Raw genomic sequence first — 144179 nt, forward strand, 5'->3', positions numbered from 1 at the left:
TGAACACTGTTCAGAAAACTTTTTCCTTCATGTTGGCCAGGGCAGATTCGCCACGGGCTCTGGCCAGGACAGCTCTTGCTTGTTGAGCATGTACTGTGTGCTGAGCACCTTCTGAGCACCCTACCCAGAGGCGACCATTGAACACAGCAAGCCGAAAAGTCATTACTATGGTATAGCCTGACTGCAGAAAAAGAGAGGGAGAGGGCTTAAGCAATTTGCCAGCTGATGGGCTGCTAGTGCTAGTGCGGGAGAAGACAGGGCTGCAGGATCCAGACATAAACTCAGAATCACAGCAGGTTGGTGCCCTCATGCTCTCTAATTGGATATTTTATTTGTTTTGTTGTTCAATTGGACGGTAAGCTTCTAGAGGTCAGGGACCCCTTCACAGCACTCATTCCAGGGTTGGGGGAAGCCACCTCTGTGAAAGCTGAGCCAGACAGCAGGATGTTGAGCAGGCATTGGCCAGGCATCCTGCCCTGTGGCCTCTTGGCATTGCAACATGCATGGACTCTACTTTCCTATGGAAACTTTTATGGTGCTGCTATCCCTGCCCTTCTAGAGAGTATGTTCCCCGAGAACAGGATCTATATAGCTTTCTATCTACCAGCATGCCTCTTCTCCTAACTCCCCAGGGTAGCTAACAGAGTAAGTCACTCTGCAGAGTGCTGTATGTACAACGTCCTCTTACTTGTCCTGGATTCACTTATTGACCAACGCAGGGTTCACTGGAGAGGGTGAGAAAATGAGAGATGGTGTCTGCTGAATAACTTTTTGTGTACACACATGTATACCTGTCCTGTAAGATCTCCAAACAAGACTTTATGTTTCTCTTCTTTGAATGCCCCATCAGCTAGAATAATACCTGGTCCTCAGTACCTGCTTAATACTTTTTTTTTTTTTTTGTATGAATACATCACACAAAAATGCACTTGAAATTTTTGGTCTGTTCAATGCTGATGATTCTTTTCTTTTTCTTTTCTGGTATGTTCCCTCTCCACGGGGAGTCATGAAAGCCAGTATTCTATTCAAGAAATTTTTTAAAGAATGTAATAAGAGTAAAAAGATCAAAAATGAACTCAAGACCAGTGGTTTTAATTGGGACACATTTCATAAACAACAGTAATGTCTCCCCAATGATTTTAATATTTTATCACTTATTGTTATAAATTGTAGCATTTCTTAATAGGTATGCATATATGTAGTTAGTGCTTTTATGAATGCAAAGCTTGGCCTTATAATTACATATTACTGAGTCATCATAATTAATGAAATTCATGGAAAGAACACCAAGAACAATACCATTTCATAATAGAGAATCAATCTGCTTAACTTTCTCTATGGAATTTCTGATAAATGATGTGTATAGAATTTTACCAATAAATGAAGCCGAGATTCTGGTTTGAGTCTTATTTTAAAACTCAATACACCATAATAAGTACTCATTATAGACCTTTTGTATGCTGGGCACTGAAGATCTGGTCAATAATACACATACATGCCTAAAACCCTCAGGATTCCTAGACCTGACACTTTCCAAAATTATCTATAATCAGGGTTACATAAAAGAAAAGAAGTAACTGTTTGAACGTATTGTTTGAACTGTTTGATCTTTTGAAACACAACCAGTGCAGAAGTATTTCTATGCAAATAAAAGAATCAATTTTAATTTCTTTCTGATATGCAGCTTTGTGGGAGCTGGGAGATAATTTTTCAGATGCAAGGATCTTTTCAACACCTTTTATCAGCATAGAGAAAGAAAACCAACATTTATTGAGGAACTACTAGCTCACAAATGTTAGTGATAAGGATCACATACAGACTTTTAAACAATGCAGATTCTTGGGCTCTGCCACCAGAGATTGTGACTCAGGAGGCCCAGAAAGCTGGCCTGAGATTGAGTGCCCTTAAAATATTATGAAAAACACTTTGTCCCTCTACAGCCATTAACTGAACTGACTCTGGCTTTGTCCCAAGAGACTGGCTCCTGATTCTTGAGGTGCCCTCAGCTTTTGATTTCTACTTCTCAAACTGGTGCTCCTTCCCTACTCCTGTAAGACTCCTTTTATTTCAAAACCTAGTTTCCTTATTCCCTCAGCTGCCAGCAGTTGGCATTATGTGAAACCAAGCTGTCAGGAGTGACCACAGCCTCACAGCTGGCCCTGATTCCTGACACAGATGCCCTCATTTAATGTGTCCCCTGGCCCCCTTGGGGGTCACAGTTTCGGCTCCTGGCCTACTCCCTCACCCAAAGCTCCCGACCCAGCCAGCATCTCAGGTAGTACTAAGCCACTCCATTCAGGCCATGGGGATCACACTCTCATTTCTCCTTTGGAAGGTATTTGAAGAATTCAGATCAAAAAGATTTTCACATGAACATGGGTCTCTTTAAGATAATCATCATCATCATCATCTAATACCACAAATATATAACAACATTAGTGTGAGCATTTACTGAAGATGCACTATGTGTTAGGCACTGTGACGTCACCTTGTTCCTTCTTCACACGGCCACGTGAAGTAGGTCTGTTGCTGTCCCCACATTACAGTTGAGGGCTCTGGGGTTCAGAGATTTTTGTTGCTTTGTCCAACGTCAAGGAGGGAGCCAACTGAAGAAAGTATCTCCAGCAGAGCAGTTTTAGGCACTGGAACACAAGTAGTTCTGGAACTAAGTAGTTCTGGTCACTGGAGAGTTTGGCTCTAAGCAGCCTCTCAGAGGCCCAGGCTGAGCGAGGTTCTGCTGCCCTCAACTTTCACAATTGCTCTGGTCACCTCTATCCAGTTGTGGGAAGAGGAGAGAATCTGGAGCATCACACAAGAGAAGTGTTGGGCCTGGCCAGGAAGTGGGTCCACCTCCTGTGGTCCCCTTTCATTGGCTGGAACTCAGCAAGTTGCCCTACCTAATTGTAAAGGAAACTGGCCAAGGTTGACCGAATATCCAAAAGGCAGGACAGAACCGGTTGGTGTGAAGCCAGCCGTCCCTGGCCTGGTGCCTCTTCCTACCCTCCAGAGAGCATTCATACATAGCTCATCCTTCTATAGAATGCACCAGCTCCCCTCTCTGATGGAGACAGTCTATGTCTTACGCTGCCAGTGTGTCAAGCTTAAAGTCCAAGTTCTCAGGGTGCATGCAGCCCCTCCGGCTGATCTGAATGTAGTTCCATGCGCTTCAACAAACTTAAAGACAAGTTAAAGTTGTTTTTCTACCCCTCCTCACTGCCACCACACTCATTCCTAACTCTGAAGGAGGGACAAGATAACCACAATAAAAACGTCCCATGTGGTGGGGCGCCTGGGTGGCTCAGTCGGTTAAGAGTCCGACTTCAGCTTAGGTCATGATCTCATAGCTTGTGAGTTCAAGCCCCGCGTCGGGTTCTGTGCTGACAGCTCAGAGCCTGGAGCCTGTGTCTCTTTCTCTCTCTGCCCCTCCCCCACTTGTGCTCTGCCTATTAAAAGTAAATAAATGTAATTAAAAAAAAATGTCCCATGTGGAAAAGGGAAGAATGTGACACACACAGCAATTGCTGCAATGATGAGATAAATCCTGTCGGACAGAATTTGCAAGGTCCCTCTGCCCTCACATGGGGCAAAGTTCCTTGATTCAACACCATTTCTCCTCTCCAGTCTAGAAGGAAGTGCTCTGCCCACTGAGTCCTGTGAGTCTGCCTCCGGAAGGTTCTTTCTGGTTCCTTATTTCATGTGTTCACTATGGAAGGGAACTGCAGGACATTTGACAGTGAAGGGGAGGAAAACAACCATTTCTCCTCTCCTCTCTTATCTACCAGTGACTGGAACCCACAAATTAAGCTGACAAGAGCCAGATTAACAGGAGAAAAGGTATATTATGCACGCATATGGAGGCTTTCATAGAAAAAGAGTGTAGACTCAAAGAAGCGGTTAGACCCAGGGGCTTATATGCCATTCTAACAAAGAGTGATAAATTCTGGAAAAGTGACAAGACAAAAGGAAGAGGTTTGGGCTTAAAACTGTGGGAAGGTGGATACATGGGTAAAACTAATGGAAGATGAAGATTATTTTAGGAAAGTTTGCTATGCAGATCCAACTCGGTGCCCATTTTTCTGGAATGGTGGTTATTTGCCTCCTGGTATGGGAGAGGGGAGGGGAAACCCCTTCAGGAATGAAAATTTATGCCCTGCTTTTAAGCAGACAGAAGACAGAGACGTTTTTTCTGTATAAGCTGTTTTTTTTTAAATATTTATTTATGTATTTATTTATGCATTTAAGAAAGAGAATCTGAAGCAGGCTCCACATTCAGTGCAGAGCACGACACAGGGCTTGCTGCCACCACCCTGGAATCATGACCTGAGCCAAACTCAAAAGTCAGACACTCAACTGGTCTGAGGGTCACCCAGATGCCCCTGCTTTCACTGCTTCTTAATTGCCTTCAGCTCAAACGTTTCTTATGTCACAATGGCATATCTTGGGGTGATATGTTCTGGTTCCTTTCAGTAGGGCTGTGAGCTTCCATGGCCACCTTCTACAGGTTGGAGGGCTAAGGTTTCTTTAAGATTCAAAGGCTTTTGGCTAGGGAGTTTTGTTATTCTGTCTATTCTCGTTGGCAGGGTAATTCCTCCAATTCTTATGATCTGTGTGAGCCCACTCTCTATTCCATATGTCAGGAACCCAAGCACAGTTTCTAGATTAACTCTCAAGACTGCATTGTTTCTGTTTTCTTCCTGGACTCCTTCATGTAATGGCATGCTTCCTTCATGTAATGGCAAGGCCATTGAAGCAATTGCTTGGGGCAAGGCCACATCCTTGATCTGATATTTGCCACAGGGATGGGCCACTTTATTTAACTAAGTCCTGATGAATTCTTACTGCTCAAACCTTTCCTCAGTCCTTCTTCTAAAAGTTTGGAGTCTAGATGTTATCTGCTGTTTTTAACCCTGTGAGACCCTATATTTATTCACATTTTCTGCTCTCTTTTATTTTTGCTTGCAAACTGGTCAAACTTTTCTAAATTATTCTCTTTCTTACAACACATTGCTAAATGCAGTGAAGGGCAAGCAGCATATACAAGTGTTTCTAGCTCTCTTCCACCACTTTCTATAAGGTCACAGGCTCTAGAAGTCCTCAGCCAGCTTACCAAGTCATGCTAGGCAATAATTTTACCACATGTTTTGTTTTGACCTAACAGGAGATGTATCATTGTGGAGCTGTTTTCAACATGTAGCTTCCCAAGATCACAGGCCTTCTCCATCTAGTTGTAAAGAGGGGAGGAGGCTGGGATGTGGTGAGCACTGCCACCACTCACACTGCATTGGCTATTGGTTACACTCATTCCTGTGGCCACACACAACTGCCAGGGAGGCTGGATGATGAAGGGTAGCCGAGCACTCTGTATCAAGGCCCCTGGAAAATGACTCATGGCCAGTGACTTCCCACTCACTACACTAAAGTCTGACTCTGGCCACCTTTTAGCCTCAGGAGCACATCTATGTTCTGGTGCAGAAGTCGGGCCAACGTTGCCTCTCCCTAATGGGATGTATGATGGAGTGGTGGCCACAGATGTGGGAAACTGCCTGCTGGCTCTGCCTTTCCCAGCCCTGAGTGCCTGGGTTCTGTGTATTCCCCTCTGCACTGCAGAGACGAGAGTAGCTCCTGTCTCTAGGATGCAGCACCTGACAAATGAAGACTGAAACTCATGTTTTCATCTCAGAGTACATTTCCTAAATGCCTGAAGAAGAGAAGAATGTGGCTTTTGGAGAACATCTAACGAAGTCTGCTACAACTTGGAAAAAGAAGCTTGTTCTCATAACCTTTAGACAGGCTTCAAGTCATTAGATCGACATGATTCATCTCCCTAGAGCTTTGGTGTTGTTATTGGTTTTGGTCTTGTAGGATGAGGGCTAGGAAGAGGAGTTTTTTTTTTCCCTGCCAAAAGCTCCTCAGATGCCTTTGCCCTACCTGCACCCCACCTGGGGGGACTTCATAAACTATCGACCCTCTCCATTGGGAAAGGAATGATACACTTGACATTTGGGTTCAAAAACTCTTTAAATCCCAAGTGCTGCCTTTTAGAAACTTCTTGGTCAGTTGGAATGTCACTGTCCCATTGACCTCACTGGGTGCTGTGGTAGCACACTGAACTCTTAAACTTCTCTAGAGTTCTCCACTGCCCCAAGCCAGCAAGAGATAAATCAAAATGTCAAAGTTTTATCCTGCATGCATATCCCATTAACATCTCCATCATTCTTGATAAGCATTTAATGGAGTACAATAAATGTTTTAGCACTGAATCAGGGCAGACTATGAACTCGGGGACTCCTGGAAGACATCTGGGAAGGGAAGGAACATGGACAAGGCACAGGTTGTGGTCACCAGCCTTGAAGGATTTGCAGACATTCCTCAGTGATGTGCTAGGACCACTGCCAAGAGCCTAATCTAAGGAGAGAACATCAAATCCAAATGCATGCTGGTAAAACATGTAGGCTTCTTTTAGATAGAAGAGTTACTTTTCAGTAATAAGAATTTAAATTCTGGCCTGTCCTTTAAAAGCAGAATTGCTTTCATCACCAAAGAAATGAGGTTGGGAAAATGCATATCTTGGGCAGGTGCATATACATTCATTCATGTTCCATTGATCTGAGTTGCGTGACCAAAGCCCACAGTTAATGAGATGGAAAGGGGAACCAGTATTTTGTAGTAGTTTATGAAAGTTTCCTTGACCCACGTGTGGTAGTTATGGGTCAGATATGCCATGTTGTTGTTACCTTGCTGATGCTGCCTTCTGTAGCTACAGGGAATCCAGTGAAACCAGTAGATTCTGAGCGTAAGCTGTCACCACACTTTCTGCACATAAAATTAGTTACCTGGTCAGAAGCCTTGCCCTGTGAAGTGGTATTGAGACAGGGAAACTAAAAGGACCCATGAAAAACTTTTTTTGCTCCTTTCCTTGCTTCTGTTCTTGCTAGAATCCGCATCCCTGCCTTACACACACCTTATAGAATAGATAATGTATGTCCTCCTTGTAAAGGTGGATTTAAGGATTTCTTTGGAGTCTTCCAGCACAATAGATAACATCTCAGGAGTGATCGGGTGGGGTCATCATGAATATTTTTCAAGACTGCTGACTCATCAAGACCCCTGGTTCCGCAGCAGAAGGGACTTACAGAGAACACTTAAAAACTCATCTTTGTTCGCAGATTACTGAGAAGACATGTGCACCAGACCATCATCCTCAGTAAAAACCCAGGCCCTAAAGAGGAGACTCACTCTCTTTTCCTTTCCGAGTCTTCTCATGATGCTCAGTCCATACCTACACTGTTCTCTGTATCTTTTATAAATTCTGCTTTCACTTCTTCCCCACTAGTGTTTGATTTCTATCCTGCAAGAAGCCAAGGACACTCTTGGCTTGTCCTTTGGGATACCCTTCTGGGTTCTCACACCCAGTAAGCCTATATCAGTATGACGGCAGATGAGGTCTTTAAAAGTTCACTGACAGAGGCTGTGGCAGAACTATGGCAATAGGGAATGCAAATCCATATTAAGTGTAAGTGAGGATCTCAATGAATAATTCTACATCCCTTTCTTCTACATGATGAAGGTGGGGGTCCAATGCATCCAACCAGGTGGCTAGTTGGCCACCAAGAAGACAGAAACAATGAAAACAGTTCAAAAACATATTTCTCTGTGTTTTCTCATTTTGTGAAAGAGTATTCCTGCAGAGTTTTGTTTAGATCACCTTGAAAACAAATCATCATCACAAAGACCTAGTTTTATTTTACTTTTCAAATGTAAACAGATGAAACCTCTCTGAAAAAGCATCCATCTTCAAAGTCTAGCATCCATCAGTGTTCTCTTCTATTAATTATTTAGATGTATTAGACTGAAGAGATCAAAATATGATAATAATAATACCACCACCAACAATTCATATTCACTAGGTGTTAGGCTCTGTGCTAAATAATTTACATGCACTGTCTAAATTAATAACTGCAATAATTCAATGAGTAGGTACTGTTATTAACTTTATTTTACATGTGAGGGAACTGAACTTGAAAGAGAGTAAGTAATTTACACAAGGTCATCTAGCTAGTGTAAGAGGCAGGGACTGAACCTTGCCTTTCTAATCAATAATGTGATTCCAGGTGCTTGCCATAAGGCATGGTTGTTGTTGCTGGTTACATTGCTGCAGAGCTGGGTACTATCCTAGCCTGTGTGGCTGAGGATATTTGGGGGCTCTGATTTCCATCACACTTGGATCATATAAATGAATAAGCAAAAAGCAGGATGTAGATTTTCCTCTCTGACTACCCATATCATCAAAACCTATGCTCTTTCTGCTAGAACATAGACACACAAACGCACACACACAGTGTAATATATATATATATATATATATATATATATATATATATATGTATATATATATGTATACCTATACACACGTATATACAGATATACACATAATGCATGTACAGACCCCCGGATTGAAAATTAAAGCAATTGCTTATGTTCTTGTCTCTTGCTTGTAACTTTCTTGTGCAGTTTTTCTCACACTGGGATCACAGATCTATCAGCCTCCTCAGATGTATTTTCAGGGTTTTGTGTTTGCTGTATGGGTATTTTAAGTTGTATAGTCAAGAAACAGGTGGGGTAGATAGAAAGTGGTTGCAAATCCTTTACTGTTCCTGCCTTTAAGAGGTGGTGTCTATTTCTCCTCCCCTTGAACCCGGGCTGACTTCGGTGACTTGCTTGACCAATAGAATGTAGTAGAAATGACATTATAAGGCTTCTGAAGATAGAGGATAAGAGGTCTCCACCTTCTAACCCTGCCATCTTGGTGTATTCTCGCTGGGGACTATAGGCGGCCTTTGATGAAGTCTGACAATCCTGAGCCTGCTATACTGGAGACACCTCCGGCCAATGGTCCCCGCTGTGCTAAGCCTTCTAGCCATCCCTGCAAAATGCCAGATGTGTGAATGAAGCCAGCTTGGAGCCCTTGGAGCAGCCCATCCACAAGCTGAGTACACAGGGCAGAAGAATCATCAGCCAAGTGCTGCATGAATATGTGAATGATGCAATGACAAAATTTAATAAAATGGCTGCTATTTAATTCTCTGAAAGTTAATTCTTAGGCAGTGATAGACAACTAGTCCAATAATGTACATCTATTCCAAAGCATCTCAATCTGGATCTACAAATGTTTTTGGTAAGCAACAAGATAGTAAATATTTTAGACTTTGAGAGACATAGAGACAGCATCTGACACAATTATTCAATTCTGCTGTCGTATCATTAAAGCAGCCATAGACAATGTGTAATGAATGAGCCTGGCTATTATCAATAAAACTTTATTTACAAAAATGGACAGCAAGCTGGATTTAGCTGCAGAAGATGGTTTGCTGGCCAAGCACTGTCATATTTTGGTATTTGCTTTTTTTTTTTCCTTTTAATATTCAAGTTGGCCTCATGTAGTACTACTTTAAATGTGGGTTATCGAGACAGGAATGCAAATTTAATGCTGAATGATGTAAAAACACACTCTGTAAATACATTTTACATAAGAGAAAGTGTCAGGAGACTTGGTCTATGATAGGATAGATAGATAAAGGAATTTAAAGGGAGTTGCCCTATTGCAGTCCATACTCAATTTGTGTGATTCAGCTTTAACAAAGCAATATTAGGTCACATCCGTGTTGCTAATGGAGATTTAATTTATTTGGTTGCTAATTCCTGTTTAATTCGAAAATGTTTTTGATGTATAGTTGTGTGAAAACTACAAACATATAGAACTTTTACCTAGTTTTATATTGAAACACATCACAACATTATTATACTAAAGATAAATTGAGTCGACTGTGGGGGACCAGGAGAAATTTTTTTTCTTATGAGTGCTTTGTACCTTCTCTGTGTGAAAAATGTAAGAAATACTGCCCTTAGGCCCCCACAGCCATGGTGTTGGTCACCATGACAACCATTCATTGACCTGTGTTTGGCTAGCTCATGTTGCTGCATTTTCAATGCCAGTATACAGTATCTCCACTTAAGGTGTTTCCAGAATCTTCCTTTGATTCAGAAGTTCCTATCTGGTGTCCATTTAGCTGGCTCCCATAGGTCCAATGAGTCTTCATAGTTTCTTTTCTGCCTGGTCTGGTTAGCATTTTTGGTATACATAGTTTCTCGAGTAACATTCCCCCAAATACTGATACCAATTTAAATTAACAGCTGTTGAGCCAGCAATATTACAAGGTTGCTCTCTTCCTGCTGGCCCATGGCTAGACTACATTCCCAATGGCAGTCAGGCAAGGGGTACGTGACTGATTCAGGCATGGGGACTGTGGGCAGAAGTAGTACATACCGTGTCAAGGCCCCTAAAATGTCCCATGGCATCCTACCAACCCTCTCTTCTCTCATCCTGTGGGGACGTGGAGAGAATGTGTGGAGGGCTCCAAAGCCGTCAGGGGATTGGAAGAGCCTCAAGTCAGAGGAGCCTGTGTCCCTTTCATCACAAGGAAGGGTGTCAGCCAAACACCCTATTGAACTGCCACCTAAGCAAAATTCACATCTGATATGGGATTGATTTCAGCACCAAATACAGCAGTCATCCCTAATTTACAGGGGGAAACTATCATTGTTGGTACTTTTCTGTACAAAATTGCATCATCCACATTCTTCTCTTGAATCTTTGGCATGGAGCATTGCTTATCAGCTAATGACGGCAGCAGATAAGCAAACAAATAAACAAGTAGCAAAGGAAGATACATTGTAAACTTAAGGAATACATTTTAATCTGTAGCTCAGCAATTTGTTTTATTGCTCTTCAGGTATGTCCACGGTTATAATTTTGTATTGATCACATAGGAGAGACAGATGTTTCGCAGAAAGAAAGCTATTTCTAGTATATCAGTATATACTATTTCTAGTATATAAGACGAATGCAGCATATTGATATTTGAAAGTTTCATGAACATCTTCAGGTGTTGTAGAATCATTCAGTTAAAGCACGCCATGAATAGGGACCACATCCCTGAACCATGACTGTTTCTGATTTGTGTTTCATTCAGAATTTTGCCATTTTGCAACTTTGGTATATGGTGATAATATCATGAAACAGTAATTTAAGGTTCTTTCCTGGTAATCCCTAGTACTCCTGGCTCTTTCTCCAGCTCAGGGGGTGAAGGCATGTTGCCATCAATCCTCAAATAAGGAATGTATCTGTAAAATAAAGAGAAATAAAGAGTCAGATATTTAGCTTCTGATTTTCTTTAGCTACAGTGAGTTTTAAGAGAGAAAATTTGGAAGACTGTGCCATTATGAAGAGCTAGTTTCATCTATATCCAGGCTGGCTAAAGATTCTCCAAACTGTAGGTGGGAGAAAAATCTAGAGTGGAACCAAGAGAAGTAGACACTGGTGGCCCAGAACTAGGAGCCATTTCCCCCGCTCTCCCCACCCTAGGCTGACTCCAAGGTCAGGGTATTGAAACAATCCCAGGGTGGGATTCTCTCCCCAAAAAGAGAGAACACATGACTTGCTTTTCCTGGGGAACCATGGGAGGCAGAGAGATACGTAGTACCCCACATCCAGGAAGGTGTAAAGTAACAAATGGAACTGTACAAGCCATGAACCAGAGAGACTCCAGGCTGTCCCATCACTCCAGCAAGACACAGCTGTGACTTGTGAGCCTGCCTGAAAGGTGGAAAAAAATAGCTGGCAAGAGGACCAGACTTCAGAGACTTTGAGACTGCAGGGAGGGGTGTGGTGGCAGATCTTGGATGGGCCTGTGGTTGGACATTAGACAGCAATGAGGACATTTCAGCATGCATGGATGAATGATGGCTAGAGACCAGACACTTCCTGTAGGGCCTCAGACCACGAAAGCTGCTCCCTCATGTGGTCATGAATTTTACTTCAATGAAACTTTAGTTTTATTTTAAGTACAAATACATTTGAGTATAAATAAATAAGACTTATTTATTTTTCCTTTGTTAAGATAAAATTAACATACTGCACAGTTCACCTTTTAAAGGGTGCAATTCAGTACTTTTGAGCATATTCACAGGCTCATGCAACTATCACCACTGTCTATTTCCAGAACATTCCGTCACCCCAAAAAGAAACCCCATACCCATCTGTAGTCATTCCCTATTCCCCCCCTTGCCCCAGTCTCCAGGAACCACTAATCTACTTTAGGTCTCTATGGATTTGCCTAATTTCAGACATTTCAATATAAATGGAAACATAAAATACTTGTTCTGTGACTTTGTTCACTAAATATAATGTTTTCGGGTTAATCCATATTGTAGCATATATCACTACTTCATTCTTTTTTATGGCGAAAAAAATTCCATTGAATGCATATACCACATTTTCCTTATCCATTCATCAGTATGGATGTTTGAGTTATTTCTACTTTTTGGCTGTTATGAATAGGCTTCTATGGATATTCAGGTATGAGTTTTTCTGTGGATATGTTTAGAATTATTTTGAGCATTGTATTCATTTTCCATGGTCACTGCAACAAATTACCATGAATACTGGCTTATGACAAAATTTCTTATCCTATAGTTCCGTATTTTAGAAGTCTGAAATTCATTTCACTGGACTAAAATCAAGGTGCCAGCAGAGCTTCATTCCCTTCCAGAGGCTCTCCATTCCTTGCCCTTCCCAGCTTGGAGAGGCTGCCCATAGTCTTTGGCTCATAGTTTTCTTCTTTCATCACCAAAGACAGAAACTCTGGGAAATGATCTTTACCCATTGCCACCTCTCTGGATCTCCTTATTTGTATCTTTCCCTAATTCTTTGATTACTTTAAAGATTACATTGGGCCCACCTTCATCATCCAGAATAAATCTACTTATTTTGCGATCAGCTGATTAATCTTACCTGCAATCTTACTATCCTTTGCGATGTGCGAATTCTTTGCTTTAATTAATGATTAATTAATTCATTAATTAATTAATAAGCTCTATGCCCAACGTGGGGCTTGAACTCACAACCCTGAGATTAAGAGTTACATGTTCTACTGACTGAGCCAGCCAGGCACCACAATACCTTTGTCATGTAACATATTATAATCACAGGTTCCAGAGATTAGGATGGAATTGCTGGGGCATTTGGTCATCATATCTAATTTTTTGATGAACCACCAAACTGTTTTCCTAAGCAGACATACCATTTTACATCCCAGAAGAAGAGTAAGAGTGTTCAAATTTCTCCACATTCTCAGCAATACTTGTCATGTCTGGTTTTTGATTATCGACATTCTTGTGTGTGCCAAGTGTATTATGTGATTGTGATTTACATTTCCCTAATGACTCATGATGTTGAGCATTTTTTCATGGGATGCAAGGCCATTTGTACATCTTCTGCATAGAATTATCACTTCATTTAAATTGGGCTTCTATGTTTTTTATCATACATTTGTAAACGTTCTTTGTATATTCTAGATACTAGACCTTTATAAGATGTGTGATTTGCAAATATTTTCTCCCATTTTATGACTTGCCTTTTCACTTTTTTGATGGTGTCCTTTGAAACATAAAGGTTTTTACTTTCGTGAAGTCCAGTTTATATATCTTCAAATACATTAGTTATTTCTTCTGCCTGTTAAAATCTGCTTTGGGCCTCTTTAGCTAAATTTTAATTTCAGGTATCATCTTTTACAACTCTAAAATTTCTATTTCATTACTTTTATAATATCTATATCTATATATTTATTGATATTTAATTTTGTGAATCATTGTTCTTACTCTTTTCTTTAATTATTTAGACGTGGTTATCTTTAGTTCTTTGAACATATTTATAATAGCTGATTTAAAGTCTTTGTCCAGTAAGTCCAACATCTGTCTTCCTTATAGATTTTTTTTTTCCTGTCTTTGGACTGTACTTTCTTATTTGTCTTATGTCTCATAAATTTTTTGTTAAAAACTAGGCATTTAGAATTATATGATAATTCTGGAAATCAGATCCTCCTCCCTTCTCAATGGTTATTTTTTTTTTTTTTTGCTATTTGTCTATTTAGTGATTTCTTTGAAGTACTTATGTAAATACCGTCTGTATTCCTTGTGTTTGCAGCCATTGTGGTCTCTGCCCAGTTACTTTAGTGTTCAACTAGTGATTGTTTTTTTTTTTTCAATGCCTTGAGCCATTAAGCCACCTAGCCTTTGCCTAGGGGTCTAACGTGTGTTGAAGCATGTCTTCAACATTTGAATATTGGGTCTTTTCTGGGCATGCACACATCACTGCATATGTGCATAGCCTTCCAGTTTCACAGGAAGACATCAAAGCTTTTTCAAAGCCTGCTACAGACATCTCTTTCCCAGTTTATTTTGTTCTAAGGTTTTTGGTCAGCCTCTCGTTAGCTTCAACTGGTTAGCATTCAGCTGTCAGACAGCTGTGATGTTAAAGAATTGCTGCTTGTTTTCAAAAAACATCCTAGTGATAAGGCTATTAGCTCCAGATGGCTCTGAGTTAGGTAAAAGACCTACACTCTCTGAGAAATGCTTTTTGCAGTGAGCTGCAAGAAACGTCAAACAAGGATGGTTCTCTGAGGCTTTCAGGAAGCTCAGAAGCTGTTCTGGCCCTCCAGTGGCTGCTATGGTTGATAGCTATCAAGATTCTCACAGAACTGGAGAGAACGGGAAGAGAATAAGGCAAGTTAAAAATGCTACAAAGCTCACTTGTCTTACTGTGATTTAGCCACTTTTTTTGAATACACTCTCCTTGGATTGTTTTAATCCCTTAGTTAATGTCCTAATGTCTGAAAATTTTGATTGCAACAATTTCTTCCAGTGTTCTTGTTGCTTTTATGGAGAGAGGGGATTTCTGGAAGACCTTACCCTGCCACCTCAGAAGTACTTTTTTGCAGTCCAGAATTTAAATACAACTCTGCGAAAGAATGGGATTAAATCCAAGCTAGATTAGAAATATGTTTTTTCATTAACACCAAGATTTTTTCCCCTCATATTTTAACACCCATGAAGTTGAAATGCAATTTGCCATCACTATTTGCCAGTCAGCAGTCTTAAGAATTTGTTCTTATCTCCTTGTGGACATTAAAATTTCAGACTATATCAGTAGCTCCGAAGAAAATCCTGAAGATGATAGCAGTACACCCTTTAGAAAGTGGTGTATCATCATTGCTTCTGATAGTGTAGAGGACAACTGTGGGTTGAAAAATCATGGAAAATCAATGACTCTTATCCAAAAAGTGACTCAGAAGAGAGAACCTGTGAATACAAATGTTTTAAGAATACCTTAAGTAACGTGTTCCACTTGTATTTTGCTTTTCTATATATACAAGCATGCTAATGTCATAAAAATTTGCCAATAAGCCTAAAAGTCTTTTCAGCAAATATACGAGTTCAAAGTAACTCCTGTTTCCTGGAGATATAATGTGAGTGTAGCTACTGCAGATCTTCTGGTAAACATGTTAAAAATGTAAAAAGGAACAAGTAAAATTAATTTTCATGTATTTTTATTTAACCCAAAATGTCTAAAATGCCACTTCAATGTCATCAGTATAACACAATGATTAGGATATTTTACATTCGTTTTTCATAGTCTTGGAAATTCAGGGTGTATTTTACATTTCACATCTCAAATCTGATGAGCCACACTTCAGCTGTTCAATAGACTTGTGTGGCTTGTAGCTACTGTGTTTGACAGCACACAAATTCTCACTAATTACAGCATTTTCTCCCCTAGTGGTACACAAAAGAAAGATGTATCTCATACTTAGTGATGTCTTAGACGAGATGAAATATGGTAGCTTTTACCTTCTGTTGGGAAAGGGAATTAAGATAGAAATGTTTAGTTATGAAAAAAACTAGCTACGCTTCTCGTACACTCCCGCCGTGTAGATGACAGCTGTCCAGAACGCCATTGCTTGCTCAGGATTCCTAGGTCAGCTCTGAGCCTAGGTCAGCCTCTTGGAGCGCCTATGGTGAGGCAGCCACAGTACCATGGCCGCTGGTTCTTCGTTTACTGCCACCCAATATGGCTTCCAAGGTGACTGTGTGTCTTCCCCTAGATGCTCTGTGCCAGACCTCACTCAAACAGGTTTCATAGAGGAGAAGAGCAGTTCCAAAGTACCTTCTGCAGTGACTTTAGGCCAGCATTGTTTTTAAGACAGCCAAGGGGCATGCTGTTGTTCTAATCCTCTTTTCTTCTCCCTCCTTGTGAGGATCAGGAAGTCAGTAATGACAGGAATACATTTCTCAAAGTCATTGATTTTTCTTTTATTTTTGTGATCAGTTTCTCAGCTGGCATCTCATTGTTTTCAGGTTAAGTACTGCTTGTTTCTCCAGCATGATGCAATTTAGTTAGGACAGTAGCTGGGAATACAGTTGATGGAACGCCAGGCCTCTGTGCGTGTGCTTTCTCTACTCCACATAAGAGGTACTCTACTCACTAGGTGTGACGAACATAGACACTGGCTTCTAATAACAAAATGAAAGTTATACTTGCCTGACACATGTAGTTTAGATGCATTTTAGTGTTCTGGGTATTCAGAGAACTTGAAAAGCCTGAATCCTTTGTTAATCTCCATACATTTCATAGCACGGTTTCTCAAAATATTCAAAATATAATTATCCTGAAAAGCTGAGCCCTTGGACTATTGGGGTATGGGATACTTGAATATTAAGGCAGTACCTCTAGGTACTAGAGACTGCTTTAAAAAGCCTAACATAATGGTTCCAACTGTGGGCTCTGAAGTCAGACAAGGGTTGCAAGCCAACCTCTGTCATTTCCTGGCTGTGTGATTATACACTGATGAATTAACCTCTCTGAGTCCCAGCTTTCCTGGGGCTAATATAATATCTGCCTTAGAAGGTGATTTTGTGAGATCTATGTGCAACCATCTACTACAAGTCTTGCTTAAATAGTTCTTGGTAAATTGTACAGTGCCCCCAACCCCCGACCTTATCTCTAGGGGATATATTCAAAGACCCTGATTGATTCCTGAAACCAATGATAGTACTTAGTGCTATATATATTATATATTTTTAATACATATGTACCTATGATAAAGCTTAATTTATAAATTAGGCATGGTAAGAGATGAACAATAACTAATAATAAAATAGAACAATTGTAACAATACATTGCAATAAAAGTTATATGAATGTGGTCTTAAGTATATGATTGTGCCATACTCATCCTTCTTGTGATGATGTGAAATGCTAATATGCCTACATGATGAGATGAAGTGAGGTGAACGATGTAGGCATTGTGACATAGCATTAGACTGCTGCTGACCTCCTGGTGATAGGTCAGGAAGATCATCTGATTCTGGACCACAGCTGACCTTGGGAAACTGAACCATGGTAAGCACAACCATGAATAAGGGTGGGGACCTCTGTATTTGTAATGGGAGGTGGCAAACCTTTTTGTAAAGGGCCAGATAATTAATGTTTTAGGTTTGGCAGGTGGACTGTGAGGTCTCTGTCGCAACTAAGCTCTTTGTATGCGGCAGCGTAGACAGCATGTAAACAAGTGAACAGGGCTGTGTGCCAATAAAACTTTATTTACAAAAATAGGCTGTGGGCTGCCGTTTGCCAACCCCTGTTCCAGGCAATGAGGGGCCAGTAGACGTTTAGTGCAGGAGGGCGTTTGGCCTGCAGGGCTCTGTGCTCCAGGGTCTCTCGAACACAACATTTAAGTGCACAGAGCTCAGTCAGCCTGCTGAGCTTTTAGCCAGGAGGCAGTTTTGTCTCTGACCGGATGCCTTTGCTATGCAAGTGGTGTCAAAGATCCCTGGCACTTGTAGTTCACTCCCCCTCACTTCAGCCTTCCCTTTCCTTACCCTGTTCTTCATCCCCGTCTCCTTCCCCTTGTTCCTCCCTCATCTCTGTGCAGCCTACCCAAAGTTGGTCCTGTTCTCCCCACTCAGTCCTCCCAAGAGCATCCAGACGGCAGAGACCACCAGCCAGTCCCCCAAGGAGGCACCTCCATGTCCAGGGAGGGGCCGGCTCATCACTGGCTGCTCTCTGAGCATCTTTCTAATCAGGGCCCTCAGGGCAAGGCCTGCGTTTTAATGATCTGGAAGCAGGCAGTCATGTTGTGGGAAAAGAAAAATGACAGTAACACAAAGGTAGTGGGAGCCCTCTCTGATTCAGCACAACAGTCAGAGGTGATTTATGTCTCCCGAATTCCCCAGCTGCTCATGTCAGTCCTCACATCAAACACCCCGAACGCCTCCCTTCAAGGCTCCCTTTACATTCCACCCAGAAAGCACAAAGGACTGGGAATTTCTTTCTAGGAGCCTGATTAACCGATTTTCCCTTCACACAGCAAGCACAAAAATACCAAGGCTGATCTGACATTGCAGTGGGTTAAGGTGACTTCACTGTCCCTAGGCCTTCCCTCTAATAACTTACATGTATTTTACATATATATAATAACTTACATATTTTTTTCTAAGACCCGAAACCCTGTCAAGCTAAGGAAGAGTCTCCCAAGGCGATAAATTAACCAAAATGCTGGGCTACTAACTCCACCTAAAGATACGTGAGCCTAATACGCCTTTCCTGCTTGTTTTTGCCACTGTGGTTCTTTGCATTTGACAATTACCCCTTGGATGAAGACGGCCCCTGCTTCCGGTCTGAGGCCCCAGGGGTGGCCCTACTCTCAGTTCCAGGGCATGCTGTTGTTACCTTGTGTACAAATTTCTAATGAGATTTTGGCATTGTGCCGCCCTCTCCTAGGGATGGCTTGGGATTCTGCCGGTCGCTCATTTGTATCCGCGACTTTTACAAATTAAAACACAGAAACTTCTAGACAAATGAAAACATGTTTTATTTACAAGAAAAAAGTCTGTACACTGTGTATACATAAAAATATACAAAACCAAAATAGAAAATATCAAAGGTGTTAAAATGTATACAAACACTTTTAAAATGTGACTCCTGGAAAAACCTCAGGCCTTCATTAGTTTGAAGGGTACACATTCCAGTTTAAAAATTATCATACAAAAAAATTCCCAAAGCTGTTAAAAAAGTTCACTGGTTCCCACCGGAAAAATGTCATACGTGTTTTATCTGGAGTAGAACAAGATGTGCAGCATCAGAAATGTTAGGTGTTAGCACTATCAGTGCAGTTAATTTGTGTGAAACCTACCTGGTAAGAAGACTATTTTCCACGAAGCCAATATTCACTTTTGCCCCCAACCTTGTAAAAGCCATGAGCTATATAATAAATAACCTTCTCATCAATGTTCGGCGTCACATTCTGATGAGGCCACAGTGTTCAGGGTTCTACCTGCATAGTGCCTTTTAAATATTTCTGCCATACTTTTTAACATACCCAGGATGTGTAAAATATCAGTGTGTGGGAAGACCGAATTTTTTTTTAATAGAAGGACATATAACATTTACGTTTTTCTATTAAAACACTGGTGTTTGCATAATTAAAATAAAATTGGTTGTAAAGGTTTTAGGAAAAGTTTGATGAAAAAAGACAATATAAAACCAACATGTGTGTAGATACGTATATATACAATTATATAACTATATCTACATGCACACTTTTGTAACAAAAGTAAGAACTATAGCAATGTCTTTAATTCTTTAAATTCTATCATTCCAAGCTTGTAGAGGAGTATGCTGGATTATTACGTCTTACTAAAAGGCTTCATTTATTTAAGAAAACAAGAATCAGAACTTACATTTTATCCTTGAATTCACAGAGAGATACCTTTCATTTACCAATTGTGTAAATAATGCCCAAGTGACAAGAACATGCAGAATATTTTCACAATGGAAATGTCCAGAGTATAAAAAGAAACAAGTTTGAACGCAGGCACATTTTACCTAAGCAGTTAACTTCTAAATGTAGCTGCCTTCGTCGGCTGTCACAACTGAGAAAGAGTTCTAACCTATCAGAAAGTGGGAAGTCGAATCGGATAATGTGACAGAGTATCAGAATATATTCAGAGACTATTTGGCCTGTCATGGATTTCTCGATAATTCCCTACCTCCCTCTCTGCCTCTTCCCATAGTTGAGCAGAAATGAGACCAGGTCACTCTACCTATCAGCCTTGAACATGCACTGTGTGTTGATCTCTAAGACAGGCTGGAGAGAGAACTTGAATCATGTCACTTGTGCATAAAAAATGCTTCCATCATATGCCATTACTCACGTGAGACTGATCTCACTTAATGCAGCCGAACAGGACCTAGACCTAATTAATTCAGTGGATGTACGTGTTCCTGCCCGGAAGGGTCAGCTAACAACATAAGGTATTAATCTGTTCCACTGGAAGGAACTGGCTCATAAACACGTAACAGAGCAATCCCATGGTAGTTTCAAACTGTTACTTTTATTTCCCAATTTTGAAAATGCTAACGATTATTTCAGCATTGCTTTGTCCAGACACTATGGCTACAATGACAGATTATTACTGGTGAGTTCAGGATTGATTAAATGTCTGGCTCAGAGACCTAGGGCAGGAGACACTGGAAGTGTTGTGACTGACGCAGGGCTCCTGGAGTTCTACATACAGGCAGACAAGGAAAGACCCAATAATTGGAAGATGTGCAAAAGTCCCTCACTTTTAATACATTTTATATTCATTTTAATACATGCCCTTGATGTTGCATGGTGCATATATGCAACTTTTAATTGACCACCTCTTGGCCTATGCACAAAGTTCCCGATAAAAGCAGTCTTGTTAAGGACTTGGGCTGGAGGGAAGGTCAGGTACGCAGAGCTGGCACTGGTATTCCCTGGGGACAGTGAGCTTTCAACACCTATTAAACCCCATCCTCATACCTGGTAGAGGAACTGGGGAAACTAGTCAGGGAAAATCTAGATAAAGTTGCCTTGTCATTCTTGGTCAACATTTGTTTCTTTGTGATAACAACCACCACCACCAAAGATCTCCTGAAATTATCTTCAATTGAAGATAATGGTTTCAGGTTGCACCTTAAGGATTTTATCAGTGTCCCTTCCAGAAGTGGATGGAGCATTTTAGAAGGGACAGAGCCTGGGAGAAATGTAATAGGACAGCATTTATTGTTAACTACTCCACAGAAGAGCTGTGTGTTTATTGCAGTTCAGTAAATGTAGCCTAGAAGGACTTAATCAATGTCTGGCAAAATACTACCACTTAGGACCAATTTAGCTAATACCAGATGCAGTCATCATGTTAACTGTAACTGCCTGATATTTTTGAGAGGCTAAACAATTTAAACTTTCAAACAGAAGAATGCCCAGCCATGCTATATTAATATGTGTACCACATTTTCTGAATGTTTAACAGACCCTGATTCTCAAGAGTCTTTAAGGCCATAATAAATTCAAAAATTTTAATTAAATTTCCTTTATGCTCTTCAGTCTTTCTTGTAACCTCAGTGAGACTGAAAGGACTTTTTAAAGTACACACGTTACAACAAAATGCTATTTAAAAATCTTTGAAGTGTTTTCTGAGGCTTCTGAACTTGAATATTTATATTGACCCCGATAAATTTTCCTTTAGCCAAGCTCTTATGTCACTGAAGGGGGTTGTCCTGGATAAAAAGAAGGTCAGAAGGAAATCCACCAGGAAGGCTATCAAAGGAACTTCAATGTCATGGGCATTTGAAGGCAGAGCCTGGAAGGTCCAGGGAGAACCAAGGCCACAGGAGGACTGCTCACTCACTGTGATCAGAGTTACCTCACCAGCATCCAGTCACTGAACTCCTTACTCCACATGGGGACAAAACTAAGGTCTTTCAGGAAACCAGAGAGAAAAGTGGCTTGACCATGTCTGCTCACACATAAGCTAATGTGTAGGATAAAATTATGAATCTATTTTCATAGTTCAAGAAAGAAAGTTCTAAAAATAGGCTTTTAGTGGATACCGTCATGATTAAAACTTTTCAGTTATTCCTACACTTCACTATCATAATAAGCCATAGGAGATGTCTATTACCTAACCTGATTTCTGGGGAGTTAGCCTAACCAAACAGAAGCTGTCAATTTCTATAAACCATTCTTGCTCAAGAAAGTAGTTTTGAAAGCACTCAGGAAAAAACCAATCCTGGAACAAAAAAGAAAAAAGAAAAAAAAAAACTTTCCCACAAAACTCTCTTGACATCTACACGCTTGCAAGGGAGAACAGATTTTTAATGAAAAGACGTCTTATGTGTACTGCTGAAAAATGTTTCGGTTATATAGAGAGATAGTATGTTTAATTAAAGTATTCCAAAATGTTTCTGTTTCACTACATTCATAGCAAAAAAACCTGTTTTTCAATGTATCAGTGACAAAAGCTGAGATTAAAACCAAAAGAAAACAGAACCGAATACAGTTAATGCACTGGGGTGACACCTTCCTTCCCTCTATGAGCTGTTGCCTCTCAAGCATGTAGGTATTTTCCTTCTTGTTAAAGAGCAACCTTTTCACACAATTTTACTTAATTATGTGGCTTGTGTGTTGCTGACATAAAATATATCTGTGAAAACAGGGGCAGGGTTCCTCACTGTCTGTCTGTAGGGAGAATTAGTGAAAATCCAGAACATCACTGCTAGGTTTCCAGTAGCTGATATTGACCTGAAAGAAATCCCCATGAAAGAGACAGGTGTGCATCCCCAGAAGCACAGAGTGAAGGCTCCGAAATTCTTCTAGATTGGAAGGAGCCCTTCCTCACGGAAAAGGGGGTCACAAGTGTCTTGAGTGTAACAGCGTAAGGGCTGTGAGAACTGGCAGCCGAGGAGGTACAGTGCGCAAAAGCTGGAGCTGGGAACATCCTGGTCCCGGGCCACCCTGCAGCCAGCCCAGTGATTCTGTGTCTACTTGCCAGAGTAAGAAAATACTGCAGGAAAACAAAGTGTCTCCTTTGCAGTGCTATTCCAGGAGTGGCTTTTTCTTGGACTGCTTGAGATGGATGCTTTATGGTTTTAGAAACAAAGCAAAAATTCAGTGGGCAATGGGAAATGGAACTGGGGAATATGCAACGGTTGGGGAACATGTGCATCTCTCAACATATACTGGGGATTCTGCTGTTAAACACATCTGAGTGATAATTCAGATGGTTGTCATAAACTCTAGGGTATTTAATAACGAATGAATGTACAAGGGACACATTAGGTGCTATAGATACCGTACCTTGACAAGGGTGTATAAACCATTTCATAGTATCAGGTATATCATGGAAAGAAATTTGTAGCTGAAACCAACCCTGATAAGGGGTGCCCACGGCATAAGAAAAGGCTAACATTTCTGGAGGTATAGTACCCATTCGTCACACATTTGCTTTTTCTTTCTTTTCTTTTTTTTTTTGCATCTTTCTTGAGCTTTTTCCTTTTAAACTCCATTTCTGTATTCAAAGTAGCAATAAATACTCAATGGCTTAGAAAAAGAGGAATTCTCGCGGCCACCACTAAATTACAGTCTAAAGACTGAAGACTACATTGCCTAAAATATATCTTCAAGTATTCTTCTGGGACTCAGAGTACGACAGTAGTACCTTATTGCACATGGGCTCTCAAGAGCCCCTCTTCAAGAGTGCGGACCGACGTGCCTGGGCGCAGGGCAGCGCACCGCCCGGAGCCCCGGCAAGACCACCTTCCCCTTGCGGTGCAGGTCCCCCTGGGCGCCCGTGTTCAGCCGCTGCACCAGCAGCTTCTCGTAGAGCAGCGGGTGGTACGCGCCGAGCGTGCAGGCCGCGTCGTAGTACAGCTCGTGGTAGTGGCACAGCTCTGTCTGCCGGATGGACGGGATGTATTCATACACGTGCACTTCGCTGCACATGGACATCATGATGAGGATTCCTGCCGCGGAAAGAAAGTTAGAAGCCAATGAACAACTCCCAGCAGGAGCGAGAACGTTCTGGAGTGTGGTGGACGGAATGACTGTAGCAACAGGCACTTGCCCTGGGCTCGTTTTCCTGTTACTTTTACCGTGGCAGTGTCAGAACCTCCAGCAAGTGGCCTGTTTGTGGCTCAGGGGCTGTGGGGGCCTGAGATGTGGTACTGTTATACATTCATAGGATTCATAGGATTATTGTGGGAGGCACAGTTACTGTACTTAACAAGACATAATCTAGTGAGTGAGGTTTACATTCTCCAAGTTCACGTGTTGCAGTCCACAGACAGGTTCTGTTCTCATTTGCAAGAGTGGGGCTCTTACGTTCCAAACAAACACATGTTTTAAAAAAAAAACAAGGGCTATAAAATAGCTTCTTGATTATAAAACATATGAATGGAAAGAGATGGAATTGGGAAAGAGAGTTTAAGATTCATAATATCAAAATTATCTCCCTATGTTGCAAATAGAGTGCTATCAAACCTCATCCTAGGCTAGGGGGCTTTCTTTTCCCAGCACCACCACCACCTTTGTTCACATCCTTTAAACTTCAAGCAAATATATATGCTTATGCCTTTTAGGAAAGAGGTATCCTTTATGAAAAAAAGATGGTGGTAACAGTTAGCTCCTGTTAGAGGCAATATCTATCTGCAGAGGACAGTTATATTTCTAATTAATCAACCATGAAAACCCTTACAGCCAGAGAAATTCACGCATAAGGGCCACTGGGAGAGAAGAGAGCAGGGGCCAAATGTTGTCTGGGGGTTCAGAGGAGTTGCTCAGGGAGGTGAGGCCTGCACCTATGGGGCAGCCTGGCAGACAAGGGGAGACAGGGAAGCAGGAGAAAGGGATGCTGGTCCAGAGGTGACAATGGCATCCTGTTTAGAAGCCGGTAAAGGTATGACTTGAGAGCCATGACGTAGTAGTGTGGCTGAGAGTAAAAGATATTCCTAACAGAGAGAAGGAGGTGCTTCTGTTCAAAGTCTCAAAAGCAAAACTGTTCTCAAGAGCTATGTCAAAACTTCAAGCTACTGGTCTGTTCCTCCCCTTTTCCTCCCACAACCCACTTCTTCTTCTTCCTCTTCCATGGCTGACTTGCTGCCGGGTTGTGACCCCTTCCTCGGGAAGGCCGAAGGTGACAGCGATTCAGGTGGAGCTAAGGGCAAGAACCTTCCTCCTGAAGTCACCGAGGAGAGCGGGTATCAGTACCTGAAGATACAGCACAGGCGATAATTGAGTCTCCCTCCTTCTGATAATTACTGCTCTAGGAACATTTTGTCCCCTCCTCATAAAATCATCTGTAAGGAACTCACATTGCAAATGAGAAAGCCATGTGCCCAGGGCGAACTAAATCCCCCAACTTTTTTCTGGTTACCTTACACCTGCAACAAACAATGTGTATGTTCTTCATCAGGGAGTGTCACAGGACCTGTGTCTATGGTGTTGAGAATGGCTTCAGTGTTTTCATTTTTCAAAAATATGTATTTTTTTAATGTTTACTTTTAAGAGAGAGAGAGAGAGAGAGAGAGAGAGAGAGAGAGACAGACAGGATCCGAAGTGGGCTCTACACTGAGAGCACAGAGCCAGATGTGGGGCTCAAACTCACGAACCACAAGACCGTGACCTGAGCAGAAGTTAGATGCTTAACTGACTGACCACCCAGGTGCTCCAGCTTCAGTGTTTTAATCAGGAGCTATGGAACAAGTTCTTGAACTACAACACCTGGAAGCTGGCTGCTTTCCCTCCCCTGGGCATGATACGTGGCTATGCCAGCTTTGCACAAGGAACTGCATTGAAGGGTCCTGGCATCCCTCGCATACCTAGATGCCTTTCATTAATACAATTATGACAATTACTTTCCTGCAGATGGCAGTGAAGAGCCTTTGAGGGTGTCTTGCACAAAGGCATCTCGAAAACTAGCAATGGAACTGGACCAGTCTCCGTTTACCTGGGTTGTGTTGTCAGCCAGTAAAAGAAACTCCTCCCTGAGGGCTGTAGTCAAATGTGTACGAGTTGCCACTTTTGCAACTCTGGTCATTAGAGTATTAGAGTGGATAGCTTTCAGAAGTTAATCTCATAGTTAAATATCTTAGCCACGTTATTGGCTCCTCTCCTAAAGCAGTTCTCAAACTTCAGCATGAAAAAGAATGACCAGGGCAGCATGCTAAATGTCAGTTCCTGAGACTTGTTCCCATTTCCAGAGATCTGAGTGCCACTAGTGTATGTTGGGATCCAGGAAACTGCATTTTTAAAAAAATTTCCTCATGGCACAAAAACAGACACTCAGATCAATGGAACAGAATAGCGAACCCAGAAATGGACCCACAAACTTATGGCCAACTAATCTTTGACAAAGCAGGAAAGAATATCCAATGGAATAAAGACAGTCTCTTCAGCAAGTGGTGCTGGGAAAACTGGACAGCAACATGCAGAAGAATGAACCTGGACCATTTTCTTACACCATACACAAAAATAAACTCAAAATGGATGAAAGACCTAAACATAAGACAGAAAGTCATCAAATTCCTGAGGAGAAAGCAGGCAAAAATCTCCTTGATCTTGGCTGCAGCAGCTTCTTACTCAACATGTCTCCAGAGGCAAAGGAAACAAAAGCAAAAATGAACTACTGGGACCTCATCAAAATAAAAAGCTTCTGCACAGTGAAGGAAACAATCAGCAAAACTAAAAGGCAGCCGACAGAATGGGAGAAGATATTTGCAAATGACATATCAGATAAAGGGTTAGTATCCAAAATCTATAAAGAACTTATCAAACTCAACACCCAAAAAACAAATCATCCAGTGAAGAAATGGGCAAAAGACATGAATAGACACTTCTCCAAAGAAGACATCCAGACGGCCAACTGACACATGAAAGAATGCTCAACAGCACTCAACATCAGGGAAATACAAATCAAAACCACAATGAGATACCACCTTACACCTGTCAGAATGGCTAACATTAACAACTCAGGCAACAACAGGTGTTGGCGAGGATGCGGAGAAAGAGGATCTCTTTTGCATTGTTGGTAGCTACACACACACACACACACACACACACACACACACACACACACACACACTGGAGTATACTCAGCAATCAAAAAGAATGAAATCTTGCCATTTGCAATTATGTGGATGGAACTGGAGGGTATTATGCTAAGCAAAATTAGTCAGAGGAAGACAAATATCATATGACTTTACTCATATGAGGACTTTAAGAGGCAAAACAGATGAACATAAGGGAAGGGAAAGAAAAATAATATAAAAACAGGGAGGGGGACAAAACATAAAAGACTCTTAAGTATGGAGAACAAATAGAGGGGTTGTGGGAGGGGGGAATGGGCTAAATGGGTAAGGGGCATTAAGGAATCTACTCCTGGAACCACTGTTGCACTATATGCTAACTAATTTGGATGTAAATTAAAATAAAATTAAATTAAAAAAATTTCTTTAAAGTTCATTTATTTTTGAGAGCAGGGGGGGAACACGTGGAGGGGCAGAGAGAGGGAGACAGAGGATCTGAAGCAGGCTCTGCACTGACAGTAGAGTCTGACGTGGGGCTCAAACTCATGAACTGTAAGATCATGACCTGAGATGAAGTCAGACACTTAACCAACTGAGCCACCCAGGAGCTCCAGGAAACTGAATTTTTAATAAACATTCCTAAACTATGTGTGGCAAAAGGCTGTTAAAAAAAAAGTCCAATCTATCACAGACCATTACTTCTACAAAATACAGTACAATGATTTACTAGAAAAATTATCACATATTTGGATGCCATGCTATGTCAAGTTACTACAGAAGTTTCTAAATACTGTCAATTTCTACGATGATCTACTTGTAGACCAATGACTAATGTTTCTGGACCAATGCCGGTCTGCCTACAATGCATTGATGGCCATTCTTTGAGGATTATGTTGGTCTAACACACATATTCTTTGAAAAGGTCTGCTGTCAGGGATGCCCATCCTGTCTCATTAGTAGCTAGACATTCCACATATTAGATTAAATCTAGAGTTGAGTTTGCTACCCACACCCAAGTAAGAAGATCCTTGGGTGGTTTCTCAAGTACTTCCTATTGTCTTCAGCTCAAAGAGCATCTACTAACATGTTTGAATCAGATTATTTTTTTTCTCTAGGAAGTTTCCCAGAGAAAATTTTTACTCTTGCTGCTAGTTATTACATTTTAAATCATGCATTTGCTAGGTATACAATATAGATTTTGTCAGAAGACTGGGCAAGAAGTTTTGGTTTCCCTGCAAGTAAATAGGTACGTTTTAGCACTTTCATATAAAAATACTTTATATTTAAAAATAACTTCTAGGGGTACCTGGATGGCTCAGTCAGTTAAGTGTTCAGTTTCAGCTCAGGTCATGATCTCATGGTTCATGAGTTTGAGCCCCACATAGGGTTCTCTGTTGTAAGCCCAGAGCCCACTTTGGATCCTCTGTCTCCCTCTCTTTCTGCCCGTCCCACCCCTATCAAAAATAAACTTAAAAAAAAAAATTAAAAACAATTAAATGACTTCTAGAGCTTCAGAAATGCAGAAACTTGGTTCTTCATTTTAGACAAAATGAAGGTGTGTGGAGGTTAAGAAAGTGTGGGTTCTTGCTTTGAGTTACCTGCACAATTCCTCCTGATCTTTCCTTACCTGATACAGACTTACAGGAGCAATTATCCAGCCCAATGTGTACTCATACGAACTTGTGGCTTTCTAGAACCATGAGCTGAGAGCATCGTAAAACTTAAACAATAGCAGAATCTGCCTTAAGTGTTTAAATGTCAGCCAGCTATAGCACTGACATCACAACTGGTATGGCAATACCTTCAAAAGGAAGGGGAAAAGCAATTTACAATTTGTTGGCTACACGTGAAAGGTGGACAAGATTTATGGCACCAAAGCTGGAGAATATTTTTATTATTTAAAAGTTTTTTTCAGACAGCATGGTCAATTCATTTGGCATATGCATACTCCACTTTTCGATTTATTAGGGCCATGATTACACACAGATGGGAGTTTAGATTCTGACTCTCTCATATAATAAATACTAAAAATCATTACTGTTAAATGTGGTCAAATATACACAATAGTTATGCTAACAGTTGAGTACTTAGCCATAAACAAATTCTAAAGATGAAATTTCTTCTTGTTTTGCAAAAAGGAGCTAGGTAGACATCAATATTTGGAGTTATATAATAGCCCCGGCACAGTTCTCAGTACGCGTGTTAGGGAACAGGGGATGTGGGTGTAGACACTGCAGGGAGGCAGGGCTGGGACGGGGCTAGGAAAGATCAAAGGCTTCACATTCTGCCAGAGGCCTCTTCAGTTAAATCCAACATTTATTAAACTGGGCACAGTGCTAATCATTGGGGATTAAGAGAAAGTTTCTTTAAGAAAAGAAAGTTAAAGAACTAACCTTTAAATATAAAAACAGGTAGCAAGCCCATAACTGGCAATTCTTTGGATGACTTGGAGAAAGAGTCTTACGTGATGCACTGAGAAAGAATGTTTGAGTACTACCACCAGCATTGCCTCTCAAGTGTTGTGACGCTGAGCCCTACTGTTCACAAACAATGTAAATACCAACAACACGTGGTTCTCCTCTGAATTACCACCAATAAAGTGCCACATTGAGAGCTCCCAACTCACCCCCTCCCCAGGTTTGCTGATTCACTAGGAGGACCCACAGGACCCAGTATATAGTGCTACTCTGCTATGATGTATTAAAGCAAAAGGATACAAGGTAAAAACAGCAAAAGTAGAAGTTACGTGGGCCAAACTCCAGGAAAAAACTAAGGCCAAGTTTCCACTCCCAGTGGAGTCACACAGGGTTTGCTTCATACCCCTAGCAACACATGTGAAATGCTGCCAATCAGGGAAGCTATTGAGAGAGTTGGTGCTCAAGGTTTTAACTGGGAACTGGTCATGCAGGCAGTCTCTGCCTGGCACATAGCAAAATTCCAGACTCCCAGAATGAAAGCAGGTGTTCAGCATAAACCATAGTGCTTGCGTGAACAGTCTAGGCAAGGTGAATTACTCTTATTAGTTTCGAGGTTGGGAACCTTCCCAAATCAAAGCTCCCAGATGCCAGCCAAGGGCCAGCTTTGCAGGCATGCCTTCCTAAATATCAGCAGTCAGGCCTGTCAGGTTAAATCTTTTCTGCAAAGATACCATACATGGATAAATTCACAGTATCATGTTACTTCATAATCAATTCCCCATGCCAGAATTCACATGGCAAATTCACATCTGGTTATGCTAAAAATGTTTTTAGTATTTTTTTCATTTCCTTTCTTAGGACTGCTCAGGATCACCTAAAAATCAAAAAGGATACAAATAATTTAATACTAGGCTATTCAGTAAAGAATTTTTTAAAAATCACTTAAACTTTTATGTTAAGTATTTTGTTTATGGACTACCAAAAAGTAACTGCTTTCATCACTAATAAAATTTTACTGCTTTCACCCAGCATTCAAAGAAGAATCAATACCAATCCTTCTCAAACTCTTCAAAAAACACAGAGGAGATGGGAACATTTCCAAATTCATTTTATGAGGCCAGCATTACACAGATACCAAAAACAGAAAAGGACACCACAAAAAAAGAAAATTACCAGCCAATATCCCTGATGAGCACAGATGCAAACATACTCAACAAAATATCAACAAACCAAATTCAGCAACACATTAAAAGGATCATACACCACAATCAAGTGGGATCTGTTCCAGGGATGTAAGGATGGTCCAGCTTCTGTAAATCAATCAATGTGATAGACCCACATTAACAAAATGAAGGAGAAAAATCATATGATCATATCAGTAGATGCAGAAAAGCATTTGACAAAACTCAACACTCATTTATGATAAAAGTTCTCGACAAAGTGGGTTTAGAGGAACTGTACCCCAACATAATAAAGGCCATACCTGAACAGCCCTCAGCTAACATCATACCCAATGATGAAAAGCTGAAAGTTTTCCCTCTCAGATCAAGAACAAGACAAGGATATCCACTTGTGCCACTTTATCCAACATAGTATTGAAATTCCTAGCCAGAACAATTAGGCAAGACAAAGAAAAAAAAAGCATTCAAAGTTAGAAGGATAGAAGGAGAGAAAAGGAAGAAGTAAAACTGTCACTCTACAGATGACATGACACTATATATAGAAAACTCTGAAAACTAGCCCAAAAGCTGTTAGAACTAATAAATGGATTCAGCAAAGCTGAAGGATAGAAAATCAATGTACAAAAATCTGTTTTGCTTTTCTACACTAATAACAGACTATCAGAAAGAAAAATTAAGGTAACAATCCCATTTACAATTGCACTATAAAGAATAAAATATCTGGGAATAAACTTAACTAAGGAGGTGAAAGATCTGCACACTGAAAACTGTAGGATACTGATGAAAGAAACTGAAGAAAACACAAAAAAATGGAAAGATATTCCATGCTCATGGACTGGAAGAATTAATATTGTTAAAATATCCATATTATCCACAGCAATCTACAAATTCATTGCAGTCCCTATCAGAATCCCAATGGCATTTTTCCCCTACAGAAATAGAACAAACAATTTTAAAATCTGTATGGAACCACAAAAAAACCCCAAATAGTCAAAGCAATCTTGAAAAAGAACAAAGCTGAAGGCATTACCATCCCTGATTTCAAACTATGTTACAAAGGTACAGTAATCAGGACAGTATGGTACTGGCATAAAAACAGACACATAGCTCAATGGAACAGAATACAGAGCCCAGAAATAAACCCACACACATATATGGTCAATTAATTTCCAACAAAAGAGCCAAGAGCGTACAATGGGGAAAGGACAGTCTCTTCAATAAATGGCACTGGGAAAACTGGACAGCAACACACAAAAAATGAAATCGGACTGCTATCTTATACCATACACAAAAAATAACTCATAATAGATATAATACTTGAACTGTAACCATGAAACTCCTAGAAGAACACATAGATATTAAGCTCCTAAACATGGATCTTGGCAATGAGTTTTTGGATTTGCCACAAACACAAAGGCAAAAAGAAAAACGAAAAGAAGAAAAAAACAAACAAAAAGAAACAAGTAGGACTATGTCAAACTAAAAACTTCAAAGCAAAGGAAACCATCAACAAAATGAAAAGATAGCCTACTGAATAGAAAATATTTGCAAATCATATATCTGAAAAAGGGTGAATATCCAAAACATATAAAGAACACAGGCAAAAAAAAAACCCCAAAACAAAACAACAACAACAAAAAACCCAACAATCCATTTAAAAAATGGGTGGAAGACTGAATGGATAGATTTCCAAAGAAAACATAAAGATGACCAACAGGTAAATGAAAAGATGCACAAAATCACTAATTATCAGGGAAATGGAAATCAAAACCACAAGGAGATATTACATCACACCTCTCAGAATGGCTATCATGAAAACAATAAGAAATAACAAGTTTTGGCAAGGATGTGGAGGAAAAGAAACCCTAGTGCAGTGTTGGCGGTATTGTAAATTGGTACAGCCACTGTGGAAAACAGTATGGAGGTTCCTCAGAAAATTAAAAATAGAAATTACCGTATCACTCAGTAATACCACTTCTCAGTATTTATCCAAAGAAAACAAAGCCACCTGGAAAGATATCTGCACCCTTATGTTACTGAAGCACAATGTTCACAATAGCTAAGATACAGAAACAACCTGAGTCCATTGCTGGACTCTGTTTCTCCTAACAAAGAATTCTTGAAGGCATTGATAAGTGAAGTAAGTTAGAAGGTGTTATGCTAAGTGAAGTAAGTTAGACAGAGAAAGACAAATGCCTTATGATATCATTTATATGTGGGATAAAAAAAAGCCCAAGGAACAAAAAAATACCCTTATAGATACAGAAAGCAGATTGGTGGCTGCCAGTGGTGAGGGGTGGGCAAAACAGGTGAAGGGGGTCAAAAGGTACAAACTTCCAGCTATAAAATAAGTATGTCATGGGATATAACATATGGCATTGAGACTATAGTTAACAACACTGTATTGCATATTGGAAAGTTGCTAAGAGAGTCCATCTTAAAAGTTCTCATCACAAGAAAGAAAACTCTGTAAACCACATATGGTGACAGATGTTAATTAAACTTATTGTGGTGATCATTTGGCAACAGACACAAATATCAAATCATCATGCTGTACATCTGAAACTAATATAATATTGTACATCAATTAAGCCTCAATGAAAATTTCCTGCTCCTGACACGAAGCCAGACTTTTAGATAGGCAGATCAATATTTAGACACATTTTAATGTATTTTCCTAAGCCAATCAGATGGGCACGTGGCCAGCTTTTTAAAATCTGTAAATATAATTCAATTAACATTCAGTTTCTTTGGCCAGTTTTTACAAACGAGTCCATACTAGGGATTCATTTAAAGGGGAAAAAAAAAGTGCACATTTTTCTGGGCAATCATGACTCAAGAAGCATTCATTTGCCAAATTACATGTCTTTAAGTACTGTATAATGCAATGTAATTATCAAACCAATTAAAAAGCATTTCAACTGGTCTTAATAAAATGTCACATTATCTGACTCAGCATACTAACAGTAGATACACTTATTTATTTGCTCCAAAGCCAGGATACAAAGCAAAGTACAACCCATGTTCAGAGTACCACAAATTCTAAATCAGTGAGGCTTCCTCTGTAAAATTCTACTTTGAGTGTCTAGCTGTAGTTGATGTGTTTTCAGATCAGGTATAGTGTATTCATGTATTTTAATTGTGATTAAAATTATCTTGCTTTCACCTGAAGTATTCAAAGTAACGTCCAAAATTGTTCAGAATGACAGAATTTTCTCCTTGATGAATGGATCCTTTTAACACATGGCAAAATAAACTATGGATATAAACAACACAATGCAAGTGACAGAAAAAAACGCTGGCTTACATCAATTCCAGTTAACACTTGAACATAATTCATATGTGAGGTAAATTAGGAATTTCTGAGCATGACCAACACCACACTGCAAACCAGATTTCTGAATACATGGTCCGAGTGCAAGAAAATCCGAGTGTATGGAATAGGCCAGTCTCATAGGAATCTAGCACCCCTGTCTGGTTTCCCCATAAATTCATCATAAAATAGAAAATTATGAAAATTATACTTAAGATTATTTAAAAAAATTAATGTTTATTTATTCTTGAGAGGGGGGAGGGGGCACGCAAGCAGGGAAGGTGCAGAGAGAGAGGATGACACAGAATCCGAAGCAGGTTCCAGCCTCTGAGCTATCAACACAGGGCCCAACATGGGGCTTGAACTCACAAACCATGAGATTATGATCTGAGCTGAAGTTGGATGCTTAACCGACTGAGCCATCCAGGTGCCCCTATGCTTAAGATTATTTGGGAGCAAAAGTGAGTCTTCAAGTAAGACTTCCAGAAAATATTTGTAATTAAAAGGTGGTTTGGAGATCTGAACTTGATGTAGCAAAATAATAGTTTAAGAAGCATCCACCTCATTAGATAAAATCATATAATGCAAGAATGATACCGGAAAGGCCAATTATTAGCTGATTTGTATTTATTTCATGGTAACACACATTCAGAATTCATTATTTACAGGGAAATGCAAAGGTATTCCTAATCAATATAATTCTGACATGTTTTACATAATCATAAATATGGATGCTAAGTGGCTTCTTATTTTGTGTTAAACATCTGAGTTTGGATGATGTATTGGAAAATTAGAATCCTCCCCCCTCAAAAGCAATACAACATGGAAAAGAAAGTTATGACTTGTTTTTAAGCCTATTATTCTTGTGCATAGTTAAAGTGCCTGAAATTATAGTGTCTGCATTTATGAATTCCAGAAATATTAGTTATAATACAATCAGTACTGGCTACTGCCTCTTAAAAAGTGGCAGGAGGTGTTGCTGGTTTCTACAATAAAAATACCGTCAGTTGCTCAATTCCGGATTAAAGTAGAGAGTCTTATCTCTGTGCTGCTGGTTGGGATGTGTGCTACCAGGCCTGTCTGCCTGCTGGTACTTAGGCTATGCGCCATGGATGGCGAAGCTATTGCCTCCCGGCCTGGCTGGATGCCCTACTGCATGTAGATGACAAACCAATCCAGACATGCTTTATGACCCCAGGTGAGTTCACTGACCTTGTATAAAAATATCGGTCTTTATGAGAACAAAATGGAAGCCGTGAGACTCCAAGTAAATTATTCCTTATCCTCAGTCAGGCTATGGTACAGTCAAAACGACTTCAAAGTACCAAATAACAAGATAAATCTCTAGTATCCAACTAGTGATGAAAGAGAAATGCTACTCATATGCGCACAAATCACTCCCCAGTGGGTTCAGGGTAAGGAACCTAATAAAATAAAAAAGTTGCTCCAAAGAAACAAGTCTTTATGGATCATCAAAATTACCTTGATCCACATTACTTTCTTTTAATTTAAAAAATGCATGTGCCATCCAAGAGGTATAGGAATCCCTTTACTGCTTCTCTGGAGAAGGGGATGGTACATGTAATACATTTCCAGTGTATCTACTAGTGTGCCTCTTTCTGGGAACTGTAAGGACAAATATGGTCTGATCAGAAATTCAAAGAAAAAGCATTATGTCAACACTTACCAACAGTCACCTACATGACATGTCATACACAGCTTTTGCCTGGCACTAATACCCTTGGGAATTTATCTTAAGGAAATGGTTTACAAGAAAGAAAAGTTTATGTATGCACATACAGAATAAACTATAGTACTATTCATACAGAGATAGTAATGACGCATCAATAAATTGATGATATCAAATACTTTGAAACAACTTAAATACTCAACAGCTAAAGAAAGGCCTAATTTATGATATTCCTATTTGATGGACTGATATGGCCTCTGTAATATCAAAGGGAACAAGTCTATTTTTTATTATGTTTTTATATTTGCCAATATGGTCTTATTTGACTAAGCATAAAGTTTTAGATGGAAACATCACAATAATAGTAAAGAGCAAATATTGGCTATTGTGCTAAGCATATGATGATTCAAACATTATGGTAGTACTGGTATCTTCAGTTTCCAGTTTAAAGAACTGAGGTTTGGAGGTTTAGAGTAACTTGCTCTCAAGATCATATATCTAGTTGACAGGTAGAACCAAAGTTTGATTCTGGTCTCTGCAAAACCCAAGGTCTTAACCACAGCACATGCATATAGTGTGTTATGGGAGGAAGTGGGCATCCTTCTAGATGTGAGAGAAGCTCTATCAGAGGGGAGAGTCTATAAGGAGACAAGAATCAGAACTTCCAATTCATTTTTTCATGCCTTCACTCATTCAGCAAACATTTACCATGCACCTGTTGTGTGGTGCCATACATTGAGGGAAGCCCCTTCATTACAACCACATTAAGAAAACCCAACCCTAGATGTGGTTGCCATTTGGAAGAGCATAGACTAAAACAATCAGATGGCAGTATGCGAGGTGGTGGTGGGGTTACTGGGTGCTTCAAAAAAAATGTTTAAAGGGGCGCCTGGGTGGCTTGGTCGGTTAAGCGTCCGACTTCGGCTCGGGTCATGATCTCACGGTCCGTGAGTTCGAGCCCCGCGTCGGGCTCTGTGCTGGCAGCTCGGAGCCTGGAGCCTGTTTCGGATTCTGTGTCTCCCTCTCTCTCTGCCCCTCCCCTGTTCATGCTCTGTCTCTCTCTGTCTCAAAAATAAATAAAAACATTTAAAAAATTTTAAAAAAAAGTTTAAATATTTAGTTACAATGCTATTTTCCCCTTTGCAAAGGAGACTCTTCAAAAATGTTACAAGGAGCCCTCAACAAATACAAAAAGATCGAGATCCTATTGTGCATATTTTCAATGCCATGAAACTTGAAATCAACCACAAGAAAACATTTGGAAAGGTAACAAATACTTTGAGACTAAAGAACATCCTACTAAAGAATGAATGGGCTAACCAAGAAGTTGAAGAGGAAATTAAAAAGTTCATGGAAGCCAATGAAAGTGGTAACACCATAACCCAAAACCTCTGGGACATAGGAAAGGCAGTCATAAGAGGAAAGTAAATAGAAATCTAAGCCTTCCTAAAGAAGGAAGAAAGATCTCAGATACACAACCTAACCTTACACCTTAAAGAGCTGGAAAAAGAACAGCAAATAAAATTCCAAACCAGCAGAAGACAAGAAACAATAAAGATTAGAGCTGAAATTAATGCTATCGGAACCAAAACAAAAAACAAAAAACAAAACAAAACAAAACAAAAAAACAGTAGAACAGATCAATGAAACCAGAAGCTGTTTCTTCGAAAGAATTAACAAAATTGATAAACCACTAGCCAGATTGATCAAAAAGAAAAAAAAGGACCCAAATAAAGAAAATCAAGAATGAAAGAGGAGAGACCACAACCAACACAGCAGAAATAAAAACAATAATAAGAGAATATTATGAGCAATTGTATGTCAATAAAATGGGCAATCTGGAAGAAATGGACTAATTCCTAGACACATATACACTACCAAAACTGAAACAAGAAGAAATAGAAGATTTGAACAGACCCATAACCAATAAAGATATCGAATAAGTAATCAAAAATCTCCCCCAAAACAAGAGTCCAGGGCCAGATGGCTTTCCAGAGGAATTGTACCAAACATTTAAGGAGAGTTACCACCTCTTCTCTTGAAGCTGTTCCAAAAAATAGAAATGGAAGGAAAAATTCCAAACCCTTTCTATGAAGCCAGCATTACCTTGATTCCAAAACCAGACAGAGACCCCACTAAAAAGGAGAACTATAGACCAATTTCCCTGATAAACATGGATGCAAAAATCCTCAACAAGATATTAACCAACTGGCTCCAGCAATACATTAAAAAAAATATTCACCATGACCAAGTGGGATTTATACCTGGGATGCAGGGCTGCTTCAATATCCAGAAAACAATCAATGTGATTCATCACATCAATAAAGAAAGGACAAGAACCATATGATCCTCTCAATAGATGCAGAGAAAGCATTTAACAAAATACAGCATCCTTTCTTGATAAAAACCCTCAAGAAAGTCAGGATAAAAGGATCATACCTCAAGATCATAAAAGCCATATATGAAAGACCCAACACTAATATCATCCTCAGTGGGGAAAAACTGAGAGCTTTCCCCCTAAGGTCAGGAATAAGGCAGGGATGTCCACTCTCGCCACTGTTATTCAACATAGTACTGGAAGTCTTAGCCTCTGCAATCAGACAAAGAAATAAAAGGCATCCAAATTGGCCAGGAGGAGGTCAAACTTTCACTCTTCGCAGATGACATGATACTCTATATGGAAAACCCAAAAGATTCCACCAAAAAACAGCTAGAACTGATTCATGAATTCAGCAGAGTCACAGGATGTAAAATCAATGCACAGAAATCAGTTGCATTCCTATACACCAACAATGAAGCAACAGAAAGAGAAATCAAGGAATCGATCCCATTTACAATTGCACCAAAATCCATAAAATACCTAGGAATAAATCTAACTAAAGAGGTGAAAAATCTATACGCTGAAAACTATAGAAAGCTTATGAAAGAAATTGAAGAATACACAAAAAATGGAAAAAGATTCCATGCTCCTGGATAGGAAGAACAAATATTGTTAAAATGTCGATACTACCCAAAGCAATCTACATATTCAATGCAATCCCTATCAAAATAACACCAGCATTCTTCACAGAGCTAGAACAAATAATCCTAAAATTTGTATGGAGCCAGAAAAGACCCCGAATAGCCAAAGCAATTTTGAAAAAGAAAACCAAAGCAGGAGGCATTACAATCCCAGACTTCAAGCTATACTACAAAGCTCTGATCATCAAGACTGATCATCAAGACAGTATGGTACTGGCACAAGAACAGACACTCAGATCAATGGAACAGAATAGCGAACCCAGAAATGGACCCACAAACTTATGGCCAACTAATCTTTGACAAAGCAGGAAAGAATATCCAATGGAATAAAGACAGTCTCTTCAGCAAGTGGTGCTGGGAAAACTGGACAGTGACATTCAGAAGAATGAACCTGGACCATTTTCTTACACCATACACAAAAATAAACTCAAAATGGATGAAAGACCTAAACATAAGACAGAAAGTCATCAAATTCCTGAGGAGAAAGCAAGCAAAAATCTCCTTGATCTTGGCTGCAGCAGCTTCTTACTCAACATGTCTCCGGAGGCAAAGGAAACAGAAGCAAAAATGAACTACTGGGACCTCATCAAAATAAAAAGCTTATGCACAGCGAAGGAAACAATCAGCAAAACTAAAAGGCAACCGACAGTATGGGAGAAGATATTTGCAAATGACATATCAGATAAAGGGTTAGTATCCAAAATCTATAAAGAACTTATCAAACTCAACACCCAAAAAACAAATCATCCAGTGAAGAAATGGGCAAAAGACATGAATAGACACTTCTCCAAAGAAGACATCCAGACGGCCAACTGACACATGAAAGAATGCTCAACAGCACTCATCATCAGGGAAATACAAATCAAAACCACAATGAGATACCACCTTACACCTGTCAGAATGGCTAACATTAACAACTCAGGCAACAACAGGTGTTGGCGAGGATGCGGAGAAAGAGGATCTCTTTTGCATTGTTGGTGGCAATGCAAGCTGGTGTAGCCACTCTGGAAAACGGTGTGGAGGTTCCTCAAAAAACTAAAAATAGAACTACCCTATGACCCAGCAACTGCACTACTAGGCATTTATCCAAGGGATACAGGTGTGCTGTTTCGAAGGGACACATGCACCCCCATGTTTATAGCAGCACTATCAACAATAGCCAAAGTATGGAAAGAGCCCAAATGTCCATCGATAGATGAATGGATAAAGAAGATGTGGTATATATGTATATATGTATACACACACACACACACATATACACACAATGGAATATTACTTGGCAATCAAAAAGAACGAAATCTTGCCCTTTGCAACTATGTGGATGGAACTGGAGGGTATTACGCTAAGCGAAGTTAATCAGTCAGAAAAAGACAAATATCATATGACTTCACTCATATGAGGACTTTAAGAGACAAAACAGATGAACATAAGGGAAGGGAAGCAAAAATAATATAAAAACAGGGAAGGGGACAAAACATAAGAGATTCTTAAATATGGAGAACAAACAGAGGGTTACCGGAGGGGTTGTGGGAGTGGAGATGGGCTAAATGGGTAAGGGGCATTAAGGAATCTACTCCTGAAACCACCATTGCACTATATGCTAACTAATTTGGATGTAAGTTAAAAAAATAATTAAAAAAAAAAAAGAAACCAAGAAGTTAAAAAAAAATAATGAAATAGACATTATTCTTATTCTTGAAAAATCTTATTTTTATTATTTATTATTTGAAGTTAATTTTTAGAAATATTCTCCTGACTTTTTCTGAATGTACTTATTTACTTTATTAATACAACTAGCTATTCTAATAACAATTAAACCATGTTTTAATTATTTAAACTAAAAAAAAAATGTTACAAAGAAAAATCTTATAAAGCAACAGAATCAGTCTCTCCCTTAAGGTTTGGTCAAAGCTTTGGACCAGTATCTATGTTGGGATAAATAATCTCTAAATCTCCTTCGACTTACATATGTTAATAATGAGCTCTCTTAAAAAGTCAGGTTTTCATTAATTTTCACATAATGACCTTGTTAACAAAAGTCAGAATATATTCACACAGTTATATTACAATATTTTGAAAGATAGGGGCACCTGGATGGCTCAGTCGGTTGAGCGTCTGGCTTCGGCTCAGGTCATGACCTCATGGTTTGTGAGTTCTAGCCCCACATCGGGCTCTGTGCTGACAGCTCAGAGCCTGGAGCCTGTTTCGGATTCTGTGTCTCCCTCTCTCTCTGCCCTTCCCCCGCTTGCACTCTGTCTCTCTCTCTCTCTCTCAAAAATAAATAAAAAATTAAAAAAAATTTTAAAAATATTTTGAGAGACAATTATCACTAATCAACATACAACTTTGAATTAGGTTTCATGTTTAATTGCAGTGAATATTCATCTCTTTAGGAGTGATTCTTCAAAATATTTTGTTTGGTAGAGTAGTTTGGTAATAACATGGGTTCGATTGTTTTAAAAAAAAGGGGGAAAACATAGTTCAAAAATGTTCATTTAGAAATCTGAGAGGACCACCTTCAGTACACATTATAGATATTAAATCTTTAATAAGTATCTTAGTAATATTAAAGCTTGTAATGAAAGTATAGTTTAATTCACTTGATATTAGTATGCATTTACATTTTGTCAATATTATAAAAATTGTTCACATATGTTCTTTAAGTCAGTTTTATTACAAAGAAAGCAAACTGAAGTTATTAGCTTTGATAAGTCCTTTATGTATGTGAATTAGAAACTTCTGGAATGTTTTGGGGGCGCCTGGGTGGCTCAGTTGGTTAAGCGTCCAACCTTGGCTCAGGTAGTGATGTCATGTTTCATGGGTTCGAGCCCTGATTCAGGCCCTGTGCTGACAGTTCAGACCTGTGTCTCCTTCTCCACCCCTCCCCTGCTCGTGCTCCGTCTCTCAAAAATAAATAAATATAAAAAAAAAAAATTAAAGAGAAACTTCTGGAATGTTTTTCCAGTGAAGAGGCTCTCAGAGTTTGTTTTCTTCAATGGTAGGTCAATGTGTTCCTTAAATCCTACAACTCCCTGCTCTTTCTTTATAATCAGAAAAGGCAGTTCCTATTACTGTAAACAGAACAAGAAGAATTTATTCAGATGCAAGTTAAATATTTGTGCCTGAATCTGATGTTACTAGGACATCTTGCCCAAAAGGAAACTTCTCCATAGGAGCTGATAATACGCAGATCCCACAGAACCCAGGAAAAAGTACAGTGCCTATTTGGGTATTGTGATCAGACATTGATGCAGCAATATTTCCAACCCTGTTCTAAGGAACATTCAGAATGGTGCAGTGGACAGAAGTTACTTCTAGACCCTTCTTCCCTTCAACATGGTAGTTTTCCCCTTATCTGTAGGTTCAGTTACCCACGGTCACCTGCAGTCAGAAAGCAGATGCTTCTCCTTCTGATAGGTCATCAGAAGCTCAGTGGTGGCCAAATGCCACATCCCAATGCGCATGTCATTCACCTTATGTCATCTCATCAAATGGGCATTTTATCACCTCACACCATCAGAAGAAGGGTAAGCACATTGCAATAGCAGTTTGAGAGAAAGACTGTATTCATATAACTTTTATCATAATATATTGTTATAACCCAGAAGAACACTCATATACCTACCACAGCTCCTATCTACCAGGCAAGCCCACATGATTTGTGTGCCATCAAGGAGACTGCTGGTGCAGGACTAGGGGTTGCTAATGAAGGTACAAATGCTTCTGGAATGGGAGATGTTGGCTGAACTATCTGCCTGAATATTACTGAGGGCGGTTTCCTGAAATCAATGAGAGTTGGGACGTTGCTTATTGGTGCCCGAACTTATACCTGACTAATCAGTACATCCGAGAATCTGGGTCCCAAGATGATAAACCAACCAACTAAACGAACAAAAATCTACTTTTAAGAAGGACATTGACAGGTAGCTGTTACGTATATCATTTCACAAGTTTTCAAGGCATGAAAGAAGTCCATCAGTAATGATAAGAGTAAATTTTTTAGCTATGTCTTCAAAGAAACAAAGGAATAATGTATTATTGGTAGGATCCTGTGTTCTCCTGCTGAGCTAAATGCTTATCACCTTGATGGCATGTCTATCAATACAGGACCCACAGACTTGATAGCTGAATTTCCTTCTAACTTCAGGATTCTAAAATGCCAGAAGGATGGTTCTCAAAGTACAGAACAAGGACTACAGCAGAAGCATCACTTAAAAACCTGTTAGAAATGCAAATTCTTGCCCCTTCCACCTTCCCAGAAACTCTAGGGGTGGGCCCACTTGTCTGTGTTTTAGAAAGGTATGGTAGCCAGCCTCCAGCATGGCCCCCAATGATCCCTACCTGGTATCCCCATCTTTGGGTAGTTCCATCCCACAACAATGGGACTGACTTGTGTAACAAATAGAATGTAGCCAAGGGGATAGATAGTTTATGACACCATAAAAAGTACTGAGACCTCCTTCTTGCTCTCTCCCTTGGATTGCCTGCTATAGGGAAGCCGGCTGCCATGTTGTGAGAGCATTCAAGTAGACCTATAGAGAGGTGTGGTAAGGAACTGAGGCCTCCAGTCAACAGCCATCTTGTGAGTGAACCATCCAGAAAACAGATCAGCCAAGCCAAGTCCAGACAGCTCAATGCAATCTCATGAAAGATACCAAGGTGAGCCGGCCAGCCAATCTGCTCCTACAATACTGACCACAGAAACTGTACAAGATAACAAATGCTTATTGTTCTGTCCAGTAGCTAAGTTTTGGGGTAATTTGCCTCACATCATTAGATATCTAATACATAAGCCCTCTCTGGGTGATTCTGACACATGTTAAACTTGAGAACTTCTCAAGTTCTAAGCTAAAACATTCATTCTCCAAATAATTACTTCTTGTACCTCCTATGCGCTAGGCTAAGAGCAGGAACACAATGGGAAAAGCACACACTTCCCAGCCCTTGATGCATCCTGCTCTCTTCCTTCATTGCCCAGTTTGTAATTTTATTTTATTTAGGGAAGGCACACCTATGTAATGTCTGTCACTCGGTGCACCATGAGTTCTTTGCCTGGTTTCCTCACCACTGGGCTGAGCCTGGGCTCAGCATCATGCTTGGCACATAGAGGGGCTTAATTAATACCTACTTATTGGATGACTTTCCCCTTCCATTTTCTCCACCTTCCTCCTGTATGATGAATTCAGGCACCAGGAACAAGTCTCCTAATACCACCAATGACATGACATTTAAAGGGTTCAAGGTGTGTTCCCCTGGGAATCTAACTACCATTTATTTCCATAGAAAGACATGTCTTTTGTGTTCAAAACAGTCAACTTTTAGAGTCCCTCTATTTCACACGTGCAGATTCATAAACACATATAAGGAAAACGTATGCAGCGGGTTTAGAAACATCAGTAATTAAATGTGACACCATTTTCCTTTCCAGAAGAGCACATCCATAAAGCAAAGGGCCTCATCTTGCTTCACCTGCAATATGTTCCCCACAGGTGGAGCCCTGCGCTAATGAGGAAAACCAGGGCGTCAGAATATTGCTCTCCTCTGATAGAAAGCATCCTGCTGACCGCTGTACCTGGGCAGAGCCCAGCGCTGTGCACACAGAAACATCCTGATCTCACCGACCAGGTCTGCAATGGGTTCTTTTTGTCCAGTAATGAACATGAGAGGTTAGTGTCTGGACATGATGAGGTGGTGAGACAAGAAGTCAATAGTTTTTTTTTTTTTTTTTCTACGTGACCTTAGAACACGTATTTGGAGAACACTTCTCAATAACAGAAAATAACTCATTGATTTTTAGAAATTCTTATGGCCGACAGATTGAGATGTGAGCGACATCATTCTGCTAATATTTAGGAACATCAGATAAGTTATAAGACAGACTCTGGCTCTCAGCATATTTCTGAGCAGGATCAAAGAGGAGGCAGACAGATAGCAAAATCAGCAGAGTATTCAGAGGGCGACTGGGGCTCTGCTGGGCACAGCCCACCCAGACTGCATCTCCCGTCCATCCTTAGTGAGAGCTCACTCTTAAATCTGGCCAGGGAAGGCAGGCCATGTCTTCTGTGACATCTGTATCCCCAGTCACAGAGCACAGCCCGCCCACTGGGAACTTAAGGCTTCCTTATCTGCTTGCTCTTTTTTCATTCTTCTGTGATTAGCAAAACTTAACAGCACTGTCCTATGCAACTTTGTGTGATGATGGAGATGTTCTCCTGCACTGTCAAGACAGTGGCCGGCAGTGCACGTGGATACTAAGAACCTGAAATAAGGCAAGTGCAAGAGGAACTGAAGCTTTTCTCTCCTTTAATCCTAATTAATTTAAATTTGCATGGCCACATGTGGCTAATAGTTGTCACTCTGGGCAGGACAGTGGTAGAAAACAGGAACCATTGCCCATTGGCACACCAACTCATCTTTAGAAAGATTTTATGAGTCTCATTTCTCATATGAGCATATTTAAGGCTCACGGGGGTAAGTGACATGCCCATGATCAAAAAGCTGGTAAAGGGCAGAGAAGAATTTACACTTAACCTGCCAGACCCAGCCTCCACTCCTGCAATGACGTCAAACTGCATTCCTCCATATTCGTGTAAAAGCAGCCTCTAAGGCAAGTATCAGCCTCTGAAAACTCCAAATTCTCAGTAAATAGCTATGAAAGGAAGCTGGCCATGTGTGGCAGGATTCCTTCCAACAAAAACACATGGGAAAATATTTCTCTCCAGCTATGACTATGTGAGTCTTTCAACTGCACATTGCTGTAAGTATATCTGACAGCCCCCACTGTGCTCTAAAACTTCTGCTCCAAGCAAGTAGAAGCCCCATGAATTCGTGAGAAGGCAACAATATGAAAATGATTTTATTAAACTTCCGCCACATCCCGTTACGCTGTCTAAGCATTATGCTCTCCTACTTACCCTTTGCTGACAAACTGGATTATACTTTCTTTCCTAAAGCAACAGGATCCCACGAAACTGTGCAAAAGATAAAGACACTACGATTTCAAAAAACTGATTTGGACACAGAGTGTCAAAGGTATGACTTTAAAAGGGGGTTAGCTATACTTAAGGCAGCTAATCTACAGAGTCATATCGTAAATTCTGTCTTGAACTCTAGGTAAAATAGTTCACATTATTGCAATACCAGAAACTCACTCCAAAATCCACAGGCCTCCATTCAGATACTTGTGTGTCCTGTATCCATAACGAAAACAGTGCTATCTCTCCTTTATTCAGAGGGACCCAATCTGCAGCCCAAATTAAGAAACAGGGTGGCTAATTCCTTGAAATTAGGCGGGGAGAACATCACAGTTTTTTGTGGACACAACTAACATCCTTTGGTTCCACTACAGCTTTCATATTGCCAAGGGGATCGAGGATATTCCTTAATACTACCCTACTCGGGTAAAATCAAAGAGATAATGGGATGATTAGCTGAATCATGGGTAAAGAAGTAGAGTAAAACCACAAATTTTGGAGGATCAAAGCCTGGCTGCAATATATATATATATAAAATAAGCTAAGTGTGATGATCCTGTTATATGAAAAAAATTCATTTTTTAGATTAGAGCTAGTGGACTCTGGCAGCAAGAGCTGTACAAGGTCTTAGAATTAGTCTCAACAAAGCCTGCACTTGCTATCTTGCAGCACATGACACTATCCTACGGTCACAAATTCAGCTCCTCAATCTGGTATCACGTAAACAATGTGAATGGGTGAGTGGCTAGTGGATCACAGATGACCCAGGTGGGGTCTGTGTGTCTTCCCCCTTGAATCCAGTGGGGCCTTGACTACTCTGACCCGCAGAAGAGTGCAAGTGACATTGTGCAGGTCTCTAGGCCTCAACCTTAAGAAACAGGCAGCTTCTATTTCCTGCCTTTTGGCACACTTGCCAGGGGCCATGAGCTCCCATGTAAGAAGCCCGAGTACCCTGAGACCACCATGCAAGAGACCACGTGCAGGCACAAAGTCAATAGTCCTGGCTGAGCCCGCCCTCCCAGCCATCCGCGCCACAGGGGCCAACCACGGGAGTGTAGCCATCCCATGAAGCAGGTGAATACCATGAAGTTATTCCCACTGAAGCCTGTGGAACAGAAGAATAACCCAGCCAAGCCTGTCCTGACCCACAAAACCGACAGAAAATAAAACAGTTTTTGCTGTACACCTTGCAATTCTGGGGGCAGTTATCACGTACCAATAGAAAACTGGAAAAAACAGAGTGTTTCTACTATCTTCAGCTTATCTATGCTTCCTCTAAAACCAACTTTTAATTGTTCTGATTAAATAACATAACTGTACATTTGCTAAATACTAAGCCTAACCCTAACCCTGAGTGCCTGCCTGATTATCCATTTTTATATATACCTACCAATGAAGCCAGAAGATGGTGGGTTGGGCTGAATCTTCTCCTTGGTGTTCTCCTGAATAATGTCCCAAAGCTGCCATATAAATTTAGGATGAAGAATGTAAAATGGCTGATTTGGGTTTCTCTGCCGGTGCTGAACATATGGAGTGAACAGGTTGTAATCTGGTTTCTTGTACCACTAAGAAAAAAAAAAAATCAACAAAATCAAGTACAGAGAACCACACTGTGAAAAGGAAACAGGTCAGCACGGGGGTGGGGTTGGAGACTATTTAGAGGCTAAGGGCCGGGGAGAAGGAGGTGAAGTACAGGCACTGCCTCATGGATGAGGGAACCAGAACAAAAAGAGATAGGGTCCCAGCCCTGAGGGACAAGGATTTGTTCTTTAGTGAAATATGGGAGATGAGCTAGGGCAGGGGCCCCAGACTTCTCTGTAAAGGGCCAGGTAGTAAACCCTTGAGGCTTTGTGGGCCAGACAGTCTCTTTTGCAACTAGTCGATGCTTCTATTGTACTGAGAAAGTCACAGAAGATACATCATGAATGAGCATGGCTGTGTTCCAATACAACTTTATTTACAAAATGGGGCCAGATTTGGTCCACGGCTATAATGTGCTGACCCTGGGGCTTCAATCAGTGTATTTCAAAACATATTTTTCATATGTAATACACAGTGACAGAAAGCATATCAGTTATTGCCTAGGTCTGGGGCAGTGCTGGGAAGACCGATAGGTAGGGCACAAGGAACTCCTGGGAGTGCTGAAAATATTCCATTTCTTACCTGCGGTGGTGGATACATGACTATATATATTTGCTAATACTCATCAACATGTATCCTTCCACTGACTGTACATGTTACTGTATGAAAAAATGTACAATAAGGTTGATTTACTTAAAAAAATTTTTTTAATGTTTATTTTTGAAGGAGAGAGACAGAACGTGAGCGGGAGAGGGGCAGAGAGAGAGGGAGACACAGAATCCGAAACAGGCTCCAGGCTCAGAGCCAGACATGGGGCTCTGAGGGAGGAGGGCACAGAGCCAGACATGGGGCTCGAACTCACAATCTGTGAGATCATGACCTGAGTGAAGTTAGTCGCCCAACCAACTGAGCCACCCAGGCGCCCCTAGGTTTACTTTTAAATGTCTTCAGAACATCTGAGGTGCCACCATGAAAAAATGGGATTTGGAGGTATGTGGGGGAGAGACTTAGTTCATAAGGCTCTGAGGGCCCTGTTATCTCTTCAAACAGACACCTTCGGGAAACAGTAGATACGCACTGAGATCCCAAGTAATATTCCATGGTTGAATGGGTTCTGTGGCTTTAACAATTTTGAAAAGGACTGGGGCCAATCATCTTTTGTAAACTTTGCCCCCAAGCCAAGAGGCAGCAGAAGGGAAGCAAGAGGGGTATGGGCCTCAGTTTCTTCACCCCTCCTCCTGCTCCCCAGAACACAGGCCACCCAGAAAGCAGCCCGGTTGCCTGGGTTTCAGCACTGTTGCTGTCCCCTCCATCGGGTTGGACAGCTCTGTGCCCTGGGCTTGGATGCTTCCCAAGGAGGAAGAAACAAGGTCCAATAGCTAGAGCTCTCAGTCTGTCCACAGATAGTGAGAAAGCTGTCAGAACTTAAAACCAGAGAACTTCAGACCGGAAAGGAAGCTGGAGTTCCAACATGCATTTCGTCCCAGATTCTCAGTAGACGGTACCTGTGAAAATCAGCCAGAGAGCTTTCTCAGAAACTACACACTGGGGCTGTAAGTGGTATGTCAGGAAATGGGGCTCTGACAGATACATTTGAAAAAATACTCTCCAGGTGATTCTGGTTTGCGCTCCTGGTTAAGAACCAGTTAGGATTAAAAGAGAGAGGGAAGCAAACCATAAAAGACTCAAATGTAGAGAACAAACTGAGGGTTGCCAGAGGGGTGATGGTGCGGGGAGGGGCTAAGTGGGTGAGGGGCATTAAGGAGGGCACTTGTTGGGTCTTTTACTCCTGAAATCATTACTACACTATATGTTAACTAACTTGGATTTAAGTACAATTTAAAAAAATTTTTTTAAAAAGAACCAGTTAGGAATCATGCTAGTTAAATGTCCAGCCTTGGTCTCAAGATGAACAGTGACACAACAGCCCCAGAAGGACCCATCTGACCTTGGGCCGCTGCTCTCTTGGGAAGTCCTCTTGGTAAAGCCAAGGCCTGTTCCCTCATTTCCATCATCTTAAGAAGGATGCATTCTTTTGGGTCATGATAGAACAAGTTGAAAGACGCTCAGTGGCACAACAGACATTATCTTTCATGAGGCTAAAACTATCACACTTCTTTCCCAGCCTTCCTTAAAAGACAAGTGCATCGGCTTTTCATCCAAGTTCTCACCAGAAGTAACTAGCTGCTTGTTTAGATAGGCAATGATTTGCCAGAATGCCATGAATGTAACTTGCTTATATTTTGATGGCTAGCAGTAATCTTGTTTACACTATATCACATAAGGTAAGAAAGGTTTAGAGGAAAAAGCCAGAGTTGCACACTCAAGAAAAGTCTGTAACAGGTTCCACTTAAAGGGCAGTGAGCTGTTGATTCACAAAGTTTAGATTCTCTTATCAAGCACTTTGAATTTATTTCAGAAGGTCTCGTAACTACGTGGAAAGTGATGTAACCCTATCACAATGGAAAACTCTGAGTTTACTTGGCTCAACTTCCAGTGTAACTAGGAATTTCTGAACATTTAGGGCACTGTGATTTGTTTTTGTTTTTAAATCTTCCAGAGCAAAAGCCCTTTTTTCATTAGATAGGTCACGTTCACCAAGTACGCTACCGGAACTGGGTATCAAAATGGTATGAACGCCCATGTATTTCAGTAGTGCCCATGATTGGTTTCATTCTGTGAAAGCTTAATCCTTGACTTGCTCCCATTATTAATCAGTCAAAGGCACTGTCTGATCAGTAGGGTAAGGGCACCAAAGGGAACACTTACCAGGTTAAGATTTGCAGAGTAAGGAGCAGGGTCCCAGGCCACCAAAATGACGTTTTTATACAATGAACTGTCAATGAAGTGATGATTGGGGTTGGTCAGAATCTGCAAATACATACAGAAATCATTTCAAAGCGAGTGGCTCTTCAAAATTATATTTTTAAAAAGAGGAAAGTTTAAAAAAATGAATCAGAGCAAGAAAAACAAAGTTACTCAGACTTTACTATTTTCCTCTGGGGGAGTGAGAGAGGCAGGCATTGCACGCTAGTGAACCTGAAGAAATGTCTGGGGAAACTAGGGTTAAAAATAAAATTTAGGAGGGGTGCGTGGGTGGCTCTGTCAGTTACCCGTCTTGACTTCAGCTCAGGGCATGATCTCATGGTTCATGAGTTCCAGTCCCCAGTCAGGCTCTGTGTTCACAGCCCAAAGCCTGGAGTCTCCCTGGGATTCTGTGTCTCCCTCTGTCTCTCTGCCCCTCCCCCATTCTTGTTCTGTCTCTCTCTCTCTCTCAAATATAAATAAACATTAAAAAAATTTAAAAAACAAAATAAAATAAAATTTACGAGTTCTTACATTTTCATCAGCATTATACCCATAGCCAGTGGTATTGAATCAGCTCCTGAAAGATGTGATGCCTTAGCTAATTTGCCACCCCCGACCTCCTCTCTAATTGCCTTCACAGACAACTGGAGAAGGAGGCACAGATATGAATGACCCACGTTATTAAGGCGCCTTCAGAGTGCCAGCCTCAGGACAAATGGAACAGGGACAGCCAGCAGACTGGTGACAGCCCACATGTGACTTCCTCCCTCTGTGGTCCTAGAGGAGTCCTTCGATCTCACCTGCCAATCGTCTTTTTTAAACTACAGCTTTGGAGGAGAAAAAAAAAATTGGTTTTCCTCAGTGTTGAGGTGCAACTTTTCACAGTTTTTAAGATGCACTCTCTTTCTTCATACAGATTTCTCAAGTCAGGACATATTTTACAGGTGGCATGTATTTTAATTTGTGGGGATGATTAGCTAAAAAGCTGGAAGTGTTAATAAATGAATGGCGACTCTTACAATCCATGCTGTCTATGAAGCAAGGAAACATGGCGATTGTTTTTTCCCTTGCTGCAGGCTGCCTGGCTCAGGGTCCCAGGCAGAAAGCTAATCTTTTCTTCTGCAAGCAACTTGTCATAAATCATCCATCACCTCATGTTCTTTCTATATAGTTTGAAACTCTAGAAACTGCCATGGTTTTGAGAATAATTTTGCTTTGAATTTGGAAAATATTTGTATGAAGAACACCAAAAAGAGAAATACTTCCATTTTCAACAATTTCATTTTTAAAATTTTCAGATAATGGACTAAAGTTTCCAAGCCACCCTACTGACCCTTGGATTTTGTAGCCTTTGCTTTTTCTCCCCTTCATCCCTTACCTTTCACACCACCATGATTTTTTTCTAAATTTAACTGTCCTTTGCTCCATCTGTAATATACAACACACTAAGACTATGATTATATATATATATACACATACATATGCAAATATGGATATCCATACACGTTTCTTTTTTTTTTTTTCAACGTTTTATTTTATTTTTGAGATGGAGAGACACAGCATGAATGGGGGAGGGGCAGAGAGAGAGGGAACACAGAATCGGAAGCAGGCTCCAGGCTCTGAGCCATCAGCCCAGAGCCCAACGCGGGGCTCAAACTCGCGGACCGCGAGATAGTGACCTGAGCCGAAGTCGGACGCTCAACCGACTGAGCCACCCAGGCGCCCCAATACATGTTTCTATATCTTCTCTGATTTTTCCTTTTAATCTTATTTACTCATTTCTTCCTAGTCATGTCACACATAAATGCCTATTTATCTGCATTTTTTCTCATCAATTCTTTTATGATTACAAGAACCTACAAATAAGCAAGATCATGGTCATGTACAACTGGGTAATTTCTCTTCATTCACCCAGTTAAACTATTTACCAATAAAATGTACATGCATGAAAACACTCCATCCATCTTACCTGGGAATTAATGATGCGCACGGTGGTTTTATTTCCAACATCTTTCTCATAGCCACGTGTAGGTGCCGAGTTAAATCTCAAAACTGCATCATGAGAATCTAAGAACACATGAGTGACAAAGTTACTTTATTTTTTGCTGTAGAATCAACATAATTTAGAAAAAGTTTTTTTTTCAACGTTTTTTTTTGTTGTTTTTTTTTTTTTTTTTTTTTTTTTTTTTTGGGACAGAGAGAGACAGAGCATGAACGGGGGAGGGTCAGAGAGAGAGGGAGACACAGAATCGGAAACAGGCTCCGAGCCATCAGCCCAGAGCCCGACGCGGGGCTCGAACTCACGGACCGCGAGATCGCGACCTGGCTGAAGTCGGACGCTTAACCGACTGCGCCACCCAGGCGCCCCTAGAAAAAGTTTTAAAGCAAATTTTTTAATACCTGAAGCTAACTGGAAACAACCAATATAGTTAAGATACCCATACATGTCATTTTCAGTGTCTGTAGTGTTTATTTCGAATGAGGTCTTCGCTAGGGGACAAATCAGCATGGGAATATATGAATCCATTACATGTGGTCTAATGTCATCTCAGATATATGTAGATACTTGTTATGTGTTCATATTCTTTAAAGGGGGCATGCTTTATGCGGGCATTCTCTTAGAGATTCCAGTGTATTTCGAAGATGGAATCTATGGGAGCAGACAAAGGCTGCAGACAGAGGCTGCTTGTTTGTGGCCTCTTATTGCTTTAGAGCACGAAGGCTGCTCATGGTGTCGCTAAAGAGGCCACTTGTGCCAGGACAAGGACATCTCCCACACAGTGAGAGCCACAGCCTTCAGTGCAACTTTTATACCTTGGGGTACTGGTTTGTGCTTAAAAAGAACACCAGCCCTATAGAACACTGTACTTTAACTATACTGGAATTGAAATTTAAAAGTTGAAAAAGAAAGAAGGAAAGAAAGAAAGAAAGAAAGAAAGAAAGAAAGAAAGCCAGCTGATTTCTGTGCTTTACAAATTTCTGCTGATTCCCAGAAGGCCCACGTGAGAGCAATCGAGAGCATTCTGCATTTCCAGCAATGGTATGACCAACTGCCACAGGACTGGAGGACGGGAGACACCACCAGTGGTACTGGCTGCCGAGGCTCTTTACACTCTTTAAGGGCACACCTTGGTTCACCGAACCTCGACTACAACATAAATCTGTGTCTCTCTTCATTCAACTTGACAGACTTCCTCAAGTTCTCAGGGGTCCCGGGTGAAAACACACCTCCCACATCCTGGAGGCTGACGAGGACACGAAGAGCTAGAGGTAGGCTAGATGGGAATGGGGACACGTTCCCTTTCCACAAAGCAGTCTAGATGCATGCATATGTCTTGAAATCTCCCAAGCCAGCTACTGTGTTGCCCAGAAACTAGAGTTAATCAGCAATAAGGGAATCGCTACGGACTATCTTTAGCTTCAAAAATTCTATGCACATTTCAAGCTTACCTTGGAGCAACAACAATGCCTCTGTCTGCGTGAGAGAGAGGTAAGGTTATGTATTTCTGATTCACCAAAGAGCCTGTAGACGTGCCCTATGTTTACCGTGACCATACCCCACACAAGTCCTTAAAGCAGGCCACCTCCTTGAGTGTGCTGCTCCCTCCTGAGCAGTCTTCCTAGGAGAGACTTTCCTACTCCCTAAGTAGCAGAGACTGGGCACACATGCCACCATTGAAACAACGTTACCTTACGGGGCGCCTGGGTGTCTCAGTCAGTTAAGCATCTGACTTCAGCTCAGGTCATGATCTCACATGGATTTGAACCCTGTGGATTTGAACCCTGTGTCCGGCTCTGTACTGACAGCTCAGAGCCTGGAGCCTGCTTCAGATTCTGTGTCTCCCTCCCTCTCTCTGCCCCTCCCCTGCTCGCACTCTGTCTCTCTCTCAAAAATAAACAAACATTAAAAAGAAAAACAAGCAAAACACAGTTATCTTAGGTGCCTTTCTTGACGGGCCCTGAACTCAGAAGAATTTGTATTCCAGTTTTGAGCACCAAAATTAAACAGAACACAAAGAATGAATAACGGGTACTTGACTACGTAATTGAAAAAATTCTAAAGGGGAGCCTTGGGTGGCTCAGGGGGTTAATCTGACTTCAACTCAGCTCATGATCTCGAGGTTTGTGAGTTCGAGCCACATGCCAAGCTCTCTGCTGTTATCACAGAGCCCACTTCAGATCCTCTGTTCCCCTCTTTCTCTGCCTCTCCCCAGCTCGTTCTCTCTCTCTCAAAAATAAACAAATAAGCATTAAAAAAATTCTACAGTGTTCTTTTAGGGGAAATGGTGCAGGGGGGAGCAAGCTGTGACCACCTGTTTTAGTAAATAAAGCTGGACCACAACACAGACATAGTCATTTGTTTATCTATTGTCTGTAATGGCAGAGGTGAGTTGTGACAGTGACTCCTATGGCTCACAAAAACTAAAATATTTACTACTTGGTTCTTAAAGAAATAAATAAAGAGGTTTGCCAATGTTTACATTCTAGGTGATCCATGCTTTGAATAAATGATGCCTCACAACCTGAACACTTTCTATTTTCTTTACAATATAAGCACTTGTTCATATATATATATATATATATATATATATATATATATATATATATTTTGTAATGAGCTGTTTGGTTATTTATTTTTATTGGATAGTATTTTCTCACACAAATTCAAATGCTATTGGAGTCAGAAAAATTTGATTACCCAAAGCAGTGGTTCTCACGTTTTGGTCTTAGAACCCTCTTACACTCTTGAAAATTATTGACAACACAAAGTTCTTTTGTTTATTTGGATTATATCTGTCAATATATGCCTACTTCGGAAGCAAAATAGAAAATAAAGATGTTTTGGGGCGCCTGGGTGGCTCAGTCGGTTAAGCGTCCGACTTCGGCTCAGGTCACGATCTCACGGTCCGTGAGTTCAAGCCCCGTGTCGGGCTCTGTGCTGACTGCTCAGAACCTGGAGCCTGTTTCAGATTCTGTGTCTCCCTCTCTCTCTGACCCTCCCCTGTTCATTCTCTGTCTCTCTCTGTCTCAAAAATAAATAAATGTTAAAAAAAATTAAAAAAAAAAGAAAACTTAAAGATGTTTATTAATTAACTGATTATTATTTTCTTAAAGTAGGCTTCATGCCCAGCATGGAGCCCAAGGTGGGCCTTGAACTGACCACTCTGAGACCAACACCTGAGCTGAGATCCAGAGTCAGATGCTTAACCGACCAAGCCACCCAGGCACCCTTACTTACTCATTTATTTTAAAATAAAATATTTTTATGAAAAATAACCATATTCAAAAAATAGAGGACTTGCACTGGTTTAAATGTCTGCAAATCTCTTTAACGCCTGGCTTTTCAGAAGACAGTTGGTTTCTCTTAACTGCTTCTGCATTCTGTTGCAACATATTGCTTTAGTTGAAGTATATGAACCCTCCGATATATCTTTGAAAATGTAAGGAGTACTTAAAGTCTTTCCACATTACTGAGAATATTCTTCTTTGATACTTCATCAAAACTTGACAAGTGCTACTTTCTTAAAAAAGCTTTCCTAATGTGGAATGTGAAACCGTATCAATGAACTTGCCATGCTCTGTTACATTAAAATCCATTCAAATAGTTCATCTTGCTCTTAAAATGGATGATTCACCCACGCATGATTTTGCAGCATTGTGCAACGGTCATTTGGAACTACCAATTTAATAAGTTATGCAGATCTTCCAAATATTGATGCACATCATTATAAGGTATCCCCCCAAGTCACAGCAGTTAATATTACCATGCATCTCATCAGTTTTTAAGGCTGGGACACTTCTAAGTTTGAAAGAGTGCCTCATGGGGTTAATGAGGTTGAAACTAGCAGAAAGTTTAAAGCTTGTTTTTCTGAGAACTGTTCCCCCCTAATCAGCTGCTGTGTCTTTTCAGACCCCACTAACAAACTCACTTAGCTATTTCTGCAGAAGCCTGGACTCAAGGTCAACTGATATGGTTCCAGCCTAGGAACAAGCAAAGCCCGGCATTCCTTACTCGAGATTACAAGCCCAAGACCCCCTCCAGTTTATACTGGCTCTCAGAGCAAGCCCATAACCCCTCTCCTCATCTGAAGATAACCTCCTGACATCAGGGGCTGAATTCTGCCTCCTTCCAGAGTTAAGTCTCCACCTCAAGGGAACATGGGGTATATGTTACAATAAATGTTTGCTCAATGAACATGCTATCTTTCCTTATGAGTAGTTGTTAAGTTTCCTTGCACTTTGCATCAATATGTATGCATTCTCAACCCCTATGATTGTAAAAAACTCATTCCCTCCCCCTTGGAGGAAGCAGATTTGAAGCTTATCCTCCCTTCTTCAGGTTTGGCTGCATAAATGAACCCTTTCCTTGCTGCATACCTGATGTCTCGGTGATTGGCTTTGCTGCTGCACATAGGGCAGACGAACTTGGGTTCAGTTACAAGTTCCTGGTTGAAAGCTGGAATTTTATTACTGGCAAAAAAAAAAAAAAAAAAAAAATACTGTCCGCTATTTTCCTAAAAGGGACAGGCTCACTCAATTCCTCTTTGAGAAAATATCTACCAAATATCCAGTGACTGAATGAAGTATGTCTATCAGTCATTTGTTTCAAGTAAACATGGTGTCGCATGATACAAGTGGCTAGTTCTGCTCACTACTCAGCCACACAAGGGCTTTTCCACTATGTGCTGGTGTGCAGAAGCGTTTTCACGTCATTGCCTTCTTGGTCTTGAAAACGCGTGTACTCAAAGGCTGATATTTAATAAAGCCAACATTTTAAAATGTTTTCCTGCTTCATCAAGGACACCCATAAGTGAAACTGCCACTCTATTCTTCTCCTGCAGAGCTTGGCTGCAGAAATCACAACTATTAATTGGGCACCACTGCCTTCATTTACACTAAGCAGCAGTTTTACCTACCGCTGCCTCTGCACCACCAGTGCAAATGTCAATGGTTAAAAAGACCCCTGTGTGTTTTCATAAAAAGTTTTCCCCTCATGAGCCCCTGAAGGGGTCTTGGGACCCCAAATGTAAGCGCATCACAATGATGTGAACGGCTGATCTGGGGCAACCCACTCCCAAGGCAGAGTGAGAGCAGGCTCCAGGCAGTGGGGTGACCTTTAGGAACAGACGTAATCAGGGCACTATGAGGGCAAGAAGTGTGAGGCCAGTGCTGCTGAACCTTAGTTCTCCTGCTAAACCATGCTGCCCTTGGACGCAGCCTCTGTCTAAAGGAGAGGTGAATAAGCCAAGGCTTCCAAGCAGTGGGTGCTTTTCAAATTAATTAGGTAGAAATTCCAAATTAACTGTATCACCCTTGAAAATGTCACAGCTTTTAAATGCCAGTATCCTACACTGAGGTGTGTGTTAAGCCTTCAAGCGACCACACAAGGCACAGGGCACAAAAACATAAACTAGCTTAATTCCTTTGGAAGTGGTAGGAGTCTAAAGAGTTAAAAGGCCAATTTTTGTGCAGGAGGCTGCTATGGATGGACTAGGAACCTCCTTAAAGCTGTCAGTGGGATCAGGATGGGAGGGGGGAGCGTTTTGGGGAGGATGAGCTGAGAGCGTGTCTATCACGCAGACATGTTTTGTAAACATATGCCTGGCTGTGCATCTCCTTGATAACGCTCTTGAAAAACTAAGCTGTCCATTCATATTTAGAAAAGAAGGAATGGATCAGACAGCAAGCACATGGGGAATAAAGTAAAGCCTCATTTCTGGAGAAGGCATTTCCAGGGTAGAGCCATTTCGTGTTGACCTTGAGAACAGGGCCAGGCTACATGCATTCACTAAGGAAGATTAAAAAACCCTTCAAGAAGCAGCCAGCCAGGAGGTGTACCAGCACTAAGTCAGTGCCCTGCCTTGGGCACTGGGCCCCACATCCCCCTCCTCCCTTCCCGCACTCCTCCAGAAAACAAAATCTGAAACAGCAAGGGAGCAAAAGCCTCCAGTCTATAGGGAATGGCCTGCCAAAAAGATGATTCATCCCTCTCAAGACTCCGCCACCCCTGTGTGCCTCGCCTCTCCCTGGGACTGCTGCAGTGTGACTTCCTTTGTGCCCTCCACTCCAGGCTCTGGAACTCTCTCTGAAATGCGAAGCTGACCCATCACTTCCCTGCTTCAAAGATCGTAATTCCTCTCTGGGCCCCATGGACCCAGGGGTCAGAGCTAGACTTTCTGGAGACCCAGAGTGGGGTTTAATGGAGTCCAGGCTCCACCCACTGTGCCTGTAGGTGCCCCCATAAAACAGGAAGATTCCTTTTCTTGGCTTTGCAACAGTTTACACAAGAGCATTTAGAACAGGACTTTGCAGTAGACACCCTATAAGTGGCACCTTTTATTACAATTATTAAGTGAAATCTAATTTCTGGAGAATGATGTGCAAGCGGCCTGCCTGCCTATCAGTGTAAGTCTCTCCCCACTCCCAGCCCCTCGTGCTCCCTGTAGATCTCATGCCACCCACCTCCCCCATCTCCCCTACCCCTGTGCCCTTCTGTGTGCCCCCCACTCCCCGCCCCGCCAAGCACTTCTCATGCTGTGTCTCACCTACCTCTTACCCTAGACTTCAGCCTGGATTTCCCTCTTTGGGCAGTCCTTGCTAACCTCTCTCTACCCAGTCATCAGCCCTCACGGTGGGTTAGGATTCTGCTGTCATTTCTTCCCCATCAGTAAGCATATCTCTCTGTCCTTCTAACCACAATACTGAAAATGTCTGTTCCAGTTGGTCTTCTCCAATAGACTGCATAGGACTTGAGGTTTATCTCTCAGCCTTATTTATCTTTGCATCGCTAGTGCCTAGCATAGCATCAGGCCTCGGTGGGTTGGGGACTCAATAAATAATCAATTCCTGTTAAATAACTACAGGATCTTCTTTCTCCCCTTATGAGGCATCAGGATCTGCCAAATCCTAAGCTATTACCACCAAGTACCATATGCCCTGCTTCCTACACACAGCCCTCCACACCCTCCCACTTCCCCAGACCCTTCCCAGAATTTGAGTTTCAAGCACACAGACCCTGATTTCCCACATCAGGGCTAGGACTGTTAAGACATTTCTCCTCTGTAGTGTGTTTGCACAGGACTGCTGGGAGCTGATTTCACTACTAAATTATTATTGTTTATATGTATGGCTGAAAAAAAAATCATCTCTTAGTTCTAGGAAAGAATGTTCCATGTTTCCAAAACAGTTCAGTTTGCTTTGCAATAACACATTCAAAGTGGAGGTGTTTACAACTGCTATACTGTTCTCAAAAACAATTACATGGCATGACTCAAGCCTAACAGAAGAGGGAGAAGCAAGACTGCATTGTCAGCAGAGCAACCAGCAGAGGGAGCTACAGGGTGGCCGATAAGCAAACCTGAGGCGCATGGGGTCTCTCACTCAGAGAGGGGAGATTGATGGAGCATTCTGGGCCAGTACAGCCTGGAGGGGCCTCCTGGCAGGGGTGACATGGAGGTAGGTACTTTCTTAGCTTCTTCCTCAGTCTTTCATGAGACCATGACCTTCTGTAAGTTCTTTGATCTTCATTTGGCCAATTACACAAGTAGAAATGTAGGGGCCAAGATGATTTTAGCTAACCAGCATGGCACGCCCCAGCATTCCAAGTTGCCTGAAGGAATCTGCTGAGTGAATCTGTTTTTATCAAGAGAGACATTAACAAATATGTGTTATAAGCACATATACGTTAGGGGAGCAGGAAGGAGACATAGAAGCACCTGGCATGCACAAGTGCTGAGACTAAGACACACCCTCGCTTATAAAAATGAAACTTTTTGCTTTTACACACGGAACTGTGCTGATTCCACATTCTTAAAATGGTAGTAAAAAATTGGGTTCAAAGGAACCTGGGCAATACAATAAAGAGAATTTCTTAAAATTTCTGAGTTGCGTTCTTCAATATCATAATTGGAAGTCTATAGTTCTAATCATGAAGCTTCACCTAAGGGCAGACAATAGAAGTTAAATTTGGATGCTAGCAACTAACAAAGATGTAACTGACATTTCACGTTCCCCAGAAATGTGTAATTCCCAGTGTCTTTCACACTCTCTTCCAAACTCTGAATCAAGCAGAATTTATAAGACTCTGGTCAAGGATATTTTTGCCAGAATAAAGAGCAAGAGAAATCTCCCTGACACGCAAGAGCAATCCATATATGCAGCTACTATGCAGAGGTGTTTAAAATAAAGCAAAACAAAACTGGAAGCAAGTTACTGCCTGCTTTAAAGCATAATACTTAAATTCCTTCTTACATTATTAATAATGGTCCTCGGGAATGAGAAGGAACTTCACCCCAGGGAGCTTTAAACCACTGTTCTTCCATAATCAATTGCAGACTACTCTGCTCTGGCTTTGGCTGCACATGACACATGGACAGTGTTATTATGAGCCTGCTGTAATGTCAGCACTGGGACACTGGGACCCTACACCTCAAGCCCGTGCTCGTGCTTACTTTTTTTAACTTTTTAAAAATTCACATTCAGCTCCATTCCCAAGAATGTCTGATAGGAGGTCTGGGTGGTGGGACCCGATTACAATGGCATCGCCCCATTTCAAGGCAGCTCTGGCATGTCAGCCCCTCCTCAGGAATACAGAACACTGACAGACCCAAGAAACAATGGTTATTCCTTTCTACCAAGTGAGCAAAAGCCCCTTGACTGAAACTTCCAGATTAGCTATGAGCTACAACACTGTCTACTGTGAGAATGTATTAGACACAGTTGTTTTACAACTTGACTTCAGGCCAAGGCTGTGTCCGATTCACATTTTTTTCTTGGCACCTAGTACAGAAGTCTGAACATAGTAAGGACTAAACACATGTTTACTAAATGAATGAATGATTCTATAGACTCAAACTGCTTGTTTGCCCGTGTGGCAATGGAATGAGCATGGGCACAGAGGGAAGGCTAAGGCCTTACAGCTAAGCCTGAAGTTTGCTGAGAAAGAAGGAATTCTGCCTCCAGATGCAAAAGAGAAACCCTGCCTCAACTTCCCACCTGCTGGCCTGCCCTGCAGACTCCAGCCTCCAGACAGCAGTCTCAACTCTTATCCAAACTTCCAGCCTATTCACCTGCCCTACAAATTTCAGACTTGTCCGTCCCCACAACTGCAGGAGCAAGTGCTTAAAAAAATCTCCTCTCTCTCTACATCAATCTGTTTTTCTGGACAAGCCTAATACAGGAACTATGACCCAGATGTGCTCTTGGGCTCCTGACAGGGCTCTGAAGGCAGAGTTCAGAAGGAAAGACGGATACCCAAGGTGTGGTCATGTTATTTACCATCTTGGAGAAGGTCCCTGATGGGTGTCCTGGCCACGACTCAAAGGTTGGACATGCACTAGCTGGCGTGAGGTCAGAGCTCATTGTGCAGACAAGAAGGGCTCTTCTCAGAGCCACAACATCCATTTAGTCCCTGGGCTAACTAAAATCACCACCATGCATACTTCTCTTTGCCGTTGCACCCTCTCTAACTGTCGCTGCCCTGCAGACAGTTCTGCTTTTTTTTTCTGGCCCTTGCTCCTCTCCCATGAGCCTACAACTTAGGGGTTCATCAGGTCTCTGCAGGCTAGGCCAGGAGCCTGGCCACGTAGAACACAGTCTCTTTGGGAGAAGAACTCAGAGCGGCTGCCAGGGGCAGGACACAGACCTTCCACTCCCCTGCCAGCCAGGAGAGGGGGAACACCTCTGCTTTCAAATCGTCCCCCAAAAAGACCTCTGCTGCTACCTCCAACAGGTTCGTTCTGCGCCAGTGAGGGAGAAGCACGGGAGACTCTCCCGCTGGCGTCAGAGACATCCAGCGCAGAACCCCCGTTCTGCCCAGCCAGCCAGATGCAAAGAACAAGGCCGAGTGCGCACCGTGGGCAACCGTGCGGGACCCACCTATCTCCTCGCCCAGGGAGGAGTTGAGGATGGCGCCGGCAGACATGACCACGGCGCAGCTCCGCAGGCCGCGCGGGTGCAGCTGGCTCAACGGCACGGCGGGGACCAGCTTCTGCCAACCAAGCGCGGAGAAGGGCGCCTCCTTGCCGTCCAGCGTGCGCACCCGCACCCGGCTCCGCAGCGCACACAGCAGCTCGGCGCGGCTCAGCCCGGCCGCCCGCCGCCCGCGGAAGCGCACGCCGTGCTTGTTGGCGCTCAGGTAGTCCTGCATGGCCTTCTGCAGCCGCGGGTTGAGCATCTTGGACGAGACGTTTCCCTTCCAGAGCCGGTGGAGGAAGGCCCTGGACATGGACGAGTATAGCCTGTCCCCGTCGTCGCCGTCCTCCAGCGCTGGGCTCCCGCCGGGTTTCCGCTGCCGCTTCCTCGACCGCCTTCTCTGAGCCAGGCGAGCCGGTGCAGCCCCCTCCCGCCGGCCTGGGTCCCCGGGGGAGAGGGCCCCCGGCGTGCCCAGAGTGTGGCTGTGCAACCCCGGCTGCCCGGCGGCAAAGAAGTAGTCGTCGTCCTCCGGGTAGAAAGCACTTTGCGATTTTCTCCCGATCTGGGATGAAAAGAACTCTTCGTCATTTTCAAACCCATCCTGCACCTGGGTCCATTGCGGCAGGTCGCCTGCACCAGCGCGGAAGGGGACAGACGGGCGTCCGCCCAGCAGCCGCTTGTTCGCACCCACGCTCTCGGGCAAGGAGGGCTCCTGCATGGCACCCATGATGGCTCTCTGCTTCCCCTGCATGGGCAGGAGCCTCCTGGTCTCCAGGAAGGAGAAGGAGCTGGGCGCAGGCTCAGCTGGGTTGCTGTCGGTGAAGTAAATGAAAATCACTACGAAGAGGAGCCCCCAGGCGAAGATCCCGCAAAGCATTCGTTGTCTCCATTGCTTCAAATGTGGTTTCATGGCAGGTCTCTGGGGTCAGCACCTTGTGTCGGTAGGAGGCCGAATGAACCTGAAAAACAGCCAGGTCTGCAGTTAGCCACCGGAAGACACCTGCTCCGAGGGGACAATCTGGCTTGAGCAGTGTTTCTGCAGGGGAGGGTTAGAAGGGGCATCAGAAACCAGGATCATTTGGGAAGTTTGACTAAATTTAAGCGTCATATCCCCCCAGCCCCACCCCACTTTCCTCCACTGGATCCGTGCCAGACAAGAGGTCCTGCCTAGAGTCTTCGGAGAGAGGTGGAGGAGTGGCTGTATATATGGAAAACCTCTGGAGGTATAACCACTTCCCCAACCCTGACAGCTACTGAATTGGGGCCCATCCCAAAAGCCTCTCCCTGAAACTGGGTTTACAGAATTCCATTGGAAAAGCAAAGCAGCTGAGTTAAGAAGCAGAGTCCGTCCGCCCTCTCTTCCCTGCTTTATCAGACAACAAAGGCTCCTATATTGTACAGATGTAGTACTGTGTGCTTTTAATGGGTGACAACCATGTCAGATTCTTCCTGGTCTCCCCCAGGCCCTGGGGGCTGCCTGAAATATACCAGAAGTCCACTAGGGTCCTGAATAACCAATGCTTCAGCCAGGTCTGCAGTTAGCCACTGTGGGCGAATGTGATGCCAGGGTATCTGTGGACTTCAAAAATACACTCAAATAAGTAGCCTCCGACTTCACCCCCATCATGAGTCTCTCGTGGAACAGGAAGGTAGTATGTTCACATGTCAAACACGAGAGGAGATGAAGGAAAAGCTGCCTGATTCTAGATGAGCCTCCAACAGAGAAAGGGTGACGAAGAAGGCAGAGATGAAATGGACAAGATAAAAGGTAAGGGAGAAAGAACCTCTCCTTCACACAGTACTCAAGCCCCTGTTTACTACTACATTGCTGTGTAGGTACAGTGCCTGGTACTAATAAAACAGTAACAAGAAATGCCCTTAATGTTCGGGAATGTAAGCAAAGCCCCCAAAAGGGAAAAAATACAAGGCACGTGTAATAATACTGGAGCTTTCTGGAGCCTACCAATGAGCACAGTGCCCAACACAGGCAGACACTGAATACATATTGGCTGAAAGAATGGCGTGAGCCTGCGTGTGCGTGTTGGGGGTGGGGGTTGTGTGTTTGCGTGACGGGGTTGGAAGAAGTAGGGAAAACTGAACTGGAAAGTGACTCCCATCCAGCTATGAGGGACCCGGAGGGTGTATTTGCATGTGTGAGCCACAGGCTCTGTGAGAAACGGGGAGAAGTGAAGTTCTCTGAGTGAGGGTATCATGCTGGTTGCTTTCAGATTTCTCTATAGCAGGTAGGGGGGACAGGGAGGAGGGGTGTAAGGAGGCAATACAGGGCTCGAGGGGGTCTACCTACCACCACAGTGATGATGACAGGTTGTGGGTATAAGCCACACAGGTTTTGAGGACTTTGTTACCTCAGAGTAGATCACTGGGGCCGGTGCTAATAGAAATGTGAAATGAGAAGTGCCCCAAACGCTTCCAACATCATGGCATCCTTAAAAGGAGAGCCCAGCCTCTCAGAGATTATATGAAAAGCAATATTCATTTCAATGGAGGAGTTGTGGCTTTTAAAAACGTGTTTGCTTTACCTTGTATTCACCTAAAGGCAAGGCTGCAGGTTTCATTTATGGTCATAATTCAAACACACGCGTACAGAACATGCTTTCACCAAGCTGGGAACGCTGATGCCAATAAATTAACACAGAAGAAACAATACTAACGGTTAACCTATGTGCCAGACCCTAGGCTTAGCTCTTTCCCCCGGATTAGCTCATCTGGTCTTCCCAGCACCTCATAAGGTAGGAAATACACTTTATAAATGAAGAAACTAAAGCCCGGAGGGGTTAAGTAGCTTGCCCAAAGCCAGGGAGATAGCAAGCAGCAGCGACTGCATACAAAACCCATCTGCGTGACTCCAGGGCTCACACGTTTAACAGTAAGTTCTGACTCCATTTGATCATACAGACTGAAGCTATATCTTCTAAAGAAGGCTATTTAAGCTCTCTCTGGTGAAGGATCACTTTTTTTCTCCAAACTGTCACAATCTGATGCTCTTATATTTCCACTCCTGCACGTCTTGGCAATGCCCAATTGCCGTAAAAGACTCTAAATGCTTACTGTCAAGTTTTGTACACATCTCATCAGGAGCTGGTAACGGACAGTTTGCAGATGTGCACACGCAGTCTGGGGACCCGCTTTGAGTAGCGTCTACCACATGATCTCTCTAAACTTGTTTTCTCGGGAGCCTGTGCTTCAAGCTGTGCTGCCCAAGCTGAGGATCTAGATGCTATTTCCAGTATTTCAACATTTCTATTAGGAAATCGGAAAATCACCCTTAATGCCGGTTACTCTGCCCTTACCCCAGATGAGTACACTGCAATACCATTCTGACACCAAGCTCTGGAGTTAGCACTCAGTCCCACAAGACTGCCTCCACCTCGGACACCAGCCTGAAGTGGGAACCCCAGGCCACATGCACTTAGGACCCTTTCTTTGGCTAGCAATCTGGGAGGTTCCCATGGCACCCCCTCGGGTTCCATAATTTGCCAGAATGAACTACAAGAGCCCTGTACTAACGATTACCGAGGTTTTGTAAGGTATACACATGGCTCGAGGTCTTGCAGGGTGGATCCCTCTCTCTGTGGTGTCAGAGAACATCACTCTCCAGACACCACTATGTTCATGAACCATGAACTTCCACCAAGCCCTGGCATCCAGAGATTTCCCCCTACCGTCTGAACACACAGTTCGTCTTTCTGGTGACCAGCCTCCATCCTGAAGCTCGGCAGGAACCCACCAAGAGTCACCTCATGAACATAACAAAGATATTCCTGCCACTCAGGAAATTGCAAGGCTTTTGGCAGCCCCATGCCAGGAACCCCTGGACAAAGACCAGAGAGATTATTCTGCCACAGCAAGGCTGTAGTTGCTAATTTAAAAGGCAGTCTTTCTGCTTCAGGTAGAAGTCCTCATTACGTGGTTGCCTCTCGTTGAGCAACAGCTCTGGGCACACAGTCGGTGGCTTGCTGAAGAATGGGGAAGTGGAGATGTCTTTGTCCAACATTTGCTTGAGAGACTGTTTTTAAAACAGTAAGTCAGAAGGGGAGGGCTGTGCACAGGGTTGCTGTGTGTAAAATGATGAGGAGGAAGCCTTGATCCTTTGGGGAGGGCCTAGAAACCTCTGGCCGTGGGGTTTGGAGCTGAGGGCCCCACCCCCATGCCAGGTGACCCTGAGCTGCTTCAGAGCAGCAGAGCTGGGGTATTAGGCATACAGACTTCCTTATTTAGAAAACGCCTCGTTCCCAACCGAAGCAGGCCAAGACATTTTGTTTTTAACTTTGGGGAGCTGACAGACATGGAAGGGAGGCAGAATCATGACAGGAGCTCTCTGGTCAGAAGGCAAAAGCAGAGGAGAAGGCACTGCCATGGGGCCAGGACCCTGGGGCAGCTCTTGTTGTCTCTGCCCACTTTGTCAGGAAGCAGAAAGGTGGGATTTGTGAAGCCCTCTGGGCACCATGCAAGCACTGGGAAGCCCAATGCAATAATGATGATTTTTCATTAGGTAAGATTTCGTGGCTTCGGATGCACAGTAATAATAGAAAGGAGGGGATCACGGTCTCAACTCATGATTAGGCTGAACTTTTAATAATCCAAAAGCTTCCCCGCAACCTCTGTCACTGCAAACCTTCTGCTGCCAATTAAGGGAACCTTCTCCAAAATGATTAAATCTCAAGGCAACAGCAAATCCTCCACCAGCAAAACGCTACACACATCATTTTACGGATCATGGGGCCCAGTCCCCAGCATCTTTATAAAAATCCAGTCAAAGACAGGCGGAGGACATCACCAATGTTCTGTCCATTGCTCATTCTCCTCAAAATGACCATTCAGCCAGAGGAAGAAATGTTCAGCTAAGCAACAGAAAAAGAAAAAAAACATTTTTTTCCTCTAACGTGGTATATTTAAAATATAATAAAGTAGCTTAAACAAAGTAACGTATACTCATTGCTATTTCCCATCATTAGCTGGTGTGATATAAATCACATCGGGGAGATTTAAGAGCTACATCAGGCAAATCATCCGTTCCCAGGTGCCAATGACAAAGTGCTACCTAATCCTACGTTCACGTGTGCTTTGTCGGGGGTGATTTTAGTGACTGCGGCAGTTCAGTCCCTGCCAGTTTTCCCCTGGGAAGAGAACTGGCAAGATTATAAGCATCGTTTGTGTGGCGTGGCCCTCTCTCCATAGCGAGAGACAGAGACAGTGCAAGTGGGGGAGGGGCAGAGAGAGATGGAGAGTCAGAGAGAATCTCAAACAGGCTCTGCACTGTCAGCACAGAGCCCGATGTGGGGCTCAAACCCACAAAGCGGCGAGATCATGATCTGAGCTGAAATCAAGGGTCAGAAGGTTAACCAACTGGGCCACCCAGGTGCCCCCTCTCCAAAGCGATTGTAATAACATTATGACCTACTACCTTAGCCGCGCTAAGGTCTACATGCCAAGTAGACATTCTCTGCCCACTTGAACTACTTTTCTCTCTTCCCACTTTTTTCCCAATTCCTATTGCCTTTCTAGCCAGGCCTCTAGGAAACTTAACAGGGTAACACTAAAGCAATGATCATAGACAAACAAAACACAATGACCGGCTGCTAGAAATTATTTTGATTATTCCACTTGTTCAGGAATTTCGGTGCCCCTCAGATACTAATTCTCAAAGAAATGAGCCACGTTTCTGCACGGAGGATGTTGAAAATAATACAAAAGAGTGTTAATAATCCTCCTTCAAATTGTTGAGGGAGAAATCACATTTTCCAAAAGGCACAATTCATTACAAGTGGTCAGATGACGTGAGGAAACGCAAGCTGCAGATGAACATTACAGTGCAGCTAAGTGTTAAGAGGGCTAGCTTCCCATTTTGTTTAAGGGTAGAGAGAAGTTAATTCTGGCCTTTGCCACTTCAACGATGTCCCTCTCATAAGCCCTCAGGTTGACAGGCTTGATCACCCGTTTCCTTGAATGGAGAGTATTCTGTAACACACTTTGATGGATGGGTCTCTGTTACAACTGCCATCTGGCCGGGTTTTCTGTTGGTCGGAGAAACACTCGTGTCTTTTTTGTGTGTCGAAGTTGTCTGAAGAATCTTAAATCTAAGTATTTATTTTAACATTGAAATAATAAAGAAGATTTAGGATGTGAGCTATAGTGAGTTACTCATGTATCTTAGTAGCCGTCAGGAGACATTTGCTTTCAAGATTCGTTTTTCCAAAATTAGCTCTTGTCACATACCCAAGAAAACACTCAAGTCTGCAGAAAAGAGGGAGGTACCACCCCCAGCTGGAATCCTTCTCTCTCTTCACAACCCCATTGGCTCCTTTCACAAATAACCCCTTTTCTTTCTTTTCATTTTCTATAAATGTAAGAAAGCCTCCAGACTGCTACATGCATGACACGGAGGGCCCGCTCTTTCATTCTTTCTCACTCCGGTCTCAGCCCATTCTGAAGCTAATGCCCAGGAGAGCAGAAAGAAGGAGGTCAGCCTGGTCAGTGGGGCCTGGTGGTGGGAGGGCCGGCCCCCTTTCTAATGGTCCCGGCCGAACTGCTGATTCATTGTCCTACAAGGGCAGCCCTGCAGGTGCACTGGGCGCCCTGAGGGTGAGGCAGCTTGGCTCAGGCCAAGTATCCTTGTGACCAGGAGCCGCTGGACTCCACGATAGATGTCGCCATCTCCTGTGGGAGGAAGGACGCAGTTATGCTAGGGCCAGCCGACCCAAATGAGCTCGCTTGGCAAAGGCCTGAGTTTAAAAAACCAGTGCCATGGCTTCTGGTTGATTTAAAATGTGGTATCTTGGGTAATCTCAGAGGGGGACAGTGGGAGCTGCCTGAGGGTGGGACCGTATCAGATTCAGTCTTATATTCCCAGGAAACCAGTGTAGGTGGCCCCATGGAAGGTTCCCGATTAATGTTTTAAATAAATGAAGTGAATGACTGCAATTCATAAAATAAAATAAGCAGGACCGCCCGGAGGCGGACTCCTGGGTGGGACAGGCGGGAGGGGCCCCACCGCTTGCTGTCCTTCCCAGGCCAGCGGGAGTGTGTGGGTGGCTCTCTACACATTTAACCAGTTGTCGTATGGTTGGCTTAAGAACAGCATGTAAGGAACAGAATGTAAGGAACAGCAGTCACAGGAGTGGTCAGGGAGATGTAATGAACGAGCAGCGACGGTATCAGATGCTGCCATGCAGCAGACGCCTACCACGTGCTGGGCCCTGTGCAAAGCCCCTCATCTGTACTGTCTCATTTAAATGCTTCATTCCTGGTGTAATCCTTGTATCAAACTCTACAGTCAACATTGTTATTCTCATTCGGCATATGGAGAAACCGAAGCTCTAAGTGGTCCCCATCATGTACACTGTTCCAAACCCCTTTTTGTACCAACTGTACAATGAAACCAGGGGATGTCGCACCATGCCTGAAAATGTATTGTATTTTTTTTTTAATTTTTTAATGTGTATTTATTTTTGAGAGAGAGATAGTGTGTGACCACGCGTCAGGGAGGGGCAGAGAAGGAGACACAGAATCTGAAGCAGGATCCAGGCTCTGAGCTGTCAGCACAGAGCCTGACTCGGGACTCAAGCCCACGAGGTGTGAGATTATGACCTGAGCCGAAGTCGGACACTCAACCAACTGAGCCACCCAGGCGCCCCCACCATGCTTGAAATTTTAATGAGATTTTTTTTTCTCTCTGCCAGAAAGTATTATGCCAAATTTCAGGTTAGCTCCCTACACTGACCAGACCACCTGACATCCCGTCTTCCCTAACACGCTTTTGTCTGCTGGAGAAACTGATCTTCCCAGGTATAGGCCTTGGAATCAACACCTCCCCAGAATCCACCTGCTTGGCCATTACTAGAGACAGCTTAGCCTGGGCACGCCAACCATGTGGATTTCGCCCAGTCAAAACAGGCTGCCAGTTCACTAACATTTCCAGCTACAGGTGGGAAGGTCTAAGATCTCAAGGAATTTGTTATCTAGGTAGGAAGACCACAATTCTGACTGCTTGGGTCTCTGTCCCAGGATAAGTGAATGTAGAGAGGAACGAAATGGACTAAAGATGCGGGGGAGTAGGTTTGGACACTGAAGCACACATTGGTTTGGAAGGGAGTCAGTCACCTCCAGCCAGTGGAACAACTGGGCTAAGTGCACCTGGGATGAGAATTTGCATGGTGCAAAAACAGGTGACCAGGAATGTTGGGCTCCGGCTGAACAAGGGTGGCCAATCTTATTAAGACGATGGTATTCTCTTTCTGAGCAAATAATTTCAGCAATACAAGATTTTTCCTCAAGTGGCAGGGCAGATGGGAAATAGTTTAAAAGGCAAGGACTCCCATATGTGAGCCACTCTGGGCAGCTTTTAGCTTTCAGAACTTTCTGCTATGAGGTGGCAGGTGCTGTTGGGGCAGAGGGAGGTGGAAATGATTCCAGACGTCTATTATTGGTTGTGCAGAGACAACACAAGCTGCCTACCGCTAGGGTCTGCTGGCTTCCTGAAACAGCATTCATCTGCTTTGGACACAGTGGCCTGTTTGTTTTACGATAATTAGCATTCAAATATTTACACTTTATACCAATAATATGCCAAGGCTCATGATTTGAAGCTGTAAATTAGCTTCAGCACTGATGTTTAGTAGTCAAGAAGATGAAATGTTGCATACCTGCCACTGAGACTTGAAGGTTACACTCTGCTTCCTCCAATGTAACTGGGCTTCTGGGTCAAAGTGTAGGTGGTCAGCAGGTGGCTCTCCCAAGGAGGCCTCTGGACCAGTGGAAGCCACTCTTTCATAGGAAAAGCATGCCTTCCTGTCCCCACAGGGGTCAGAGCATCAATATGGACTGGCAGTGGATGCATGTGTGATGGCAAGAGGGTGCCGGCACCAATCAGGGGCACATCAGGGCCACCATCTCTGGTCTACACAGTGTTGCACAGTGACATTGATGATTCCACACTGAGAAGGAAAGGCAACGTATGATTGACTGGAAAGCCCTTTGGTCAGACAGCCTGTTCAGATCCTTGCCGGCTCTGTTATTTTGGATAAATCCTTTGAGCCTCAGTTTCTTCATCCAGTGTGAGTCATAACACTGCCTTGATCACCACTGCTCTGTGAGATGAATGAGTCAGGCGCTGCGTGTGACTTGACTGGCACAGTGCCTGGCCCAAAGGGAAAGCTACATAAATATGATTTCAGTCCAGGTTTTGAAATCCTGTAAAAGCAAAAAAGTGGTATAACCAGCATGGATTTCACTGTATGAATATTGGTCCCATGCGTAAACACATAAAGGCTCACCAGTAGGCATCCCTCTCTTTCAGTGGCCCCAAAAGGACATGCCCTCGTTGAGATCAGCACAAGCAGGGGACTCCAGCTAATAAGCATGGCCCAGACCCTGCCTAAATAAAGCCCTGTCTCTGGTGTCTCCGTCACAAAAAGCAGAACCCATCAGGGGCTGAATGCCCAAGAAGTATCTTCTTTGGGGCTCACCGTGTTAGCTTATTGTAATTCATGTTACTCAACAAATAGTTATTAAACTTAATGTCAGGCTGAATATGTATCCCAGGAGACTCTGCCTTTGGGGGAATTGAATGAAGTTCTTGGGGAAATTAAGATTTAAAATCTTGAACACCAAGAGTGCAAATTCCAACATGTCTCTTCAGTCCAGACACTGGGGCTCTCACCAGAGCCCAGGAAGAGAGTGTGCTTAGAAGAATTCCCTTTCAGAAAACTTCAAACCAGGGCACTGGTTTTGCCTATCAGGGGAAAAAGAGTGTTTTCTGTGGCAAGAGCCACATCTTAACAAATACGGATCATAAAAAAAAAAGCTAACGGCTTTAGATCCGTCTCCATAGATCAGCACAGGTGGATCTCAAGAATAATGCTGGGGGGGGAAACAGAAGCTGCAGAAGCAAACTCACAAGAGTCTTAATCATTTCTGGAGGGTTATAAAATGCCAGTACAAACCTCAGCAGTGACCACCGAGGAAGGAGGACTGAGATTTTGAGTGGGAGGGAGGGTGCTTGCATCATTGCTCAAAAATGTCCTTTCTTGAGGCACCTGGGTGGCTCAGTTGGTTAAGCGTCCGACTTAGGCTCAGGTCATGGTCTCACCGTTCGTGGGTTCAAGCCCCACGTCAGGCTCTGGGCTGACAGCTCGTAGCCTGGAGCCTGCTTCAGATTCTGTGTGTGTGTCTCTCTCTCTCTGCCCTTCCCCCACTCAACTCTCTGTCTGTCTGTCTCTCTCTCAAAAATAAGTAAACAATGGGGGCGCCTGGGTGGCTCAGTCGGTTAAGAGTCTGACTTCAGCTCAGGTCATGATCTTGCAGTTTGTGGGTTCGAGCCTCGCGTTGGGCTCTGTGCTGACAGCTCAGAGCCTGGAACCTGTTTCGGATTCTGTGTCTCTCTCTTTCTGACCCTCCCCCATCCATGCTCTGTTTCTCTCTGTCTAAAAAATAAATAAACGTTAAAAAAAATTAAAAAAAATAAACAAAAAAAAACTTTAAAAAATGTCCTTTCTTATAAAGAAAAGATTCAAAGTAGTAAGGCAGAATATTAATAGGTATTAAATCTGAGTATATAAACTAACTTATGTATTTTGTGTTTTGAACATATTTAAACATAACAATTTTACACATAACAAAAGTTATAAAAATAAAAGTTGTAATAAGAGTTGGAAAAATAAGAGAAATCACTAATTGTGTTCATATTTACATCTCTACTTCCTAATCTCTTTGGCTAATAACCCCTGCTTCCTGTGTTAGCACAAAGTATAAATCTAACGTTTAGATTCCAGCCTGGATTCCAGCTTTGGTTAAGACTCTCATGTGACAACATCATCAATCCAGCAATGAATAACTTACAGCTGTAATGATTTATGAAAGCATACAAAAGCAATGAGATTTTGGCCCTCACTCCTTCTAGCTATGTGATTTGGGGCAAGTTACTTTAGCTCTTGGAGCCTCAGCTTCATCATATGAAGATGAAAATAATCCTGACTTTAACTGACTGATACAGAATAACAGATTTTAATGAGAATATGCAAATAAAGTTTCTATTGTTGCTACCATAGGTTGTAAGTATCTAAAAACAGCTATGCCCTGTGGCCCCAGGCTCTGCCTTAAGCACTTAGGGCTGACATCTTGTTTACTCCTAACTACCTGAGAAGATGGAGTCTCTGAGTCCTGTGTTCTCTACTCCACCTCTTAATTCTCCTATAGAGGAGTTCCCAGTCCACTGAGGGACAAGGATAATGGCATGAATCTTGGTAGAACCAAACTAAGCTGGCCCAAAGTCTAGATTTGACAGTTGGGGGAAGCAATGTGGGGGACTGGCAATCCAATTTGTTCCCCACACCCAGGCCACAAGTTATGCATGACTATCTGTAACGCATATAATTTAATCTCCATCTGTCTGACATTTGTGGTATCTTGTAAAATGCTGAACAGTTATGTCAGTGTCTCTCAAATCCTACCATCTGGGAACTATGGTGAAGCCCATTTTATGGATGAGAAACATGAGTCCCAGGGAGGTGACTTAAAAGTCCCATTGTTAACCCGTGTGGGAGCCAGGACAGTACCTGGTAAAACTGCAAGCAGTCAAAATGAGGACAATGATGATGTGCATTTTCCTTACCTCCTAGGGTTGTTGAAAATGCCCAAGAAAAATGTGTTAGTAGGAACATTTAAAACTCAATGTCCTACAAATTCATTCAGTGTCCATGATATAAGGAATCATAAATACTTAGATTTCATTATTATGTCAAAGTTATCCTAGTTGATTTTTTTGTCCCATATTATATGTGTAAATAAAAAGATAAAAATCACCTTGGCAGATGAAGAATTGCCAGTGAAAATCGTAGACTGGTGAACACTTTTCTGGGCAAGTAAAAATGACAACAGTTTGCCTTGTAAGGCTACTTAGTGGCTTTAGTAATGTAGCCTTAACACTCCTAAAGTTTGGTTTTAAGAATGAAACTATTAAAACATTAAGAGAAAATACAAGTTGTGAATGCCCTAACACCAAGTTCTTATGATAGGAAATATTTTCCACAGAAGTAGCAGAAGAAGGCAGCATATCTTCGAAATGCATTAACTTTTATATTAAAACACATATACATATTATGTTGTCAAATATAAATGAACTTGAATTTAACATAAAATATGAGACTTGAAAGAAACTACTCGGTACAGAGCTTTCAACTCTGCCCTCTGACCTTCCAGAGCTCAGTGTTCTTCTCCCTAATGGAAAAGTCTGAGAAGCTGGGATGAGACTCCAGAGTAGGGACCCCAGGGGCACCTGGGTGGCTCAGGAAGTGAAGTGTCTGACTCTTGGTCTCAGCTCCTGTCTTGATCTCAAGGTCCTGAGTTTGGGCCCCATGTTGGGCTCCATGCTGGGTTAAGCCTACTTAAAAACAAACAAACAAACAAAAAAACAGACAGACAAACAAACAAAGAAGGTCCCCAGTGCACTTAAGAATAACTTGCGTGGGGCCCCTGGGTTGCTCACTGGGTTAAGCATCCAACTTCAGCTCAGGTCACCATCTCCAGGTTTGTGAGTTCGAGCCCTGCATCGTGCTATCTGCTGTCAGCACAGAGTCCACTTCGGATCCTCTGTTTCTCTCTCTCTCTGCCCCTTCTCCGCTTGCTTGCTCTCAATCTAAAATTAATAAACTTAAAGAAAAAATAACCTAGGTATGATTCAAATGTTTCCTCTCTAGTATGCTTCTCCAGGTTCCATTTCCAAAGCCAGTGAAAAAATTCCAGATTATGGAATAATTTCTGAAGTTTCTAATTCTAAGGATTAGCCCACCCTTATAACATCTTCTAAATGCCAATACACCCCAGGCATGGCCAGTCAACTGAGTTATGGTTCCCCTGGGAACAGCAGCACAAATGTTTTTTTGTATCTGAGCCCACGTGTACCTACGAACACAGTGTTGGTCTTAACATTACTTCACTCATTCATTCGTTCTACAGGTAACTGGGCACCTACTACACACTGGGTCCTGTGTCTACCATGTGGAGCAAATCAAATATAATCTGTCCCCTCCCCTGAGCTTATAGGACAGGAAAGGCAGAAATCAGGTATACAAATCTTGCAAGATACTGTGTAGTCTTAACTGTTTTTTGTTTTTTGTTTTTTTTTTTTTTTTTTACCACATTCCTTTTTACCCTGTGACCTTCCTGGTGACCTCAGCAGCAACCGCTAAAGGAGGAGATTTTAAGTGGGAGGGAGGATGCTAAACATAAAACAGGGGTGCTTGGGTGGCTCAGTTGGTTAAGTGTCCAACTTCAACTCAGGTCATGATCTCGAGGTCTGTGGGTTCAAGCCCCGCATCAAGCTCTGTGCTGACAGCTCAGAGCCTGGAGCCTGCTTTGGATTTTGTGTTTCCCTCTCTCTCTGCCCCATCCCCACTTGTGCTCTGCCTCTGTCTCTCTCTAAAATAAATAACATTTAAAAAAAATTTTTAACATAAGACCTCTAGTGCCCAAAGGAAAATTGTCACAAAGGAACCAGAAGGCAGTGATGTCAATTCTTGCCTTTAAAGTCCAAAAGCTAAATGACTTATTTTGATTAGATGGAGAGAGGTGGGTGGGGGATGGGACAGATGGGTGAGGTGTACTAAGGAGGGCACTTGTTGGGATGAGCCTGCATGTTATATGTAAGTAATGAATCAATGAATTCTACTCCTGAAGCCAAAATTGCACTGTATGTTAACTAAAGTTCTTAAAAATTAATTTATTTTAGTATTTATTATTTTAAAATTAATAAATTAATTAAATAAATTCAATGTATTTATTTTGCGTGATCAGGGGAGGGGCAGAGAGAGGGAAAGAGAGAGAATCCCAAGCAGGCTCCACACTGTCAGCACAAGAGCCCAATGTGGGGGTCAAACCCAGAAACCATGAGATCATGACCTGAGCCAAAACCAAGAAGTGGATGCTTAACCAACTGAGCCACCCCCTAACTAAAATTTAAATTAAAAAATAAATAAATAGCGGCACGTGGGTGGCTCAGTTGGTTAAGCATCCAACTTCAGCTCAGGTCATGATCTCACTCACGGTTCATGAGTCTGAGCTCTGCATCAGGCTCTGTGCTGACAGCTCTGAGCCTGGAGCCTGCTTCGGATTCTCTCTCTGCTTCCCCTCCCCATCCCTGACTCACACTCTGTTTGTCTCTCTTTCAAAAAGAAATAAACACTAAAAAATATTAAAGAAATAAATAAAGTTCAAAAGCTGTATTTCAAGGGGTGGGAAAGGGCAGGACAAAAACTGGGAAGAATACTTGCTGAGCCCGTTATCTCTTGTCCAAAGGGAGACTGGAAAGATCTCTGAACTGATGGAAAAGGAGAGTGGGAATTGAAACAGAACAACTGGGCACTGGCCAGGGCCCCCGAAGATGGTTTCTAATGTCAACCAACTGTGGCCTCCAAAGTAGACAGAATCCACAGACCCAGAGGGGATGCGCGGCACAGGCACGGGATGGAAGGGGGACAGTAGAGGGCGCTGTACTATAATGTACTGCAAGGCAGAAGGCCAGGCAGGTAGTTCAAGCCCAGCCAGCCCAAATGCATGCACCTGCATGCTAAGGACTAGACAATTTCCCTGAAGTCATGAAGCTATCTAAGTCAGAAGAGGGAAAAAAAAGAACCTAAATCACCCACGTTAATGTCAACTTTGGTTAATTTACTCAACTAGAAAAGGTTGGCTGAATTGGTAGTTTGATTTTCCAACACTGGGTGGAATGGGGTCTCAAAATACAGCTTAAGTTGCATTGAGATAAATTTCCATTTCTTGAACACTTCTGGATGTGGACTCAACATACACACCTGCTACATAAGTGTACGGATACAACTGTGCTACGTTTTCTATCTCCTGGTGCCACCCACATTTATATCCATCGTGTTGGTTTCTCCTCTGAACCGCAAGCCTATATATAACCAACTACCCCCCTTCTGTGCTTCCTAGCAATCTTGAACTTCATGTGTCCATACCAAACACCTGTTACTCTCTACTCCTCCCTTAGCCTTTCCCCATCCAGTAACCAGCATGGCCATTCGCCGGGCTGCCTGGGTCAAAGACTTTGGTGTTACTCTTGCTTCTTCTTTCCACTTAAACCTATGTCCAATCCCAACCACCAGCCCTGACCTGACCTAGACAGACCCAATCCTAAAACATACCTGCACTCGCACAACTGGTTGCCTTCTCTGCCTCCCCAAAGTGGTCCACACCACCTCTCGCCTGCACCAGTGCAACAGCCCTGGAACCGGTGTCCCTGCTGGCACCCTGCCTTCCCTCTGTGCGTGCTCCAGGCCACAGAAAGAAACTCTTATGATGGGAATTTAATGTAGCCAGTTACCTGCTGTCAATCGCCCCTCCCCCCTTACTTCCCGTATGTGGTATGCCTCCACTTCTTTTGCTGACCTCATTTTTAAAATTTTTTAAAAATATTTATTTATTTTTGAGAGAGAGAGAGAGAGAGAGAGAGAGACAGAGTGTGAGCAGGGGAGGGGCAGAGAGAGGAGACACAGAATCCGAAGCAGGCTCCAGGCTCTGAGCTGTCAGCACAGAACCCGATGTGGGGCTCGAACCCATGAGCTGTGAGATCATGACCTGAGCTGAAGTCGGACACCCAACCGACAGAGCCACCCAGGCACCCCGACCTCACTTTTTTTTAAGTTTACTTATTTTTGGGAGAGAAAGAGCACAACCACAAGTGGGGGAAGGGCAGAGAGAGAGGGAGAGAGAGAGAACCCCAGGCAGGCTGCACACTGTCAGCATGGGACCTGATGCGGGACTCGAACTCACAAACCATGAGATCATCACCTGAGCCGAAATCAAGAGTCAGAGGCTTAACTGACACAGGTGCCCCTTGCTGTCCTCATTTCACACCACTGCTCCCTTTGCCTTCCTCCGTCCTCCTGGCCCCTACAGCTTCCTGCACACTCAGCTCCCACCTGTTGCAGGGCTGGGGCCCTGCCTGGGCCCTTCCTTCTGCCTGGGGCCATCCTCTAGAAGCTGACCTGCCTTCCTCCCAGTTTTTATGTAAGTCTCTGCTCTACTCAGAAGGGCTTTCCCTGAAATACTCCTCCTCCTGACCTCTCTCAGCTGGCTCTGTCTTCACTTTTGGTACTGCTCTCCACCTACTATGTTGTTTGTTTAATGCTATCCTTCTCCAACAGGCTGTAAGCTCTACGAGGGGGACCTGTCTTTCCTCACTCCCTAGACAGTGCCTGGCACATAGGAAGTTCTCAGCCACTCCAGGAACAAGGTGGGGAAATGAAGGAGGGACTGTAAGACAAAAGACTTTGGGGCCTAACTTAGGTTGGGGAGCCTGGGCAGATCATACGGTGGCAGTAAAATTTAAACTGAGAACAAATGGGTGGCAAGAATTAGGTAGTTGGGGGCCGGGTGCATTTCAAGTGGAAAAATAGGAGCTGTGAGGGGTAGGGCAGCTGGGAATCTGCGCGCCTGTATTGTGGTTTGGGTAAGGGCAGAGATACACAATATCTCCTCTTCACAAAGATCAAACCCCTTGTTACTTAATCCCCAAACACACCATGATACAGAAACGCTGGCCTCTATGAAATATACTATCAAGAACTTGGGAGAAACACTATAATTTTAATATCTTTATCACATCTAATGACATAAATAAATGCAGTGGGTTTCAGCCTCCCCATCAGAGTCAGTAGACAATTTTAGCTAAAACTCAACCACACACAGTTGGCAAATGGGAACTTAGCACTATGACTTCTGGAAGTTTATTTGGTCATAGATGGAATGAGGAAAAAGGGAGAGATGTGAAAATAATATTGTGTCCACATGCACCCAGCCTTGACGGATGGCACAAAACTTCTGCAGGGCTCCAGCAGGACCAGAAGTTTACAAACAAGGCATCGCTGCCAGATGCCAGAAACCCAGATCTGCCCTGGAGAGGGACCGACCAGCCCCACTCCTGACATGGCAGGGACAGAAAAGTACAGAGGGAGGGAAGGGTGAGACCGGAGTCATGGCAAAATTATCAGAATAGGAGTTTAAAGCAACCAGGATGACACCGGAAAATAGCACCTCAAAGGAGATGAAAGATGCTGTCTGAAGACTGTGTCTCTGGGACGACAACAGGCATCATAAATCGTTCTGATGAATTCTGGTCCAGTATCTATGCTAAACAAATGCTCTGGTCATCTAACCCCACTCACCCCAGCCCCTCTTCCTTCCAGCTGTAACTTTTCTCTGGGCTGCAAAAAGCTCTTTTATCTAATTTGTTAATAAGCCATGGCATGTAAGCTGCCCACCTACCCTTGATGGAGACACACACACGCACGTGCACACACACACACACCACATCATATACACACAATGCACGCATTACGCCTTTATTATATGCCAGGCACTGTGCTACGTGGTAGGGATCAAAAGGACAATACAACACTGTCTTATCCTTCACGAGTCTATAATTTAGTGAACTTTTTTTTTTTTTTTTTTTTTACTAAATACAATTTATTATCAAACTGGTTTCCATACAACACCCAGTGCTCATCCCAACAGGTGCCCTCCTCAATGCCCATCACCCACTTTCCCCTCTCCCCCACCCCCCATCAACCCTCAGTTTGTTCTCCGTATTTAAGAGTCTCTTAAGGTTTGCCTCCTTCCCTCTCTGTAACTTTTTTTGTTCCCCCTTCCCCTCCCCCATGGTCTTTTGTTCAGTTTCTCAGGATCCACACATGAGTGAAAACATACGGTATCTGTCTTTCTCTGCCTGACTTACGGTGAAAATAACTTCTAAAGTTGTCTTCATGGTACCTGCGTCAGCCACGAACATTTCACTATTAAAGAGAATTTATGTTCATTTATTTTTATTTCTTAGTCTTATGGAAATTTACAAGTAGTACTACATTTAGGCTATCTGTACCTAATTTCCATGCTGGGTAAGTGAAAGTTCTGTTAATAGAAAAAGACAGCACTGATCCAACATTGATTCACTCAACAAACATCTCTTGTGAGGCCCACACTCAGACATAAAATTATCAGCAACAGCACCATATATTCCATGCAGCTTAAAGGAGATGCTACCACCAGGGCACCACGGTAATAAAACCGTATGGATATTTATGTTTTCTCTCACTCCACTGTGCATTTGCTCACTTTATTTCTGCTCTTGGCAAGATTTAAATAAAGGCTTTTTCTCCTCTGCTCTACAAATGTTTGCAGCAGCTACATTACACTGACTTAACACAGCATTAACTACAGTACAAATATACAGTCCTCATATTGCTTTTGGAACAAGGAAAACGTTTATGATCTCTGTCACAGAAACACTGAATTCACCAATCTAAAATTTATTTAAAATGTCAGATGACTTTGATAAAAATCTATAGCTCAAATTCAGCTCTCAACAGTGTGGAGTTATTACTTTGAATTTAAAAAAGAATGCACCCTCAAGTATGTTCTGGCTGTCTTCAGAATGTAAAGTTCAAGGCAAGCCATGTGGGCTACTGTGTGTTTACACTGCATTAGGTGCTAGAAAAGCATTCTGACTTGGATGCCCCCCTCGTTTTAGTAAAAACTTCAGTCCCCATTTTATAAGAAAACAAAATATCAGCTCTCAGTGGAAACCACTGAGAATTGTGCACCCGGAGGAACGTAATTTCACTGTGCTTTATGATGTGGACGCTAAACGGAGGCAGGTCATATAAGAAAACCACATTTTCTAGATGGAGACAGGGTAATTGAGAAAACTGGCTTCACACTAAAGAAAACAAGTAAGTGAGCTATTTTAAGTCTAATTAATACAACACATAAAATACATTTTGGTTTTCCCTCAACCCCAAAATAAGTGAATACAGTAATAGAATCATGAGTTCATGGCTTACAATGTCAATGCCATTTGTCTTAGAAAAGCCAAAGAACATGAAATCAGTGGTTGTATTTTCTCCCTCCATCCTGGAGACTAGGGAGTTTTCACAAAAGCCAGGACAGACCTTACAAGGACTCAAGGACTCCAACTTTTTTTTTTTTTCACCAAAGAGGAACCCACGGTGTGCGAAAATGAAGCGCGTTACCTGTGTTGCAAGGGTAACTGGAGGCAGATACTCACAATGCATTCCCTGTCATCTAATGATACCAAATAGATCGGATCACAGATTTTACTTCCAGAGTATTTTAAAGTTCTGTAACCCAAGAGAATCCTGCAGAAACTGGGAAGGAGAAATCTGAAGAATAAAATTACTACATTGTAGCATCTGTAGAATCATTCCAATGGAGTCCCAAATATTCTGGGGAGCACAGGTGGTCCCCTCTTTAAGGCACAGTATTTCTGAAGCTGACTGCAGAGCATATCACCACAAGGTGGCATCCCAGGCACTGGGGCAGCATCCCTTAAGGGCACCATGCACCTGAGGGAAATATACTGGCAAGTATTTGGAAGTCTGGGTCCTCAGTTTGCCAATGGTGGAGCCTGGTGGTACTGGATTAAACCTCTGCCAAAGCTAGGAAGAGCTATTATCATTATTAGGTGCCGGTGCTTTCTTCTTGCTGGTGGAGACAGCACAGAAGTTATAGAACAAGGGCCTGGTACCATCCCAGAATCTCTAGAGCTGCGTATTAAAAAGGAAACTTCCTGGGTCCCACTGTGACTTCCTGAATCAAAATCAGAGGAGGAGGGCCGCTGAGCCTGCATTGCAGACACTCCCCCTTGGGCCATTTACCCTTGCCCTTGGCCTTGCCAGGGTCAGTGAATGAGCCTGAAGCCAGGGAGGCCGGTAAGAATGGGCCACTGCATTCCAAATGCTCCTCCAAGGCGGTTGGGCAGGAATCTGCCCCAGACTACCCGCTGACGCCTGTCTGACCACAATCTCCTAATCCTGTCACCGCTAACAAAACCAACCTGCACCACAACATGTTAATCCCTGGGGTCACCCCTGGGCCACATGTGACTGATGCCAGGCACACATCTGCATGTCTTTGAAATGATCTGTCACCTTTTAAGAGCCAGCTTCAGCATCCCTCTCAGACATTCCTTAGCATTTCCTGCACTGCCCCAGGACTTCGTACACACTACTCCTCCTGGGGGCAGAACCTCTGCATGACCATTGGGCACCTGCCTTCCAATGCTTGTATGCACATGAATGAAAGGGGAAAAAAAAGCATTCATTACACTTGCAAAAACCTTACCACAGCATTAATGACAGTATTTCCACTAGACATTCAAATTTCCATTCTATAGGGAAAAGACAATGAGTTGAGTTACAAACACCTACATTCAAATACTTTTCCATGTAAGTTTCTTCCCTTATTAACCATACCAACGTGGGTAAGTTATTAAACCAAAGACCAGTTTCTTCAACTTCAAGACTGAGGTAACATCACACAGCTTAGCCAGCCTTTAAGAGGATTTTAACTGACCTCTATATGAAAGTCAATTAATGCACTGCCAGGCACGGATGCTTCAAGAATGTTCGTTCCCTTCCCCTTTTCCTTTTGTACACTTTCTAATTGGCTCTGTAATGGTCTACAGGAGCCTATAGAGCTTGTAACAAATCTTCCAAAAGAAACTTCTATGCCAATTTCATTCCTCCTTAGTAATGTGCTGATAAATGTTTGACAACTGGCTCTTGGGAAAGAGAAGTGGGAAGTGGAGGGCTGATTTTGGCATTTTCCCATTTCCTTGGAGTACATCCTTCAGTCATGGCCAGTTTTAAACTACTAAGGTGAGGCCACTGAACACAGAGAAGAGATCCACAGAAGCTTATTGTCATACAGTATTTGCACCATCAGCCACGGCAGATGTGAACACCTTCGAGAGCATAGATGATAGTAAAATGTAACTGAAATAATTAGGAAATGATGAATGTTGAGAAAGGACTGTTTTAAAGTAGTTTAACAACTGGCTCACAAAATTCCCAAGCGAGTATTCACCGGCCGGCTCTAAGCACACCACTGTATCTCACCTCATCAAGAAAATGCTGACTACAGAGTATTAATTCTGGGGTGTTCTGATTTGCAGACTATATAGGGGGCTTTATTTATGCAGGACCCTTTAAGCAGATGCAGAAAGTATATGCTTCGAGTTTCTACAAGGGTGAAATATGGCTAAGAACAGTACACGTCTGTGCAGTATGGGGATAGTGCTCCCTGTGCATTAGCTCTGCCGGGCAAAGCCCTTGCTGTAGAGGAGGAAGCTTCTACAGTGCAGAGCTCACGGCCAGCACCCAGTCAACATGATGGCAATAATAAAACTGATTTATTGCCACTCTTCTTTCCATCAGGTCCTCATAACATACGTTTGTTAAGCCTTTGCTTTTTATCTTAGGCCCCTTCCAGTTGCTAGATGCTATGTCATGATGCAACGAGTTTTAGTATCCATGTCAGACATCTGACACTCTCCTGGACACAAGGAAGCAAGCTGCCCACAGGTAAAAAGAGGTGTGGAACTGGAAGCCATGTTTCATATTTTTATAAAACCAGTTGGCTCTTCAAAGCCCTCAAGGCACTACATTTTATTTGCTTATGCATCTGAACAGGCACTGAATTGTTTCAACAGAGATAATAAAATGCATTTGTGGCTTATAATTTTTTTTTTCCACCCTGCTCAATTCTAGAAGTTGCATTTCATGACTCTGGCTTGCCTCCACATTTGGTAGTTTTTCCAACAACAAAACCATCTTATTTGAAGACTCACCCTGTAGTCCGAAGTGGTTTCAGAATATATGGGGTGCTTGGGTGGTTCAGTTGGTTAAGTGTCCAACTCTTGATTACGGCTCGGGTCATGATCTTACAGTTAGCGAGTTTGAGCCCCGTGTCAAGCTCCACACTGACAGTGTGGAGCTTGCTTGGGATTCTTTCTCTCCCTCTCTGTATCCCTCCCCCAGTCACACGTGCATGCACGCTCTCTAAATAAATAAATAAATAAATAAACAAAGAAACAAACAAACAAACTTTAAAAAAGAAAAGAGTGAACTTTAAGTAAAGGCACGCTATGTACCAAGTGTGGTACTTCATACACCACAAACAGGGCTTCATTTGAACTTAAAACAACCAATGGGTTCGGTCATATTATTGCTCAATTTTATGATGAGGAAAGAGGGTCCTTGAAGTTAAGAATCCATTGGATGTCAGCAGGGCCACCTTCATGGGATGTGACTTGTGTCGTGTCACAGGACCCCACATTCAGAAGGACCATGCTTGCTTTGATTTTCTCCTGCCACTGTCTTAAAGTTATTAATAATTTCACCTTTGAGTTTGTGTTTTCCAAGTAAAATCCAATGGGAAAATGGGGCAATGGGACAATGAAGCATTCCCATGAGACCAGACATGTATAATGTGTGTGCAGTATGTGTGTCCACCTTTCCTTGCCAGCCCCTTCACAGACAGCATGCCTGACGCCCTGTGGATCCGGTGCATTGGAAGTTTAGCAAGACTCAAAGTGAGGACACAGTAAGCATGTTACCTCTGTGACTGAGTGGGGGGATCTGACAGCCCCGAGGGGCCATGCTTTGTTAGAGCCAGAACTGTCTTCAAAAGCAAAAAGAAGCAATGGTGTTCTAAGAAACACAATAGGCCAAGGGCTCTCATCGTGTCCTTTCTCATTGCCCTGGATGAACTGTCCACATATGCTGAAAATAATGATGCGGAAGAAAAGCCTGGAATTCCTTCCTTATGGGAAAGCTGAGGTTGGTAGAATCGCATGTGTCACGAGGTGAAATAAAAAGAGCTGAGTTAGTTTTGAGTTATGTCTCCACTGTTCTGGTAAGAATGAAATATGTAAGCCTGTGCCCGCCAGGAAGTACACATTGTGTAATCTCAGTGATTGTGCACAGGAGTTAAATGATCCTACATGCGGATTTAAAAGTGGCATTGCACAACAAAAATGACCAGTAAAATTGATGTTAATAATTAAATTTTAATTTTTCTTTCCTTAGAACATTAAAAACACCATGACACGCAAAAAAAAAAAAAAAAAAAAAAAAAAGGAAGGAAAGGGAAGGAAAACGTGTTTTGTTTGGGTGCTGTTAAGGGCATTATCCCCCCCTGCTTTTTGAACAAGGGTTCCCCCTGCCCCCTCGCATTGTGCATGGAGTTCTTCAGCCAGCCCTGGGTGTCACGCAGCCTGTAAGCGGCAGTCAGGATCCAAACCCAGGCTGACTGCAGAGCTTCCTCTACTTTCACACCATCTTAGTCGGCCTCCGGTTAAAAGCAACAGTGCTCCCAGCTTCAGAACATTTTTGTCATTATTCCACTGTTAGCAATCTGGACAGCACACAACTAATTGTTTATTCCCTTTGGCTTTTCTTGTTTTCTTCTTGTTTTCTCTGGATCATTTAAGGCTGTATTTTCTCTATTCACTGAGTAAGTATTCACTCTGAGCCAGGAACATATAAGAGTCTCAGCAAAGTGTAGAATGTTAGAGTCGAAGATGGCAAAGTCATTTCTAAGAACCTTAATAAAAACAAATAAATGAGGAGTTTTATGTAACTTCAAAGTCTTTCTGCTTATTTTCCCCAATACTTAATTACTTTCATAACCAGAGGCTGCATTTTACAGCAGGTGTAATCCTTCCGGGGACTGGGCTGGTTAAGACGGAGGAGGGAGGGACTGAAATGAGCATTTGGTTGCTAAATGGGTGTGTTTGGTTGAACACCAAATGTGGGTGAGAAGCAGCAGATGAAAATTCTGTGTGCTTGAGTCCCACAGCGAACTCAAAGTCAGGGAATTTCCACCCTAGGAACTGTCTGCATCTTTAAGTCCCCGAAATCATTTATTGTGTTGTAAGTCACATCAGCCAAAACTCACTTTAAAGAATAAGGTATTCTATAAAAAGGCAATGCAATAGCAAAACCACCACCACCAAAACAAAACCCCAAAACTTTTATGAGGGCTGATGAGGCAAAGGCCAAAAAAATGTGCTAGACCTGTAGCCAAGTTCATTGCCTTTGACTACTGTGTTGTGGTTCTACTAATATCAGCCACAAATGACCACCCTTGAGCCCGGGATAGGAGTGCTGGTTGATACTTAAGCATAAAAAAGACGCAGAGGATTTACTCTCATTTTACAAAGGAGAAACTTAAGAACAAGTAGAAGAAACCACAGACCTAAACCCCAAACAGAAAACTATAAAATGCCTCAAAGATAATATAGGGGGGAATCTTGACGACCTTCAGTATGGCAGAACTTGTTAAATACAACACCAAAGGCACTATCTATAAAAGGATGAGTTGATAAGCAGAACTTCCTTGAAATAAACAACCTCTGCTCTCTGAAATACAATCGCAAGAGTGTAAGAAGACCAGTTACAGACTGGGAGAAAATACTTGCAAAAGACACACCTGATAAAGAACTGTGAGCAAAATTATACAAAGAACTCTTAAAACTCAACAGTGAGAAAATAAACATGATTATAAAATGGGTTAAAGACCTTAACAGACAACGTGTCAAAGAAGATATACCAATGGCAAGTAAGTGTATGAAAAGATGCTCCACATCATAAGTCCTCAAGGAAATGCAAGTTAAAACAACCACGAGATACCCCTACATACCTGCTAGAGTAGCTGAAATCCAGAACACTGACACCAGCAAGGATGTGGGCCAAAAGGAGCACTCACTCATAGCTGGTGGGAATGAGAAAATGGTACAGCCACTTTGTCGGCTTCTCAGAAAGCTAAACATCCTCTTGTCCTATGATCTGGCATCATGTTCCAGTCATGTTAAAAGGAACTGAAAACTTACATCCACATAAAAACCTGCACATGGATGTTGACAGCAGCTTTATTCACAAGTGCCAAAACCTGGAAGCCACCAAGATATCCCTCAACTGGCTAAATGGATACATAATCCATTGGATAAATATGAACGGATAAATAAGCTGTGGCAACCAGATAATGGAAAGTTATTTGGCACTAAAAAGAAACGAGCTGTCAAGCCATGAAAACACACGGAGGAATCTTAAAATGTACTAAGTGAAAGAAGCCAATCTGAAAAGCCAATCACGAACTTTGTGATTCCAATTATATGACATTCTGGAAAAGGCAAAATATAGAAACAAGAGTTCAGTGGTTGTGGGAGCTGGTGGTGGGGGGAGGAGGTAGTGGTGAACAGACTGAGCACAGAGGATCTTTAAGGCAGTGAAAATACTCTGTATGACACTCTAGTGGTGGATACATGTGAACATTTGTCCAAACCCACAGCACGTACAACCCCAGGAGTGCACCCCAATGTGAACTGCGGACTCCAGGTGACTGTGATGTGTCAGGATAGGTTCAATGGCTGTAACAAATGTACCGCTCTGGGGGGAGGGGGGGGCGGTGCTGATGGTGGGGGAGGCCGTGCACCTGTGAGGGCAGGGGCCTGTGGGTAATCTCTGTGCTCTGCTCAATTTTTGCTGCAATCCTAAAGCTACTCTGAAAGTCTTAATGCTAAAAGATGTAGAAATAAAAGGAGAAGAGAAAAACTCACACACAAATCACCCCGAAGTGGAGGCCCTGGAATCTGAGACTGGGTCTGTTGAGTCCAGGCCTCTCTCCTCAGGCAGCCCCTCCATGGCTTACAAAGCGCTTTCATACACTGTGCGACTCAGTGCCATATGGATTTTGGATTAAATGTTCAATTCTGACCTCAGTTACACCGAAAATAAACTTTTCACAGGTCATAAATTTTTAGAACCTGCCATAATAAACGAAATATCTGTGTACAAGTCCCAAAGCAAAGATAACGGTCCTGAAAACCTCCAGCAGTGGTTCAATAGTGCTTGCTGTTAATGCTGAAGTCCTGACATCATGTGTCACACCAAAGAGATGGGAGACCAGAAACTGAAGAAAGGTGGGGGTTGACAAAACACTGTCAACCATCTACCATCGGTGTTGGGGCCGGGGAGCTTAAGAGACAATACAAGCCTACGTGTTCCTCTTTTTAAGAAGGAAATTTCTAATCTCAGAAGGTACCTTCTACAAATTTCTGTTCCCACTTCTGTTTATTATGGCTGAAGAGCACGAATCAGAAAGTGCAATAGAAAAAAAAAATGATTAAATACGTTATTTGTGGAAGGAGTGCCATCACATTCCATGCTAAGTTAGTAGTAAGATCGCTGTGTCCAGCATGAAAGCAGCTTCTTTTATTCAACAACTGTCTATGGAAGGTGAGAGAAGATCCCATATTTAAGAATTCTGGGGGTGGCAAAGGGTGGCGAAGATCTGTGGGTGGTGACCAGAATTCCCAGGAGTCCAGGACAGCCAGGCCAGGAGATACCAGCCACGCTGAGAAAGTCCTAGGGAGGGAGTCATGACTCACTAGAATCAGGGACTGCAAGGGCTCCCCTCAGGCAGGTGCAGCCAGGGAGTGAGGGGAAGCCATCTGGGTCTCTGGCAGCTTCCCTTGCATACAGAGCTTACCTCTTCCATGCAGATATTCCAGGAAATACCAAAGCCAGGCAACTCTGTTAATTTCCTTCAGCAAACAGAAAACATATTTCGCCTCATCTTTTCACCTTGTCCTCTAGAAGCCCCAAAACAACAGCTGCCCTTTGAACTCAATGGGAACTGCTCCTGTCCTAGGAAGCCTGCCTGAGATGGGGCCCAAGGGACCCCTTTCCTGCCTGTTTTCTAGGTCAGGGAGGGGAAAGGCTGACAGTTTACACAGTACAGAAGCCCCCTCTGGCCGCTTAAGCTCTCTGGGCAGGAGCAAGGCCTTCAAAGCTGTCAGTCAGACCCTTCCAGAAAGCTGAAGAACCCTGGGGAGGGAAGAAAGGATTTGTTTGCTTTTAAGCCTTTCTCATTAATTTGACTGATAGCTGAGGCCTCACTTGCATGCCCAGCCATGTGGGGATTTGGGGCTGAAGCCCCCTCTCCCAGCTCCAAGGGGGTCCCAGCTCCCCCTTAAACCTGCGCCTCACCCCTTCCTGATTCAAAGCAGGACTGAACAGAGGGCCCATCCCGGAAGGCACCTGACCTTTGAGCCTGGGAGAAAGATTATCCTTTAGTTATTTATTTGTGAAGACTATAATCGAGCTGACCCCCTCTGTGTTGAGCCACGTTCCACTTCACCTGGTGTGGCCGATGTGATGTGTCTGTGGTGACTGCTAGGGAGCCCATCCGCAAAACGGCCAGGGAGGGGAGCACAGGGAGAGCCAGCTCTGTACAGACAGTCACCTGGGAGATCCCTGCATTCAGCCACTGTTTGGACAAGGAATTCTCCCAATCATTGCATGGCCACATCTCCATCTTTGCCTTGGCAGGGAGGGTGGCAGGCATAATTCACATCACCCTGCAGGATGCTAGTCTTCCTGGGAGAAGGCTTTGCCTCCAAAAAAAAAAAAAAAAAAAAAAAAAAGAATAAATAAATTATTTGGGGGCGTCTGGGTGGCTCAGTCAGTTAAGCATCTGACTTTGGCTCAGGTCATGATCTCGCGGTTCGTGGGTTCTAGCCCCATGTCAGGCTCTGTGCTGACAGCTCAGAGCCTGGAGCCTATTTCAGACTCTGTGCCTCCCCCTCTGTCTGCCCCTCCCCTGCTCGCACTCTGTCTCTCTTCCTCTCTCAAAAATAAACGTCCAAAAAAATTTTTTTAAAATACATTTTTTTGCTGTTCAAACTGAATGTTTAATAGTAATTCACTAAGAGGGCCTTCAAAGTTACAACTTTGAATTACTTCAGATATTCATGAAAGGTAAATGCAGGACTTCCTGTTAGATCTATATTATTCATCACTAGTTTCTAGGAAGCCACAAAATTGTGTTTAATTTGAGGCTTACTGCCTGAGAGTAAATCTTCTCAAGGAGTCTAAAGCATTTGGGGGCGGAGGGGGTAGAACAAAGGAAAGAAAACCAAACCAATAAATAAGCAAAACACCAAACCCATTACTAAAAGCACAGGCCAAATTTGGTGCCTCCCCACACAGCCTGGAATCCATCTGAGACGAATTCCAATATCCAACGATTTTGAGTTTCCTGAAAGGTTCAACAATTGTTGGTGGGTTGGTTTGTCGCAGGGGTAGGCCTTTCTGGCTGGCACCAGATTTCCAAAACACAGTAACAGAATCTTTTAACCACATCCAGTTATCAAAAGCCATGTCTGGGACAACAACATAATTAAAAAGCGCCAAGAAACCCACTGGCATAGAAAGCCTTATTAAGCTGGCATAGCATGACTCATAAGGAAAATTAAAAGGGCTTGGGGGTGTGTAGGGATCTAAGGTCATTAAGAAAAATGAAATAATTTAAACAGATATTCAAATTTGAATACATCACTTTAAATAACAGCCATGCCCTGATGCTCTGGTGCCTAACCCTGACTTCTACCCGTAGTTTTCTTACTTTAAAAGCTTCCTTTGCTTGGTGTGTGAATCCAGGGACAGATGTGAGTCTGTGCTGATGATGTGGAGATGTACCCATAGCCTCCGGCGGAGGAGGGGTCACCAGAAGGAACTGTCTGAGTGCCACAGTCAGCAGCATGACAACTGCTAATAGCCAGCACACATGAAATCATTAAAATCCACTTAACTTGACTATGAAAGCGATTTAAAGCTATTTCTGTGGGTGAGAGGAAATCCACACTTAGGTTCTTCTTTCTTTACTCCCAAGTGGTTCCTTGATCTTAAGCATATGTAAATGGAGCACGGAAATAGTTTATTCAAACGCTCCAAGCATTTTTTAAAATTCCTCCAGCTTTTGTTAAATTCCTGCAATGTTCTATTTACTGCTGGGGACCGCCAAAGGTCCCTAACTTCAACCACGGGTAACATTTTTTATTTTAATTCTAGAATGGGTTCAGAGTAAGGGAAAGTGTCCCCTTAATTAAACAACTCATCCCAGGCATTCCCTAGCTCTAACCCAGTGTTTTGGGAGACTGCAAACTTTAAAACAAAACTCATTTAAATAGTGGGGAGACAAATGCACAGCATTTGGCACTCTAGAGGATGTGCATCTGGGAAGATACTTTGAAAATACACTAAATTCCACATAAATTTTTGTGGAATGAGTGACCCCAGACACGCACTGACCCCCCTGTCGGGGAAGGCACCTCAGCCCTGGGGGCTGTCTCCTCCAGGAAACACTGGCAGAATGAGGTCAAGGCCACACCATTAGACACACAGGAAGAAGGCACAGCACAGTGCCTTCTCCAGGCTTTCAGCTAAAGGTGTGCACCTTTCCGCTTGCACCTGGTTGGACTGATCTCAGGATAAAGGGATTGCACTTATAATTCCTCACAGACAGCTCATATTTCATACTGTCCCCGGGCTAGCAGCACCTTTCCCAGTTTTAATACCTATTCATAGATGATTTGTGGGCAGCCAGAAAAAATGCAACCCCACAACAAAATGCTGCTGAGCCCATTCGCTCTGGAGCAGCCTTTATTATCACACCAGGTGCTGATAATGTATGTAGCTCTAATTGTTAGGATGTGATACATTTATGAATCCTAGACAAAGTGCTTTTATAAAACCTCCCTGGGCAGATCCTCCCCAATTTATTTACTAATCACTTACCAATTACACGTGTCCCTTACTTGGGAATGCTTTGTTAAAGGAGGAACAAAGACGCCCAGCCACATTTCTACCACTTATGAAAAGAAATGTGAATTTCCAGTGTTCTCGGTGAGATTCACAAGAGGCATAAAGATTACAAGGTTGAACAGTTTAACTCTGATTTCCTAATATCACTAGTAAATGTGTTTCTCCAAAGTGATTAACTGCAACTCTAAAGATAATGTATGTACAGAATGGTCCATTCAGTCCATAGTCCCTTGTCTTTAGAATAGCCTGTTTATAAATGGATGGCTAGAAATGGAGGAGCTATATATGTGGGGATTTGCCTTGAAAAAAAAGGCAGAAAGGATGTCACCCTCTCCCCTTCATTTGTAGAAGTCATGTTTATGGAGTGGACAGTAGTCCTTTCAAATCTGAAATACTTTCAGCTCCGTTCATTCAGTTGACATTGATCAAGCCATCTACTGAGCTCAGTATCTTGAGATGTACTAAGGAGCTGGGGACACAGCCTCACAGGGCTGCCTGCAAGCACCTTACAGTCAAGCAGGGGAGAAAAAAAAGTAAAAGGTTAATTACAATACAGACTGGGAGGTGCAACAAAGACAAATGGTGCTATAGCACAGGAGGGGACCACACATCGTGTGTGTGTGTGTGTGTGTGTGTGTGTGTGTGTGTGTGTGTGAAAGAGACAGAGACAAAGAGACAGCAGGAGGAAGAAGCAGGTCCATCCTTAAACTCAGCCTAATATAGTCAGAGACACCCTTAAAGTAGTAAAGAGGAGACAAAACTGGGGCCCAATTCAGAAGCACATGATATTCTAAAAATTCCAGGCTGGGTCCTGTATGCCATGGGGTGGGGGGGTGGGGTGGGGGAGGGCATGGCACTAAGGAGAGGAGAAGGTCACATGATCAAGCTTAGGGTTTGGAAAGATGACTCTTTGCCAATATGGACAACATACGGGGGATCGGGAGGTGAGCAAGAGTGGACAGAGGCATCTGTAAAGTGAATTCCTCATTTAAATGCTCCTTCTGCTAATAGAGCAGGGCTTCCCTCCATTTTTTCTGTAAAGAATATGATAAACAATAGAAGCTGAAGCCCAAAAAACATTTTGCCTTCCAGAAACAGTAAATGTCAGGAAAGAAACTCTGGACAATCACATGAAGTATAATCACATATTTCTGAACCACTTAAGTAGAACACGCCCAAGGGCATGCTGTACAAAAGCCAGCATTTTCAGAGGCAGGTGAGAGATACAGCTTCCTCTTTAGGAGACAGAAACCAAATCATTAGACTCTTAATGCCATGTGAGCTTCGGCTGCCAAATGCCCTGCTCTCTACCAACTGGGTTCCAATGGCATCTAGCTTTGGGTTTAAGCCAATCTCTTTGACTTTAGGCAAATCCTGAATTTATACAATACAATCCAAGTACATCAGACTATTATTAAGCAGTCTGCCTGTTAACCTTTTTACTTTTTTAAATCATATTTCCAATTTTTAATTCTTTTCTAGTAAACGTTAAGATATCATTCTATCTTTTCTTTATATCCCTTTGAACTTTACTTTCTTTGGTACGGTGAAAACCTTTTTTCAAGTTGGTCAGTGTACCAAGTACAGGCCAGGCAACTGATGACCTGGAACTGAGTTTTTAGGTTTTTTTTTTTAGTTTTTTCAGTTTATGGATTTTTATTTATTTCCAAATAGCAATGTAGACTATCTCTAGGCAGACAAAAACTCTAAAGAATCTATATGATTTTAATCTTCCATGTCCTGCTGAATTTTTCTGAGCTAGTCCCTTAAAAAATCTAAAAAAGTCGTATTATGTAAAATATCTCATAGAACTATCCATCTATCAGTGTCCACTTACAGTATGAAAGTATGCCAAATTCACAAATCAAAGGCTAAAAGTTGCCAAATGAAACTAAATTCAGTTAGTAAAGAAAGCTTCATTTTGAAGTTTTTTTCCATAGAACTGTCCTATGTTCAATTTTATTTTTTTAAGTTTGTTTGTTTGCTTATTTATTTATTTATTTATTTAGGCAGGGGAGGGGCAAAGAGAGAGGGAGAGAGAGAATCTCAAGCAGGCTCCACACCATCAGCACAGAGCCCAATGCAAGGCTTGAACCCACTAACTGTGAGATCATGACCTGAGCCGAAACCATGAATCAGATGCTTAACTGGCTGAGCCACCTAGGTGCTCCAGTTTTATTTTTAATAAGGGGAAATATATTAAAATATATCTTCAAGATTTAGAACATAATGTTACTAGCTTTTAATACACTTAAAAAATATTTTGATTCTGTTGTGTAGCGAATGGAAAGGAAGATCTGTAGCATCCAAGAAACAGCAAAATTAAGCGACATTTATGTTACTAACGACCTACAATTGTTAATAACAAAATGCACTTTTGTTCCATGCACAGCATGGAAGTTTCTGAACCAAGAGCAAACTTCTCAACTTTAACAGCACAACCTATATTTCATTGCTGGTTAACGCTGCTTTAACTCTAAAAAATATACATACCATACTGTTAAAACGTCATTTTGTTTAAAACTGAATGCAAGCAGGTGACACAAAACTCCTCTGTTCTGTGAGAAATCAGGATAATGGTTACCTTCTGCTGGACAGTGACCAGAAGGGTCAGGCTTCAGGGATTGTTGGCAATATTTTACTCTTTTTTTTTTTTTTTTTAAGTTTATTTATTTGAGAGAAAGAGAGAGAGAGCATGCGTGTGCATGTAAGGGAGAGGCAGAGAGAGAAAGAGAGACATAGAGAGAGAATCCCAAGCAGACTCCATGCCATCAGCATAGAGCTCAATCTCATGAACCATGAGATCATGACCTGAGCCCAAACCAAGAGTTGGATACTAAAAGGACTGAGCCACCCAGGTGTCCTGGTAATATCTCATTCTTGATCTAGCTGGTTATATGGGTGTATCTGGTTTATGAAAATCCATCAAACTTTTCACTTATGATCTGTGCACAGTTGGCACTGGCTAAAGATTTAATAATTACCTTTTCTATGCAACACTTCTCTGGTTAGGAACACAGCTGAAGAAAACAAGACAGGTAAGGCAGTTGCCCAAAATCCAGAAAAAACTAAACTGTGGGGATGTGATACAGCTTCCCTCCCACGTCCCACGGACACAAGAAGCACATGACACACACAGACACATTTCGAGGGGGAGGAAGAAAATAAAAGCTCTGAAGTCTCTGGAGGAAAAAACAAGGGGCAAGTGGGGATATGGGGTACAGGTTTCTATGTACTTCATTTCTCCCCCCAGACTGCATCTGATGCCATCCATTTCCAGTTTCATACTGATTAGTGTCTGACAACCCTGAATGTTTTAGCAAATCTCTGATGGCCTATTTGATCTTCAAGGGATAGCTAAGCTGGATTCTCTGTATCTTCCTGAGACCCCAGAAGGTGGTTTAGGGGCACTGCTCCACCTCTGTCTTTTGTATTTGAGGTTAATGTCATCTGCTTCTTGGGCATACAGGTAGCTGACAAGAAGAATGTCACATGAAAATAACTGTAGTAGTGGGGCGCCTGGGTGGCTCAGTCGGTTAAGCGGCCGACTTCGGCTCAGGTCATGATCTCACGGTCCGTGAGTTCGAGCCCCGCTTCAGGCTCTGTGCTGACAGCTCAGAGCCTGAAGCCTGTTTCAGATTCTGTGTCTCCCTCTCTCTGACCCTCCCCCATTCATGCTCTGTCTCTCTCTGTCTCAAAAATAAATTAAAAAAACGTTAAAAAAATTAAAAAAAAAAAAAAGAAAATAACTGTAGTCTTGTGAACTTAAAAAAAAAAAGTAAAAAAAGAAGAAAAGACATGCTCTAGACCTGTTTTGTTCAATGATGTCACTCTTCCAAGCTCCCATTCTACCAATGTATCTACACGTATCTCCCATTCTACCAATGCAAGCAGTCCATGACTCAGTCACTGCTTTTTCTCTCTCTACAAACTGTCAGCACCAAATGAAGGATGCTTCATTAAAAAAAAAAATAATAATAATGTTTATTTATTTTTGAGAGAGAGACAGAGCATGAGTGGAGAGGAGCAGGGAGAGAGGAAGACACAGAACCCGAAGCGGGGCTCGAACCCATGAGATCATAACCTGAGCTGAAGTCAGACGCTTAATGGACTGAGCCACCCAGATGCCCCAAGGAATTTCATTTTGAAATTTCACACAGATGAAAGAACAGTCCAAGGGACTTCACCTTGAAAAAAGATTTGCTTAGCAACTATGCAAAACAAACAAGGGGAAGATTTAATTACCTCACTGCAATCATCAATCCTTGTTTTCTTCCCTCTCTCTCTCTCTCTCTCTCTCTCTCTATATATATATATATATATATATATGGCAAACAAAAGGCACATGACCTTCCTCCTATAATTTTGTTCTATGTCTACCTTTCCCCACATACAGAATTTGAATTTTTTTCTTGAGAAAAACTATGTGGGTTCATAGAAAATATGTACCCTGGAAAGTGAATTAATTGCTCTGTGGATGCCTTTCAGTTCAACAAGGAATGATTCTAAGGAATGGCCCTCCTTCCAACCTGTAACTGGTGAGGTTGAGCACGGACCTGATGGACGACAAGCCCGGGCACCTGGCTGTGCACTGCACCAATCACACTAAGCATTTAGGGTCACCACTATGCACCACAGTCATTCCCAGACCAAATGTGTGGGCCATAATGCAGGGTCACTCAGTATATTATAAACTCATATTCATTTTCAATATGGTGTAATGAATTCAAGATAGATCTAAGTTGGGCAACTGAGAGGCAGGGACCCACTGGGGGAGATTTGGGGCAGGTGAGTTTAGTTTTGCCAGTAAAACATGCACGTCATGTATGTGATTATACTCCTGGAGTTCCATGCTATAATTGGGTTTTATATATCATCTACAAAAAACAAAGCTTCCTTGTTCCAGGAGTCTTTTGACTCTCCTTTGTGAAGCACATTGTTTAATGCAATTTAAAGCTTTTCTTTTACCCACTTCTGGTTTTACATCTAATACTATGCCTACCAGTCATGAAAATACTGGAAAACCCCCAAACCAAAAATTAATTCTGCTCTTTCAGCATATGTATCAAACAGTAATATGAGGGGTATTACTGGGGTATGATTATAATACATTAATGGTATGTTTTAATTATGTGAAAATTACAGAGTGTGGCCAGTAGAGACATGTTTGGGTTTAACTTACGGAAGCAATCGCATTATTTTCAAGTCACATTATAGACTTTTTCCTGTTACTATCAAGTCAGTTTCTGAAACCCTCCCACCTCAAATAGTTAATGAAGCAATCTATTTAATGGCTCTCTCTGAATGTTATTATAAAGTATCAAGTATTTAGTCAGACAAATTACTTAATTATTTCAACTCTCCCGGCTACTAATTTTGAACATAAGGCAGAGGAATACTGTTTGTACTGTTATTGTAAGGAGGAAAACTGCCCTTTGAAAAATGTCAATCAAATACCTACGTATACATTACATACATACAGATACACAAATACTAATATAAAGTAAACCATGTTGCACTTGTCAGCTTCCTGGTATTCATTAATTGCTCCAAAAAGTACCTTATGAACCAGAGGGTATCAAAAAAATTTTTTTGAACACTTGAGCTTGCTGCTGTTTTAATTATTTTACCTAAAGTTTAAAGTGATGAGATGACATCGGGGCAACTTCAAATGGTTATCAGAGAAAGACTAACTCACACTCACTATTGGGCCAACACCAGGTTGACCCCGAACCCTCTAAAATGGCTCCACTTCTTTCACCCAGCAAGTAGCTAACTAATGTATACGACCCCAGCATTGGTTTTCCAGGCTGCCCTGCCAGAGAGGCCTCCCTCGTGAACGTCAACAGTCAAAAACATTCTGCAAACCACCAAAGGGACCTTGAAGACGCTACTGTTGTTAAAGAATATTTACAGATACACACACTCTCACACATATACACATAGAAGTAAAAGTGTGTTTTCCCATACCTATCCTATTAATAATAAATCCAAGTAAAGCTTAAACGACCTTAAACATTTCTATCTTCACACAAGCCACTGGCAATCTGGAACATGCAATTCTCTCAGAGAGAAGTAATACAGGAAAAAGAATGTTCTTCTCTCCGTCAGAAGGCCAAGGCTCTAGGTCCTGATTTTCTCACTCAACAGTTGTGAATCCCAACAATTCATGCATAAGTATCCGAATTCAGGTTCCCACTCCAAATTACTAATGGTAAACCATATTAATGCAGGGATGCAGTCCCCCTGTATTTGCAAGTTTATGTGTGCACACATGTCTGTGCACGTGTGTGTGCGCGTGTTCTTGTTATATTTTTATTTTTTACTTATTTTTTTAAGTTTATTTATTTTTGGAGAGAGAGAGAGCAAAGGCAAAGGGCAGAGAGAGAGGGAGAGAGAAAGAGAATCCCAAGCAGGCTCCATGTTGTCAGCACACAGCCTGACACAGGGCTTGAACTCACAAACCCTGAGATCATGTCCTGAGCCCAAACCAAGAGTTGGATATGTAACCGAATGAGCCTCCCAGGCATGTTCTTTTTAATGACAGTGGGAAGGAAGGAAGGAAGGAAGGAAGGAAGGAAGGAAGGAAGGAAAGAAGGGAGGGAGGAAGGAAGGGAGGGAGGAAGGAAGTCCTCTTTTCTGTATGCGGGATATAGTTTTACTAGTTTTAAAATAGAATTTACAGAGCAAGATCCCTCTTCTCACAGTAAACCCAAATCCATTCATTCAGTCACGCACTTACAGTTCCACAGCATGACTGGGTTAACTGTATCATTCAGAAAATATGCCAATCTTACCAGTACCTTTTCTACCTGTTTGTGGTCAGAGGTACAAAGACAGGTTTTAAGCACCTAGTAATATACTTATCTTTCAGAAAAAAAAAATCATTGCTACACTTTCAAGGAAGCTACTTTTCAAATTTCTTTCTGAATAATGAAAGCTACCGGATTATCTAAGAGATTTACCCTCTTCCAAATTTAATTTAAAGCTAAGTCATTTTAGAAACCACAATTACCAAGATGCAAGAACTTCTACTTGAAAAATTTGTATAATTTGAACATGGAAAACCAATTGTTTTAAATTTAATAATGCGTTTCCCTCTCGGGCTCAAAGACTAGGAGCAGCCAAGAGCAGAACATAACGTGTGAATTATAAACTTCTGAAAGCAGAAGGTTATAATCAAGATATCGCAGGATTTTTCTTTACAGTGTCTTCTCTCATGCTTTAGCCAATATATTTCTCAATGTCCCAAGAGACTACTTTCTGAGCTTCCTCTCCTCACTGACCCAATAACTTAGAGAGTAGGGATCATTTTCTCAAGTCTTTGCTTAAATTTTTCCTTGGAAATTTCACTTGATGAGAAACCCTTCATATGAGCCTGATTTTCATTAGAATACTGACTGCCTGGGATATTCTCAACTGCAGGGGTCATTTTTAGGTTGCATTTCCTGCCTTTTTCTGCTTCCAGGTTCCAGTGAATCTGCTGGCTTTGTCTAATGAGTGCCCCACCAGCCCCTTCCATCCTGTTATAAAAATCTTTCTGATCCAGCAAGCTCAGCCATGGTTTGAGACAAGCAAGCTCAAGGTCACAGCCCTTGTCTGACCCCAACATAGAGACCACGAGAGGAATCATGCCTTTTCCTCCACAGAGTCTGAGCATAGTCTCAACAGCATGGACTTTGGAACACACAAACCCAGGGCTGCTTTCTCACTGTGGGACTTTTGAGGAAGGCCCTTCATCTTTCCGAGGCTCAGTCTCCTCACCTATGAAATGGGGATAACAATACACCCCAGGGTTGTGGCTAAGGTATACTGGGATAACCTATGCAGAGCAGGTGGCAGGGTATAATCCATAATAAGTCTGAAGCAATTGCTGTTATTATTCTTTGAGTTACTACTCCCTCCTGGGCTACATGGTGTTTGAAGGGATATGAAGCACAGTAACTAAAGGTGAATTCTCCTCTGAGCATGGGAATTCACTTTTAAGTATGTCAGAATATACAATTCTCAGTTTCACGGAATCTCAGCATGAGGAGACACCTTGGAGAGGATTTAAGCTAAGCCTCCATTTCCCAGCCCTGGAAACCAGGCCCTGGGAAGGCTCAGACTTGCTCCAGTGACCTGTGGTGCAGGGACAGCACTCCCGAGGACTCAGGTTTGAGGGCGCCGGCCAAGAATTTCCTTTGAGGCTTCTTCACTGAGAAAGTCCAGTGCAAACTGCAAACCCAACCCTCACACCCTTCTAGCTTGTTAGAGCTGATGTCTGCCTGGAATTCAGAATTTTTTCCTAGAGAAGACCACAGGGGGCAGCAGAACCTGGAAGGGGGCACAGAGCACGTCTGTGCAGACCAAAATCCCTGAGAGAGTGGGTAGTATTTCTCTGATGCCACTTCCATCCAGAGAGCAATTCTTCCCCAAATCAGAAGGGTCTTGGCACAGTGGGATGGCCAAGAAGAACCTGCAAGTGGCCAAGTGAAGACACTGGCCAAGCAGCTGCTGGTACCCTGTTTTTACCAAAGCAGCAGGTCTAGGACCCATGCTAGTGCTGGACCAAACCACTGATAAGGACAAAGCCTCAGGAGTGCCAGTTCATATATCACATCCTTTAAACGCACGGCCGCTATTTCACCCACAGCTTGGGTGGGTTCCAAGCATTACAACTGTTCCCCATCCATCCCGGGGGGTGGGGGGGGCATGGAATTTCGGATCAGGATGGGATTTGATAAGGGGCATAATAAATCCATATTTCTCTGATGCTTCTTTTTCCCCCCCCCCCTGATTCTTCTGTCTGTGCTCTGTGTACTAAATAATGCTTCCAAACGAATCTCTCCAAAGTAGGAAGGAGCGCTTTCAGAAAAATGACAGATAATGCTAAACAGAAAGTGTGAAGTTTATCCACTAACAGCAAGCAGCTGGGCAACTTCTAGAGCACACTCAGTTCTTGCCCTTGACCTCAACCTGTTGAGAATACTGAAAATTGCTATGTAAATGTACACCTGCACTTTCTGGATTCCAAAATTAGCATCTGATTCTATGTAATTATTTCTCTGTCAGTTGTGAACTTCATCCCATAGTTCTTTTTTGAGGAGGCTCAAAAACTTAAAACTTAACATACACCTAGCATGAGGGCACTATTTTTTGCTTAGACATGTAAACAAGTCAAATTAAGTATTTCATTTAATCTAAGCAATTAAAATTTAAGATCATATAACAGAAGACCCAGGTGGGTAAAACACATTACAATGAAAGAGAAGGTGAATATTTAAAAGACTGTCCCTATTATCAACACATAAGATATTTTTATTCAAAAGTATCAGGAATGAGGCATGAAATCTGAAAATCAACTAAGTTTCTCAAAGGGCAAATATTTCTAAGTTTTTTGGAATGCAAACCATCGTGTATCTATCTAAGCAGCAGATGCAGGAAACTGAGAATTAGTTTGTCATTTTAGGGAAGATTTAAGCGCTTGGCAAATGCTTGGATACATTCTGGACCCACAGTACACAATTGCAGTTAGTATAAGCAATAGATAGAGACTCACACAGGTAAATCATCTCAGAAAGAGAAATCTCAGGGGAAAAAAAGCTCTAGAGAAACAAGCACCTAGAGGAATTTCTCAGCAACCCCTTCGCTATTTAACCTATCTCACTGGCTGACCAGAAATCCTTCCCGACACCAACTTAATTGTCCACCCCCTTCTTACGTGTCCTCATCAGAAACTGAGCCTAGTTGATTGACTCCCCTTCCCTGCCTAATAAATCTATTCACATATTTTGAAACATTAAGTTATCTCAGGCTTGAATCCTCCTGCCTGCATATCCTCACTTTATCTTTACTTCCTAGATGGCGTGCACAACATAAGCAACCCCCCAAATGCTGGTCTCTGCTCTGAACACTCTCCAACAGTCTCTACCTTCTGTCTGAACTCTGGGGCTCAGAATTCCACAAAGAGCTGAGGCTCCTACTACACGTTCGTCAAGAGACTTACCTCAAAACTAAGCGTCAGCTGCATTTTACAAAAAGGTAAAAAGCTAAAATTCATATCAATCACAATAAAAACTGGATCAAGAATTCCAACATGTTTGAGTGCCCCCATTTTTCACTGTGGCTGTAAAATTCAAGGCGACTGCCCTATTTTAGGTTGTTCTCCATTTTCATCATAATATTCATTCACCATTGTCATCAGCTTTTCTAAACCTTTAGTAGGAAATGCAAACCCTGGAGGGTTGCAAAAGTCTGGCGGTCAAGTTCAGAAAAATAATGGAGGAGGAAAGTGGGTAAAAATAAGTTCAAGGCCATTTAAAGGAAGTGTTAGCCCTAAGTTTGCAACAACGGGATCACACACAGCATTTCAGGTTTTGAAATTCGTCGTTAGTCACAATTATTTCAAAATGGCAAAAATATGTTGAGCAAAATTTCAAAAAGAAAAAAAAAACTGTAAATATCAAGTAACCCGCATGAAGCTTTTTAAATACGTACAAAGCACTTCGCTCACAATGTGTTGCAGGCGCTCCAACAATACCCTCACCCAAGCAGCCAGTCCCCGTGGGAGATCAGCAAGCCCCTTCGCTGTTAGAACGCAAACGGTACAGAAAACAAAGATTGCTACCAAATATGGTTTGCGTCTCCTCCAATTTTCAATATGACCCTGCAAAAATAAGTTCACAAAAAACCAGCCAAGCATTACTTTTCTCCCAAAGTGCTTCTCGGATTATAAAACAGCTTTGAAAGTTCAGCCTGACAAAACAAATATGGTACTAGGAGGAGAGACCTGGAAGGCAACCACAAAAAGTCTCATTTAAATTCCTGGAAAGCAGGGCTTCTCCAAACACAGCTATTCAGCTCGCTTTGGAAGGCATCACTCGCTGCGAGCCACAAGTTGAACTTCACTCCCCGCCCCAGCAGCACCGTCACATCCGAAAGAGACGGGTGTTAACGTTGCTTACTCAAAAGAATTCATCAAATATCTTCTCCCTACACGGTGAAAAGTGTAACAACTTAAAAGCAAGAGTTTTCCCCCAGCAAGCGCGTAAGAATTAACACCCGGGTATTTGGGATTCTAAGGATCCCTTCTGTCCCTAAACATTATACCTACAGCAAACTAGAAACCAATAGAACACACTTTAAGCCTTAAGAAGCGCAGTCTTGCATGGGGGTGGGGTCAAGAAAGGCAATTAAAAATCTCGATTTCCTCCCAGAGCCAAATTAAATAAAATAAAAGATCGCCGTTTTATTGATTGAACCGCAGGAGCACAGCCGTGTCTGCCCGTCCCCAAAGCTCAAGCCCGCCGGTTCACTCACCCTCTCGAAGAATGTCCTGCTTCTCCCCCAAAACCCTCAGCGTCCCCTCACCCCCCTACACAGGTCTGGCTCCCGGCCACCGAGTCTAACTCCGTGCCGAGCAGCGCACAGGCTGCGGCGACCCGAAGGCAGACGTCGCCCCACCGCCCGAGCCCCGCGCCCTCCCCTACCAACCTTCTCCGGACGCCGCGCCTCGCACCGTCCGACCCCGCGGTGCTCCGCGCTCCCCCGTCCGCGCGGCGCTGGAGACGGAGACGTGCGTGTCACATTTTATTCTCCGGCAGCCGCTCGGGCGCGCGCGCCACGCGCTCCCACACTCACACGGCCGCCCGCGGGAGCCGGGACCCGGGGCCGGGGGCGCCCGACGCGCGCCGCGGAACTTGGGGACTGCGAACGCCGAGCGCGCGGCTCAGATCCTGCTGCCGGTGGCCGCCCCCGCCTCCGCCGCGCAGCCTCCCCGCGCCACCTCGGGAGCCCCGAGCGACCCGCGCTCGCGTCCCGGGCGGCCTGCGGGATCACCTCCCCCGGGCCAGAGCTGCTCGGAGGCGGGCGGCAGCTGCGGGCGCGGCGGGTGATCGGGCTCGGGCCGGCGCGGCGCTGCGCTTAGCCCCGCGCCGCGCGCCTCATTGTTCCCGGCAGCGCGGCGGCGGCGGCGGCGGCGCGGACGGCGGGAGGGACCGCGGCCCCGAGCCCCGGGGCTAGGCGGAGGCTCCCGGCCCCCGCGCAGAGCTTGCGCCGCGCCCCGCCCCCGAGCTCCGCGCGTCCCCCCCGCCCGCCCAGGGCCCTCCCCCGCTCCCTCCGCCCGTCCCCCCGTCCTCCCCCTTCCCGGCCTCGGCTCACCTAGCGGCCGGGCGCCGGGAAGTTGCACCGTCCGCTCCCCGCGCCCCTGGCCCGCCAGGCGGGGTGCACGGCGGGACCCTCCCCGGCTGCGCGCCGAGCCCTGCCTCTGGCAAAGGAGCGACTGCAGACTTGGGCTGCGTGGGGCGGTGCGGGCGGCGCGGCTGCCTAAAAAGGCATGCCTCTCCCCGGCCACCGCCTGCAGCCAGCCCTAGTTCCTCCGAGGGTTACTTGCACCCGCACCGCGCTGGGCGCCCGGCGGGCACGCAGGTCCCGCAGGCGTCAGGGATGCAGGAATGTGAACGGGCTGCGAGTGGCCCCGCGGAAGTGAGTCTTTGTGTTCCCGGCTTGAACACACCTTCCCGCCGCGCCGCAGGCCGGGCTACCTGCGCAGGAGGCAGCGCCCGAGAGCCGGCCGGGTGGGGCGCGGGGGAGCGCAGCATCCTCCCCGGCCCGCTGACTCCCTTTGTTCCGCCCGCGCGGCCGCCGGCTCCTCGCTCCGGGGAGCTTCTCCGGGGCGCCCTAGGGTCGGGGTTGGACTTGGGGACGAGCCACTTTCCACTTGCGAAGGGCCGCCCGCCAAGTCCCGGGAAGGAATTTCGTCGAGGCCCCCACCTAGCCGCCTCCTCCCCACCGCCCGCCCCTAGCCCCGAGAGGATTGGAAAGTTCTCGGGACGGTGGCGCCAGAGGCTGCTAGCTGGGCGCGTGGAGAACCCGCCGAGGAAGCGGGCGGCGACTGTGGGCCAGGCAGCTGGAGGCGGTGGGTGGGGCCGCCGGGAGCCTCAGATCAGGTGTCCGTCTGCTCGCGTGCGGAATGTCCATTTGTCACCGCGGCCCTCCTGCCCCTCCCGGGAGGCCGCAGCTGGTCCCGGGACCAGAGACCGCGCCGCCCTTTGTTTGCTGGTTAAACACGCTCCTTTGAACTTCAACGTGGCTCGCAGCGTGCGTGCGTGTGGCTTTGGGCCTCCGTCTTTCCCCGGGGGTCCTCACGCTGACCGTGAGCTGTACCGGTGTGGGGGAGCCTCCAGCTGGAGTTAGGTTGAGTCGGATGATATTACCAGATAGCGCCCATCCACCTCAGAGGGACAGGTTGCCCACTGTCCTCTCCATCCCAGGGCCCTGCAGGGGCTCACATTTTGGAGACACAAATCCCTCACTAAATATATCATTTTAAAATTTGCGTGTACGTTCGTTTAACTGAGGCTTTTTAGAGTAAAACAATTACCTGGATACCCAATTCAGTCAGTGTTACCGAGTGGCTACTGTGGGCTGGGGACTGGGTTCAACAGTAGACCTGTTAAGGAGAATAATATCTCTTTCCTACCCTCAAAAGGCTTGCAGAAATGTAAAACATCACGAGGGTTCGACTAAAACTGACTGGGCAAAATGCGTTGCACTCAATCAAAAGCGTGGGCCGAAAAAGCTTACTCAGTATTTCCCCAGTTACGTTAATGGTTTCTGACACTTGGAATTCTGCAGAACTGCACGAAGCAGTAATGTGTCACACGGATTTAACAGCAACAACGACTCTGTTTCACAAATGTGAAATATTATAGTGTGGCTAAAAGTAACTTTTAAAACAAGAGAGACATGATAGAGGCCATTGGCTGGTGGGGGAAGGAAAATAATGCAGAAAAATCTAATCCTTATCAGCTGAGAGGCCTTGAGCCAGTCACTGTCTTGTTTTCTCCTTTGTCTAACACATATAATAGTGCCTACCTTCAAGTTTGTTGTAAGAAGTAGAGATTACGTGTTGAAAGTGTCTCCCCTAGTGCCTGGAATCTGATACTTAATAGTAGTAATTCATAAACAATAGTGTTAAATACTTTGGTGAAGTAAAGGAATAATTTTTATACACTTCTTGTGGTGTATTTGTATTTTTTACACTTCCATTTCTTTGCATTCTTGCTGCAAAAGTTGATGTTGACTACCTTAAAGAAGTCTTAATGAGAAGTTAAATAAGAGTAGTCATGGGGGCTCCTGGGTGGCTCAGGTGGTTAAGCCTCCGACTCTTGATTTCAGCTCCGGTCACGATCTCACTGTTCAGGGGAAGGAGGTTGCTTCCACTGCTTTGGGCTCTGTGCTGACAGCATGAAGCTTGCTTGGGATTCTCTCTCTCCTTTCTTTGCCCCTCCACTGCTCTCTGTCTGTCTCTCTCTCTCTCTCAAAATAAATAAACTTAAAAAAAAAAAAGAGTGGCCCAATAACAATTAACTTGATGCTTGTAGAAAAATTACCACCTGAAGGCAAATATGCAAATCATTGTTGTAAAATTTTAAGTGGATTGTATTTATTATTTATGATTGGGGGTAGTAAATGAAATGATGCTAAACTAACTTAATCTGTTGCTTCCTGAAGAAATCAGAAAGCCAGTTGATGTACATAAAACTATCAATTGATGATTATTTCTGTTAAAGTGTAACGATAAATAACATATTTTGACATCTTTTAGTTTCATTGCCTAGAAGGTACGCCAAATAGGAACAAATGATTTAACTTTTGTGTTAGTCTACTGACTTGTAAGAAATTCCAGGGCTCATCTGACACTTTAATATCCCTTTCCTCAAACAAAACAAAACCCAACAAAGAGCCAGAATAAACTTACTCCTGCAAATAAGAAAATCCGTGCATCAGAAGCCTGCTTGCTAGTATCCACTTACTTATAAAAACTTCAATTTCTTTTTCTGTTTTTAAACTCCGGGCTCCTCCCCTGAGCTTTTTTTCACATCCACTCTTGACCGATGGTGGGCTGTGTTTCACAGGAAACATTCCTTCTGTTTTCAGAAACTTGTTATTGGTAAGCAGTCAAATCGGGAGGCTAGGTGAATCTCTCAGCTGAGAAGTATTTGAGCTTGGGTAGGAACTGAAGAGTCAATATTTCCTAACTGTACCATTGCTGAATCTGGGGGTTTGTTTCCACTTAAAGTACTGTTCATAGAAAATATTTCTCTCCTATTTATTTTGCCATTCTGCTGTTACAGTAAACCCAGGGATTCTTTTACAGATGAGGAAACTGAGGCTGGCAAGTTTTCTTTTTTGTTTTTTTTTTTTTTTTCCACTTCTCCAAGCATGACATCTTCTGGTTCTGATTTACTTGTGATTGCTATCCTATAAATGCATTTAGTACCTCAGGGAGGGGAATCACCTATAGATGTGTTCATACTTCATCAGCGAAACAATTCGGTATGTGGTCGGTGTAAAAAATGAATTTCAGATACTCATTTGTTTGGATCCCATATACAATGCAAAGATCAGGAAGAAACATTTGTTTTCCAGCCAACCTATAGATATTTAAAAATAAGATTAATTAATTTACTCTTTAGAAATGTTAGTAAGGAAACAGACCAGTATTAAGAAGAAATAGCCTTGAGTGTGTGGATGTGTGTAGAAGCTGGAATCCTGGCCATACAGGAGTTCCCTGCCCCCATTCCTTCAATATTTGCAGGTGGAGAAAAAAAATCTTTGCTAGCATAAGAAAGATAGCTTTTCAGCATGTGATATGGAGGACAGGACAAAGAAATGCAATTGGTTGCCCTTAGGCTTGCCCCGTCCACAGTTTGCACCCCTTCTAGCCTGCCCTTGGACCCCAGGCAAGGTCACTGAGCTGGCCTCAAGGTGGGGTCAGGAGGTCACAACCTGACCTCCCATAGGCCATCCCTACCTTTCATACAGAGCAAGATGAGAACAGGTCAGGTGTGAACATTTTCTTTTCCTAAATTTTTCCTTCCTATCTGAAGGAGTGGATGGAAAGCTGGGAGCTCTGGGCTTTGCTTCTGACCTTGTCACGCTTAGTGAATTTGTTTGAATTTTCTGTACCTCAATGACCTCACCAACACTACAGATTAACCCACTTCACAGTTATCTACAAGAATCTGACCTCACGTTGCAAGCTTAGAAACATTCGCCAGGGTACACAGTTTATGTAAAGGCTTTCCTGTGAATTGTTTTCCTGGATTTTCCACAACTCTGAATGAGGAAGTGAAGGTATGCGGGGGCAGAGTGAGGTGTCCCCATCACTTCTTAATTGTGTGGTAATAAGAATACCTAGTCACTAAAATTTTAGGGCCTGTGTTCTAAGTCCTTTATAAGCATGAACTCACTCAATCCTTACAGTAAGCGTTTTAAAACCCCTTTTCCATCTTTAACCTTTTCTTTTGAAATAACCTCAGACTTAGAGAAAAATGGGGTAAGTAATACCTCCCCCCACCACTCCCCACATATTGACACTTTGCTGTGTTTGCTTTCCCATTCCTTTACCTTCTCTTCATGTCCCTGCCCTCCCCCCCAGCAGTCGAAGCCTGCATTGCATACATCATGCCTCTTTTACGCCTAAACACTTCGCTTTAGTTTTCTGAAAACAGGGACATTTTCTTACATAACCAAGGTACAACTATCATACTTAGGAAAATAAAATTGGTTATACTGTTGTCTAATCTCTGACTGTATGCACATGTCAATTGTCCACTAATGTCCTTTATATCAGGTGAAGGGGTTCAGGACAGCCCCACCCCCCCAAGAATGTGCCCCTTTGGCATGTGGATTATTTGGAGCTCAAGATAATTGAGACCCGGTGGGCTCAAGAGAAACTTTTGCCCCTCCCTTAAGTATCCAGAAGAATCTAAATTGGAGGATCTTACCAGAATAAGGGTTATTAACAAAGATACATTTTATCTGAGTGACCCATCTGTATGGCAGGGCAAACATCTAATTACCAAACATCTGCTGTCTTATCACTTGTGAAGTGCCTTTATTTCCCCTGAACCCCCAGACCCCTGCCTCCTTCTGCTTGGTTCTGGATGACATAGATCCATCATTTTACCCCCCGTCTTTGGAATTTCTGTGTGTATGTGATTCCCCATACATACATCTATTACATTTTATTTTCTCCTGTTAATCTGTCTCTCCTTGATTTGATTCTTAGTCCAGCTAGAAGGACCTTGAAGGGGACAGGAAATTCTTACTCCCTGTGAAGGGGGTGAGGCAGTCTTGCTCCCTGACACAGGTCATTAAGGAATAATAATAATAATAATAATGCCCAGAATCCGATCCAGGATCATCTGTTATATACTTGGTGTCTTTTTGGTTTCTTTAATCTGGAACATTTTCTTACAGTTTCTTTAACCTCAACACTTTTGCAGAGTTCAGACTATTTATATCATTAGATGCCCTCAATTTAGGCTTGTCTGCTGTTTCCTCACGATTAAATTCAGATTAGATTCAGGTTATGCTTTTTTCCTTTTTGGCCGGGAATACCAAAGTGTTATGTATCACTCAGAGCATCATTTCAAAGTCAGGCTTTCTGTGCCTTTGTTCCAATAGCAGTGGGCTTAACTTCTGTTCTTGGCGAAGGTGGTGCCTGCCACCTTGCTCCACAGTGAAGTTACTATTCCTTCCTTTATAATTAAAAAGTAACTTGTGTGGAAATAAGTTGAGGACATGTGCATATTCTGTTCCCTTCAAATTTGTATTCGCTAGCTTTAATCTCCACTCATGACTCCTACAAGCAATGGTGGCACCTTTTTCCTTTACACTTAGTTGTTGGCATGTTGCCACAGAAAGAGCTTTCCCTTTCCCCCATTTATTGATTTTATAGCAGGATTTTGATGCGAGCATTTTTTGTTGCCCTCTTTCTAAAGATGATGAAATGAAGGGTCACAGAGAGGGGACGCAGATTGTCCTGGATCACACATCTATTAACTGTCACTTGGGCAAGGTAGTGCCTCTGATTTCTTTCAGTTTATTTATTTAATTGAAACCATTTTTTAATGTTTATTTATTTTTTTGGGGGGGGGTGCGTGAGCAGGGGAGGGACAGAGAGAGAGAGAATCTGAAGCAGGGTCCAGGATCTGAGCTGTCAGCACCACACAGCCTGATGCGGAGCTTGAACCCGTGAACTCTGAGATCATGACCTGAGCCGAAGTCAGACACTTAACCGACTGAGCCACCCAGGCATCCCAGTTTATTTATTTTTGTGAGAGACAGAGTGGGGCAGGGGAAGAGAGAGAGAGGGAGAGAGGGAATCCCAAGCAGGCTCTACGCTGTCAGCACAGAGCCCAATGCCAGGCTTGGACTCACAAAACTGTGAGATCATGACCTGAGCCAATGCTTAATGCCACTTTCCTCATCTTTCCTCATCTATAAAATTAAAACAATAATCCATGTTTTGAGTCTGTTTGGAGAATTAAATGAGATAGTGACTCCGAAGTGTCTACCCCTATTGAACATATAGTAATGGTCATTAAGATGATGGGAATATGCCCATTTTGTAGAAGAGAAAATCTGGTTATAGAGGGTAAGAGAAGTGTGTAAGACTTGTTACCAAGGGACACTGTGACCTTGAAATCTTTCCTTCAGCAACTATTTTTTGAGTGCTAGCTGTCTACCAGGTTCGGTTCTAGGAGCTGTGGCTGTAGAAGTCAACGACACAACATGCACTTGCTCTCGCTGCCTCTTTTTCCCAGGTGAGACTAAATATACAAACCCACAACAGCCAGATTGTATGTGATGATGAAACTGTGACTCACAATCTGCAGCAACCAAACCAGGAAGCCAGACCTTTGTGTGATCCACCGCAAACAGTCAGGGCTTAATAACTGCCGGCTTCTCCAATTTTTGTCCCCACTTTCAATTTAAGACCATGTGTACCAAGGCAAATATGCTCCTCTAACCAATCACATGGGATGCCCCATGTCTAGTTACTCCATGGTTATAGATTATGTCCCACCAAGATTCATGTGTTGAAGCCCTAACACCCTGTACCTCAGAATATGACTGTTTGGAGACAGGGCCTTTCAAGAGGTGATTGATTAAAATAAAGTCATTAAGCTGGCTCCTAATCCAGTCTGACTGGGGTCCCTATGAGAAAGAGAGGGTAGGATACACAGAGAGACATGAGGGTTCCCTCTCACGGAGGAAAGACCATATGACACAGCCAGAAGCTGGCCATCTGCAGGCCAGGAAGAGAGGCCTCAAGGGACGCACCCCTGCCACTCCTCAATCTGGGATTTCCTGCCCTCAGAACTGGGAGAAAATGGATTTCTGTTGTTTAAACCACCCCCTCTGTGGTATCTTGTTCTGGTGGCCCTGGCAGGACCACATACCACCTACAGCTTCCTCTGGCTGGCAGTGTCACTCAGGGCACCCCTGAAGCCACCTCTTTTTTTTTCCATTTGAAAGCTTTCCCCCTCCTCAGCCTGCCTTTGAGTCCTTGCCAAATGCCTATGATGGTGGCTGACTCCCTCCCTTGAGCCAGCTCCCAGCAAATAGCCTTTGTCGGTTCTCATGTGGTTGGGCTTCATTTATTTCCACACAGGAAGGGGGAAGACCCATCAGCGCGTTGCCTGAAAAATACCTAATCCCACCCCCAATCCTTGGCAGGCTATGGAGGCCGACCAAGGCTAGTCAAGAAACTTCCTTTCTAAACACAGTGATTCAGGAACAAACAGCCCATATGTGCTGATTCTTTGATTACCTGTTCAAAGGCCTCTCTTCTAACAAACTAGCAATATAATTAATTAAAACCCTACCTCAACTACTGGGTAATTTTCCCATTGATTGGCCTTGCAATTTGTTATACATCCCTCACAAAACACTAATCATTTTAAGGTGAAGCAGCCTATCCCGGCATATAATTACAACAGAGGTGAAAACACCGTTCCATTTCAGTGTCTAAATCCTACAGCAATTTACGCTTTTCTCAGTCAATACTAGAAATGGTACAAAATAGCTTTAGCTATAGAAACTAATGGATAATAATGGCACTAATTTAAGTTCCACCAGAAGCATGAATGCAAAGTAGAAACTTTGCACCAAAGTTTTCTTTAAAAAAAAAAAAAAAAGAAAGAAAACCTACCAACCTGTTAGTTTTTCAAAAGAAGTGCTAAGTCGTCTTGATATTTCTCTTGTTCAGTTCAAATTATTCTCCCCAACGTGTTTCTTATCTAACACAGTTTAAAATCAATTCTTGCATGACTGAGGTTGATTGTAAGGTATATATTAAATACTACAATTTTTATTTATTTATTTATTTATTTTTAAAGTTTATTTATTTATTACTTTTCTGGGAGAGAAAGAGACTGCATGAGTGGGGCAGGGGCAGAGAGAGGGGCGGAGAGAGAATCCCAAGCAGGTTCCACATTGTCAGCAAAGAGTGCAATGCAGGGCTTAAACTCACGAAACCTGTGAGATCGTGACCTGAGCCAAAACCAAGAGTCAGACGCTTAACCTACTGAACCATGCAGGCGCCCCTAAATAGCACGCTTTTAGACAGCTATACTTCTCTCAATTCAAAAATCAACAAAAGTGAAAAAGAATCACCAAAGCAAACCGTATCCTATTACAGGCAGGAAATAATTTGTAGATTTTTGACTGACTTGGCTAAGGGGAACCAATTACCTCATGGCATGTAAAAATATTAGAAGGACACAATCAAAGTCCGTTGCCCTATTTGTTCAGCTGGATCTTATGGTGCAAGTATTGATGAGACACAGTGAATAATTGATTCTTCTGAAAATGTTAGCACTTTTAAAATCTCACCTCTTTTTCTCTTTGTTTCTTTCTCCCTTCCTTCCTTCCTCCTTCCCTCCATCCCTCCCTTCCTCCCTTCCTTTCTTCCTAGTTTACATGGATTCTGGAAGATGCTGTTATCTATGGAATCATTGAGATATGGTAAAAGAAAAATACACATATTCATGATTTTACTCTTTTTTTTTTTGAGAATAACTTAACACTCTTGAAGGACACCTGGGTGGCTTAGTTGGTTAAGGGCCTGACTCTTGGTTTTGTCTCAGTCATGATGTCACAGTCATGGGTTCGAGCGCATCGGGCTCTGCGCTGACAGTGTGGAGCCTGCTTGAGATTCTCTGTCTCCCTTTCTCTCTTCCTCCCCCTTGCTTGCACATGCCCTTTCTCTGTCTTTCAAAATAAATAAATAAAATAAACTTAAAAAAAAAAAAAAAAGAACGCTTTTGAAGGAAGAGTCCAAGATGGGTTGCATTCCACAGGCATCTTCCTGAACGAGAGAGCAGCCTCCTCTATGTGTGGCCAGGGTTTGGGGGCCTCAAGACCGTCTCCAAAAGAGCTCTTGAAGTCAAAAACTATTTTCCTAATAATACTGGATATTATTTTCCTTTTTCATTCTCATTCTGTCATGAGTGTGCACTGGTTTTCTAGTTGCAGGGTGACATGTGACGTGATATTGCAGCAGATTGATGGCAGAAGCAGCTGTGAATTCACCTGTATTTTCAATCAGACATTAAAGCAGTTTGCAAAAGTGTCGAGCAATGTGGTTCTTCTTCGTAGATTTTGTTTTGCTTTGTTTTGAAAACTAGTTACTTTGTCACAAAAACATGTGATTTATGTTAACATACAATAGCTTTATATTATTGTTACTTTTTTAACTTTCAAAAAAATTCCATTATAAACACACAGTGTTATATTAGTTTCAGGTGTACAATGTAGCAATTCAACACTTCCAGACAACACCCCATACTCATCATCACAAGTGCACTCCTTCATCCCCATCACCTATTTCTCCCATTCCCCCACCCACCTCCCCTCTGGTAACCATCAGTTTGTTTTCCATAGTTAAGAGTCTGGTTTTGTTGTTGTTGTTGTTGTTGTTGTTGTTGTTGTTATTGTTTGTCTCTTTGTGTGTTTTGGTTCTTAAATTCCACATACGAGTGAAATCACATGGTACTTGTCTTTCTTTGACTTATTTTGCTTAGCATTATACTCTCTACACCCATCCATGTTGTTGCAAATGGCAAGATTTCATCCTTTTTTATGGCCAAGTAATATTCCACTATGTATATATACCAGATGGTATCCATTCCTCTATCAATGGATCCTTGAGGTGCTTCGATACTTTGGCTATTGTAAATAATGCTGCAATAAACATAGGCGTGCATATACTTTTTCACATCAGTATTTTCATATTCTTTGGGTGAATACCTGGCAGTACAATTGCTAGATGGTAGGGTAGTTCTATATTTAGCTTTCTGAGAAATGTCCTTACCGTTTTCCACAGTGGCTGTACCAGTTTGCATTCCATTCAACAGTGCACGAGCGTTCCTTTTCATCCACACCCTCACCAGCACTTGTTATTTCTTGTGTTTTATCAGTTATTGTTATTTTTAAATTAATTAAATATTAAAAATATTTTGGCTTAATTTTGGTAAATATGCAATAAAGTTCGAGAACCACTAAGCTACAGCATTAGAGCACATTTGATCATGAAAATGTCCTGAAATGTGGTGAGGTCCTGGATTAGTGGACTCGGCTTGTCCCCCAGGGCTTGTGTGAACCGGTTCTCCTGCCGCTTCCCTCTTCCTAGCACAGCACTTCTTTGGCTCCCTCCACTTAGGGGTCTTCTGGTCACTGGGCCTTTGCTTGCTCACTTCCTAACCTTTACATCTCAGTTTCAATCTAAATTTTTCCTGAAAAAAAAAAAAATGACGCCAGACCATGTTAAGTACTTTTGAGATATAACTTCATGCGGCATCTGGGTCGCTCAGCCGGCTAAACGTTGGACTTTGGCTCAGGTCATGATCTCACGGTTTGTGAGTTCAAGCCCCAAGCCCTACCTTGACTTGCTGCTATCAGCATAGGCCTTGCTTGGGATACTCTGTCTCCTTCTCTCTCTGCCCCTCCCCTGCTCACGTGTGTGCACACACTCTCTCTCCCTCTCAAAAATAAAGAAACATTAAAAAAGTAAAATGCAATCCATGGCACATGGTACTTTTCTTCTGTTGCGTGTAACAAAACTATATTCACGTTCAAAATACTCGTCAAGTAATATTTTTTGAGTGTCTTCTATATGCTGGGGCCTGTTCTAGGGGCTGAGAAACATGAGTGAAAAACATAAAAATAATCCCAGGCCTTGTGGAGCTAATGTTCTGGTGCAGGGTATTAATCTAGAGATTAATAAAACAGGGAAGGAATATAGAGGGTCCTATCAATGGGAGAGTTGCTATTTTTGACAGGTTGATAAGGGAAAGCCTCACAGAGAAGGCGAAGGAGCAAACCTACCTGGAGAGGGCCCCAGAACAGTAGAAGAGGGAACAGCAAATAGCAATGATAATGGATGCTATTTATTCGTTAAATATTATAAGGAGGTATGTATTTTTAAAGCACAAGTATCTAATTTCTGTGGCATCCCATTTCCCTGTTTGAATCAATAAAAACAAGGATGACATCTCTTGCATTCAGTGCTCTGCGAATGTCTGCTAGGTGCAATCAACAGGGCTGGCTGCGTCCAGCTCTCTTCCGTCCACCCTTCAGCCCCGCCCTAAGGCACGGATTCACCCTTGGTCCTGAAACCGGCTCTTCCTGGAATCTCTGTGGGTCCTTCTCTCCACCCGTGTCATTTAACATTGACAGAGAAATAAACCAGTGAGGGATACCAGCAGAAGTACTAAAGATTACTGGCATCTGGAGTAAAACTGAACTTTAATTCATCCTTCTCATCTAACACCGGTGAAGAGAATTCTAAACTCGAGTCTGAAGATAGCTTGGTTAATGGCATTACCGTCCACCCAGGAAGCTGAAAGTGAAACAACACCTCTCCCTCTCTATCCTTAATAACTAGTTAGCTTCTTGAGCTCCTGTATTTGCTTTGCCTTTTAAAATGTTCCTTTCCTTTTCCATTGCTTTGGGTCAGATTCTTAGCATCTTGTGCTGAAATTAGCTTACAGTCTGGTCTTTCCACCTCCAGTTCTCCCTGATTCAATCCATCCTTCATAGCCACCATATTGTGTGTATATATATATATATATATATATATATATATATATATATAAATAATTACATATAAATATACATATTATATATGTATTACATATTACATATACATATGTATATTTTATTACATATAAATATATCTACTCATTTATATTTATAATTTTATATATTATATAAAATCATATATGATATATTTATTCATTCATTTATATCATATACATTTTTATAACTATAATTTTAGATTTACTTATATGTATAATATATATTTTTCAGATATATTAAGTATAATACATATCTGAATTCATCTATCTCTATGATAGCTATGTCTACATATCATTGAAACATATCTACATACAGATTTGCCAGTCTGCCCTTCCTCCTTTAAAATCTTCTTTGGCTCTCTAATGTTTTGAGAATAAAAGCACTTTTAAAGTGATGTTCAGAGTCTTTCTCTGCTAGTTCAAACCTCATCTTCTGGCCTCATTTTCTACCACTTTTCTCATAAATATGCAATTTTTCTCCATATTGGAAAAATAACCAAATTGGTTATTCCTGAAAAGAATATTCAATTTCAGTGTGTCTTTCTTTTTTCTTTAATTAGATCCATGGTTCTCAAAATGTGTGCAGAGGGGTTGTTGGTGCCAGAGCAAACTAAGCAAGATGCTGCAGAAATATTTTAGATTTTCAAGGGAAACACAGTGGTACCTGATACCTGTAGGATAATGCAGTTCAGGCAATCTCAATGCTAGCTTGTGCTACATTGTTACTGGTGATATCTCATCTCTTTGAAGTTGTGTTTCCAGCAGTGGTTGTGATTGAATGAAGTATCATGTACAAGCTAAAGTGGAACCAGAAATGAAAGCAGCGGTGTTTGATCTGATTTCATGTGTGAGAAGTTGTGCAGTGCCCAACTGAAACACACATTATTGAATAATTTTGGATATTTAAGAAGGAAGAGAAAACATGTTGTTTCTTCAATTTATATGAATTGTTTTCCAAATAGCTAGAGTGGATTTGGGTTGTTTGTAGTAGTAATGTTCCAGAATGTTCCCACAAACAGTGAATTCGCAAATACTGAATCATTGCTCTGAGAGGAAATACAGGGTCGGTTCCTGGGAGGTCCTGACCACAACATTTTCATCAACTGATCAATTTATAAGCGTGTTTATTAGTGGTTTTGTTTAAAGGTATCTTATGTAGTATATATTGTTGCGTCTTTAACATTCATTGAACTCACAGCTCCTGGCAATAACACATTGCTGGAGGAAGTTTATCTAACACACGTATTTTCTCTGTAGGGCACCTCAGAATCTTCCTGCCCTTAGGAACTTCAGTGCTATACTTGGGGTGTTTTAAACGGCAACGTCACCAGCGAAAAAGCACAGAAATGTGAGAAATATGGCACTTAATAAACACTTAAGGACCTTGTTTACAGTAGGAGAGCTGAAACAAGAAGGCAGAGCATCATCTTGTTTGACCTCAACTGGAAACATGTTCTCAAAATCTGACTCAAGATTTTCAGTGCTCCGTGTATGTCTGCAAATGACCATGGAAGTGCCGTGAGTATTGATTTGGGGATCAGTGATATATGGAGCAAGTAGGTGAATTTGCAAATATATAGACGCCATGAATAGTGAGGATCAGCTGTGTGAAGATGTCAGACTGCATATACTTTTAAAGTTGTTTGTCCTAATTAATTAATACATGAATCAAAACTATTAGACATTCCTTCTGGCCTAGAGGCATCTTGAAAAATTTCTGAGACACTGAGGGCACTGTAAACTACCAAAGTTTGAGAACCTTTGGTTTCTATTTTTCTTTTCTCCTCCCCAAGTCGTTGACATTTGGTCTTCTTTCTTAAACCAACTTGGTGCTCCACCCGCCCCCCCTTTAAATTTTTTTTTTTTTTAAGAAACTGAAAGAGAAAGAGAGAGAGAAGGGGGGTGGGGGGAGAGAAAGTGCGTTCAGGGGAGATGAGCAGAAGGAGAGAAAGAGAGACTCTCAAGCAGGTTCTGGTGCAGGGCTTGATCCCATGACCCTGGGATCATGACCTGAGCTGAAAATCAAGAGTCTGATGCTCCACCCACTGAGCCACCCAGGTGCCCCTGGTGCTTCCTTCTTCTTCTTCTTCTTTTTTTTTTTTTTTATTTTTTAAAATGTTTATTTATTTTTGACGGAGAGAGAGAGGGAGACACAGAATCCGAAGCAGGCTCCAGGCTCTGAGCTGTCAGCACAGAGCCTGAGGCAGGGCTCAAACTCATGAACAATGAGATCATGACCTGAGCCGAAGTGGGATGCTCAACCGACTTAGCCACCCAGGCGCCCCCCACTGGTGCTTCCTTCTTATCTGGCCCCTTCTCCCTCTCTTCAGTTAACATCAGCCACTTTCTCTTTGGCGCTGATGTCTCAAGTGGTAAGTGGTACCATGGTACCACTTATCACAATACAAAGGATGCATCTCTGTCATGAGATTGGAAACTCTGAAATCTGGAAAAGTATTTCATTCTTTGCCCGCTTCCCCCTGCCCCCCTCAGGCTACAATGTCCTGGTTCTGCCACCAGTAACAAAAAGAATTTCAGCAGATCTAGTTCCCTGTTGCTGGACACTGTGAATTGTCTCACGGTCTTTCCTATTTTATTTTCAGTTTCCCTAGATTTGAAGGAACGGAGAGAGGAAGGAATAGGATCTGACTGGTGCTCAAAAATCAGTCTTTTCTGTGTTTCAGCCCTCGCTGAGCACTATCTACCTCTCAAGCAGCCAGTGCCAAAGTTGCACCACGGAAGCACCCTTACTTATCTTACAGATTTCATCCTCCTTCCCAGATGGTGCCATTGTCATGGGAACAGCAAGCATATTGGCCTCTCTGTCACCTTGGGATAGGAAATTTCTCTGTACTGTCTGAAAAGAGGTTCATCCAAAGATATTGTTAAGAGAATGAAAGGTAAATTCACAAAATGGGAGAAGACACTTGCAACACTTATAAATTAGCAAGAGATAGATAGGCACCCTGTAGAAAATAAATAAGAGAACTGAACAGGTGCTTCATAAAACAGGATATATAAATGGCCAATGAATCTCAAAACGTGTTCAGCTTTCTCAGTAATCAGAGAAATGCAGATTAAATCTTTAATTATTCTCTACAACAGAAAAACTAAAATTAACAAAAGACTGACAATACCAATAAGAAAAAAAAATTTGTAGCAGTGTCATTTCTATTCTTCCAATCTGGAAGCATCCCAAAGTCCTTCAACCATAAAACATACATAAATTATGGTATATTCATCATGAAGTATTATACAATAATGGAATTGAACAAACTGTAGCTACGTGCGACGACGTGGCTGAGTTCCACAAACACACCGGCTTGAGTGAAACGGTTCAGAAACAAAAGGACATATGGTTTTTGAGAGTTGCTCTACCATGTTACATTCCCACCAGCAATATATGAGTGATTCAGTTTCTCTATATCCTTTCCAGCATTTGCTATTGTCACCATTTTCTAATGTTTAATTTCAGTTGCTCTAATAAATACTTATAATTCGTTACCCTAATAATATGTGTGTAGGGATATCACACCTTGGTCTTAATTTGCATTTTTCTAGTGGCTAATACTGAACATCTTTTTGTGTGCTTATTCGCCACCCATATTTCCCTTCATGTCTTTAGCCATTTTCTACCCAGATTGTTTGTGTTTTCAGTGTTGATTTTTGAGAGTTTTTGCATAGTGTATATGAGTCCTTCGTCATGCGTGTGATTTGCAAATATTACCTTTTCTTTCCATTACCTTAACAGGGTCCTTTGCAGAGCAAAAATTTGAAGTTTTGATTTATTTAAATTTATTATTTTTCTCTTTTGTGGATCATATTTTTAGGGCCACATATTGGAACTCTTTATTGAGCCCTAGGTCCTGAAGATTCCTGCCTACATTTCTTCTAAAAGTTTAATAATCTTATGTTTTACATTTAAATCTATTTTGATTTTTGTATAAAGTATGAGGCAGGTCTAGGTTTATGTTTTTGTCTGTATATACCCAATCACTCCAGCACCATTTGTTGAAAAGACTACCCCCTTCCTCTATCAATTTGTTTTCCCATCTCTGTCAAATACTAGTTGGTCCTCATTATAGGGCTATTTCTGGGCTGTCAAAGCTGAACCATTGACCTATGTATCCAAATCAACTCCAGTACCACTTGATTTTGCTTACTGTATTATGTAATAAGTCTTGAACTTGGGCTGAGTGATTCCTCCAAGTTCATTCTTCATTTTCAGAATTATTTTAGTTAATCTCATTACTTTACCCTTCCACATAAATTTTAGAATAATCTTGCTTATATCGTAAAAATTCTTTCTGAAATTTTGATAGGAATTTTGTTAAATCTGCGCATCAGTTTGGGAGGAATTGACTTCTCTAATATGTTGAGACTTCCATGACTATATGACTCTGGTATGTCTCTCCATTTATTTTTATCTTCTTTTGATTTCTTTAATAAACATTTTGTAGTTTTCAGTACAAGTTTTGTTAGATTTATTCCTCAGAAAATTATTTTTTAAATATCAGTTTCCATGTGTTCATTGCTAGTATATAGAAACATAACAGATTTTTGGATGTCGATCTTATCTATGCTAATGTATATATTCAGGGCTATAAATCTCATTCTTGCCACTGTATTAGCTGCATGTCATAAATTTTGGTATGCTGAGGATTCATTTTCATTCAGTTCCACACATTTTTTATTTCTCTTGAGACTTTCTCTTTGACTAATGGATTATTTAGAAAGGTTCTGTTTAGTTTTTATGTTTTGATGATATCTCTTTTATCTTTCCATTATTGGCTTCTGGTTTGATCCCATTGCAGTCAGAGAACCTGGTCTTTATGATTTTTATTCTTGTAAGTTTGTTGCAGTTGGTTTTATTCCAGGATGTGGTCTAGGTTGGTATATGTTCCTTGGGTATTTGAAAATATTGTTTTCTGCTATTGCTAGGTAAATTGTTCTTAAGTATCAATCAGGTTCTGTTTGTTGATGAAGTAGTCAGGTTCTTCAGTGTCCTTGCTGACTTTCTCTTTAGCTGTTCTATTAATTCAAGAGAAAGGAGTATTGAAGTTTCCAACTGTGTGGATTTCTCTGTTTCTTCTTTCAGTTATGCACACACACATTTTGTAGCTCTGGTTTTGTTGTTGTTGTTGTTGTTTGTTTGTTGTTTTTTGTTTTTGTTTTTGTTTTTTTTGGTTCACACACATTTAGGATTGTTGTATCTACTTGATGGATTGACCTTGTTATTATTTTGTGTATTCCTCTGTGTCTCTGATAGATTACTTTGCTCTGAAAGCTACCTTATCTGATATTAATATAGCCGTCCTTCCTTTCTTTTGATGAATATTTGCATGGTATATGCTATTTCATCTTTTTACTTTCAAATTATGTATGTCATTATACTTGAAGTGAATTTCTTGAAGAAAACATATTCTTGGGTCATGTTTTAATCCATTCTGATAGTCTCTTTTAAAAGTCCTTTATATTTAATGTAATTATTATACACTAAAATGTTTTATATTTTGTTTTCTGGTTATCTCTGTTTTTCACTTCTGGTTCTCTTTTCCTACTTTCTGTGAACTAACAACATTTTTTTTTTAGAATTCTATTCTCTTTTGTGTATAGAGTTTTTGAGTGTATCTCATTTATAACTTTTTTAGTGGTTGCTTTGGATATTATATTACAGGTACATACTTATCAAATTCTACTGGTATTCGTATTTCATTAGTTTAAGTGAAGTGTAGAAACCGTACTTCCCTTTGCATCCATATATTTCTCCCATTTATAATTGTCTAAATATTTCCTCTACATCCATTGCAAACCACACTAGACAGTGTCACAATTTTTACTTCCACTACTGAACATAGTTTAGAAAACTCAAGAGAAGAGAGAAATTCTTTTGTAATTACACACATGTTTGCTTTTACCAGTTTCTTCTGTGTCCTGATGTTCAAGATAATAATTTCCTTTCCATTTGAAGAACTTCTGTTAGCCTTCTCTATTTTATTTATTTATTTATTTATTTATTTATTTATTTAACGTTTATTTATTTTTGAGACAGAGAGAGACAGAGCATGAACGGGGGAGGGGCAGAGAGAGAGGGAGACACAGAATCGGAAGCAGGCTCCAGGCTCTGAGCCATCAGCCCAGAGCCCAACGCGGGGCTCAAACTCACGGACCGAGAGATCGTGACCTGAGCTGAAGTCGGACGCTTAACCGAATGAGCCACCCAGACGCCCCTAGCCTTCTCTATTTTAAGGAAAATATGTTGGTGACAAACTTTCTTAACCTTCCTTTATCTGAGAATGTCTGGATTTCCCTTTCATCCCTGAAAAGTAGTTTCCCTAGATATAGAATTATAGGTTGTCAGTTCTTTTTTTTTTAAGCATTTGAAAACTGTTGTGCTATGTCCTTTTGACCTTCATGGTTTCTGATCAGAAATTCTGTCATTGGAAAAAAAAATTTCTGTCATTTGAATTGTTTTTCCTCTGTTGGTATGTGTTATTTCTCTCTGACTGCTTTTGAGGTTTGTTTGTTTTTTTCTCTGTTTTTAGTTTTCAAAAGTTTGCCTATGTATCTTAGCATGGATTTCTTTGGTTTTATTCTGTTTGGAGATTGCTCACCTCTTGATTTGTAGGTTATGCTTTTGTCAGGCTTAGCAAGTTTTCAGTCATTATTTCTTCAAATATTTTTTCATTCCCATCCCCTTTCTGATCTCCTTCTGGGATTTTAATGACATAAATGTTTGATCTTTTGTTATAATCCCACGTGGCTCTGGGACTCTGTTCAATTTTTATTTTTTTAATTTTTTGCTCTATTTTTTCTCTGTGTTGCAGATTTGACCATCTTTATCGTTCTGTCTTGAAGTTCACTTATTTTTTCTTCTTTCCTCTCCACTTTACTATCGATCCCATCACTGAACTTTTCATTTTGTCTATTGTTGTTTTTAGCTCTAAATTCTTTCTTTGGTTCTTCTTATATCTTCCATATATTTGCCAAGATTTTCTATGTCTTCGATGTGTTTCAAGTTTCTGTATTTGATCACTGAAGTATTTTTATGATGGCTGCTTTAAATCCTTGTCAGATAATTCCAAGATCTGTGTCATCTTGGTGTTGATGTCTGTTGATTATATTCTCTCATTTAGTTTAAGATATCCCTAATGTTTTATATGACAAATGATTTTATTTTTCAGACCCAGATATTTGGATATTATAAGAGTCAAGATCTTGTTTAAAGCTTGTGTTTGGGAAGGGCCTCTCTGACACTACTCCAGTAGGGGAAAGGGGGTGCGGCTTTGTTACTCCTGAGTGGCCATAAAAGTCTCAGTTCTCCACTTGACCTCTCTGGGGACAGGTGGGACTCCTTTGTATTGCTGCATGGGTAGGGTGGGGGTTTAGTTGCCCCCTAGGCCTCTGATGATACCACCTTGGCACCCTGGCATACTTTCTTTTCTTCACATATTTAAAATGATAGATCTAAAAGTATTTCTCCATCAACAATCAAATCATAAGCCAACAAGGAAACTACGTATTTAGATCTGGTAACTGTTCTGGCTGGTTCCTTTTGAGAGGATAAGATAGCACTCCTGGCAGGAAAGGCCTTTGTGAATGCAAAGCCAGCAGTCATTTAGGCAGAGGAAATTTCTGGTTACGGCTAACCCTGCCAATTGTTTTAGTTTGGTTTCCCCAGAAGCAAACCTTGAGGTAAGTAAGAGTTTGTTTGAAGGTGCTCCCAGGAAACAGCAAAGGAGGGGGAGCCGGGAAGGAAGGAGTGTAAGTGGAGGCAGCCAAGAAAGAGTGCCTTGTGAAGCAAATAACCAGTGTGGGCACTCAGAGCTCAATCCTGCTGTGGTACTGTGGGCACGGGCATAATACACACAGCTCAGGGTATGATGGAGCTGGGGTTTTATACATTAGTTCCTGTCTGTTTCTGCTCAAGGGCTGCCTGGAATGTGGGGGTGGGTGCGAGGGGGTGTTCATTTTTTGATGCTGGCTAAGAGGATTCCAGCTGTCACAGAAAGTCCCCAGCGCAGAGCTTAAATGATCAGCTGGAAGTCAGCCTGGTGCACTACTGTGACAAGGCCTGATGGAGAATGGAAGAGCACCAACAGTATTAGCAACACTAACCGAGTAGTTAACTAGAAGCTACCTGCAATGCTTTACTAGCATATCTTGGTACCTGGATGAAAAAAAATGTGGTCGTTAGCTGGATCTGTCCCTCCATGATTGTTTCTTTATAGGTTGCAGGAACACTGTTCACTGGGGGAGCTTATCTGCCCTGTGTCTTGCTTTACCATATTCACTGTCTTTTTTTTAAGATTATTTATTTTGAGAAAGAGAGAGAGAGCAGGCACATGAGCAGGGAGCGGGCAGAGAGAGAGGAGAGAGAGAATCCCAAACAGGCTCCGCCCTGTCAGCGCAAGCCCCATGCAGGGCTCGAACTCTTGAAGCATGAAATTATGACTTGAGTGGAAATCAAGAGTTGGTCGCTTAACTGACCCAGCCACCCAGCCGCCCCCTCCCATCTTCACTGTCTTTTTAAAGAACTTTCCCTATTCCAGCCTTCTTCAAAGCCATCCTCAGTGTTCACCAACAACCCCGAGTCTCCTCTCTCTAAGGTGGTTTTGGGCAAATCAAGGATGAGAGGCTAAAAACTGAGTGTGCTACCATTGCAGGTGGAGCTACATTCTAACAGGGGAATGAGTGAACTCCTTGCGGGCAGGTTCGGGCCTCTGAGCCTCTAAGAGAGGCTGCCTGCTGTAAAGTGGGAAGGGAATGCCAGCCTCGCTCTTCTCAGGCTTTGATAACATACAATAGCAACTGCAGATGGGTGGCCACCTACTGCTCTTCTGGATCCAGTCCACCTCTGGTTTCAGCTTAAGAACAGAGCCCGCCCCTCTAAACGTTCCATCGGGCAAGTGAGCCCCGTGAACCAGTAAATTAATAGTAGGCCCAGTGTTGTAATGCAGATGCCTGGGAGGAAGAGGTCTGTCATTTCCTGAGCCACTCAATGCTTTGGGGGAAAGTAATTTAGTATTTTGGTTCTTCACCTGTCAAGGGATTAGAAATAATATCGAACTGTCTCACTGAGGCAGATTGTAAGAATTGATTGCATGAATCAATTGAATGTACAGTTGTTTCATTTTCCCTGTAACCACATAGGATGCTTTCCTTGCTGGGACCCTAAGACACTATAAGAAGGAAGTGTTGCTTCTGTGCCTTGGTTGCATCAAGCCTCAGAAAAATGTAAAAATGTGAAGACACCAATTTACATGTATGGAGACCATGTCTCTTATTTCCTAAAGGCTAAATAGGAATATTATCCATTCTTTATGTTTTGTCTAGGCTCAGAATGGAAGAATATGGAATCAAACAATGAAAACCCTTTTAAATGCCTTAAATGTACCTGTAAAATACTCACATGGTTAGAAATATCCCACCCGCTGTAAGAAATGTGAAATTTAGTGAAGATAAAGATTCCCTCTGAATGATCTTTCTCTGCCATCTCCAGTGGCAGCCAAAAATGACATTGCTTTTGACTTAAGAAATAGGACTCAAAACCAGTCTGTGGAATCAGTCCAGGACTTTCCCCAAATCTGGCTTCGGTTGAAAGACAATCTTTTTGGATAAACCCCAAACCCCCCCAATTAATATTCTTTTAATGTCAGACCAAGAATTAACATGAACAAGAAATTGGTTTTAGGTATACACCTCATATAGCCAAAGTTTTGAATGATTGGATGATTCAGCAAACTATTCTTTTATTTAGTGTTTGTATTAGTTTCTTAGGGTAATAGATGAAGATAAGCATGGTGGGTTACAACAAAAGAAATGTATTCTTTCATGGTTTTGTAGGCTGGAAGTCAAGAATCAAGGTTTGGGTAGGGTTGTCTTCCCCCTGAAGGCTCTAGGGGAGAATCTTTCCTCACCTCTTTGGGCTTCTGGTGGCTCCAGGCCATTCATGATTTGTGGCTCCATCACCCCAATCTCTGCTTCTGTCTTTACATGGCCTGATCCCCTGTATGTCTCCTCTATCACACTGGTAATTGGATTTAAATTTCACCCAGAGAAGCCAGGATGACCTTATCTGGAGATCCTTAACTTAGTTACATCTGCAGAGACCTTTCTCCTAAATAAAGTCATATTTTATTTTATTAGGGGCCACTATTTAATCCATTACAGTATTTATTTTTAAAATTTTTTTACTTATTTATTTTTTGAAAGTAAACTCTATGCTCAATGTGGGACTTGAACTCAGGACCCCGAGATCAATAGTCACATGTTCTACTGACTGAGCCAGACAGGTGCCCTAGTATCTTTTTTTTTAAATATGTTTTTCATGGGATTAAAATTGTAGTAAAATTATGGCTGTCTCAGAAAAGCAAATTCCTTTTCATTCTTTATTCATATTTTCTCTCTCTAGCATTTTAGCTCTTTGAGAAGACAAAATTACTTAAAGGTTTACAAATCCACTTAAAGTTTTAAAAATCCCTCTAAAGGTCTCCAAATGCCTGCCATTCTCTGTTAGTTCAAGAAGGATTCTCTACAAGGTGATAGGGCTTCATGAATTGAACCATTTCTGGGGTGCCTGGGTGGCTCAGTTGGCTAAGTGTCCGACTCTTGGTTTCAGCTCAGGTCATCATCTCATGGTTCGTGAGTTCGAGCCCCCAGCAGGGCTCTGCTCTGACAGCTCCAAGCCTGTTTTGGATTCTCTCTCTCCCTCTCTCTCTGCCTCTCCCAGCTAGTGCTCTCTCTCTCTCTCTCTCTCAAATAGATAAACAGTAAAGAAAAAGAAGAATTGAACCATTTCACTTTCAGTCATCTCCTTTATCTCAAAAGTTAGAAACCAGTGAGGAGGAAGGACTCTGATTAGCAAGGCCAAGGTCATGTGTGCTCCCCTCTCTCAACCTCTGCATGGGGGTATGGAGTGAGCAAGAATGCTGAGCAGGGGAAAGCATGGCGTTCCCACAATTTCTGAAAATAGTTCTCAGTGAGGTATTCTAGTGGAAAGGGGGTACTTCCAGAGAAAGAGAGAAAATTTCCATAGCTGATCCAAAACCTAACTTTCAAAATTGATCTTCTCCCCATTTCCATGTGTTTCCTTGGTGTGTCTAGACAGCCTGACAAGTAATTCCTTTTTTTATGACCATAGACATCTCAGGCCACCCGTGGTTGCTACCACGTCATGCTCAAATGGACTAATGCTGATGATATGCACACAAACAAACTTGTGATGATCAGGCCTCCCGTGTGGCTTGCCTACTGGGAGAGAATTCAACAGCAGGCCTGAAATCATTTTCTGGCCTGCTTGACTGTAAATGTAAGAGCTGGCCTTCTGGTTGCATACTTTCATGACTTGTGAGCTTTCCCAGGGAGAACGAACAACCCCAGTTCTTGTCAGATTTCAGGAGTCATGCATGTCTCTCCTTCCATTTACAATTCTTGAGGATCAATTTAATTTGAGTCCTTCCTGGTTCTATCAAAGAAGGCTAAGAGTTTAGGGTCAGACTTTATAGACACAGCTGCTCCGGGTCAACTCCTATACCTGGTAACACTGACGGTAGGGGGATAACTTTCTGTGGGGTGGGAAAGTATCTTAAAAGGTGTCTATTTTACCCAATATCCCTCTTTCCTATGCTTCTAAACGTTTCTTTTTCAAAAGAAGTATATGAAAATACTGTTTTAATAACCTAAAAAGAGAAATGGGCCTGAAATATTTCTTAAAAAGGGTTATTAAAAAAATTCAGTGGCTCATGATACCTTTTACTCTGAAATATTTGTGCAATGAATAGGTTATGATTGTTAATATAACATTTTATTACAATCCTATATTCATGTAAATGCTTCTTCAGCTTCAAAGCAAATTGTTTGAGGGCAGGATTGTGCCTTAATAATCTCTGTTTTAGTTTCTGCACACAGAAAGCTCAACTAAGTTTGCTAAGTTTGTTATTCTAGGTAAGTGCTGCCCAACAGAACTCTCCGTGAAGATGGAAATACCCTTTATCTATGCTGCCTGCTACAGTAGATACCAAACATTGTTGGCTGCTGAATATTTGGACAATGGCTGCTGTGATTACAGAACCAAGCTTTTTATTTTATTTATTCTTAATTAATGTGAATATAAATTGAAATGGCCACATATAAACAAGGAGGAAACCAAGTATTACCTGTAATTGCAGCTACTGTATCAGATGTGATCTCCTTGCTTGAGCAAATTAACGCATCGCCTGGTACCTGGTATGCAGCTATTGACCATGCTGATGCTTTTTTCTCCATACCTGTCCTTGGAGACCACCAGAAGTGTTTGCTTTCACCTGGAGTCTAGAGCAAGAGAAGGCTCTGCAATCGGTTGAAGCTAACTTCCAGTTGCTCTGCCCCGTGGGCCATCTGATCCAGCTGATCCACTGGTGCTGGATGTGTCAGTGGCAGAAAAGGGTACATTTGGAGTCTTTGGCAGTCACTATAGGTGAATTGAAGAGTGGCCCGTTAGGGTCTAGGGGCAAAGTCCTGTCACTTTCTGCGCATAATTACTTTTCTTTTGAGAAAAAAGCTCTTGGCCTGCTGCTGGGCCTTAGCAGAGACTGAACGCTTAACCCTGGGTCCCCAAGTTACCATGTGGCCTGAGCTGCCCAATAGGAAGTGGGTGTTACCTGAACCACAAAACTATAACGTTGGGTGGGCACCGCAGCACTCCATCATCAAACAGACGTGGTATATACATGATCAAGCCCAAGTAGGTCCTAAGGCCCAAGTAAGTTACATGAAGAAGTGGCCCAAATGCCCATGACACCCACTTTTGCCTTTCCTCACACACTGCCTTCTCTTTCCCAGCCTGTGTCTATGATCTCATGGGGAGTTCCTTATGATCAGTTAACAAAGACAAGATTACTCAGACCTGGTTTATGGGTGGCTCTGCCTGATATACAGGCACTGTTTAAAAATGGACAGCTACTTCAGCCCCTTTCTGGGGTCTCCCAATAGGACAGTGGTGAAGGAAAATCCTCTCAGTGTGCAGAACTTTGAGCAGTGCACCTGGTGGTTCACTGTGCTTGGAAGAAATGGCCAGGCATGTGATTATATACTGATGCATGGTCTGTAGCCAATGGTTTGACTGATGGTCAGGGACTTAAAAAGAACATGATTTAAACATTGATTACAAAGAAATTTGGGGATGACGTATATGGATAGACCTCTCTGAATGGGGAAAAAAATGACAATATTTGGAGAATGCTCACCAAAAGGTGACTTCAACAGACAAGGTTGTTAATAATGGGATGGACAGGATGACCCATTCTGTGGCTAATATTCAGCCCCTTTCCCCAGCTACCCCTGTTATTGCTTGATGGACACATGAGCAAAGTGGCCATGGTAGTAGAGTGGAGGTTATAAATGGGATCAGCAACATGGACTTCCATTCACCAAGTCCAACCTGGCTATGGCCACTGCCCAGTGCCCTGTCTGCCAGCAGCAGAGACCAGTCCTGAGTCCCAGATATGGCGACATTTCCCAGAGTGACTAGCCAACTATCTGATTACATTGGACTACTTCCATCATGGAAGGGGCAGCACATTGTTCTTACTTGAACTGACATTTACTCTGGGTATGGATTTTTCTTTCCCATGTGCAGTGCTTCTGCTAAAACTATTATCTGTGGACTTACAGAATACCCTATCCATCATCATGCTTTTCCACATGGCATCACTTCTGATCAAGGACATCATTGCACAGCAAATGAAGTGTGGTGATGGTCCCATGCTCATGAAATTCACTGGTCTTACCATGATTCTCACCACCCTGAAACAGCTGGATAAATATAATGGTGGAATGGCCTTTCGAAAATTTGTTTACAGCATCAACTAGGTGGAAACTCCTTGCAAAGCTAGGACGAGGTTCTCTCAGAAGCTATGTGTGTTCTAAATCAGCATCTAATAGATGGTGTTGTTTCTTCCATAGCCAGGCTTCCTGGATCCAGGAATCAAGGGGTGGAAATGGGAGCAGTATCACTCACTGTTACTTTTATTGACCCACTAACAACTTATTTGCCTCCTATCCCTGTGATCTTATGTTCTGCTGGCCTGGAGGACTTCTTTCTAAAGGGAGGAATGTTTCCTCCAGGAGACACAGTAATGATTACATTGAACTAGAAGTTAAGACTGCTACCCAGCCATTTGGAAACCCTCATACCTCTGAATTAACAGGGAAATAAGGGAGCTGGCTGTGGTGACTGAGTGTGTTTGGGAAATTGGACTGCTATGCCACAATCAAGGTAAGGAAGAATATGTCTGGAATATAGGAGATCCTTTAGGCGTCTCTAAGTATCACCGTGCTCTGCAATTAAAGTTATGGACAACTACAACAACACAATTCAGGCAGGACTAATATTGGCCCAGACTCTTCAGGGATGAAAGTTTGGGTCATCCCACCATGTAAAGAACCACAACTGGCTGAAGTTCTTGATGAAGGTAAAGAGAATACCGAATGAGTAGTAAGATGGTAATTATAAATACCAACTAAGACCATGTGACCAGTTACAGAAATGAGAGATGTAATTGTCATGAGTTTCTTACTTCTTATTTTGTTATAAATGTGTGTTTGTGTGAGTGTGAGTGTCCAACAAGTACCTTTGTTTTCTTCCTTCTCTTACTCCTTTATTATATAACCATGTTATATTGATTTTATATCATGTTATTGAAGTATTATTAACTTTGTATCATAATATTTAAGTTATAGCATATCAGAGAGAAGAGTAAACATCACTCAAGAACTTTGTGTCCTCTCTGGGGAAAGAATTTAGTGAGTTTTTGGTTGTTGCAGGAAAGTCAAGTGGAAGTGTGACCTTGTTAGTGTCTCTCTTTGGAGACTAACAATGGTATAAGGAGAACCAAATTGACAGGGGGTTAGCTTGTGTTGGTTAATTTTATGTGTCAACTTGGAGGGTGTTTTGGATGAGATTAACTTTTAAATCAGTGAACTTTGGATAAGCAGATTGCTCCCCATAATGTGGACGGGCCTCATCCAATCCGCTGAAGGCCTGAATAGACAAAAAGAACTGCCTCTCCAAGCAAGGGGAAATTCTCCATCAGAAGACCTTTTGACTGGAACTGTACCACCTTGGGTCTCCAGCCTGCTGACCCATACTGCAGATTTTGCACTCACCTATCTCCATAAATGTGTGACCCAATTCCTTATTACACACACACACACACACACACACACACACACACACACACCTTATTGATTTTGTTTCTTTGGAGAATCCTGGTGTGACAAATACAGGTGATTCCAATGGTGGAAAAAGATTGAAAATCAATAGTCAAAACCAATTATGGTTATTCTATTCCTCTTAGCACAGATTGCTGTAAGAATGCAAATGTGTTTCTGCCTATTGCTACAACAATCACTTGTAAGAGGAATGGAATAACAGTAATTTTAAAATGCAAAATCATAAAATTTCTCAAGGATAACACTGCAGAAATTCTAGATGGCTATGGGTTTGATAATCTACTTTGTAGATACAACACCAAAAGCATGATCTATGAAAGAAAAAAAATAATGAGTTAGACTACATTAAAATGAAAACCTTTAGCTCTGTGAAAGATACTGCAGAGAGAGGGGTGCCTGGGAGGCTTAGTCAGTTAAGTGTCCAACTCTTGATTTCGGCTCAGGTTATGATCTCACAGTTCGTGAGATCAAGCCCCACATCAGGCTCTGTACTGACAGTACAGAGACTGCTTGAGATTTCTCTCTCTCTCTCTCTGCTCCTCCCGGCCCCCTTCCTCTCAAAATAAATAAAGAAACATGAAAAGAAAGATACTGCAAAGAGAATATAAAGTTATCCACTACCTAAGAGGAAGCCTCTGCAAAAACATGTCTGATAAAGGATTGGTATCTAAAATGTTCAAAAACCTTTAAAAATTCAATAATAAGACAACAGAGAATCCAATTAAAAAATGGGTCAAAGGTTTGAACAGAATTCATCATTGTGGTAGTGGGATGTGGAGGAGGGAGGGGTTCTCATCTCTAAAAAGGTTTTCTTCTTTATTAAAAAGTGATGCAAATAAGGACCATTCTTTCCCCAGGCCTTGGATGTTGCCATATGAAGATGAGATGCTCAGACCTTCTCCAGCTGCCCTGCAGCCACGAGGAGACAAAGTGTTTTTAATTTTAAATTCCAATCATTTATTGTTTGTATATAAGCAATTGACTTTTGTATATTAACTTTATATCCTGAAATTTCACTATACTAACTTATTCATTCCAAGAATTTTTTTGTTGGTGGTGGTTCTCGGGGATTTTCTACAAAAATAATCATGTTGTCTCTGAACAAAGCTTAATTCTTCTCAATTTATATATTTTTTTCTTTTCTTATCTGATTGCATTAGCTAGGACTTTCAATAGGAAGTGGTAGAAGGGGATATCCTTGCCTTATTCCTGATCTTTGGGAGAAAGTTTATCACCACTAAATTGCTACCAGTACACTTTTCATTGATATACCTTGTCAAGTTGTGAAAATTCACTTCTATTCCTGGTTTGCTGAGGGTTTTTATCATAAATGTGTGCTGGATTTTGTCAACTGCCTTTCTATTTGTATAATTATGTTTTTTCTCTTTTAATGTATTGATATGACAGATTACATTAATTGATTTTTAAATGCCAAGCCAGCTTCCATACCTGGAATAAATTATATTTATGGGGCATAATTGGTTTTATACATTGTTGACTTCAATTTTCTCTTGTTTCATTTCTCATGTTTCATTGAGGATTTTTGCATCCATGTTCATGATCTGTAGATTTCCTTTCTTGTAACTTCTTTGGTTTTGGTATGAGGATAATGATGGCCACATAGAATGAGTTAGGAAGATTTCTCTGTCTAATTATGAGCAACAGATTGATATCATTTTCTTTCCTTAATGTTTCCTAGAATTCATCAGTGAACCCATCTTGGCCCGGCATTTGTTGTTATTAATTATTGATTTAATTTCTTTAACAAATACAGGCCTCTTTAGATGATTTATTTTCCCTTGGATTCATTTGGTATATTTTGTCTTTCAAAGAATTGCTTCTTTTCTTCTGTCTTAAACTGTTTCCCTGCCCTGTCTGATTTTTAAATGAGCATTTTATTTGACTCCATTTTCTCTGTTCTCTTTGCATTTCAAGTATAGTTCTTTTTTTAAATTGTTAGTGGTTGTCTAGAGTGGGCTATATACATTTACAACTAAATCCACTTTCAAATAACAATATACCACTTCACAGTTAGGACAAGTACTTTATTACTGAGTCTTCTCAATTGCTGTCTCCTATCCTGTATGACAATTGTGTCATTCATTTCATTCATCTATAACCTATAATCACTTGATACATTGTTGCTATTATTATTTTGAACAAATCACTACACTTGTTAGATTAATTAAAGCCAAGAAAATAGAAGCCTTCATTTAATCCTTCTCTAATTCTCTTTCTGTATATATGTATATCTAAGTTTCTGACCCTTATAATTTTCCTTCTCTCTGAAAAACTTTAGCTTTTCTTGCAAGTTGGCTCTACTGGTGGCAAATTTCTTCCTTCTATTTTTGTTTGTTTGTGAAAGTCTTTATTTTTCTTTCATTTTTGAAGGATAATATTTTTGAAGACACAACTCTGAGTTGATGGAGTTTTATTCCAACACCTTGAATATTTAACTTCCATCTCTTCTTGCTTGCATGGTTTCTGAATGAAGTCTAATGTAATTCTCATCTTTGTTTCTTTAGCATTTGGAATTATCCCCCCCTCTAGATTCATTTAAGATTTTCTTTTTGTCCTTGATTTTTTGAAAGTTTGAAGATGATATTTCCAGGTGTAAATCCTGCCTGGTGCTCTCCAAATGTCCTAGATCTGTGGTGTAATGCCTGTCATTGCTCTTGGATGATTTTCAGCCATTATTAATTCAAATATTTCCTACATTTTTTTCTTTCTCCTCCTTCTGATATTTCTATTATACATATGCTACTCCTCTTGTAATTGTTCCTCAGTTTGTAGGTATTTTGTTTTCTTGATTTCATTCTTTTTTTCTCTTTAATTTTCAGTTTGCAAATTTTCTACTGATATAGCTTTAAGGTCACTGATTCTCAGCTGTATCTGATCTACTGATGAGCTTATTAAAGACATTTTCTATTTCTCTTCTAGTGTTATCAATTTCCTTTTGATTCTGAAGTTTTCATCTGTTATAGGTAGCAGATATATTACTTACCTGTTCTCACATGTTGTCCACTTTTTTCCATTTGATTCTTAGAGTATCAATCATAGTTACTTTAAATTCTTAAGCTGATAATTCCAAAATTTCTGTCATACTGGTTCTGATGTCTTCTCTGTCTCTGCAAACTCTAGTTTTGCCTGATAACATGCTTTGTAACTTTTTGTTAAATGTGAGAAACAACGTATTGGGTGAAAGGAACTGAGATGATAGGCCTTTAGTGTGAAGGTTTGTGATTCATGGCTAGGGGTTTGATTGTGTTTGCTTTGTGCTCTAGCTGTGGTGTCAGTGACTAAAAAGTCCTCAAGTGTCCTTGTTTTTGTCTTCTCTGTTGTCTTTGTTTTCCTAGAAACTTTCTTAAATAGGATCTGAGGCTTGCAATTCTTTTAGCTGTGATCACTATTATACTATTGTTATGACTTTGTTAAATTAACATTTGTTAAGTGGAGCACCGGGTGCTGGTGGACTGCAGCTCAACAACAAACTCCAAGAAACATTGAAATAGAGCAGTTTATTACTCATGGGTTCTGGTGGAAATATGGGGAATGATTCAAGGGGCTACAGGGGATGACAAGGTGGAGTGCAGACAAAGGAATATGACCTGGAGTGCACACCTTCATTAGGATTCATGGGCTGAGTGCTTTCGGGTTCCCAGACTAGGGCTGGACTAGTCAATTCACACCAAGAATAGGGTTTTGGTAGGCCCCTTGGGGGCTTATCTAAGGGGTATACAAGAGGAAGGCCCCGTGAGGTGGGGGAGACTTTTGATAACAAGGGCTGTTGGGAAAATCACATCAAAGACTTGTTTTTGTTGGAGACTCTGTGGGCTACTGTCTGGGACATGCATTTGCATGAAGAGCTGGTGTCAGTTTAAGGTCCCTGCAGGCCACTTTGCCAAACTAAATGGAATATGAACTCTCAATACCTATAGATATAGTGCAGGTATCCAGAGAAGAGGAAGTGTTCTATAGACCTATGATCAGGTCTTAGTATTATTTTAGTGAGTCTGTGTGTGCCCATGGGTTGTGGCATTCATGATGAGTGCTTTTCAGAATCCTTTCCCTGTTAGGGGGAGAGAAAGTCTACAGGGGACTGGATTTGGATATTTTCCTTCCCTTAAATTCTAGTAAAACTGAAATCACTTAGGCTCTGGTAAAATAGTTCCTCTTGAGGCCAGTCTTAAGGATTGCAATGCTCTCGGTGTACTTTGAAAAGATTCCATTTTTCCTTTCCCCTGCCAGAAGAAGGAGGGGATTTTTCTTTAATCTTCACTGTATGAGTCTGATGAGGTTCCTGGAAGGGAAACTAACAAATGTATGCAGATCCTTCCCATTTATCTCTCAAGCTTGTCAGCACTGAGCCTCTAACAATTCATCAATTACAATTTAGGTTTTCCTATCAGTTTGTGGTTCCAGGAGCTGTGAGTCTCTATTTCCTTGTCTATTTCTTCATTTTTCAGGAGGCTGATCTAAAAGCAGTTGTTGATTTTCAGTTCATATCTCTTTGTTGTGTGAATGGGAGGGATAACTTTCAAGCTCTTTACATGTTGGACCAGAACCTGGAAGCTCCTTTTCCTTCTCTGGCGCTGAGATCTTAGGTCGCCTCTGTAGGGATTTTAAGAGGGAGAAGAGCTTTGCTAGCTTAGGAAAAGACTAGCCAAGGCTAATGTAGAAGGTGGAGGCTTGAAGGCATAGTCAAGTGTGAGGATCTGGCATGGATCTTTGGTTTCTGGGGCAGTCACTCATATAATGCCTTGATTTCCATCACCAAGCTGGTTCTTAGTTTGATCACTAATAATGTCACCACTTCCCTCACGTCTCCACATCATGCCACCACAACTGTCATTTTGATATATAACCTTAACTTTTTGCCAAGAAATTCTTGCTGATTTTCTGTGAAGATTATTACATCTGTACTCAAAAGACTCGAGCAGGAGTTTGAATTCTTCAACTTATTAGCTCTGTATTCATGGGTCAGCAGTTAAGCAGTCTCTGCTTGATTTGGGGGCAGGATGTTGCAATGAAGAGAAAGCTAAGCCAGAGAGCTAAGGACCTAAATCCTAGCCCTGACTCTTACTAGTTAAATGTTTTGGGGCAAGTTTAATTCTCTGAGCATGAAGGAAGATGGACTCCATTCCAAACCAAATTTTCCCCTGGAATGAGGGAGAGCTAGGGACTTCGGCAATGAAAATACGAGTGTACAATCCAGTGAAGGAGATAGAGAAGGAAGGAAACAATTATAACAGAGTGGCATGAGCCCTGCCTGAAAGGAAATGTGACTTAAATCTGCCCAGGAATACTGAGTATTAAAGCTATGTAGAGATTGAGGGTGGGTGGGATGAAAGGTGCAGGGATTGAGGAAGGGACATTCCAGATCCTGATGTGATGCAAGTCCATGCAAAGGATTCTGGCTGTATAGTGAAATATCATTTGCATGTTAAGTAACTCTCTCACAGCTATGATGTCATTAGAAGCTCCATGCAGCAAGGTGCATCCTCAGGTTCGACCAGAGTCCTTTTAGTATGTAGCCCAGTATCATTCTGCTAGTTAACTTCTCATGTATCCCTTGATTGACAGGTCAAGTGCCATGTCCTATATAAGGTACTTTCTGGTGTATTTCCATTTAATTGAAACAACTTTTTAAATATATTTTGATTATTGGTTTATGTATGTCTTCTTCAATTGACCTTTAGCTTGTCTCTGACAAGGACTCTGGCCTTTTATCAGAGCATAGCCAACCTCTGATACAGGCATTGCCATGGCACGTGGCCAAAAAAGCTCACATGGGTGAGGCTCACTGCAGTATTTAACACAGAACTTCAGTCTCAGAGTATGGCTCTGATCTCCTCTTTTTAGTATCTGTTGAACTGGGGAGATTAGTTAACTCTCTGGATTTCAGATTTCTAAGACAAAAAGATAATAAAATATAGAGATGGAATGGAGGTACAGCACTTAGAACAGTGTCTTACACAGTGAGCATTCCACAAAGGACAGCTATTCATAATAATCATTTATTGAGTGGATGAGAAGGGATTTCTCAATAAAACGCTGTAGACTGAGACAGTCCCAGCTTTGCAGAGGCATGAGGAAATGTTGCACACTGTAGTCCTCTCTAGGACCACCCCCTTCACACAGATTGTGGCTTCCCTAGGCACATTGATTAGGTAAGTCGACCTCCGAGGTTCTCAATTACCTCATCTATGAAAAGGGACTGATTTAATACGTTGTTGTGAGTTTCAAGTTAGTAAATGTAAATATGAAGTGCTTAGCACAGTTCTTGATATATAATGATCGATCACTCAGTAAGTCATAACTAGGATTATTAGTTGCATTAGTAGCAGAATAGTGGCAGCACAGATGATATCCTGGGGTTGTTTTGAGGCTTACATGAGGTCATGTGTACATGCCTGGTAGAGCGAGCCCTCAATCAAGCTCAGCTGTGAGTCTCTCTGGCCATGTACCGTATCCCATTTCTTTTTTTTTTTTTAATGTTTATTTTAATTTTGAGAGAAAGGGTACACGTGAGTAGGGGAGGGGCAGAGAGAGAAAGGAAGAGGATCTGAAGCAGACTCCACGCTGTCAGTGCAGAGCCTGACACGGGGGCTGAACTCACGACTGTGAGATCATGACCTGAGCCTAAGTTGGACGCTTAACCAACTGAACCAGCCAGGCACCCCCACCATATTCCATTACTTATGAACTACCTCTTGTCTTCTCTGCCAGCCTCTAGAACCTCCTCTCCAGTGCTCTCCCATTTCTAGCTGTGTGTCATTCTGGGATAAGACACTGTGATTCACATGTAAGAAACCCAAGGCAGTTTTCATAGGATTTTAGTTTTGAAGAGGGATGCATTTATCAAAAGTTTGTGTATGATGTTCCCAAAGATCTGAGTGTTTTGCTTCATGACTATTCAAAGATAGGCAATTTTCTTGATTCCTCTTTTTCAGTTTTCATCCAGATGTTTGGTATTACTTGACGAGAAGAAAGCCTACGTGTCACTCTTTTGTCAGTGTTGGAAGCTATTTGTGAATATGCTGGAAATCAAATAACAAAGATATATTCCTCCTTAGCTTTTCCTTTCGCTACATAATCATATTAGTATTCTTGAATTGCAGACCCAACCACAACAGTCACCTGGATGGCAACTTGCATCATACAAATCATGAGTCCAAAGCAAGTCAGATCCACTGCAGCCTCACCATATCTCCAAACATAGCTGAGAGCTAGCATCCAGGAATATAATTCCCTGCTTCTTCTCTCTATATTTGAGCCATGATACGAGTTTGTGATGGAAGAGAAAAAAGAGATGAGTAAAAAGCTAAATGAAGAAGAAAACAAGACCAGAAGTCAGATGATAGAATTGAAATTTAGATTATATGCCCACAAATTGGTAAAAACCAAGTAGGCAATGACTTTTTTACCCCCCTCTCATGCTCAAGGTTGTCTCTCTTCATTTGGTACAAGCAAAATCATGGTTAAACAGTATATGCAAATATCACGATTCCTGACTTCATTTAGCCTCACTGCATTTATTAAAGCTCATGTTTAACATCTTGCCTATCCAAAATATAACATATGGACCACGTGGGTGAGTGTGCTAGCAGAGCCTTCACTTGTGCAGCCTTTGATTGTGGAGGCTTCAAAATAACCTGAATGTTAAATTGCTTGTTTTTTTTTTAAAGATGTTGACTTTTTAAACCCTTTGTAGAAGGAGAGGAAAAACACCTTAGGTAAGAATTTCTTGAAGGCTCCAGGATAGGCTAACAGGGCAAGGAGATCTTTGAAGTACAGGAAGATTTTGAGATGCCCTAGTGGAGGAGGCACGCCCATGGGGGCAGAAGCAGGGGCAGAGTCAGTGAAAAGACTTTCTAAGCCTGAGGGTGAGGGCAAGGCAGCTTTTCAACCTCAGCAAGGAATCTGTTCAAACTATTGTTGTCTGTGTGTTTGTGAGGCTGTTTAAAACTCAGGAAACCAACAAAACAAAGGACCTTTTTATTAGCATCTCAAAAAGAAAAATTCTATCGGTATACCTAAAAATTTAGTCATTATTTCTGCAATGCCTCTGTAAAGTTTGCATCCTTTGAAAGATGGCAACTAATGAGTTTAGGTCAAAAGCCAGTGGAGAGAACAAATCAACTCTTACAGTCTTTTTAGAGTATGTTTTGAGCCAGTTATATTACAGGCCTGTTTTTCATGATTCCTGCCCCCCAAAATCCTTATGCTTCTTTTTAATGAAATCTATATAGAGGAAGACTGTGGATAAGAAAGGAGAGATAAGAAAATTTGTCAGATGTACAGCATCTAGCAAGTTGTATGAAAGTTATAGATCAATGTTCCATTTTAAGAATTCAATTTCATGTTAGTGAGAACCCGAAAACCAGAACTTTTGTATACATCTACAATGTGTTCAAATGAAAATAGTCCGTTGTATTATGGAAAAGCTGTATTTTGTACTTTTGAAATACTAGCAGTTTTAACACAAAGACTTCTTTCTTCAAAAATGTGCAATTTGTTGCATTTTGCTTAGATAATGAATGCAACTTCAATACAATTGTTAATCCAAGCTGTTTAATTCCATCAGACAGGGTTGTGGTGTTGTTTTTTGTTTGTGTTTTTTGTTTTTGTTTTTTCCTAATCTTTGGGTGACTGATTTCAGAGTTAAAAGAATGTCGGCATCATCTTTTGAATAGCAGTTACGATTCTTTGGTTACTACAGGTCATTGTTATAAAATACACAAGACACACCTCCCATGACATTGGTTTCCAACCCTCCCCCTCTCCATCCTCCCATTCCTCTGACCCCCATCCTCCCATTCCCCCCACTCCCATCCCCCACCCCCGCTACAGAGTCTGGAGAACACACTCTGTCTGCAGGTGGGCAGACCCGGACTTGAAATTGCCTTTTTCTCACACAAGCCTTGGGTTCTCCATAAAACATCCAAGTAACTTCCATCACTTTTTCTTTAGGTATAAAACAGAAACAGTGACGCCTACTCTGTAGTGTTCTTTGTGGATTAAACAAGATGATGTCTGTTAAATGTTTGGCTCATGGTATGTAATCTCTCCATGAATGGTGTTATTATGAAGACTGATGACTGAGGGTAGACTCCATGCCTCCTGGACAGGGTTCTTCCCCCACAGCCCACTTTTGTCTTGACTAACCTCTGACTGAAATTTAACATTTTCTTCCATGATGAATGTAAGCAGCAAACCACATCACTTTTGAGACTGGTCCAGAGGCTGCACCTATGGCTCTTAGGAAGTATTGCTTAGATTTATTGGATGTTTCTAATTCCCACCTCTTTTTGAAGCATTGGCATTTTGTGGCAAAGTTAGGCATATTGTGGGTCTCGGGCCACATCCAGTTCCCTGCCTGCTTTTGTGAAGACAGTGGTATTAACATGGCCATTCCTGGTTGCTTACTGTTGTTTAGGGCTGCTTTGTCTGACAGAGTTAGAACTAAGTAGTTGTCACAGAGACCTTATATCCTGCAAGCCTAAAATTTGCCATTTGTCCCTCTATGGAAAACTCTGTTGACCGTGGTATATTAAATTTATCAACTACTGCCAACATCAGATCATTGCTGATTCATACAAGTTCTTTCTCAGATAGAAGTTGACAGGCAACAAAACATTCAATATTAAGGCCCTATTTTAAGCCAGCTACCAAGCTAGGTACAGGGGATTTAAATATCAACAACAACAACAAAACACCACACAAACAAACAAGTCATTGCCCTCAAGTCTCCAGTTAAGAGGTGGACTCAGGTAAGAAAACAATTAACTATGACACACTATGGGAAGTGCTATGGTAGATGAGATCATAGGTACTCTGTGAGGATGTTTGACAGTGGTTCCTCATGAAGTCAACCTCAATGGGCAGTCCAACTGTGTTGTTACTACCATAGGTCGTCTAGGAAATGCACACTCTGTGCTCCTTCCCTCAGAAAATTAACATTTGCGGGGCACCTGGGTGGCTCAGTGAGTTAAGTGTCTGACTCTTGATATCGACTCAGGTCATGATCTCACAGTTCTTGAGTTCAAGCCCCACATTGGGCTCCGCATTGACAGTGTGGAGCCTGCTTGGGATTTTCTCTCTCCCTCTCTGCACCTCCTTCACTCATGTTCTCTCTCTCTCTTAAAAATAAATAAATAAACTTAAAAAAGAATGAGAGAAAATTAACATTTGCTTCAGGGAGCTGACTTAACTCATGAAACATGAGCAAAACCAGGGACAGTTGTTACTCAATTATGCATTAAGTGGAAGTTCATGGGTGACTATAATCTATGAGAACAATGTGTGATGGTGGGTAGAGCCTTGGGTATGCTTAAAAGATTCAGAACAGCTCCACAGAAGAAGTAGGATTTGGATTAATCTTGACCTTCAAATATCTCTGGATCTCACTGTGGTTTTAATTACTTACTGGTCTCTTGGTGAAATTTGCTTGACAGCCTGATGTTGGAAGAAGTAGAGGTAATATTATATATAGCAATATCAACTTTATGAATAATTTCCTAGATGGGTTCTTTTTCAGCTATCTGAGATGTTACTTTGTTACTATTTTCATAGGGAACTTAGTGTTTAGATGACAACAAGTAACTTGTCCTTCTCAAGGACAAAATTTGTTGATTACATTTGTACTTGCCCTAAGCATATCTTTCTTGATTTTATAGATATTTATCATCTTAACTCCTAATCTTTTTTTTTCTTACAGAAATAAACAAAGGTCACTACATAAAAAGAAACAGGGGCTATTTATTCATAGCTGGGATCAGACACCATTACTCGTATTTTGGCAGGCTCAAAGGCTGGCTGAGGAGTGGGAAAACTTTATCATGGAATAAAATAGAAGGCTTCAAGTGTGCCCCATTTGGAGTTTGTTGGCATGGAGAAGTTGGAGGAGGGGTCACTTGAAGTGGGACAACTTACGCGATAGTTTTGGGAGCATGTTTGGCTTTTCATGGTTGGTTTTGAGTTGGAAACAAAGACAAAATGTAGAGAAGCTTTCAGTCATTCTTGACCAACTCCTGGAATCCTGTGCCAATTGCCACAGATATTGAGGTTTGGCCTCGCAGGTGGTTGCTACAGATTTTGGATCAGGGTTCTATTGTCATGTATGGTCTGGCCATTGTTTGTATACTCAGTCTCCGACTTTCCTATCTGAGCAGTTTTACTTAGTTACTTATAGAGCACGAGAGTGAGTGGGACAGGGGCGGAGAGAGAGGAAGAGTGAGAATTCCAAGCAGACTCCACACTGTCAGCACAGAGCCCCATGAGGGGCTCAAACTCACAAACCGCGAGATCGTGACCTGAGCAGAGATCAAGAGTCCCACACTTAACTGACTGCTCCACCCAGGCACTGTAAGAATACAACCATTTTTTTTGTATGCCAAAAACAAATGCTTGTCAAATTGCAGGCAATATAATCAAAGGTAGTAGAAATTACCAAAACTCTTATAATGGGAGCTTGGAGTGATTGGTATACTTAATTCATATCTCTGTCACTGAGTGAATGTTTATTTGTAAGATATCTGCCTGACTTTCAAGAGGAACTGTTTAACTTTCAACAAAATAAGATTCTACTCAAAATTAAGCTATACATTTAATCATAGGAAATAGAGTCAAAACCCTAATATTATCTAAAAAGTTTCAAAACTATGCTGTTGATCCTAAAGCTGCTAAATATGTCAAGAATACAAACAATTATGGACTCTGAAAGACAATGTGTCTCCTTAATGTTATTCAAGGAGGTTGAGGGGCCAAAAATTTTATTAGAACAATCTTTTATCTTTTTAAAAAAATTTTTAATGTTTATTTATTTTTGAGAGAGAGAGAAGACAGTGAAAGACAGGAATGGGCAGAGAGAGAGAGAGAGAGAGGGAGACACAGAATCTGAAACAGATTCCAGGCTCCCAACTATCAGCACAGAGTCTGATGCAGGGCCCTAACCCACAAATTGGGAGATCATGACCTGAGCTGAAGTCAGTAGCTTACCCGACTGAGCCACCCAGGTGCCCATAGAACAATCTTTAATTTCTCAGTTAAGAAGCTTTTTGTAATAACAGAAGGAGAAGAATGATAAATTAGTATGTGATATGTATGCTATATTTGTTTAGCTTTAAAAAAAAGCACACAGAAACCAAACATATGCACTTTTTTGTTTCTCCAAATACTTGTTATTTAATCTATGATGCAGCTTCCATTTGATGGTGTTTCAAAATTAAGAAACTAGTGTACCCTTATTTTAGATTAAGGAAGCACAGATTCTTCTCATAGTTTTTATCTCCAAAATTTTACCTATGATCATTTTCTTTTAAACTCATATCCCAATTTTTTGAATTGTTGATTTCATTGATTAAGTGCCTCCATGGTCCACCTATCCTGACTCTTTTGTGCCCTAGCAAAGAGTTGTTTGGCAGCTAATAGCTAATGTTTCTCTTGGTATGCTTTTCCTTGCTGGAGTTGTGACCAAATATTTCATAAATTTATTCTTGTGCTTTTAAATGCAAATTCAAGTCTGTGGGAGAGAAAATATTTTGAAAAATCTTGCCCCTCGCTTTATGATTTGCATATTGGAACAAGTCAGGATCTACCTTTCAGATGCTTGCCGACCACAGCTTGCATGATATGCTCTGAACATTTCATAATTAAAATGGATTGCTTTACGTCTGGGGTTTCACTGGGATTTTCAATATATCCAATTAAATTTTACCTTTGAAGCCAAAATTACAATGAGCAAAACAGTATATTGCCTACTATGTCTGGGTTGTTTGAAAATATTTAGAGATTATTTAGGAAGACAAATTTTACTTGATAACACTCTTTCTAGATTTAGCACCCAGTCACAATTTCCAAATTACATTTGCATTTTCTGGAAGTTTGAACAGAAACTTTTAATACATTATGGACCAGTTAATTAAACACAATCAATGCATATCACCATTAAAATGATACTGAAAATTGATTATCTTTAGGTTGAATAATATACTTTCCACACACTTATATTTCTAAAGTCATACTGGACACCTTATCTGCACAGACATCTTATCACCTTCTTCTGGGGTATCAGATTAGCTCTATTTGCACCCCCTCCCTCCAATGCATTTTGTTGTTCTATTTATATGAATATCTAGAGATATTAACAGACAAAAGGTGAAGAGAGATGCCCAGAAAAGAAAAAAGCTATTCTCATCCTCTTAGAGCATATCTGATTAGATATCATACTTGAAGGTAGGAAATATCCAGAAAAATGTTCCAGACTGTATATCAGATACCTCTTTTATGCTATTCCAGATCTTCTCAGACTCACCTGTCTCCAGGGACTTTGGCCAGTTGTCCTGGGTCTTGCCACATAAATATATCATTTGTATTCAATCCAAAATGATATTTAAAGTAAAAGGAAGTGCTTTTAATGATTATGCTGTGACCATACACTTAAACTGGAACAATGTCTGGTGAATCAGAATGTACAGCCAAGCTAAGTCATAACAAGTAACTTCCAGTGACCATCATCTGGTAGTGACTTCTACTTGCCCTGCTGCAGCTCTGTCCTGGGCTTCCCTGTTGACTCTGAGGTGTAAGAATTGTGGTCTCAGCTTGTGCCCAAGCAGGTGCAACTTAGAATTATAAGAAGATAAACACTGTGGAGGAAACATTTGGTGAATGGGACACAGGAGCTAGTGGATTACTTTTTTTCCTCTTCTTTCCTTGGAAAGACTATAATAAGATATAGCTGCATAAAGAGCCTCTTGGAAGACAATAATGGACAAATGCACAGTTAGGTATTCACTGCTCTTTGTGAAGTGGAGGATAGCTCTTCCTCATCCCCTACTTTCTTCTCCTTTTCTCTCACTCTTGAGCCATGG

At 42.0% G+C, this 144179-nt stretch overlaps 1 protein-coding gene and 1 long non-coding RNA gene across 4 annotated transcripts; one reads left to right on the forward strand and one right to left on the reverse strand.

Annotated features, from left to right (window-relative positions):
- Positions 1-18742: 18742 nt before the first annotated feature.
- On the reverse strand, positions 18743-103876 carry ST6GAL2 (ST6 beta-galactoside alpha-2,6-sialyltransferase 2). Of its 3 annotated transcripts, none has more exons than XM_060610107.3 (6): positions 103702-103876; positions 61644-62638; positions 51736-51833; positions 49728-49829; positions 46768-46942; positions 18743-23721 (listed from the first exon to the last, which is right to left on the reverse strand). In XM_060610107.3, exons 2-6 carry the CDS (start codon positions 62587-62589, stop codon positions 23450-23452), a joined length of 1593 nt encoding a protein of 530 aa, XP_060466090.3. In that variant the 5' UTR covers positions 62590-62638; positions 103702-103876; the 3' UTR covers positions 18743-23449. The 3 variants fall into 3 exon arrangements, with proteins under 3 accessions (XP_060466090.3, XP_060466085.3, XP_060466075.3); XM_060610102.3 differs by lacking the exon at positions 103702-103876 and adding an exon at positions 103319-103614; XM_060610092.3 differs by lacking the exon at positions 103702-103876 and adding an exon at positions 102653-103167.
- Positions 42861-50787, forward strand: LOC144615905 (uncharacterized). The gene is made up of 3 exons (XR_013554596.2): positions 42861-43062; positions 43893-44069; positions 50407-50787. It is a non-coding gene; the product is annotated as an uncharacterized LOC144615905 (long non-coding RNA).
- Positions 103877-144179: the final 40303 nt, after the last annotated feature.

This window comes from Panthera onca, chromosome A3 (genome assembly GCF_046562875.1).
Source record: "Panthera onca isolate mPanOnc1 chromosome A3, mPanOnc1 haplotype 2, whole genome shotgun sequence".
Taxonomy (NCBI): domain Eukaryota; kingdom Metazoa; phylum Chordata; class Mammalia; order Carnivora; family Felidae; genus Panthera; species Panthera onca.

Excerpts from the sequence above, each read along its gene's own strand:
- ST6GAL2 (XM_060610107.3), bottom strand. The coding sequence starts at position 62,589 with ATGAAACCACATTTGAAGCAATGGAGACAACGAATGCTTTGCGGGATC. Across the intron at positions 49,830-51,735 it reads TGCGCATCATTAATTCCCAG|ATTCTGACCAACCCCAATCA; the intron begins GTAAGATGGATG and ends ATGTATTTGCAG. Across the intron at positions 46,943-49,727 it reads ACTCTGCAAATCTTAACCTG|TGGTACAAGAAACCAGATTA; the intron begins GTAAGTGTTCCC and ends TTTTTTTCTTAG.